Raw genomic sequence first — 122,743 nt, forward strand, 5'->3', positions numbered from 1 at the left:
CTCAAAAATAAATAAACGTTAAAAAAATTTTTTTTTAAAAAGGGGCAGGAGGTGGCGGTGGTAGAGAAGGAAAACAGAGCCTGTTGTATGTGACTCGGGAATGAAGAGTCTGGTGTCCTCGGGCAGAGGCAGGCAGTGTCCCCATCTCTGACTGCCCCTCTTGCCCAGCACAGGCGACCCAGCTGGAGTTCTAGCTGCCTGAAGAGTCCCTCTCTGATTCTGCCCGACCTCGTAGTCACACAGGCCTTGTGAGTCGTCACCAGCTTGAAGCGTCACCTGGCTTCTGGGACCTTTGGACTTCTCTGTGTGGGAGGGTGTGAGGACTCAAAGAGCAGTCCCCCCTTATGGGCCAGCACAGGGCCTGACACATGGGGGACGCCAGGGAAAAGGAACCGGTGTTCTTGTTCAGAAAGCCTGTCCCCTGCCTTACATGCGACTCCCATGTGAACCACTGACTCTGTGTCGTTCAGCCATCCCATCTTTCATTCACCCAGGATCTCTCACGAGGCTGTTGGGTGTCGAATGGGGTCGGCGGATTCAGCAAATAAAAATGTAGGATGCCCAGTTAAATATGAATTTCAGAGAAACAATGAATTTTTTTTTTTAGCGTAATATGTCCCAGAAAGTGCATGCCCTATTGGGACATACGTACAGTAAAATATTATTTGTTGATATCTGAAATTCAATTTCAAGTGGGCGCCGTTGTATCTGGTAACCCCAGTTCTGAGGAGGGGCCATGGCCTCTGCCTAGTGCTGTTGGTGTCTCCCTCTCTCTGGGACATTCCCAGAGGGACTTGGTTGCATAAATGAGTGATGCGAAGTTCTGTCTTGCACGTGGGCTGGGTTAGCCTTTAAGAATACTAAAGGGGGCGCCTGGGTGGCCCAGGTGGTTGAGCATCCGACTTGGGCTCAGGTTATGACCTCACGGCTGGTGGGTTCGAGCCCCGCGTCAGGCTCTCTGCTGACAGCTCGGAGCCTGGAGCCTGCTTCGGATTGTGTCTCCCTCTCTCTCTGTCCCTCCCCCATTTGTGCTCTGTCTCTCTCTCTCTCAAAAATAAATAAACATTTAAAAAATATATATTTAAAAAATATATATATATATATTTTTTAAGAACACTAAAGAAATGACTTCACAGACCCAAGCTCACTTGTGTACCTATTATACTGACAGCAAGGAAACGGTCATTGACAACATTTAATTGTCTAACGTATGTGAATTGCCTCAAACACACTGTAGGTCCTGCCCCTAAAGAGTTTTGGTTTCATGATGGAAAGACAAATCCCAGAAAAAATGTCAGAATTAATGAGCTAATGAAGAGCTCTTTTAAAACGGTACATAGAGTCTGATAACAGCTTCGCACAGAAAGAGGAATGTAGGGAATACATCCAAATATACTTGGATAATGATGGGTTGTTATAACCCAAATGTCATCAGTCTTACCAGCTTCTGCAAATGAATGGCGTCATGTTAACAAACACAAGCAAAACCAAAGACCCACACAATCAAAAGGTTTTCGCTGATGCCTTCACAGAGCCTCCCGACCCCTTGGCAGTGACCTTTTGCCTCAGGTGTTTCTTAGCGTTTCCAGAGGGATCGTTTCCAGTTGCTTCCAAACCAGTCTGCACGCTTGGGTGGCTCACTGTGTCCCCTCCGTTTTCCAGCCCCTGCTCGCTAGTGTGTGCCGTCCCACAGATGCTTGGGGAGCGAGGGTCCTCACCAAGGCTGTGACACTCAGGGGCCGCGGAGGTGAGCAAGCAGCCCTGCTCTGAACCCTCCTACCTCCGGCCCCAGGCACCACACCTCCAAAAAGGCTCTCAGGAACACCGGATAGCCCCGGCTCTTGGTCTCGGCATGGTGGCCCACGACTTACTCAGGAAGTCTGTGCCAGCACGAAATCTCGCACCGAGAAGCTTCCGACACCGTCATCCCACCAGTGACGTTTTATTTTTGAAAGGAAAGATCATTACTTAAAAATATATACACCGTCCACATTCCGATTTTATCCTCTAGGAAGTTTAACTCCAAAGATGGCTGGGATGCAAGTGGACACAGAGGACCACGGTGACGGGCGGAAAGTCGACGGAAGGAACTGACCTCCTGGAGGTTTTATCCTAGAATCAGGTACGAGTTGAGAGCTTTGTTCTGCAGAAGCTTCATCTCCTCCAGCACCTTTTCTCCCGCCTTCTCCTCTGGCTGTGCTTGTTCTTTGGCCTCTCTGCATATCAAACACCCAACAAGGACACATCAGGGCATTTGGTAACAGCTCCAGTCACCACCTCCCATCCCCCCACGCCCTTCTGCTGGCTCGGGGATAGCGCGGTGAAGGCTGGACGACTTGTTTTACATGTTTTTATACACGATTGATAGCATATATGTATATATGTACACACACATCTCAATGTACATAAACGTGTATGTATAACTACATGTATATATAAAAAACTATATTTAGCGATAATTTAGTTACCAGTGAAAACACTTGGCCGATAAGTGATGCAAACCTGGCTTCCGATCTTAGCTACACGCGTTTCTTAGCATGGCCAAGTTCCCTAATTCAGGCTCCGTTTCCAGACATACAGACAGTGGGAATTCCCACCTCCCAATATTGTCGAGGTGAAATGAGAAATTACTCCTAGACATCTTAGTATGATGTCTTCTGAATGCTCAGGAAGTGTTAGACGCTTCCTCACGTTTGTGAATGAAGCAGACACATAATATCTCCGACTCTGATGACGGCTCCAGAAGCGGGGGAATCAAGAGGGAGGGTTCTGCATCTGGATCAAGTGATGGCTCGTGTGGAGCCCAGACTTTGGCTGGGCATGGCAAGGGGGTTGCTGGGTAGAAGTTTCCAAATGTCTGGCAAGGAAAGACCCAAGTGCATTTGGTTGAAAGGACAGATGTCTGAGGATGGTGAGCTCAGCTAGATGATGTGCCTAGTTAGGAAAATACGATATAAACTCAAGTGTTTCTGGAACATTTTCTAAACAGGGTGAAATGTAAAGTTCTGACAAATGCCTGGCAGTTTTGAGAAAGCAGAAATATCTGAAAATGAAGAATTAAAATGTTCCCTGATGCACGTCATAAAAATATTAATCGGTATCATTTAATGGAATCAATCTTAGGGGCGGTGCCTGGGTGGCTCAGTTGGTTGAGTGTCCAACTCTTGATTCGGCTCAGGTCATGATCCCAGGGTCGTGGGGTCAAGCCCCACATTGGGTTCCGTGCTGAGCGTGGAGCCTGCTTGAGATTCTCTCTCTCTGTCTCTCTCTCTCTCTCTCTCTCTTGCTCCCTCTGTCCCTCTCCCCTGCTCATGCTCTCTCTCTAATAAAAAAATTAAAACATTTAAATATATAGGTCTGTCTCCCTATCTTTATTAGTAAAGATACTAATGGTCGAGTGATACTATGAAAATCTCAGAAGTGTCAAATGATGTATCAGCAACTGAAGTCACCCTCACAGTTTCGTGGACATTTTGCATGATTCCCCTTAGGGGGGTCCTGAGCAGGCTGAGATCACCACGAGGGCAGCAAAGAACCTCTCAGGGTAATTACAGCTGTTGAGGGAGAACACATGATTCTTTGCATCCCTGAAAACAGAATTTTCCAGAGACCAAACAGATAGCAGTCCTTATGGGAAATTATACACCATGGATGTGTTCTTTTCATTCTGTCTACCTCCTGGTTGTGTGTGTGTGTGTGTGTGTGTGTGTGTGTGTGTGTGACAGTGAGGACGCTGGCAGCTTCTGCCTGAGGTTGAAGAGGTGAGGAGAAGGAACAAGTAGGGACAGAGAAGACAAAAGAGCACAGGATAATGCTTGATACGAGCTGAAGAGAACCTGTGAATCAATGAACTTTCTAAAACCGTCTATGGGCTATCAACCTGTTGGAATAGTCTTCAGCCAATAAAATGATGATCACGTTGATAATTTTGCCATGGGAAAACATGTACATACAATAATGTAAACAGAAAAATAGGTGAATTGAAAATGCCATGACATGTCTATTGAAAGTGGGTCGAATGTTCTTGTATTTTTTAAGGTCTTTTTTGAAGTTTATTCATTTATTTTTGAGAGAGAGAGAAAACATCTCTCACCCCTACATCTGTGTTTTTTTAAAAAAATTAGAAGCTAATGTGATGTGCAGAAATGTTTAGAGGTCACTCTTAGTTTATTTTTGTGGTAAAGCAGCTGAAATATGTAAAAAAATACCACTTTGGGTGAATATATAAAGTAATAACTTCTGTTTCATTTAATAATAATTTGATAATCAGGTGGCATTCAACATTTGCTCTGTAGTATAAAAGGTGAAAAACCACATTTAAGAGCACATGAGCAGAGAGGTATTACATATTACTCCATTCGTGTGGCAAGTCATTATTTGTCCAGGGGCAAGTTTTAAAATAGAAAAAAAGGGGCGCCTGGGTGGCTCAGTGGGCTGAATGTCCGACTTCCGCTCAGATCATGATCTCGAGGTCTCTAAGTTCAAGCCCCACAGCGGGTGCTGTGCTGACAGCTCAGAGCCTGGAGCCTGCTTTGGATTCTGTGTCTCCCTCTCCCCCACTCTCACTCTGTCTTTCTCTCTCTCAAAAATAAATAAATACTAAAAAAAAAAGAAGAGTCTCTTAAAAAAATAATAAAATAGAGAAAAAAAGGGTTTTATTTAAAACCCTCAGTCAATTGTTTGAAACCTGAAACAAATGTAGTGCAAAGAGCATCTGTTTGTTGAGGTACACGAGGTTTGACATGTTCCGTTGTGTAAGATGATATTTCATTGGCAATTGACCAAAGCAGGCTCACTGAAATTCTATTTAACATTTTTCTACCTTAAATTTCCTTTTCCTAGAAACTGCTAAAAAATTTTCCGAGGAGTGTTGGTTTCTGTAGGCCTCTGAAACCATCACAAACAGGCCAAAGGAACCCCATACTAAGACATGTGGGGGGCGGGGTGGGTGTTAGTTCCTTTAAAAAAAGGCAAGGCCTCCCAAAACATTCCAAAGTTCCAAGACACACTGAGAAACTTATAACGTATCTAAGAAAGGGTAATTATCCTTAATGTACAAGAGACACAGAAATAAACGACAAACAGATAAATGCTTCTGGCAAAAAAGGCAAAGCAAGCCCCTCGTTAAAGAAGAAAAATAGGGTGATAATATCAGCCTGGGAAACTATGTAACATCACTTGTACACACAGAAGTTAAAATGAAGACAATGAGAAGGTCTTTTTTTAAATCTATCCTATTGCTAAAGAAGAAAAGAAAAATGATAGTTTTCCATGTTATTCAGGGCATTTGAATGTGGGCAGTCCTGACCTCTGCTGATGGAACTCTGAATGACAATTAGACTATATACAGTGATTCTCAATATGCAGTATGGAGTAAGCATGGAAATTTACTACGGCACAGTTGCTAACAGCAGAACACTGACAACTCAGAAGACAGTTAAATAACTTATGGTGGAATACAATGTCTACCTATATTTATAAATATATGTTTATGGTAGATTGATAAATAAAAGTGCAGAAGATGAAACATTATGAATAATATGTTAAATGTTATTAAAACATAAGTATATAATCAATATAATTATGTTAATATATATTAACATATATAATGAATAATATAGATATTAAATAAGTAAATATTTGGAAGACCGTACATCAGAATGTACAAGTTACTGTCTCTGGTGGTATTATTGTTTTTATTTTTTGTATTTTCTGATTTTTTAATAACAAAAAGGCATTTTTAAATTATTTATTTTTATCTTTATTATTCTTTTTTTAAATCTGTCTTTATTTTTGAGAGAGAGACAGAGCACGAGAAGCAGAGGAGCAGAGAGAGAGGGAGACGCAGATTCTGAAGCACGTTCCAGGCTCTGAGCTGTCAGCACAGAGCCCAACGCAGGGCTTGAACTCACGGAAGCGAGTTCATGACCTGAGCCGAAGTCAGACACTTAACTGAGCCACCCAGGCGCCCCTATTTTTATTTTTTAATGTTTATTTATTTATTGAGAGAGAGGGAGAGAGAAACCACATTTGAGAGAGCAGGGGAGAGGCAGAGAGAGAGAAAGAATCCCAGGCAGGCTCTGCGCTGTCAGCACAGAGCCTGACATGGGACTCGAACCCACAGACTGTGAGATTGTGACTGGAGCCAAAATCAAGAGTCAGATGTCTGACTGAGCCATCCATACACCCCAAAAAGGCATTTTTTAAAAGAAAAAAAGACATTTTAAACAATATTTTTATGTTTATTTATTTATTTATTTATTTATTTATTTTTTAATTTATTTTTTTTTTTCAACGTTTTTTATTTTATTTTTGGGACAGAGAGAGAGACAGAGCATGAACGGGGGAGGGGCAGAGAGAGAGGGAGACACAGAATCGGAAACAGGCTCCAGGCTCCGAGCCATCAGCCCAGAGCCTGACGCGGGGCTCGAACTCACGGACCGCGAGATCGTGACCTGGCTGAAGTCGGCCGCTCAACCGACTGCGCCACCCAGGCGCCCCTATGTTTATTTATTTTTGACAGAGAAAGAGAGCGAGAGAGAGCGGGGGAGGGGCAGAGAGAAAGGGAGACACAGAGTCTGAAGCAGGCTTCAGGCTCTGAGCCGTCAGCACAAAGCCTAACTCCGGGCTTGAACTTGCGCATGGTGAGAGCATGACCTGAGCTGAAGTCGGACGCCCAACCGACTGAGCCACCCAGGCGCCCCAAAAGAAAAACATTTTAAAAGCATACTTGGAATTTCAAACTTATAAACCATATGAACTATATCAGGTTATTTCCATTACAAAACTGTTCACCGAAACTAATGTTTTGAGGGATGACGATGTTTGCTTAGCTCTTTGGCCCCTGATGGAGAGGCGAAGGGAAACATTAACGTTTGCTGAGCGTATTAGCTCCCATCAAGCAACTGGCGAGACGTCCTCTCGTTGGTGTCTCACTTAATCCTCACGCCGTCTGTGAGGGACACTATGTTCCGCACGGTATAAACTAGGAACCCGAAGCTCAGTTACTGAGGTTAAGTGACATGGCTGGAGATCTCACGTGTAACACATGGTGGGGCTGAGACGTGGCTACAGGTGCCCCCCCCCCCCCAAACACACCTCTGAAATGAGATGATAAGCAAATGGAAAAATTGGATTCAGTTCTTAAATGTTCACTTACCAACCACATTTGAGGGCACGTAATTGTGCATAAACTAAGATATGTGCAAATCTCTCTTTTTTAAGCCTGAGGTATTTCGATTCGGACAACGTGACAATCATGCACTTCATATAGGACACATTCGATCGGAAGGCTGCCCCTTCCTAAGCATAAATCATCTACTTACTTCTCCTTTTTGGTGTCCTTGTGGTCCAAGATAGGGAATTCTGCTTCAATTATTTCTGGAGTCAGTATAACTTCTACATTCTGTTCGCAGAGCTCACTGAAAAGGGAGAAGATGCTTAGCTGGCATGGATTTTCCTTCCCAAAATAAAATAGAGAAATATTCTGATCGTTTAAGAGTTACGTAATTCTTGTGGCTTTCAAGGTTAGTTCTACCCACTTTTGTTGAGTGTATGTTAAGAGAAGCATAAGGCTGGGGCGCCTGGCTGGCTCAATCAGTTGAGCGTCCGACTCTTGCTTTCAGCTCTGGCCATGATCTTAACGGTCATGAAACTGAGCCGTGGAGCTTGCCTGAGATTCTCTCTCCCTCTCTCTCTGCCCCTCCCCTGCTTGCCTGTGTACTCTCTCTCTCTTTCTCAAAATAAATAAAGTTAAAAAAAAAAGAGTAGCATATAGCTGATAAATTGCTTTCCACCCAAAAACAATGGTAGGAATCATTATTTATAAGCAGAGAATAAAAGGGAATTTTTATTTTTTTTATTTATTTTTTTAATTTTTTTAACGTTTATTTATTTTTGAGACAGAGAGAGACAGAGCATGAACAGGGGAGGGGCAGAGAGAGAGGGAGACACAGAATCTGAAACGGGCTCCAGGCTCCGAGCTGTCAGCACAGAGCCCGATGTGGGGCTCGAACCCACGGACCGCGAGATCGTGACCTGAGCCGAAGTCGGACGCTTAACCGACCGAGCCACCCAGGCGCCCCAAAAGGGAATTTTTAAAGTGAGGTTACAGAATTCATATTCTTTTCAAGTGCACGTTTGAAAATGTGTACCAGTCTTGACCATATCTTACACCAAAATGAAAGCCTGAATGATTTCAATCTTCTGATATTAGTCACAGTATGTTCTCTGGCCACCATGGAATTCAAGTAGAAACCAGTGAGAAGATAACTAAAAAATCCACAATTGCTTTAAAAATGAAATAATATAGGGATGCCTGGGTGGCTCAGTTGGTTGGGTATCCAATTTTGGCTCAGGTCATGGTGTCCCAGTTCGTAAGTTCAAGCCCCATGTCAAGCTCTGTGATGACAGCTCAGAGCCTGGAGCCTGCTTCGGATTCTGTGTCTCCCTGTCTCTCTGCACCTCCTGAGCTCGTGCTCTGCTTCTCTCTCTCTCTCTCTCAAAAATAAATAAACATTAAAAATTTTTTAAATGAAATAATATATGGGAAGGCAAGCTGGTGCAGCCATTCTGGAAAACAGTATGGAGGTTCTTCAAAAAGCTAAACAGAGAACTACCCTACGACCCAGCAATTGCACTATTAGGCATTTATCCACGGGATACAGCTGTGCTGTTTCAAAGGGACACATGCACCCCCATGTTTATAGCAGCACTATCAACAGTAGCCAAAGTATGGAAAGAGCCCAACTGTCCATCGATGGATGAATGGATAGAGAAGATGTGGTATATATATACAATGGAGTATTACTCAGCAATCAAAAAGAATGAAATCTTGCCATTTGCAACTACATGGATGGAATTGGAGGGTATTATGCTAAGTGAAATTAGTTAGAGAAAGACAAATATCATCTGACTTCACTCATATGAGGACTTTAAAACACAGAACAGATGAACACAAGGGAAGGGAAACAAAAATAACATAAAAACAGGGAGGGGGACAAAACAGAAAGGTTACAGGAAGGGTTGTGGGGGGGGGATGGGCTAAATGGGTAAGGGGCACTAAGGAATCTACTCCTGAAATCATTGTTGCACTATATGCTAACTAATTTGGATGTAAATTTAGAAAAATAAAAAATAAAACAAGTTAAAAAAAAACAACAACAGAAACGTCATTCAGCAGTAGTAGACAGAAGTGTCATAGCAAGTTTCTGTTGTGGAAAGTACCCTCGAAAGCCACAAAAGCTGTTCCAGTCCCATATGATTGAAAACTCACGATTCCTAAGCAGCCACAGGCGGGTGCTCTGCAAACATCATCTTCTTGTGAGCAGTTTCCTGTCTCTAAGATGGGGATGACGGCGAGACCTCATCGTGGGGGGTAGATGAGACTGCGTGCAAGGTGCTGTGCCCGATACACAGGTAGTGCTTTAAATGTTTGTTATAATTACCACCCCCGTCATCGGCATCGGCATTATCGCCTATAATTTTGACAACTTGCGTGAAATAGATACTCTTATTCTCATTTCACAGATGCGGACACTGGGTCACGACAGTCCCCGCATCAGTGCTGAGTGGAGGGACAGCTAAGTTTTGGCCTGCTGGGCATCTCCCCGTGGCCTCTGAACCTCGGGCAGATGCGTGCCATCCCGCCCTGGCTGCAGCGTCCTCACCGATGCCCGCAGGCAGTGGTTTGAATGGACAAGACTTCAACCTTCCCATTCAGACCTGGGTTCAGTTTCAAATGCTCAGGTACTGCCAAATGTCACTGCGTGTGGGCAGGTCTGAGAACTAGATGCGCGCCTCAGATATTTAGGATTTCACTAATGGATTATTTACATGTAAGAATGTTGACATGGGCACAATGACAGAAGATTCAAGGATGTATTTCTACCGGCTGTTGGACGCTCACCAGTAAAATCAAACTTAAGCGCCTTGGTTTGGGGCCTATAGTTGTATTTTTTTAATTAAATTTTTTTTTTTTTTTTACTTTAGAGTGAGAGTGTGAGGTGGGGGAGGAGGGGTAGAGAGAAAGACAGAGAGAGAATCTTAAACAGGCTTCACGCTCAGCGTGGAGGCTGATGCAGGGCTCAGCTCGATCCCACAACCCTGGGATCATGACCTGGGCGGAACTCAGGAGTTGGATGCTTAACCAACTGAGCCACCCAGGCACCCCCTTTTCTTTATTTTAGAGGACCCTATTGTTTTTTATGCCTCTCCAAATCCTATCCTTTTTCAAGTACTAACCCAAGTTCACATGACCACTGAAGGCTTCCAAGCCCACTTAGCACCACCTCTACTCTCTGGCTCCTTTGAGCTCCAGGGGCACCTAAAGATCAGCAAATGTGAGGCCGCAGAGACTGTCCATTCCCGACCGTGAATTCAGCATGTTATCCCCTAGGGAGGCCTGAACTCCTCTGGGTTGCAAGCTCGGACACCGTGTGCTCTTCTGAAATCTCTCACGGCACCTGGCATATTTTTGTGACACAGACCACATGAGAAGCCAAAGGCAAAAAAAGTACCGTTCTGCTGTTTCCAATCTGTCTTCTTCTGGTAGGGCCTCAAGAACGCCGGGGGCATTTATAGGAAGCATAACGGAATTGAAGGGATCACATCTGTGGAGGAATCACACAGGCAGCCAGGATAAATGCTCGCATTCACAGTCTTGGAATGCCGACATAACTTTCTAAAACACTTTTACTTTGCCACAGGGGAGGACTTTACCCTTCTGTCCTTCGCTCCTGAACACCCCCCATGTTTCCCTACAGACAAAGGCAGCAGGTGCAACAGGTAAGTAAAATCCATGAGAATGCGGCCCAACAAGCCATTTCCCAGAGTTTAGAAACAGAACTTTCAAGCTGGTAGTGTCTAAAATAATGTCATTTCCTGGGGGGCCTGGGGTGAAATTTAGATAGCTCACTTTTCAATTCCTAATATTTCCCCCCATCTTTACAGTCTCCCTTTATTGTTCTATTCAATTTCAGACCTTCCTCCAACCCCCTTATATATTGCTTGGTATTATATACTTAGAGCTTTATATAAAAATTCCCGGGTATCGAGCACATTAAAATATTTAAAAAAGGGAGAAAAAATATTGTTATTTTAGAGGTTGGCAACAGAATTCTGTTTCAAGATGGTAGAGGCATTTGCTTTTTTTCTTTCCTTTGGTCTCAATTACTTAAAAACCTTTAAAAATTGAACGCACAACAAAGAGGAAGAGAAAAAACATACGTGGGGTAAACGTTTTCAACAGTTTTCTGGAGTAAGTTTCTGGAGGCTGGGAAGAGTGTTGTCTCATGAAAAAGTACACAGTGACAGAGCGTAGAAAACGCAGGAAGGAAACCGGCCTCCTACAAACCCTAGAGAGGTTGTGGGCTGATGGTGAGACAGGAGGCAGGCACGGAAAAACAGGGGATTAACTGAAGCCTCCTTGGCATGTGCACCTATGTCTTTGAAATAAGCTTTTTTCTCTTTGTTTTTTTTTTTTTTTCCTGTGCAAAAATGCACCTGCTTGCCAAGTGTAGAGAATGAATCAAACTAGGGCATATAGCTTTGCAGCTGTATAAAAGAGTGAGGAAGAGATCTATAAACTAATATGCAGCAATTTTCAGGAGATATTTTTTATAAGCAAAAAAAGCAACGTGCAGTAGAGCATATCTAGTGTGGCACTTTTTGTATAAGGCAGAAGGGGAAATGAGAAAAAATATATATATTCTGCTTAGCATTAGAAAAACTGTGAATATGAGTCAGAAGACAGAGCTGGTTACTGACAAGGATGGGAGGGAGGTGGCCAGCATGGATACTTCTCTAAGTGTGCCTTTTTGTATAGTTTTGAATTTGGAAAGCATGTCATTATTCTACATATTAAAAAAAAATAATGAGATTAAATCTATCACAGAGGGAAGCGGGAAAACCCCAAAGTGAAAGCAAACTGAAGCAAATAATATTTCACATGAATTCCACAATCACAGTAGAGGGAAAGAGAGAAAGAAAGAGGAAGAGGGAAGGAAAAAAGAAAGAAAAAGAAGAAGGAAAGGAAGGAAGGAAGGAAGGAAGGAAGGGGAAAAGGGAAAAGAAAGAACTAATCTAAGAAACTTAGAAATGTAGTAGTTGACTGTCCGGTCACAGTTTTGGTGGGATGTGGGTATAGGGGAAACTGAAGATAAACCTGAACTCTATTTATGATGCTTGTTTATTGAAATGGTTATCGGTGAAGCAATTCTGAAACTATTTTGGACGTACTAGGGAACAGAGTAATGAGTAAGTATGTTGGGAGCCAAGGTTCTCACAGCAGAAGGGACATATAAATACAGAATGCGGGATAGCAGGCAATAACTTTATGGGTAGGACTGGAGTTACAAGCATTGCTGCGAATCCATAATTTCTAAAATGTGTGTACGTGTGTGTGTGCATGTGTGTATTTCCCCACCTACACTCCCTGGCGAGTCTGCTGAGAAGGCCAAGGAACAAACCCTCCAAGTAGCAATGTGAACCCCCAGCCCTCAGGTGTTGGGTTTTAACACCATTTCTTACTAAAGGGAACCTGGGTGCTACCACCAGGGATTCGTCCTATCTACTGACTTCATGACAAAGGTCCTAACTGACAAGCCCACTGACTGCCAGTGTCGCAGGGGATTCCAGACGGGAAGAGGTGCTGAGAAGTGGAGAGCCCAGATGCCTCTCTCCAGAGTGCGAGCCGGTCTGGGAACACAGCCAGGCAAGCATTTCTCATAAGACCAAACGTACCTGATTTTTAAATTCTGAGACTGTGTTTCTTTAACTTTTTTGTGTGTATTAATATGTTCTTCTGGAATTGAAATGGTGGAGACAGTAGATGGTGGTTGGGCTCTTTGTTTTGCTTTGCTTGGTTTTGTTTTTTTTTTTTAATTTTTTTTTTTAACGTTTATTTATTTTTGAGACAGAGAGAGACAGAGCATGAACGGGGGAGGGGCAGAGAGAGAGGGAGACACAGAATCGGAAGCAGGCTCCAGGCTCTGAGCCATCAGCCCAGAGCCCGACGTGGGGCTCGAACTCACGGACCGCGAGGTTGTGACCCGGGCTGAAGTCGGACACTTAACCGACTGAGCCACCCAGGCTCCCGCTTTGCTTGGTTTTAATGCCTTTCTTGGCAAAGCAAAACTCGGACGGCTCTAAAAACGGTTCTCAGAATTCTTCTGGACGTTTTACTCGTCTATAAAGTCCGAAAGTTGGGGGCTCCTGGGTGGCTCACTTGGTTAAGCAACCAACTTCGGCTCAGGTCATGATCTCACGGTTCATGAGTCTGAGCCCTATGCGGGACTCTGTGTGGACAGCTCAGAGCCTGGAGCCTGCTTCAGATTCTGTGTGTGTGTCTCTCTCTCTCTGCGCCTCCCCGCTCATGCTTTGTCTGTCTTTCTCAAAAATAAATAAACATTAAAAAGAATTTTTAAAAAATCCAAAAGTTGGGGTGCTACTGAATTAGGTAATTTCTTCTGTTGCTGCTGACTCTCGAGATGTGTATGGAAGTCCTAGAGACTCAACAAATTCGCACTGAATTTATTAAAGAGCAGAGAAGCCAAGCAAGCTTGTTTTGATTAGTATGAATACAAAAATGACTTGAAATAAATAAACAGTAAATAACCATATCGCATGGTCTGACAACAAACAGATAATTCTCAACGGGCAAAAGAAACATCTCATAAGTAATAGGTCATTTATCGAAGCAAAATGACTACAGAGTTGAAGTATCATTAATGGATTTGTAGAAACTTAAAAAAGAATACCATTATTATTTTGTAACTGCCTTTAAAAATAAAAACACGGGGGGCGCCTGGGTGGCTCAGTCGGTTGAGCGTCCGACTTCAGCTCAGGTCACGATCTCGCGGTCCGTGAGTTCTGAGCCCCGCGTCGGGCTCTGGGCTGATGGCTCAGAGCCTGGAGCCTGCTTCCGATTCTGTGTCTCCCTCTCTCTCTCTGCCCCTCCCCCATTCATACTCTGTCTCTCTCTGTCTCAAAAATAAATAAACGTTAAAAAAAATTTTTTTTTTTAAATAAATAAAAACATGGTCTAGAATCTGACATCATGGAAATCCATGATAAGGAAACGTAGAATCCCCTCTTGATTTTATAATCTGTTACGCAATTACGGTTTATTTTGAAACAAACTGGCCCCACAGAGCACCCAGGCACAGAAGTTGAAACCAACAACTCATAGTTGGAGAGTTTTCTTTAATTCATGTAGAGTTCATGTTTAATTCATGGTTAATTCAAGCCCAAGGTAACTGCACTCTGACTGCTTTTTGAAAGAACAACGTCTGGAAATTTTTCCAAGGACATGGGTTTGGAAGAAAAAAAAATAGGATTTTTTTCCCCCCTTAATTCTTGAGACTTCTGCGTGCCGAAAGCTGGTGGACACTTCTTACGATCTATCCATGGGTCATTTTGCTTATTCGGTCTCCTGATGGTACTCCACAGCCAGCTATGCCTGGTTGACTGGTTACCTGGGTGAAGCGTCCCTACCCTACACCAAATGTGTGTCAAGGTGGTGGCAGACCATCGCCATCTGGTGGCAGGAGAGCCAATGCAAGATTTAGTGGCTGGGGGGAGGGCAGAGGGGAGGGTAGAAGGGCCAGGAAGAGTTATTATCAAGGATTGTGCTAGACGCTTCACATCATCGTTTTACTTTGATCCACACAACAGTCCGGGTAGGACACCACTGCTGTCCCCGTTCACAGGTGAGGAAATTATTGCTCAAAGGGCTTCAGTAATAAGTAACTCGCCCAAGGACACAGAGTAGGTGACCCGCTAATGAGTTACAAAGGCAGGTCTCCAAGGGCTCCTCCAAGGCGTTCATTCTCTCTACAGTGCCATCGCTTCTCCTGATTCTGGAAATTTCAGATTTTAAAAACACGCTGAGGTGAAGAACAAAGATGTGGAGTTTATTTTGAGGTGGCTCCAGGATGGATGAAGTACGGAGGAACCCACAGAAAAGGAACTAATATCTTTGAGCCCCAACCAGGTCGCAAATCCTAGGCTGGGTGCTTTTTTTTTTTTGCTTGTTTCCTGTTCATCTCCAGGCAGAGGAGAGTAGCTGAGAAGTGCTAATGAAATAATACAAAAGAAAGAGCATGTGGAAATGCCTGGGGAAGTGTGGCTGAATGTTGCTTAATTCTGAACCAGCCTTTCCTCTGGCAATGAAGGAAGAAGTAAAATTCAGTGGTCTAGAGTCACAAACTGGCTTTCACCGATCCCCTCAAATACCTGGGGAAGGCCGGGAGTCTATCAGGGTCACTGCACATCCAGTGACTCCCTGGTGGGAGTCAAGGGGCATAGTGCTCACCTGTGGATCCTGGATAGTGGCAAAGCTCAGGTTTCCCCCGGGGGGTGGGCTCATTTTGGATCAAAGGACTTGAACGAAAGGTGACTGCCTGCCGATGGCCATCATTGTGAATACTAGTCACATTCACTCACCAATAACCGATTTAACTATGCTTGTAAGAACAGTGGACTAAAGAAGCAAATTCAGGGGCTCAGGAATGGGGTACTGACCAGCCAGAGTCCCAGAGAAAAGGCACCGGACTCCTCGTTTGAGATCTTAGGGCTCTGAAGAGGTGTTAAATAAGCAAACTAGCAAAAAAAACGTGGCTACTCTAGATTTCTTCTTTCTTTGGCCCAACAATATTCTCATCTACCCATTCTGTTTCTGCAGCTGTGGCACCTCACAGGGAACGCCAGGCTGCGGCAGAGAGAGGAGTACACGCTCTAGAATCGGATAGGGAGGGTGTTGAAGGCTCATCTTGGCAATTCAAAAATGTTAAAACCTGGCCATGAATATTTCAGCTGAATTATATGGATTGGTTGTCCACGTTTATTGAAATATGGCCAATCAAAGCATAAGAGACTCTTAAAAACTGAGAACAAACTGAGGGTTGATGGGGGGTGGGAGGGAGGGAAGGGTGGGTGATGGGTATTGAGGAGGGCATCTTTTGGGATGAGCACTGGGTGTTGTATGGAAACCAATTTGACAATAAATTTCATATATTGAAAAAAAAAAGAAATATGGCCAATCAACCACTTGGGACATTCATTTTTTTAACAAGTAGACCTCAATGATGATAATTCAAAATACGTGAATCAGTTATACACATCATCATATTTCTCTAACTAGCAAACTTCCCTCACACACTTCAAGTAGGATTTGATACATTATTGGCATTTAACTTTGAGGATCTTAACCTCTGTGATCCGTGGGGCAAACATGCCCCTGGGAGACACACAGATGAGTTGTGGCTTACCTCTGTGTAGTCGCCATCTTCGAGGTTTCCGGCAGGAATGAGAGGGCCAGGGGCTGGAACTTACGCCAGTTCATTATTCCAGGAATAATGTCCTGTAGGGAGAGCAGGCACAGGATCTGACATGTAAGGGAACTGTGTGGTGAGGTTCAAGTCTAGGAAGGACTTCCGTTTCACTTAACTGGCTTTTTTTGCAGCCTTAGAAGTTAAGTTCCAAAATGTATTTATTTATGCATTTATTTTAAATGTTTATTTTTGAGAGAGACAGCGTGTGAGCAGGGGAGGGGCGGAGAGAGAGGGGGACAGAGGATCCGAAGTGGGCTCTGTGCTGACAGCAGGGAACCTGACATGGGGCTTGGTGCTTGAAATCACAAACCAAGAGATCGTGACCTCAGCTGAAGTCAGATGCTCAACCGATTGAGCCACCCAGGCGCCCCAAGCCCCAAAATGTATAATTTCATGAAGTTTGACTGAAGTGTTCCGAGGTAAAAGACAATTTCTCTAGCAAAGGGCACTACACAATGCTGTATGGAACTTAAGTAGGGGTGAAGGAGACCTTTTCTCCCCCCTGATTCATCAGGCACACAAGAAAATTCTCCTGGTGATGGAGGACAGATCGGACCTTTCAATCTGTTTGGTGAATGTGATGCTAAAGCAATATTCAAAGCGATGGGGGTTCATCAAATGGCATTCCGGGCAGGGCAAAGTGCCTGCAAATGCACAGAGATGCAAAGGAGAGCACTGTCAGGGGACCAACAGCTTGGCTGAGTGCAGGTCTAGATGGGGCCTGGTGGGAAGTGAGTCTGGACAGGCAGGCTGGGCAGGAAGGGCCTAGCCAATGATCGGGGCTCATTGGGGCCGAGCCAATGAGCTCCAGCCGCGCCCTCGGGCAGCAGGGACCACTGAAGGTTATTAAACTGGAAAACAAGACCCGATTTGTGTCAAGGGAAGGTTTCCAGGGAGGGCTGACCGCACAGTCAGTCCGTGGGGTGAAGTAGAAGGAGACTTGCCTGTTGTGTGGGGCACACTGGGGGATCCGGTGATGGGCAGATATGGGGCAGGAAGGAGAGGGAGTGATCAAGGACCACATGGGTCACTGCACAAGAGCATGGAGAACAGAAAGGCAAGTGGGCAGCCCAGGAAGGGGAGGCGGTATGAGGTCTGACTGGCAGAAGCAGGGCAGAGACAATGATCTGAGTTAGGGACTTCTTGACTTTGAAGGGCCTGAGGGCCCCCTTTAAGAGATGTCTCTGGACATTCAGGTCAGGTTGGTCATCTCAGGGGAGAAGGAGTTCTCTGGAGCCTCTCCTGTACTGTGCACTGGTCACATTGCCACCTTGTCCATTCTGATGTTTCTGTACTTGATGAAAGAGGAGGTCAGGTCGTGAGGTTACACCAGGCTCATGACCATCTTCTACATGGTTGAAATAGGAAGAAAATGAATAGTAGTCACAGCTTTCACGGGTAAAAGAGAGTGATAACGTTGAAACAATCGGCCACATGCTGCCTGAGATGTGGGCATGGAGGGGACAAGAGCAGTGCCGGGGCTGTGGCTGCAAACCTTCTTCTTGACTCCAGCTGCGACCCTCTATCCTTGTCCCCTGCCCTTCCCTGCAGCCCAGGGCCAGCCGCGACAGTGAGCCCACCGTTGGCATTACCGTGTGATGAAGAAACTGCTTTTGGGTGAGAGGAATGCTGGACCCCCTGTGGGACTCCTTGATGAACTTGTACTTGGGGTGAGGGCACAGATGGTAATCTATCAAGGTTTCTGCGTAGGTCAGAGGGTGCATCACAGGAAATAATCCTGGGTTGGGATTCTGCAGGAGAGAGACAGAGAGAAAGAGAGAAAAAAATCTCTTTTGTTTACCAGTTTCTAAGACAGGCACAGGCCAGGCGACAGCGAGTGTTGTCCATGGCTCCTGCTAGCACTAACACTCTGGGTCCTCGTCAGCTCGTCTGGGAAAGAGAAGCCGCGGAAGAGACACGTCTTCAAATTGGTAGCAGCCACAGTCATTCATAAATGCCACTTTTCTGGTTCAAGAGCCTCAGTACATGCCATGTAGATTTACTAAGTTCTCGTGGAAACAAGTACAACTGAAATCATAGCTTAAGACAGCTTAAAGTTCTGTATTTATTTCTAAATTTGATGAATTAGGGGACTCTATTAGATAAGCAAACTGGCTTTAAAAAGCAAATAAGCTTCTGGGTTTGAAAACAAAAATAGCTTCTTGAAGACTACTTTAAAGACAAGACAGAAGAGGATGACATTTGATAGATCAGGAAATGTCAACATTTAACATTGTTTTGGTAATGTTTTAATTCAGGAAGGCTCCATTTGGAAGCAGTATCTGGTTTTAAGGGAGATCCTGTTTTTTCCTAATTTTCCAACAGAACTAATGGAGGCCCAGAGCAATTATATCACAATAGGAAAATAGAGAGCCTTTTAATGTCCCTTCTGGGGCTTGTCCAACAAACCCTGCTCTTGTCCTACACAACAATGGAGCTTTTGTCCCTCACGGTTGTTTAATTTCAGATGTTTAAGAACCACTAACTTGACACTTGGTTCTTTTTGTATGCTCATCTGGTTTTTATTTTTTCTTTATTACGTCTATTTTTTATAATTTTTTAATGTTTATTTATTTTTGAGACAGAGGAGCGGAGGAGGGGTGGAGAGAGAGAGGGAGACACATAATCTGAGGCAGGCTCCAGGCTCTGAGCTGTCAGCACAGAGCCTGACATGGGGCTCGAACTCACAAGCTGTGAGATCATGACCTGAGCCGAAGTCGGACGCCCAACCGACTGAGCCACTCAGGAGCCCCTCATGTTTATTTATTTTTGAGAGGGAGAATGTCTGCACAAGCAGGGGAGGGGCAGAGAGAGAGGGAGACACAGAATCCGAGGCAGGTTCCAGGCTCTGAGCTGTCCGCACAGAGCCCGACGCGGGGCTTGAACCCATAAACTGTGAGATCATGACCTGAGCCGGAGTCGGACAGTTGACCGACTGAGCCACCCAGCTGGCCTCTGTTCGTGTGATTTTTAAGGGCATTTTTTTTTTTTTTTTTTTTACAAAACAACAAAATTCCACATGGCTTACAGAAACCCAGTCTCACTGCCAAGCAACAAATGTCTCCCACAAAGAAGAAAATGTAGCTAGCCAGGTGGGGAGGAGGGGGGGAGCCCCAGAGCACCCAGATGTCAGGGGTAGGAGAGCTGGCATCCTCGGTGGTGTACTAATCAAATGTGGCCCAGCCATGAGCACTGCCAAGAGTATATGCTGTTGGTGCAGAGGATGACCTGCAACTAGAGCCAGGGAGAGAGATGCGGAGAGGACCCCTGCCTGAACTGGAGGGTACAAAGGAAGGTGCGGGGCAGGGAGAGGGAAGGTGCCCCCTGGTGGAATCCGCAACACCCACAGCCTTGTAGAAACAAGCAAACCCCTCAGTGAGCAGTTGCGGTTGAAAGAAGAGTTAGGGTACACATCTACATGTATTTTTTTGACAGCAGCAGGTTCTTTTCAGGTCCTTCAAAGCACTGCATGGGGTGGGGGCAGAGACAGAAGAGAATGGGCTCCCGTGGAGCCCAAGGGAAGACCCCTTACCCAGTTAGGGGCCGGAGGGCTGGAAGGGAACAAGTGAAAGTGGGGGCCCTGGCGGGACAAAGCAGGGGAGGTCTGAGAACAAAGAGAAAGGTGGGTGAGGAGGAAAGATAGTAAGGAGGGGGGTGGTGGAGGAAGTGGGGGGCATTTCGTGTTCCATTCAGTGCATTTCAGAAGGAGAACCCAAGGACGGAAGACAGAACGAGCCCCCCAGTCCTCATTGGGCGAACCAGGTCGTCTGTATATTACACCACAGAGATGCCCAAGGAGCAAGGAGGACTTTGGCCACCCCCAGCCAGGAAGCGGGGAAGACCAGCAGGACTGGAGAAGGGACAAAGGAACACAGCCCCACCTCAGGGGTAAAGAGAGCGATTGGAGGGTAACAGTCTGATAACTGCTGACTCCCACCACCAGGAGTCACCCCTGAGGTGACCGAAGGCCAATCGGGAAAGTGCCTGGGAAGGGACTCTAGGGGGAATTGGGGCAGGAGTGACGGAAACCTCAGTGGGGCTGGGTCACTGTGAGACTAGGAGACAGCGTGATGGCGGACAGGCCGGCTGCACCCTAGTCAGGTGGTGAGGAAGGCAACAGTGCCCAACACCAGGGAGGTGAAATTAGCTGCGTGGCCTTCAGGAGCCTCTCCTACCCTGCTTGATTGAGGGCCAGTGAAGTTGTGTGGCCGACTCTCGGGATGTGCCTTGGGGCCAAGGGTGATTAATGAAGGAAATGCTTTTGGAAACGGCAATATCACTATCTTTAATAGTTGTCATACTTCAGATTCCCCTGGGTGGCCATTGCCACCAGAGTAAGCGGCCTGAGTGGTCATCCCATAATTATTTTAATTCTCATTTTCCTCAGACTAATGCACGCATGTGGCAGCAACTCGTCCAGGCTGGAAGGGTTTGTGATGAAAAGCGATGGGGCTCCTGAAGACCATTCCTGTCCCCAGGCCCATATCCCAGAGGCTGTTTCTTTCCATTATGTCTGAGTTTTGTGCCTCCAATGGCCATTACTCTAAACATTATGCTTATTCTTCCAGCTCTCTATTACCAACCTCAGCCAGTAGCCATTGACTCATTCCTATGCGAATGGGGATTTTGCTCATGTACACCAATGCTCCTTCCAATTTTGAAAATCACATTGTTATTTTTAGTGCTGCTGTGAGTTATCTTTGTGACTTGGAAGGATGCACTTATACCCCTATTTGTTGTTTCATTATCTTTGGCTGAGTATTTCAACTCCCCCCTCACATGCGATGAAAACATTACCATTCCTATGCTTTCTTGTAACCCTCCTGCCCTCTTCCACAGTCTTGCTTTTATGTCATGGAGATGGTTAACATCTGCCTTCTGGAACCACAGTCAAGACCTCCATACTTTGTTCATTAGTTGTCTTTGAAAGTTGGCAACTAATAAAGAGCATTTCTTTTGTCTTAACTGTGGAAATATGTTTCTCTGCCAGGCCAAGTGGAGGCTCAGATTATAGTTCTTTTTTTGTGTGTGTGAAGGTTCACTATCAGGTCACTGACAGAAAAAGAGTCCCAGTAGCAAGGCTAACTGGATTCCACTTTTTCTTTTATTTACCAGTAACTCTTAAAAATGACATCGAATTTTAGTTCGGTTTCCTATTTGGAACAAATATCGATTTTTAGTTGATTCTTTTCTCCCCTAAAGTTTATCTTATTATTATTTTTTTAATGTGTATTTACTTATTTTGAGAGGGAGGCAGAGAGCTAGCAGGGAAGGGGCAGAGAGAGAGGGAGATAGAGAATCCCAAGCAGGCCCCACGCTGTCAGTACAGAACCTGACATGGGATTCGAACTTACCAATGGTGAGATCATGACCTGAGCTGAAACATAGAGTCGGATGCTTAACTGACTGAGACACCCAGGCACCCCATCAATTCTTTTAAAAAAATTTTTTTTTTAACATTTTATTTATTTTTGATAGACAGAGAAAGACAGAGCACAAGTGGAGGAGGGGCAGAGAGAGAGGGAGACACAGAATCTGAAGCAGGCTCCAGGTTCTGAGCTGTCAGCACAGAGCCTGACACGGGGCTCAAACTCACAAACCGGGAGATCATGACCTGAGCCGAAGTCGGACGCTTAACCCACTGAGCCACCCAGGCGCCCCTCCCCTCTAGAATTTATAATGGCTTTTTCTTTTGCCTGGATGATGTACCTTTCTCAGGTCCTCGAATGTTTCCATCCTTTCGACTGCACTGTTAGTGTGTGGGGCCCACCCTTCCCTCTACACCTCTTTCCCAGAGCCCTTTACCTTTCCTCCTGCAGGCTGAATGCAGCAGGACTTCTCGATAATGCTTTCCAACTGGTATTTCTTCCCTTTGGTTTTTGTTTCTTTTCTTAGGGTTTCCAAATTTCTTCTTTTATAGCTATACTGATATAGAACTGACACACAATAAACTACACATATTAAAAGTATGTAATTTGATGTCTTGATGTATGTTACATCTGCAAAACCACCAGAAAAATTACAAACATCTCAGGAGCGCTTGGGTGACTCAGTCTGTTAAGCGACCAACTTCCGGCTCAGGTCATGATCTTGTGATTCACGAGTTTGAGCCCCACATCGGGCTCTGTGCTGACAGCTTAGAGCCTGGAGCCTGCTTCGGATTCTGTGTCTCCCTCTCTCTCTGCTCTTCTCCTGCTCATGCTCTGACTCTCTCTCTCAAAAACAAAAACATTAAAAAAATTAAATTAAAAAAAAATTTAAATTAAATTAAAAAAAAAGATCAAGATTTTTCTTGATCACCCTCCAAAGTTTTCTCTTGTCCCTTTGTAAGCTCTCTGTCCTTCTTCCCTGCTCCGCCATACCAATCCATCCAACTCATCACTACACAGTCAGTAATCTGCTTTCTGTCTCTATAGATTACTTTAGATGTTCTAGACTTTTACACAAATTGAATCATACAGCCTGTATTTGTTTTTTGGTCTGATTTCTTTTACTCGGCATAATTATTCTGAGAATCATCCATGTTGTTACATGTATCAAGAGCTCACTTTTTCTAGGTTACTCAAAAAAAAAAAAAAAAGAAAGAAAGAAAAAGAAAAAAGAGAAAGAAATACCATATGACCCAGCAATTCTACTTCTGGGTATTTATCCAAAGAAAATGAATACATTAATTTTAAAAGATATATGCACCCCTGTGTTCACTGCAGCATTTTTCACAACAGCCACCATATAGGAGCAGCCCATGTCCATCAATAGGTGAATGGATAAAGAAGATACGGTACAGGGGCGCCTGGGTGGCTCAGTCGTTTAAGCGTCCGACTTCAGCTCAGGTCACGATCTCACACTCCGTGAGTTCGAGCACCGCGTCGGGCTCTGGGCCGATGGCTCGGAGCCTGGAGCCTGCTTCCGATTCTATGTCTCCCTCTCTCTCTGCCCCTCCCCCGTTCATGCTCTGTCTCTCTCTGTCTCAAAAATAAATAAAACGTTAAAAAAAAAAAAAAGAAGATACGGTACATATATACAAAGGAATATTAATCATAGAAAGAATGAAATATGGCCATTTGCAACAATATGGATGGACCTAGAAGGTATTATGAAAAATGAAGTAAGTCAGACAGAGAAAGACAAATATGGAATGATTTCACTTACATGTGGAATCTGAAAACAAAACAAACAAGAAACCAGACTCTAAATACAGGAAGCAAACTGGTAGTTGCCAGAGGGAGGTGGGTGGGGAGATGGGTGAAACAGATAAAGGGGATTCAGAGGCATAAATTTCCTGTTATAAAATAAATAGGGGCGCCTGGGTGGCTCAGTCAGTTAAGCTTTCGACTTAGGCTCAGGTCATGATCTCATGAGTTCGAGCCCCGTGTCAGGCTCTGTGACGACAGCTTGGAGCCTGGAGCCTGCTTCAGATTCTGTGTCTCCCTCTCTCTCTCTCTGCCCCTCCCCTGCTCATGGTCTGTCTGTCTCTCAAAAATAAATAAACATTAAAAATTTTTTTAAATAAATAAGTTATGGGGGTGCAAAGTACAGCATAGGGAATATAGTCGATAATACTGTGATAACACTATACAGTGACAGATAGTGACTATACTTCTTGCGGTGGGCACTAAGTCATAAATTAATGTTGAATCACTATGTTACACACCTGAAACTAATATAAAATTGCATCTCAACTGTACTTCAGTTTTTAAAAAAGGAGTTCGGCTTTCAGCTCAGAGGAGGCAAAGGTACAACTGTCTTCCATTGTCCCAAATCCAGGTTCATCTAACACCAGCCGCCTCCACCATGTGGCCCAAGTTCGACCCCAACAAGATCAAAGTCATATACCTGAGGCGCACTGGTGGGGAAGTTGGTGTCACACATGAACTGGGCCTGAGGATTGGCCCCCTGTGTCCTTCTCCTAAGGCAAATGGTAACTAGAACAGTCTATGGATTATGGTGAAACTGACCATTCAGAACAGACAGCCCCAGATTGAAGTGGCACCTTCCTGCCTCTGCCCTGATTATCAAAGCCCTCAAGGAACCACCAAGAGACAGAAAGAAGCAGAAAAACAGTAAGCACGGTGGAAATATCACTTTTGATGAGAGCGTCAACATTGCTCAACAGATGCGGCACCGATCTTTAGCCAGAGAACTCTCTGGAACCATTAAAGAGATCCCGGGGACTGCCCAGTCCGTGGGCTGCAATGCTGATGGCAGCCACCCTCATGACATCATAGATGACATCAATAGTGATGCGGTGAATGCCCAGCTAGTGAACAATAACAACAACGGAAAATATCGCAATAAAGGATCATTTGGCAAACCACCACCATCGCCACCAGTAACAACAAAAAAGGGTTCATTGCTTTCTATTACTGAGGAGTCGTCTACTGGATAGTAATACTACAGTCTGTTTATCCATTAACCTATTGGTGGTCGCTCTTTTCCAGGTTGGGGAACATATAAAGCTGCTATGAGTATTCTTACTCAAGCCTCATGCTTCCATCTGTCTTGGGTAAATACCTAGGACCAGAATAGCTGGATCATATGATAGGTATATGTTTACTACTAACTTTTTACCTCTGTAAGAGACTGTCACACTGTTCAAAGTAGTCGTACCATTTTACATTCTCACCAGCAGTCTTTTTAATTTTAGATATTCTAACGAGGTATCTCATTGTGGTTTTAATCTGTATTTTGCTAATAACGCATTATTTTGAGCACCTTCTCATGTACATATTTGTCACCTGTGTATTTCTGGTGGAGATCTTTTGTCCATTTTAAAATTGGGTTGTTGAGGGGCGCCTGGGTGGCTCAGTCGGTTAAGCGTCCGACTTCGGCTCAGGTCATGATCTCAAGGTCCGTGAGTTCGAGCCCCGCGTCAGGCTCTGTGCTGACAGCTCAGAGCCTGGAGCCTGTTTCAGATTCTGTGTCTCCCTCTCTCTCTCTCTGACCCTCCCCTGTTCATGCTCTGTCTCAAAAGTAAATAAACGTTAAAAAAAAAAATTAAAATTGGGTTGTTGAGGCATGTGGGTGGCTCAGTCAGTTAAGCATCTGACTTTTGATTTCAGTTCAGGTCATGATCTCATGGTCGTGAAATCAAGCCCTGAATCGGGCTCTGTGCTGGGCAGGGAGCCTGCTTAAGATTCTCTCTCTCTCCCTCTGTCCCTACCCTGCTCTATGGCATGCATGTGCTCTCTCACTCTCTCTCTGTCTCTCAAAAAATAAAAAATAAAATTGAGTTGTTTTCTTAGTATTGAGTTTTGAAAGTTCTTTCTATATTCTGGATATAAGTCTTTTACCAGATATTGTGATTTCAAAGTGTTTTCTCCAAATCTGTGATTTATCTTTTCATTTTCTTAACAGTGTCTTTAGAAATGCAGGAATTCTTACTTTGGACAAAGTCTTATTAATCCATTTTCCCCCCATTCATGGATTGTGGTTTTGGTGTTCTAAGAAATCTTTGTCTAACCCAAGTACACACAAATGTTCTTCTATGTGTTTTCTAGAACTTTTCTAGTTTTTGGTTTTATATTTAGGTCTATGTTCCACTAATTTTTGTAAACAGTGTGAGGTACAGATTAAAGTTCTTTTATTTTTATTTTTGGTAAATAGATACCCAAATATCCTAGCAGTATTTCTTGAAAAGACTATCTTTTCTCCAATGAATTGTCTTTGAGCTTTGTCAAAAATTAACTGGCCATGTATGTATGAACACATTTATTTCTTGATTCTCAATTCTGTTCCATTGATCTGTTTGTCTGTTTTTATGCAGATACCATACGGTTGTGGTCAGTGTAGCTTTACAATACCCACTGAAGTCAGGTAATGTAGATCCTTCAACTTTGTTTTTCAAAGTTGTTTTGGATATATTTGCATTCCAAATAAATTTTAGAGTAAGCTTGTCAATTTCTTTAAAAGTGGGGTGGGGGTGGGCTGCAAGCTTTCGAGTGGATTGTGTTAAATACTTTTACGTTACTTTGTACATGTGATGTCTTAGCAATATTAAATCTCCCAATCCATCAATATGGTGTTATTTCACCATTTATTTAGATCTTTCTTGATTTCTCTCAGCAATTTTTCTTAATTTCGGTGTATTAGTCTTACACGCTCTTGTCAGGTTTATCCCTAAGTGTTTCATATTTTTTGGAGCTATTGTTCAGTGAAATGAATTTTAAAAATTTCAGTTTTGGACTGTTTGTTGCCAGTATATAGAAATATAGCTGATTTTTGTGTCTTGATCTTATATCCTGCAATCTTGGTAAATTTACTTATTGGTTTTATCAGATTTTTGGATAGATTCAATTGTATGTTTTGCATAGACAATAATTTTGTTTCTGAATACAGATAGTTTTGCTTTTTCCTTTCAAATATAGAGGACTTTTATTTCTTTTTTCTTGACTTGTTACACTGGCTATAGTTACAATCTTAATAGAATTAGTAAGAGCAGACATCCTTGCCTTATTCCTGATCTTAGGGGGAAAGGATTCAATCATTTACCATTCAGTATTGTGCTACCTCCAGGTTGGGTTTTTTTTTTTTTTCATGTTTATTTATTTATTTTGAGAGATAGAAAGAGCATGAGTGGGGGAGGAGAAGAGAGAGAGGAAGAGACGATCACAAGCAGGCTCTGTACTGTCAGCACAAAGCCTGATGCATGGCTCGAATTCGCAAGCCATGAGATCATGACCAGAGCAGAAATCAAGAGTTGGATGCTTAGCTGCCTGAACCACCCAGGTGCCCCTCCAGGTGTTTAACAGATACTCTTTATCAGGTTGAGAAAGTTCCCATCTGTCTGTCACTTACTGAGACTAAGTATCAGGAATGACAGACTGCTCCTCTGTACCTATAGAGATGCTCATGTTTTTCTTTTTCAGTCTGTTAAAATGGTGAAGTACCCTGAGTTTTGAACATTAAACTAATTTTGTGTTTCTTGCATAAGCCCCTATTTGCTCATGATACATTATTCTTTTTGTATGATGAATACGATTTGTTAAAATTTTATTTGCTTGTATTTTATTTGCATGTATTTATTTATTTGCATCTATGCTCATGAAGGATATTTGTTGATCCTTTTCCTGTAATGTCTCTGTCTAGCTTTGGCATTAGAGTAATACTGACTTCTAGAATGAGTTGAGAAGTAATCTCCTCTTCCCTTTTCTGGAAGAGTTTTTGTGGATTTGGTATCATTTCTTCCTTAAAAGGATTGCTGAATTCCGCAGTGAAGGCATCTGTACCTACAGTTTTCTTTGTGGGAACGCTTTTAATCACCAATTCAATTTTTAAAATAGATATAGAGCTAGCAGAGTTATCTATCTCTTCTTGAATAAGATTTACTATTTTGTACCTTTTAAGGAATTTGTCCATTTAACTTGTTGAACTTACTGGCATGAAGTTTTTAATAACATTAACTTATTATCTTTTTAATATCTATAGAATCTGTAGTGATGTCACTTCTCTCAGTCCTGATATTGATAATTTATGCCTTTTAACCATTTTTTCCCTAATCAGTTAGATTACAGTTTTATCCAGTTTACGGATCTTCTCAAAGAACTAGTTTTTCTCTATTGTTTTTTCTTTTTTCTGTTTCACTGGTTTTCAATCTAATCTTTGTTATTTCTCTTCTCTGATTAGTTTGGATTTCATCTGCTCTTCTTTTTTGAATGTCTAAAAGAGTAGCTGAGGACATAATTTAAGTCCCACTCTTACTTTCTAATGTAGGTGTACAGCATTATAAAATTCCCACAAATTTTTTTTGTTTTCATTTTCACTAAGTTAAAAATACTTTCCAATTTCTCTTTTGATTTCTTCCTTGGACTATAGGCCATTTAAAATTTTTTTAATGTTTGTTTATTTTTGGGAGAGAGAGAGAGAGAGAGAGAGAGAGAGTGAGCAGGAGAGGGGCAAAGAGAGAGGGAGACACAGAATCCAAAGCAGGCTCCAGGCTCTGAACTGTCAGCATGGAGCCCAATGCGGGACTTGAACTGTGCATGAACTGTGCAATCATGACCTGAACAGAAGTCGGATGCTTAACTGAGCCACTCAGGTGCCCCAATATAGCCTATTTTATAGTATTTAATTCAGCTTCCGAATTTTGAGGGGAGGTTTGTAGATATATTTAGGCTCTTCTTTTCTTTTTTTCTTTTTTTTTTTTTTTCAACGTTTTTTATTTTATTTTTTTTTTGGGACAGAGAGAGACAGAGCATGAACGGGGGAGGGGCAGAGAGAGAGGGAGACACAGAATCGGAAACAGGCTTCAGGCTCCGAGCCATCAGCCCAGAACCTGACGCGGGGCTCGAACTCACAGACCGCGAGATCGTGACCTGGCTGAAGTCGGACGCTTAACCGACTGCGCCACCCAGGCGCCCCTAGGCTCTTCTTTTCTGATTCAAGTTCTTCAAAACCAGAAAAAATACTTCATATGATCGGAGTATTTTCAATTTTATTGAGACTTATTTTATGGTCCCAAATATGGTCTATCTTGGCAAACTTTCTGTATACACTTGAAGAGAATCTTCATTCTATTGCTTTTGGGTAGAGTATTCTAGCAATGCCAATTAGGTGAAGTTGATTGATAGTGGTATTTAAATGTTTTATATCCTTACTGATTTTCTGTTTACTTCTTCTATCAACTATTGACAGGGGGGTGGTATTGAAATCACCAACTATAATTGTGGATTTGTCTCTTTTTTCCTTTGCATTTCAATGGGTTTTTGTTTCATGTATTTTGAAGCTCTGGTTATTAGGTGAATAAATATTTAGAATTGTTGTGTCCCTCTGATGAACTGCCCCTAACCTTAGGTTCCTAACCTAAGGCATGCTCTTAGTATTTGTGGAATTAATGAGTTAATAAGTAACTACTGATATTTTCCAAGGAAGTATGAGTGTGACTATGGAAAATTCCGGTAACTCCTTTAGACCAATTTCCTGTCTTTTAGAACGGGGAGGGGGTGGTAATGGGTGAATCTGGGGGACAAAAGATTGAAGAGTGTTTTTCAAATCTTGCTGTGGGGAGCCCCACAGTTTTGCAGGGACATCTTCCTCAGGAGAGCCTTCTACCCCACTGCCATCCCAGCAAGTAAGTAGGATTCTAGGTCATTTTACCTATTGCCTTCTGATGTAAAATTTCAGCTGATGTGAGGACTGTAGTTCTAAATGAAGTTTGAAAATCTGTGAGTTAAACATCCTGTGAGTTTATCCCAGCTCTAAGATTCTAAGTCTCCAAGGAACACTCCTCTCAACCAATGTGACTATGAAAAAATGCCCATAATGGCTAATGTAGGAAAGCAACACAGTTCGGAGGAAGAGCCCTGAGGCAAACAACCAGGAAATAGGCAGGTTTCTGTCCTACGTCTCCCACTAGCTGACTGAGAGACGTTTGGTGTTGAATATCAGCATCTCTGCCCACCTTAGAGATGGAGATTCCCATTTGGAGATTCTCCAAAGAGACTTTCTCAACTAGTATCTAAGGTTGTTCTTGGTTGTATGTATGTGTGTGTCTGTCTTTAAAACATAAACCATAACTTGGGCGACTACTGTGGCATCTCACTGATGATCCCATCATTACATAGAACCTCATCAGATTTTCTGTCAGCGTTTCATTCACTTAGGACTTGGGTAGAAAGAAATATAAGGGTAGGAGAAGAGACCCCACGAGGGCAGATCAGCAGAAGTGGAGGCCTGGTGAGGGAGGAAAGTGCACCAAGTTTGGCAGGGAACTACGCAGGGACGCAGAGACGGGGGTGTGGTCTTGTTGTTGGTCTCATATAGGCTTGGACTTAATTTGGAAGAAAATGGGGAGTCAGTGAAGAATGTGGAGCAGGACAGTAGCATGGTTAGGGTGTGCTTCAGGGAAGTTAATCAAGTGTGGCTACAGAAACAAAGTGGAACAGAAATCTGGGAGACAGAGGTAGAAGTATGGAAGGGATGCCCAAGGAAGAAATAAGGCATCCAGAGAGCTCTGAGTGATGAGGTTTGGGTTGATTTAACTTTCTCTTTCTGCTGTTTCTTTCTTTCTTTCTTTCTTTCTTTCTTTCTTTCTTTCTTTCTTTCTTTCTTCTTCTTCTTCTTCTTCTTCTTCTTCTTCTTCTTCTTCTTCCTCTTTTTTTTGAGAGAGAGGGAGAGAGTGGGGAGACTGCAAGCAGGGGAGGGGCAGGGAGAGAGAGAATCTTAAGTGGGCTCCATGCCTAGCATAGAGCGCTGACTCGGGGCTCGATCTAACAACTGTGAGATAACAACCTGAGCTGAAAACAAGAGTCAGATGCTTAACTGAGTGAGCCACCTACGTACCCTCTTCTTTTTTTTTAACCATCCACACATATATATATATATATATATATATATATAATATATAATATATAATTATATGAAATTAGAAAAGACCATAAAGGTATTTTCATAAACATAAATAAATTCTGGAATTGCTAGAAGACAGGAACATTGACATTCTTCAAACAATAAATGCTGGCAATCGATTTCAAAGGTGAGATATCGCTTAACACTTGAAACGCCAAAGACAGAAAAATATTCCCAAGTAATGCTTCTGTTTTCTTATAGAGTAATTTTTGAAACAGAGGAACATACAACCTGAGACTTCTGCCAGTTGTCACTTACAAAAATATAAAGCGGGTCATAATCTGGAGACCTGGCTAAGGCCTCAGGTGGTTTCATGCCCAAGACCGAGGTCTTGCCAGGGAGCTGAGTTGTGGCGTCCTGCTTGGGCAGAGTTATGATGGTGGTGGCTTCATCCTGTGAAGGGACCAAGCAGCGTGTTAGTCTTGACACCAGGACAAGAGCGGAAACATAAGAGCACTTCTTTTTATTTTTCATGTTTATTTATTTATTTTTGAGACAGAGAGTGAGAGCGCGCAAGGGTGCTAGTGGAGGAGGAGCAGAGAGAGAGAGAGACAGAGAGGATCCCAAGCCTGACTCAGGGCTCGATCTCATGAACCGTGAGATCGTGACCTGAGCCCAAATCAAAAGCTGATGCTCAACCAACGGAGACACCCAGGCCCCCCGAGAGAAATTCTTAAAGGTGGGGGTTGTGTTACCTCAGCCCCTTGCTTCAGGGTTCGAGCAAGCTTTTGAGGTCTGTAGCTCGTTGACGATCTCTGGACACAGAATGGCTGATACCCTTTAATTTTGTACAGCTGAGGAACCTGAGGTCAAAGAAGACAACTGACTAAATGCTCTTAAAACGCCCGTTACCAATGAATGGGATCTCATTCTCAATAACAGCACTTCTGAGCTGCCCAACGGTAAAAGGAACATGAGTACCGGCTTGCAGCCATCACCTTGTGCAGCCAAGCACTGGTTTGGCCCAGCACTGGGGGACATTAGCGTAAGTCCCAAGCCCTGTTCCAGGTCCCTGCTCTGGGTCCCAGGACACATGTGCGTTTGCCATTACTCTTCTGTACCACAGGGCTTATCCGTAGAAATACACCGAACACTGGTTAACAAACCAGTGATTTAAAATACTTAGATTTTCGAAACCAGAAGTGGCTGTATACCTCAAGAAAGGCTGACTAACTTCTGTTCACTTCACCTTGTGCTTTTTCTTAAAGTTTATCATATATGTAGTTCGGATAGCTTCACGCACGCGATATATACCATATATCCCCAGGGTAAAGAGAAACCACGTATGTTACACCTCGCACATACCATCAAATGATAGCAGAAAAACACACACGGTATGCTCTAGTGTATCAACTATAAAAGAACAAAACCAGTAATGCAATTCAAATTCAAGAATATTTTGTACACTTCATAAGAAACCCATTAGCTAATCCCGTATGACAGGTCTGACCTGCAGATTGAAGAAAGAGTAACTCTGCTTGATTTGAATTTCCGAAGATTTAATTGGGACTGGTCCAAGGCCATCAGGAGCCTAAAACGTGGAAATTCAAAAGACAAGGGCACATAATCAACGCTGGGCGAAAGCGGCTACGCTTCTATTCCTCTACCTCCCGTCACCTTTCCCGTGACCACAGTTGCTACCTGATGTGTGAGGCATGGAGGCAGTGCTGACCGACCTCCCCTCGTCTCATAGTGTCTGTGATCCTTCTTCCTTTCCTATTGTTGTGGGTGCTGCAATATGCCACCCAGAATCCCCTTCAGGCTTAACGGACTCAGTCCTCCTACTTCAAGGAGTCCTCTCGACAGAAACAACTCTCAGGGGTCAGCCCTCTTCAGGGGTTGCTTTGGTTGAAGGGAACTGCCTCCTTCAAGGTCCTGTGCCCCACCCAGGGAGGCCTGCCTGCAACCTCAAGTTGAAACAAAGGTATAAATGCCGGGTGGCCTCACGCTGCCCCAGCTTCAGAACCCCTCGCGAGTTCAGCTGAGGCCTCTGCCCAGGAGGGCGGTTCTCCTCTCTCTGTCCTATGCCAGCTCCCGCTGCTTCCCTTCCCCAGGGGCTGATCCCCAAAGCATTACCTTCCTGCATGCTGTCTGCCTCCATCACCCAGAGAACCTGGAACGCTGCCTGACATACTATGGACATTCGATAAATACTGTACTTCACCCAATCTGAGACACCATCATGAAATGAATCCGATGCAATGCTAACATGCCATCCATTATGAGACATTTCCCAATTTCAAAGATGGTAATAAAAAAGAATTGATGAGATAAAGTATCTATGGAATGAATTATACAATTCTTTATAAACTGGGGTGCTGAGCACTCTTTCATCAACCCTGAGCGGCAGAGAAGTCTTTGTAGGACTAAGATGCCAGATGGAATGTGTGAGATGGGAACTACTGAAAAATAATGAGATGCGCCCCACAGCACAGTGATCTCTTCATCCCTCTCACCCTTTGCACCCCATTTATTATTAAGTGTGCTTATTAATGCTTGAAAATCACTGATTTATTATTCCCTAGGAATTCTGTAGTCTGATCTTTTAGGTCATTTAATTATCTAATGCAGAAAACACATGGAATTTCTAAACTCTGTCCTGCAATTCTTGAGTAGATGAACCGGCAATGTGTAAAATACATCGTAGGATGTGAATGGCAAGCTTATTCTTTAAAAGTAAAAAATTAGGGGTGCCTGGGTGGCTCAGTCGGCTGAGCGTCTGACTTCGGCTCAGGTCATGATCTCGTGGTTCGTGAGTTCGAGCCCCGCATCGGGCTCTGTGCTGACAGCTCAGAGCCTGGAGCCAGCTTCGGATTCTCTCTCTCCTTCTCTCTCTGCCCCTCCCCTGCTCACGGTCTGTGTCTCCCTCTCTCTCAAAAATAAATAAACATAAAAAACATTTAAATTTAAAAATAAATAAATAAATAATTTGCCTGTGCACTTTCAACATCAATTTATTAAAAAAAAATTTTTTTTAATGTTTATTTTTGAGAGAGACAGAGTGTGAGCAGGGAGGGGCTGCGAGACAGGGAGACACAGAATCCGAAGCAGACTCCAGGCTCTGAGCTGTCAGCACAGAGCCCGACGTGGGGCTCAAACCCACGAATCGTGAGATCATGACCTGGGCCGAAGTTGTCCGCTTAACCAACTGAGCCACCCAGGTGTCCCTCAGCATCAAATTAAAGATGCCTTTTATTGCTAAGGACATGAACTTAGGCTACATTTTATTACCGGCCATATGACCTTGTGTCTCAGTTTCTTCCTCCTCTGTAAAACAGTAAGCCTATCACATAGATTCGTTGAAGATTAAATGAACTGTTACAAGTGAGGCATTTCAGGCACTGCCTGATTCATGGTAAGTGCAATGTAAGAGTCAGCTATTGTTTTTATTTTAATGCATCATCATGCCCATAAGGCAAGAAAATGAACTGTCGCACCTCTTTCCAGAGAGAGTGAGAGAGAAGGAGAGAGAGAGAGAGAGACAGAGAGAATTGAGAGTCTCATGGCTTAGAGTGTTAGATCCCGGGGCCACCCATCCCTGGCTGCCCCATTGCCCATGCAGTGGGGCCCACCTCCCCAGGCCTGGCCTTCTCGGATTCTCCACCTGCCCTTCTGCTCTCAGGCCCGGTTCCCCGGGCTGTCCGGAGGGGTTCTTGCTGGCTTCCAGGCTGGAAAGCACCCAGTGCAGATTACCAGGGAGCTCTGCACATGTGTGTTAGGGGCCGGGCAGGCGGCAGTAGATGATCCCTGGTTTCCCACTGGTCACAAGTCCCTGAGCACAGGTATCCCCTGGGAGCTTCTCAGGGGGAGGTGAAGGGACAGAGACTGAGGTACGGCTTGCCTTGGTATCTGCCCAACAAGCATCTGCTCGCGCCCCGTCCCCACCCCACAGCCCGACAGCACCTACCAACTCGTTGGAGCTCTGAGGAGGACTGTAGGATGGGAAGGCGAAGGGCAGCACTTTCTTGGGTGAGACAAAGAACGAGCTGGAATAATCATCTCGACTGATCTGGGACAGGAGGTGTCTGGACGAATTCTTATCTGTGGGTGAAAAACAAAAGAGCACTTTGGGGGAGTTCTTGGGGTATTTTTACGTGAAACTACCATCTTCAGTTTCTTATTTGCCACCCACCAATTAGTGGATACGTGCTGCATGCCATTGTGGAAAAGAATAGAGGTCTGGGGCGCCTGGGTGGCTCAGTCAGTTAAGCATCCAACTTCTGCTCAGGTCATAATCTCACGGTTAATGAGTTCGAGCCCCACATCGGGCTCTGTGCTGACAGCTCAGAGCCTGGAGCCTGCTTCTGATTCTGTTTCCCTCTCTTTCCTCTCTGCCCCTCCCTTACTCTCACTCTGTCTCTCTTTCTCTCTTAAAAATAAATAAACATTAAAACATAAAAATTAAAAAAAATTAAAAAAAAAGAAAAGAATAGAAGTCTATGCATACGGTCCCATTTGTAGTTTTCTTTAGTTCTTTATCTCACCCCTTTTCCAATTTTTAGAAATTTCATTTTTTTACCTCCAAAAAAAACTATAATTCCTAACGAAAGGATTGCTAATGAATATTCTTTGTCCTTGTCAGCAAAGAAAAAGATCATATTAAAAAAAGACATATGAAGGGGCGTTTGGGTGGCTCAGTTGCTTGAGCGTCCGACTTTGGCTCAGGTCATGATCTCACAGTTTGCGAGTTCGAGCCCTGAAATCTGGCTCTCTACTGTCACCGTAGAGCCCCCTTCAGATCCTCTGTCGCCCTCTCTCTCTGCTTCTCCCCCACTCATGTTCTCTCTCTCTCTTTCTCAAAAATATATAAACATTAAAAAAAAAACTAAAAAAAAAACCCATGAAGACATTTTACATGGGTCCATATATAATTAACAGGTAAACTTTACAATACTTTAAAAAAGGGGGTGTCTGGATGGCTCAGTTAGTTGAGTGTCTGACTTCGGTTCAGCTCATGATCTAATGGTTCACGAGTTTGGGCCCCGAGTCCAGCTCTGTGCTGACAGCTCAGAGTCTGGAACCTATTTCGGATTCTGCGTCTCCCTCTCTCTCTGCCCCTCCCCCACTGGAGTTCTTGTCTCTCTCTCTCTCAAGAATAAACATTTAAAAAAATTAAAAAACAAAACAAAACAATACTTGAAGAGTTCCTTTATTAGAAACATCAATATCGGACATCAAAATAATATAGGAGGGGAAAAAAGCATAATTAAAAAAATGTTTTATTTATTTTTGAGAGAGAGAGAGAGAGAGAGCACGTGCACACATGAGTGCGGAAGGGGCAAAGAAAGAGGGGGACAAAGGATCCCAAGCAGGCTCTGCACTGACAGCAGTGACCCTGATGCGAGACTCAAACTCACAAACTGTGAGATCATGACCTGAGCCAAAGTCTGATGCCCAACTGACTGAACCACTCAGGTGCCCCAAAAACATAATTTCTTTTTAAAGTTTATTTATGTATTTACTTGAGAGAGACAGACAACGCGAGTGGGGGAGAGACAGAGAGGGAGAGAGAGAATTTCAAGCAAGCTCTGTGATGCCAGAGCAGAGTCCGATGTGGGGCTCGAACTCATGAAACCCTGAGATCATGACCTGAGCCCAAACCAAGAGCTGGATGCTTAACTGACTCAGCCACCCGGGGGCCCCAGAAAAAAGCATAATTAAAGTGCAATAAAATGTTATGAAAAACAAAATACCCATCTGGATCTTGAAGGGGAGGAAGAACCGGGGCTTCTCCCTCCCTTGGGGCTATGTGGGTCTCTCCCTGGCTCTGATTTGGGGGCCCTGCCTGCGACAAGTGATGGGATACTGCTGGGGACATGCCCAATGACTGTTGGGTGTGTCCATGGTGAAGGTCTGGACAGGCTGCTTGTCCTCTGTAGGACTCCAAGCGTCACACCTGCTGCCCCCCAGACCACACCCTCCTGTGGTGAAGCCCAGCCCACTATTTTGTGATAAATGGCAAGTATTTTCTTCCTCTGATAATGGACTCAATAAACAGCACTGGATGAAGAAAAAAAAAAAAGGATTAAAATGCGATAAAATATTTTGAAAAAAACACCTATCCAGATCTTGAAGGAGAGGAAGAACAAAGAGCCAGGCTCGGAGGCCTCAGGCTAGGGAGGGCAGGAAGGGTCTGGAAGGATAGGGGCCTGCCCGTGGGTCTGCAAACAAGCCGCAATGAAGAAGACGGTGACACAGCTTTTGGACTCCCAGAAGCCACTGAGAGCGTGGCTCCAACAGCCCAGTCAACTCGGGTATCCAAGGACTGGAATGCCTTTAAGTAGCAAAGATGATATGAGATAAAAAGCTTTTTGTGCAAATGGTAGGTTGAGACAGCACCAGATGCAGCCACTCAGTCAGCAAGTAGGAATATGGACTACCCCGCTCTCTCTGATGACCCGACAGAACAGAGGGCACACAAAACAAGAGATCAAGCCATGCCCAGCCTTTGCGGACGTTACAACTTGACCCGGTTGGTCGGCCTTGCTAACTCTCAGTTGGGCATTTCAACCAAACCTGGTGGGGAAGTCTGATTCATGTCTGGGTAGGCTGAAAGGTGGTCCCCTTAAAAGATGTGCACGTTCAGTTCCCCGGGGAGCTGTGACTCCATCACCTTACACGATAAAAGGGACTTTGCAGGTGTGATTGAGTTAAGGATCTTGAGATGTGGAGAGTGTCCTGAGTGATCCAGGTGGGCCCAATGTTGTCACAGGATCCATGTAAGAGGGAGGCAGAAGGGTCACAGTCAGAGGAGATGTCACGACTGAAGCAAGAGGTCAGAGTGGTATGAGGAAAGGGCCTCTGGAAGCTGGAAAGACTAGAACAGACTCTCGGCTAGAACCTCCAGAAGGAGCCAGCACCACTGACACCTTGATTTTAGACTGCTGACCTCCAGCAATGTGCGATAATACATTTATGTTTGTTTTCAGCCATTAAGTTTGTGTCGCTTTGTTACGGTGGCCATAAAAAACAAAACAAAACAAAACAAAACCCTAATGGATGTGATTTATGAAACTGTTTTACCTCTATGCAGCTAACCTCATTACACAGAAGAATCATGTTCAGAGAACTTATGGCCGAAGCATTGTTGCACCTGACAGCTGTGCTTTACCTGATGTTATTGTCTGTCTTCCTTGGCTGAGCTTTCTGATTATGGTCTCTCTGTCCATGTTATGAATAGCACTCAGCATAACGAGTAACCTCCGATGAACCATGATCTGGAGTGAGAAGGGACAGCTTCAGATTATTAAATTGGTACATGCTCATTTTGACGTACGAGTTAATTCATTTTCCCCAACCACGCTAAGGGCTGAGGCCTCGGCTCTAAGTCAGACTTCACAGGGAAAATGGCACGCAGCCCCAGGGACTTCAAGGTCTCGGCCATGTTGACTTGCCTGAATACAAACAAAGACCAAGTTGTCATCTGGCCTTGTCCCACCCAATTTATGAGCCCTGTTTTTCTATTTCCAGAGTGGAAAGAATGACTAGTCCCACATTCCTTCTTTTTAGTGTATCTGAATAATAATGCTCCCGCCGTGTTATTTTCAGAGTGGAGGGACCAAATAAATAGACGATTGTGTGGGAACAGGGCTGTGGATTTTGGGCAATGCTAACTGTCTATCACTGTGCTTTGCACCCAGAGCACCTGCTACTGGAGGTGAGTGCTACCTGTGCACAAAGCTGTGGCTGAAAGGACCATTCCTTCCATGATTAATACCCCTTTCCATCCTGTAAAGGACTCTATTTAAACAAATAAATAGTACGACATGCCAGTGCTGTGGCCAGTTCTGTTCAAGGTATTGCAGATACCATGAGATCAAACAATTGTCCTGCCTGCACAGAACTGATGTTCTAGGGGTGTGTGTGTGTGTGTGTGTGGGGGGTGATAACAATAAACATTTAAATGAATCTACAGGCTAAATACCATGAAGATGATAAAAGAGTAAATGCACAAGGGCATGACCGAGGGACTGGAAAGAGGGTTCGTCTGGCCACTGGTGCAAGAATAATTAAGCAAGACCTCCCTGAGGAGGTGAGGCTTGATCTCAGACTTGATGAGGAGGAGAGAATGACCTGGGAAGAGAATTCAGAGCAGAGGAACCAGCGAGTATGAAGATCCTGTTTTAGGAACAAAGGAGACCTATTTAAGGGACAGAGAGAAGTCCAGTGTGGCCTTGGCCTTGACAACAGTTGTGCATTTCATTTCGATTGCAATGGGAAGGCTCTGGAGGGTTTTACCAGGGGAGAGGCGTCGTCACCTTTAAGTTTTGGGAATGCTAGTCCGGCTGCCATGGGGGCACTGGACGCAGGGAGAGCTGTTGCCCTGGTCCAGGCAGGGGATGATGGGGCTGTGGCCGATCCAGGGAGATGGCACGAAGTCATCAAACTGGGTGCATATTTGTACATTGAGCTGACAGTCTTGCTGAGGAGTGAGGGAAAGACTGAGCCATCAGTTAGAGCAAAGCACATGACTGCTGACAATACTTTTTCACACTGGAGGGCTCACCCCAGAAAGGCCTGTGGTCCCGCTGCTGGGGAAGCCAGCCTGGCCAGTCTCACTGTTGTTTGCCCATTGTCAACACCTGTGCCCTCGTCCCTTGACAGTTTTGTGCTGCCTCTTTTCACCACTTTCTTCCCCACACTGGAGCATCTTGGGGCCACCTCTATTCACACATGCAGAGCCCTACAGGGCCCTGGAGGTTGACGCACAGGTCACCCATCAGCGGGCTCTGCCTCTCTCCCCCTAGATTGTCATCAGTCCACACTGAAAACACTGCTCGAGGGGCACCTGGGTGGCTCAGTCGGTTGAGGATTCGACTTCGGTTCAGGTCATGATCTCGCAATCTGTGGGTTCGAGCCCCGCATCAGGCTCTGTGCTGACAGCTCGGAGCCTGGAGCCTGCTTCGGATTCTGTGTCTCCCTCTCTCTCTGACCCTCCCCCACTCACACTCTGTCTGTCTCTCTCTCTCTCAAAAATAAATAAACATTAAAAAAAAATGTCCAGAAGAGGTGAATCCATAGAGACAGAAACAGACCAGTGGTTGCCAGGGACTGGGGGATGGAGAGGGGCTCCTAATAGGAACCAGGTTTCTCTTTGAGGTGATAAAAAATGTTCTAAAATTAATTGTCGATTGCCAAATCGTACACCTGAAACTAATAAAACATTGTATTTCAGCTATACTTCAATAAACTTTTCAAAAAATGTTCTTGAGTTTGGATGGTGATGGCTGTACCACTCTGTAAATATATTAAAACCCACCAAACTGTCTACTTTACCAAGAGTGAGTTTTATGGTATGTGAATTATCCCTCAATAAAGCTGTTATAAAAAAAATTCACTGCTTGATTTCCTTGTGCTGAGGGCTACACGAATTGAAATTTCCGTCTGGTGCTGGGACTCACCTTGCGGGCTGCTTGTTGAAACCGCCTTTGCGCCCTGAACCTGTTGACCCAAGTATTATTAATAAGTGGGTCAAAATTAGGATGCAATTCCTTGATTTTCTGTGAACACAGAACACAGGCACATCTTAGACTTAAAATTTAACTCCAGGCATGAGCATTTAATAAAAACGTTTATTTAACTCCAGGCATGAGCATTTAATAAAGACTTCGATCCCAAATCAAGTTATTATTTATTTGTTCTGCTACTGAATGAGCATTTATTCAGCACTTTAAGTGTATGTAGCAATAAAGAGACTTCTTGCAGGGGGTGGGGGCAGCAAACGTGGGATTTGCGATTTGGGTTTTAAGAAATTTACGGTCTAGGGGCGCCTGGGTGGCTCAGTCGGTTAAGCATCCGACTTCGGCTCGGGTCATGATCTCACAGTTGGTGAGTCTGAGCCCTACATTGGGCTCTGTGCTGACGGTTCAGAGCCTGGAGCCTGCTTCGGATTCTGTGTGTCTCTCTCTGTCCGTCTTCTGCTCACGATGTCTCTCAAAATAAATAATTTTTTTTTTTTTAAGGAAATTTTAGAGTCTAGAGAAGCTCAGGCAAATACATGCAACCCTGAAGAGGAAGAGACTTGCAGAGCAATCAGTCCCATGTGGTGGGTGCTGGCACTGCCACATTGAGAGGCACAGACTCTATGACCCCCCCCAACCCCCCCCCCCAGTGCAGAAGGAGGAGTGCTCTGCTCAGCCCCGTCCTCAAGCACCACACAGTGCTTGCATGTCGTGGCACAGAGTGTGTAGACTGGGAGGAATGGGTGTCTGGGGGTGCACTGAGGCCAGCCAGAACCTCAGGCACTGTGGGTTCTTGAGCAGGGAAACGCTATGAAGAAAAAGGCATCAAACGTGAATCAGTCTCAGGGCATCTGGCTGCCTCAGTTGGCAGTGTGTGTGAGACTCCTGATCTCGGGGCTGTGGGCTCGAGCCCCAGGCTGGGTATAAAGATTACTTAGATAAACTTAAAAACAGTGAATCAGCCTCACACTGGCATATGCAGTGGGCTGCAGGGGGCAGGGAGGACGGGCAGATATATGAACGAACAATCTGTTGGAATAGTTGAGGGTAAGACACGAAGGCTTGAGCTCACGTGTGCTTTCGTGGAAGAGCTATGGGCAAGACTTTGTGGCCAGATTAAATGTAGGGAGAAGAAAAGAGGTAAGAAAATCCAGAGGTGGCAAACCCAGGAATAAAAATCGAGAATGATGGGGGCGGGGAACATTAAGAATTGTTTTCATTTTCAAAATTAAAAATCGGGGTTTTAAAAAAATAAATAAAATAAAATAAATAAAAATTGGGGGTTTTAACCAGACACTATCACATGACAGAGGACTCTCAGGGGGAGGGGCCACTGTCCCCTTTTTATGTTTGAGGACACTGAGGCACAGAGGCTAAGAGGGCTTTTCCCTGGTCCCAACTCTGTGGTAGAGCTGGGACCACAACTCTGGCTTCTGGCTTCCTGTCATGCAGGAGGCAAGGAACGAGGCCCTGGGACCCACCTCGAGGACCTGCAGAGGGGCTTAGAGAGCAAAGGGAAACAACAACAACAACAAAAAGATCCAAAAAGGAGAAAGTAGAGAGGCAGAGAAGAGCCAAAGAATTTAAAGCCGTTCATTTCAAGGGTAACATTAATGAATGACTTTTGATGCTTCGCTTGCAAAAATGTAGTGAAAAAAAACACTCTGAAAATGTACGTTAAAATGTAAATGTAAATTAAAAGTTAGCAAGCCTCCCTTAGTGGAAGTGTTTCTATAAAATTATTCAGTGTTTTAAAAATAAGCATTATAGGCCCCTGGGTGCCTCAGTCGGTTGAGCATCTGACTTCGGCTCAGGTCATGATCTCATGGTTCGTGGGTTCGAGCCCCACGTTGGGCTCTGTGCCGACAGCTCAGAGCCTGAAGCCTACTTCGGATTCTGTGTCTCCCTCGCTCTCTGTCCCTAACCCACTCGCATTCTTTCTCTGTCTCTCTCAAAAATAAATAAACATTTAAAAATAAATAAATAAAAATAAGCATCATAAAGGGCTACCAAAAATTAGGTCCCAAATAAAGGAAAGTTACCTACTTCTTCCAGATTATGAACAACCCGTTTGTGGCTGACTTCTGTCTTGAGGCGCTGAAATTCCTCATCCAAAATGGGATCTCCTCTATCTAGCTGGGTTTTTTAATCAACAAAAATATTAAAATTGAATACAAATGCGCACAATGTTGCATCTCTTTCAAACTGACAGCAACTCATCAAGTGATCGGCCACACCCACCATGAGGTCTGGCTGGGAGCCTGACAGAAGTTGCAAGTGACCATTATAATTACACTCACTGTTTCAACACAGGGGTTGGTTACAGACGCACGGACCCAGCACTTTGTTTTCATAACCAGGGGACAGTGGCTCTGGCAATCATTTCCAAGACATTTAAAATTCACAGAAAGGATTTTAGAAAACTGTGTAACTACAGGAGTGCAGAGATTTCATTTAAAAGAAATTTAATGTCTCAGTAAAGTTTCAAGCTCTTCAGAGTGGATTATCTCAGCATCAGGTTCAACAAAGACCCCATAATTCCTCCCCCTCTCCTGGGTGGTGCAGGTGGATGGGGATCTGCCCCTTCCCTGGAGGAAGTGTCTCCCCAGGCTGCTCCCCTCCCTCACCTCCTTCTTCCCCTGAACCAGGAGCCCCGGGACACTGGGACACTCCCAGGAAGGCTGGCTGGCTGGGCTTGGATTGATATCCCCACATACACCTGCTTTTGGGGAAAAGGGGACTGTGCACACTGCAAAAACTTACTGGTTTTTACCTGGGTTTTTATTATTTAAGTGACTTCTAAATCTAGCTTGGTTTGTGCATACGCTGTTTGCAATCATTTAAAAAAATTTCCTTTTAAATATTTATTTTTGAGAGAGTGAGACAGCGTGTGAGTGGGGCAGGGGCAGAGAGAGAGGGAGACACAGAATCCGAGGCAGGCTCCAGGCTCTGAGCTGTCAGCACAGAGCCTGACTCGGGGCTCAAACTCACAGTCCAAGAGATGATGACCTGAGCCGAAGTCAGATGCTTAACTGACTGAACCACCCAGATGCCCCTGTTTGCAATCATTTCCAAAGACCTAACTGAAAGAAAGGTACTCTGATCACCACACTAACAAGAGAAACAAGAGAACTGTATTATTGTCACCAGGGGGTAAGCTGTGTAGCTCTGATGTGAACGTATCTGGGAGCTGACTGTGGACCTTAGCTTCAAAATACAGATTTTGTGGGGGAGACACCAGACCCCCACCATGACTAAAAATAAAATAAAATAAGCACCTTAAAGAAGGGAATGGCGAACAGGTTGGTAGCCAGAAGAGAGAGGAGGGTGATGTATTATACGTTTATCAAGACTCTACTTATTTCCAATGCGCATTTTGGAATTCACTATCATTGATCATCTCCCGAGGAAAAGCCCATCATCCTGCTATAATGCCTACTCCCTCCGCTCCCTCCACACCCCCCTCCAGCTCTCTTTCATTCGCCTTTCTGCCACCTGCCTTGGGCCTCCAGGTGTTCCTTGCTGCTGGGTCACCTGCCAGGATTCGGCTGCCAGATGAAATCTCCCGGACACAACAGAATAGGGTCTCTGCAACAGTCCCCCTGCACTGGGGCTCAGGGTCCTGTTGGGTGTTGTTAAGGGTGTGACGGCTCCTTTCCTGCTCTACTCGGACACCTTTGAGGACGCTCACTACTCTCTGCAGGCCTCTCTCCAGCCCCTGCTCACGGCTGTCTCTGCTTCCTGGACCAGAGAAGCCTTTTCTTCTGGGATTGCTCTTTGCTCTCCGTGTACAAACACGCCCGAGTCTGCCAACTCAGAAACCAACCTCCTAGACACCTCATCCCCCTCTAATGGTCCAGGCCCTGACTCCTCGCCCCTGCTCATCTCAACTTTTCAAGAAACCATCTACTCGCTTCCATACATTCTTCGGGCAATCGCAATTTGGCTTTTTACCTCCGCCTGTCTCCCAGGATTGCCGACGCTAAGGCAAACAAAGGCCTCCGAATGCCCAAACGCCATGGGTTCTTCTCAGGCCCTGCCATCCTGGATCTCTCCCCCATCGGTTTTCTCAGCGTTGTCCATTTCTCCTGACCTCCCTGACCACTTCCCTTCTGTCTTCTCCATCGTCCGCTGCTCTTCCCTCAAATCAGGAGCTTCTCTAGATGTCCGGTCTTGAGTTACCAGCTTCTCACACCATTCACTTTCCCCAGGTCACCGGGCTCCTCTGTGGTCTAGTGGCTACCTCTCTGCTGAGGCAGACTTGTTCCTTCAGCCGCCACCTGGATGCCCTCCAGTCCCCCCAACATGCCCCAAACTGAACTTTTCATCTTCTCCCTTCTTTGGTATTTGGGATCTCATTTAAAATCGCCAGCAAGCATCGAGCTGGATACCTAGGAATCATCCTATCTTCTCCCTTTCTTTACCCTTTAATTACTGCAGTTGGTACATTTTTAAATCATCCCTTCATGTTTCTCTGCCCCTTCTGGACTGTGCCCTTCTTGAGGGCAGGAAAAGTGGCTTATTCTCCAGCAGAATCTTACAGACAGTGAGTATTCACTAAGCACACTTGCCACGCGAATGCACAGTTGGGTTGGCCCGTCCACCAAATGCTGGCAATTCTAGCCCTAACGGTCACATTGACCTGGTGGTGCCATATCTGTATCACCTTCATCTCTAAAACAGTTAGAGGGGTGCCTGGGTGGCTCAGTTGGTTGAGCGTCCGACTTTGACTCAGGTCACGGTCTCGTGGTTTCTGAGTTCGGGCCCCGCGTCGGGTTCTGTGCTGACAGCTCAGAGCCTGGAGCCTGCTTCCGATTCTGTGTCGCCTCCTCTCTCTCTGCCCCTCCCATGCTCATGCTCTGTCTCTGTCTCTCAATAATAAATAAATGTTAAAAAAATACAAAAAATAAAAGTTAGAAAATATCATCAAAAAAATAAATAAGGGGCACCTGGGTGGCTGAGTTGGTTAAACGCTGGACTTCGGCTTAGGTTATGATCTCACCGTTCATGGCTTTGAGGCCCACATCAGGTTCTGTGCTGACAGCTCAGAGCCTAGAGCCTGCTTCAGATTCTATGTCTCCCTCTCTCTCTGCCCCTCCCCTGCTCATGCTCTGTCTCTCTCTCTCTCTCTCTCTCAAAAATAAATAAACATTAAAAAAATTCTTTAACGAAAACATCACCCACTGTAGGGTGGACAGAAAACTTGGTATTTTGTTTTGAAAATCACATATGGAGAAACTGATCTACTCATCAACCTAAATTTAAATGCCAATCTAATATGTGCCTTCCCCCAATGCTAAGATTTACTAATGCAATGATTTTACATTCTTTTGTCTATCTCATGAAAAATAAAGAAAAGTAAGATAAATTTATTCAGATATTTGACTTAGACTCTAATCAAGAAGAAAACGGAGGAAGAAAAATGTATTCTATACGAGAAAAATATTCCTATCTGACAACATACCTATTTTTCCGCAGTCCCTCCTACCCAATGCTGCCACTGTGTGCGGCTCTGACTGTGGGAAGCACACAGTCCCAGGCTGAAATATATGTGTTATGGCTGAATTATGTCCCCAAAAGTCATATGTTGCGATCTTAACCCCTAGTCACATCAGAATATGAATGTATTGGGAGATACAGTCTTTGAAGATGTAATCAAGTTAAAATGAGGTCATGGCGTGGGCCCTACTCCAGTGTGACTGGTGTCCTTTATAAGAGGGAATCTGGACACAGAAACTATGAAGTCACAGGGAAAAGACGATCATCTACAAGCCAACGAGAGGGATCATTCCCTCATGTCCCTTACAAGGAGCCAACCTTGCCAACACCTTGATCTTGGGCTTTCAGAATGGCGAGAAAATACATTTCCGTTGATCACACCACCCACTCTGTGGTACTTGGCTATGGCAGCCCCGGCAGGCCAACAGGACATGTGGTGATTCTGCAAGTCCTACCACCAAAGTCCGAGCCCCTGAGACAGGAGGTGCAAGCGAAGCCCTATCTCCTCTGGCCCATGTGTGTCCTGTGCTTCGGCCATTACAGGCCTGTCCCCGGTGTCCCCTGCACCTGTCCTCAGGGAACAACATCTCTCATGCCATGACAAGCCCAGGGGTGTGATCCAGCCCTGCCATTCCCGTCTCCACCCCCCACTCCCTGAATCCACAGGTGCCGCCTTGGCGACCTAGCCGTGGCTCCCTCCCCTCAACCGGTTTCCTGCTCTCTGCTTAGCCCCCTTGAACATCTCTGACTTGGACCTTTTGTCTGGCTCTGGCATGGCTCCTGGCCACTGTCTTTGTGTCCTTACTTTCATGCCCTGCAGAATACAGGACAGATGCACCTAATGTCCAGAATTCCAACCTGAATTTGAGGCATTTCCCTCCCTCTGAATTGGATGCCCCTGTCCTCTCTATTGCTTTTCAAAATCATACCGTGTCTTCCAGGAAGCTTTTCAATTAAATGAGTTCTCTCATCTCTCTGGCTTCGAAATCCCCACAATACTTAGTAGAGGTCTCTTGTGACACTTACGGCCGGCCTTGATTTATGGTTAACAATGAACTTGTCATCAGCTTCCTCCCCCCAACTTTAAGTTTTCTTTCTCCTGATGTGGCATCTTGCATATAGCCGGAATTCGACCTATTGAGTACAATCAGCGACATCAAACTAACAGTGATTCTGACCTTGTATTTGGCGTATTCTCTTTGCCGCTCTTCAATAAGGTCTTTTTTAAATTTTAAAGACACATGATCTTTACCAAGGTGCACCTGCCTGGGGAGAAAAAAAACAACAACAAAAAAACCAGCTTCCAGAACCGATCAGAATACCATGGTCGGCTTGGGGATGGAATGTCTTAGCTATACTCTACAACGGAAGAGGAGTGCTGAGACATTGGAGCAGGGCCATGGGGGGGGCAGACACTGTGGAGACTACAGCAACACAGCTGAGATGAAGAATGTGTTCTACAAAATGAAGCTTCTCTTCTAGCAACACATGCTGGATCTTTATAAATAAATGAAACAAAAATCCGGACGCTCAACATCTCTAGTCATTAGGGAAATGGAAATCAGGACCAGAGTGACTCGTGTACTGGTACGCCACACCCACGAAGATGTCAGTGACGATGATGACGGCAGCAACAAAGCAGGCACTGCCAAGGATGTGGGCAAACTGGAACCTTTGTTACACCGCTGACAGGAACGTTCAGTGGGGCAGCCACTGTGGAAAACGGTGTGGCGGTGGCACAAAAAGTTGAACATCGAGTTCCCACACGACCAAGCAATTCCACTCCTAGGCATATACCCAAGAGGACTGAAAAGATGCGCTCACACAAAAACTTGTGTGTGAATGTTCACAGCAGCGTTATTCACGACGGCCAAAAAATGAAGACCACCCAATGCCCATCAACTGAGAAACAGATAAACAAAACACCGCATGGCCATACAATGGAATAGTATGCAGCCATAAAAAGCAACAAAGCCCCGATAGATGCTATGATGTAGATGAACCCTTAAACTGTGTTAAATGAAAGAAGCCAGTTACAAAAGGCCATATGGGTGTGTATGATTCCATTTATTTTTTTTTAATGTTTCTTTATTTTTGACAGGGAGAGAGTGTGAGCTGGGGAGGGGCAGAGAAAGAGAGAGAAAGACAGGGAGACACAGAATCCGGGCTCTGACCTGTCAGCACAGAGCCCATCACAGGGCTCGAACTCATGAACCGTGAGATCACGACCTGAGCCAAAGGTGGGTGTTTAAACAAGTGAGCCGCCCAGGCTCCCCTGTATGATTCCATTTATTTTTTATTTATTTATTTAAAAAAAAATTTTTTTTCAACGTTTTTTATTTATTTTTGGGACAGAGAGAGACAGAGCATGAACGGGGGAAGGGCAGAGAGAGAGGGAGACACAGAATCGGAAACAGGCTCCAGGCTCCGAGCCGTCAGCCCAGAGCCCGACACGGGGCTCGAACTCACGGACCGCGAGATCGTGACCTGGCTGAAGTCGGACGCTTAACCGACTGCGCCACCCAGGCGCCCCTGTATGATTCCATTTAAATGAAATATCCAGGGGCGCCTGGGTGGCTCAGTCGGTTAAGCGTCCGACTTCGGCTCAGGTCACGATCTCGCGGTCCGTGAGTTCGAGCCCCGCGTCGGGCTCTGTGCTGACGGCTCGGAGCCTGGAGCCTGTTTCAGATTCTGTGTCTCCCTCTCCCTGACCCTCCCCCGTTCATGCTTTGTCTCTCTCTGTCTCAAAAATAAATAAATGTTAAGAAAAAATTTTTTTTAAATAAAAAATAAATGAAATGTCCGGAATAGGTGAATCTACAGAGATACAATAGTGGTCACCAAGTGCTGGGGGAGGGGAGAGGGGACTGGGGAGCGACTGCCTAATGGGTATGGGGTTTCTTTCTGGAGTGATGCAAATATTCTGGAGTCGAGTAATGGTGATGGCTGCACAGCCCCGTGAATACACGAAAAACTTCTGCATTGTACACTTGAAAATGGCTAAGATGGTGAACTTTGCGTTTGGTGAATTTTACCACGGTTTAGAAAACTCTGGTATGGAGTGTATTGACTGTGGAGGCTGGCACATGTTCAAAAATAAATAGCAGCTACGATGAGAAGGAGAGTGAAGAGACCTAGAAGCTAAATACATATCGTATGACCTTTGGATGCTGGATTCTTCCTCTCCAAAAACAAACAAAAAAGCCAGATAGAAAGGACTTTATTGAGACAACCGGGTAAATCTGCATATAGGCTGGAGATGATAATATTACGGTATCAATGTCAGCGTTCTTGGAAGTGATTATGGTAATGTTGGAGAATGTCCTTGTTCTTAGGAACTACACGCTCAAGTCCCTAAGAGTGAAGCCTCATGACATCTGCAACTTACTTTCCCATGGTTCAAAGAAAGACGCATGTGAAGCGTGTGTATGTGGAGAGGGAGGAGTAGATACGGCATAATGTCAGCAACCGGTGACATGTCAAGTGTCAAGTGTGAAGAACCCATGTCAAGTGTCTATGGGTGTTACTGGCAGGTTTAAAAAGCTTTCAACAAAAACAGCTGGGGGAAAACATGAAGTGAAGAACACAGCATACAAAACTGAATTTAGGATGTGACTTGAGGTATGCTGCGAAGAAGCACGGGAGGAAGGAAATACACCAGGGCTAATGGTGGTCATTAGCACATTATAGAGATTTTTTTTTCCCTTCTCTACACTTAAAAAATATGTATTTTTCAGGTTTTCGACAATGACAACATGATCATTTCTTATAATAGGGAAAGAGCACTTTAAAAAATGATCTGAAGGGACTTGGCGTTCTTCCCATTTAACGGAGGGCAGCCCGTGGATACAGACTGCCGCGGAAGCAGAGGTGCTTCCGTGAGAAACTAAGGGTGGTCCTCTGTGCAAGCAGGGGGGCCGCAGGGGGCATCTGTGAGGGCCCTGGGGCTCAGCGCACCTTCCTTCTGTCCAGGAAGTGTGGAGGTGGGGCGTGGACGAGGCGGCCTCTCAAAGACTCTTAAATGGCCTCTCAAAGACTTTTTAGCTCAATTCAAGAGTTCCTAAAGTTGACGTTAGTGGAGTCTGTGCACACGGATGCATCTGGTATGAACTGGTAACAAATTGTGGAAAGGGCTCTATTTTGACTGCCGGAGCACAAGACAGAAGTCTCATGGCTGAGTTTTAGAACCCCCCCCGCCAGGGCCTCTCCTAACCCCTAGCCAGCACTGCTGGGCTCCCTGCAAGGCCCCTGGGGCACACTGCCCAGGGCACAGGGGGCTAATGCTGGGGCAAGAGTTGGGGCACCTGCGGAGAGAGAGATGGTACGCTGGCAGCAGTGGCCGGGGGGAGCAGGGTCCTGGTTCTGCCACTGTCTGCTCACACTGAGGAAAGAACCTGTTTGCTCGCAATAATTTAGTCCTAATGGAAACTTCGGAGGTCCAGTGGAGGAGAGGGAATAATCAAACTTCTAAAAGGGCACAAAAAGCTGTTACATTTCATCATGTCTCATGTATAAAAAGCCATTACTAAAAAAAAAAAAAAAAGCCATTACTAAAAACACTGTATTTTCATTTGATATAAATAATTGCTCAGTATTTACCACTTAAGGTGATTTTCCATCTCTTCATAAGTGTCCTGTCTGACTTTCTGTTCAAACAGTGCTTCCTTCATCTGTCTTGTTTTTGAAATCTCATTGCCTTGGTCCAAAACTGAGGGCAGAAGCAAACGATGATTATACCAGAGTCAAATTAGAATCATTTGCTAAGACAAAAACACATTTCTAATGGCAAAACACAACAGCAATCTCAGCTTCGTTGCTGCTGTTACTAACAGTAAATGTGGCAAGCGGTGGGGCGCCTGGGGGGCTCAGTCAGTTGAGCGTCCAACTTCGGCTCAGGTCAGGATCTCGCGGTTCATGAGTTCGAGCCCCGTGTCGGGCTCTGTGCTGACAGCTCGGAGCCTGGAGCCTGCCTCGGATTCTGTGTCTCCCTCTCTCTCTGCCCCTCCCCCACTCTCACTTTGTCTCACTCTGTCTCTTAAAAATAAATAAATGTAAAAATAAAATTAAAAAAAATTTTTTTTTTTAAATGCGACAAGCAATAATTCTTTCCTGTTCCGCCAGGGGCTGATTTATAATGAATCGACCAGTTACCTTCTCTTAATTCTTTAATCTTCAATTTCCCTGGTTCTTGGTTTAAAACAGTTGCCACAGCAAACGGATTTGATAAATCCACTGGGAATCTCAAGTCGTGATATTCAATTTCCTGAGACCAAATCAGGAGGGAAAAGTCACTTATTTTGCTTCTCTATCATTCCTTCCAGCGTGTTGAGTGTAATGCGCACGTTACCTTAATCTTTGGGGGCTTTATTTTTGGTGGCAGGCGGTGAAAATTTATGTGTGTCATCGCCTTTTCTGGAGGAACATCCACTCTCTTAGAAGGAGCATTTAATCTTTCAAATTCTTCTAATCTATAGTTTAAAACAGGTATTAAATTAGTATATGATCCAACAACGCAAAGTTCCTATTTTTTAAAGGATTTTTTTAGGTAATCACTACACCCAATGTGGGGGCTCGGATTTACAACCCCGAGATCAGGAGTCACATGCTCTACTGACTGAGTCAGCCCGGTGCCCCACAAGCTTTCTATTTTTAGTGTTCCTTCTGGAAATACCATGGCTTTTGGTCAATTAATGACTATATCTGCACTGAAAATAAATTTGTGTGCTAAAACAGTGGTCTACTAGGACGCCTGGCTGGCTCAGTCGGTAGGGCACGGAACTCTTGATCTCAGGGTCGGGAGTTCAAGCCCCACGTTGGACATGAAACCTACTGAAAGAAAGGAAGAAAGAAAGAAAGAAAGAAAGAAAGAAAGAAAGAAAGAAAGAAAGCAAGCAAGCTTTATATTAAAAAAAAAGTAAAACAGTGGTCTACTAAAATAAATGCAATGTCAGTATACCAGTGTATAATCATATGTGTCAAAATAGTCTACCAATGGGTGCTTTTCTTTACCTTCTCGAAGAATATAACAAGAGGACAATGTGACACACTGAAAAATGCTCTCACAGTCTAGTGTGATTCATTTCTAGGCTGTTGGTTTTCAATAGCTAAATCTACTACATTAAAAAAAAATCTTATACTGATTTATCTTCCTAGTAAAAGAATGATTATGGCCACTGTTTACAGTGGTTTTTTTTTTTTAGAGAGATAGAGTGCATGCGTGCACACACACACACACACACACGTGTATGTGAGGGGGAGGGGCAAAGGGTGGGAGAGAGAAGAGAATCTCAAGCAAGCTCCATGCTCCGCTTGGAGCCCAACGTGGGGCTTGATCCCAGGACCCTGGGATCATGACCTGCGCCAAAATCGAGAGTCAGATTCTCAATCAACTGAGTCACCCAGGCACTGCCAGGAAGATCTTTTAAAAAGCAACTCGGACTAATATTTGAGATCTTTTCTGCAACTGAAAACTGTCTTGGACACATGTAGGTATAGGCAGTGCTATTACCGTGCCTACAGAAGCTACCGGACTTATTTATTACGAGATGTAGTAGAACTACGTCACGTTCAATACTGTGAGGCATTTCTTCAAGCTACAATATGTGAGCACTTGTTTTGCAAAATGACTTATGTCCATGATATTACAGAAAAAGGAATACCCTAACATTTACTCATTCTTAATTTTTTTTAATGTTTATTTTTTTGAAAGAGAGAGAAGGAGTACGAGCGGGGTGGGGTGGGGGGGAGCAGAGAGCAAGGGAGACACAGACTCCGAAGCAGGCTCCAGGCTCCCAGCTGTCAGCACAGAGCCCGACGTGGGGCTCGAACCCACGAACTGTGAGATTATGACCTGAGCCGAAGTCGGACGCTCAACGGACGGAGCCACCCAGGCGCCCCTAACATTTACTCACTCTGACAATCACAATACACGTGCTGAACCCCTACCCCCACTGCACAACATGGGACACACCAGCAATCTCAAACTTAACATTGCCTTCATAAGAGTATCTTGAAAGGTCGATAGCCTGAGAGAACATGCCCTTTGGCAAGACACACACTGACTGACGGGCTGCGACGTGCAGGGCAGAGGCAGCGGGTCAGGGGGTGAGTTGTGGCCCAGTGTCCACATCTCATCAGAGCGTTGACACCACCTCTGCTATAAAGATTGGGAAACATTTTTGTTTCCACATCTTTGAAGGCGTGGAAAAACAGTCTCCTCACGCAATCTAACGGCTGACGATGGAAACGAAGGGGTTGAACAAAATGGTAAATTTTAACAAGGAGTTACTCGGGGAACTTGAGGAATTCCATCATACACCATATTCTGCCATGACAAAAACCAAACAAGACCCGGCAACCTATGAATCTTTCAGAGAGCACTGAGGCCAGGACAATTTTCTTCCTTCATGGTGGAATTTATATGTTCTAGTACTATCTACAGTCTGGGGAGATACGTAGGTCTTGAGGCACAGTCCTTGAAAACATCAAGTGTGTACTAAATGAGATATTAAATTCCAGCTGGGTGACCAAAACATAGTAGTTTAAAAACAGGGTATGTCTGCATTTGCATGGTGCTTCTACCGTACAATGCCCTCGTATATTTAAGAACATATCTTGCGGGGGCTCAGTTGGTTAAGCATCCAACTCCGGCTCAGGTCAGGATCTCGCGGTCCATGAGCTCGAGCCCCGCGTCAGGCTCTGTGCTGACAGCGCTGAGCCTGGAGCCTGTTTCGGATTCTGTGTCTCCCTCTCTCTCTGACCCTCCCCCCGTTCATGCTCTGTCTCTCTCTGTCTCAAAAATAAATAAACGTTATAAAAAAAATTCAATGAAAAAAAAAAAGAACATGTCTTGGGAAGCAACAGTCCACTCAAGCGAGGTCTTTAAGAAAGCCATTTGTACATCACAGCATACGACATGAGACGACAAATAGCATTTTGTGTGGCCAGTTACCTAATACCAGAAAAATTACTACGGTCTTTCCCTCATATCCAATGCTACTCGTTCATTGCCAGGATGATTTTATTTCTACCGTGGTTACTTGCGGGATTCGGGTTCAGCAGGCCACGCTAACATCCTACAGTTGATTTAGTCTGCTTTGAATTTTTAGGAAGAAAGTCATGACATAAATATATAATCATGGAGTTCATTCATATTTTGATGTGGGCATGTTACTCTACTTTTAATATGCTTAATGATGTCAACGTGGGATGTGTATCTTTATGTGAAAAGGAAACTCCAGATATTTCTTTATCCTTTTCAAGACATCTGTAAGGATTTTCCTTATGCTGTGACAAGTTTTCCTTTAGCTTTTATACAAATCACGCATATTAGGAAAAATGTGTAACTTTAACCAGATATATTGGGATATAAAAATACAAGCTCACAGTCAAATAGAAATAGAAGTTCAGAAAAAATTTGTTACAAAGTAAAACTTAATCTCATTTCACACTTTTACTCTGTGAATGCTGATGAGTTTAAAAAAAAAAAAAAACAACCTCCCATGTGGCACATTTTCATTTTTGCCTTATGTTGAAGTCACTTGTTACACCTGACTTCTTTTAGCTCCTCTGCTGTGAGTGTCTTCAGAGTGTAGACTGTGTCCCATAGGGCTTTGCAATGGACACTGCACACAGCAGGCACTCAACTAATTATAGCGTCATATTGAGGCACCTGGGTGGCTCAATCGGTGTCCGACTTGGGCTCAGGTCGTGATTTCACAGTTCATGAGTTCGAGCCCCACGTCGGGCTCTGTGCTGACAGCTTAGAGCTGGAGCCTGCTTTGGATTCTGTGTCTCCCTTTCTCTCTGTCCCTCCTCCTCCTTGTGACCCTCCCCCACTTGTGTTCTTTTTCTCTCTCAAAAATAAATAAACATTAAGAAAAATGATGTCATGTTGAAAATTTGAAAATAGTTATGCTGTTCCTGTCTTATGATTTACATTTAAAATAGAGTGTAGGGGGGCGCCTGGGTGGCTCAGCCGGTTAAAGCGTCCGACTTCAGCTCAGGTCACGATCTCGCGGTCCATGAGTTTGAGCCCCGCGTCGGGCTCTGGGCTGACGGCTCAGAGCCTGGAGCCTGCTTCCGATTCTGTGTCTCCCTTTCTCTCTGCCCCTGCCCCGTTCATGCTCTGTCTCTCTCTGTCTCAAAAATAAATTTTAAAAAAACGTTAAAAAAATTTAAAATAGAGTGCAGGGGCACCTGGGTGGCTCAGTTAAACATCTGACTTTGGCTCAGGTCACGAGCTCGCAGTGTGGGAGTTCAAGCCCTGCATCGGGCTCTGCACTGATAGCTCAGAGCCTACTTGGGATTCTCTCTCAATCCCTCCCTCTCTGTCCCTCCCCCACTCTCTCTCTCTCTCTCTCTCAATAAATAAATAAACTTAAAAAAATAAAAAATAAAATAGAGTGTAATACATACATACGATCATGTATGTAATGTGTAATGTACATACGTGAAATACATGCATAAGGTCAAAACTCAACCAGCCCAGCAGTAGTAATCAGTAAAAGCAAGTATCCCTCAAACCACCTTTTCTTGGTCATCTCTTCCCCTCTCAGTAGGAACAACTACCGCTACAAGCCTAGAGCTATTCTGTGCATTATTATTTACTTTGAAGAGTATTTTATGAAAGCTCATCATCTTACGTACGGTTGTGATGGCATTCTGCTACAAGAAAGAAAGAATGGGAAGAAATGGCGACTTAGGAATTACTTTAAACAAATTTTAGGAAGAAACAAAAGACATTCGAAAGCAGCCATACGGTAAAGCCACGTTGGGACAGCATGTTCCGGTGAAGACACATTCGTATGGTTGAGAGTTGAACTGTGAGATCCATAGCTGCATTTTTATTTGTGCAATCCCGTAGTGAAATGGTGTGAACTTCACGGTCACGTTCATCTTCCCGTTAGCCGGGATTAGTCCTGAGGGGAAAAAAAAGAGATGATCCTTCCTTGTCTTGCAAAGTCCAGTCAAAGAGGCTGATACACACACAAACATGTTCTTCCCATGGTAAGTACAAGTATTTCCATGCTCTTTTCATTAAATCCATGTGAATCGACTTCTACATGTTTACACTGATCTTATTTACCAACTGCTATGTTAATCCTTCATAATAATTGACTGTCACTTATATAAATAGATATATGTCCATCAGCATTAGTGAGTCAGACGTGAACTCCCAGAACTATCATCTTTAAGCCAATTAATGCTGTAAGCAACAAAGAATAGCTAGGAACACGCATAAAAGTTTCTGTCCAGGTAATTCAGTTTCCTGCATTTTGGTGTAATTGGATTCTCTCCTTCCAAATCTTTGGGACGGACTACTGCTCTCTCTGAAGTCAAATATCCCAGCTTACCTTATTATTTTTCTGTTCTATCTCTGGTGCCAAAAGGGCTTAGTAAGTCCTCAATAACAGGGAAAGGGAAAGAAAAGGGAGAAAGAAAAGGAGGGAGAAAGGGAGGAAGGATCAATGTAGTAGATACAAGAAGGGTTAATGTTCTCTCTGATTTCCACTGAAGGCTCTTTGGTTTGCCTTCTAGATGATTCCTTATGCCCTCATGTGTCTGGTCTTTGCACTATCCCTGCAGAGGCCTTATACTTTCCCTCCGAATTGCTTGGCATACCCTCCTTCTCATCTATGCCGTCCTCTCAATCTTGTCCCACTGTCTTCCTTGTTCTCTATGCACAACCACATGGACCTTTTATGTGCCTATCCAAGCATTCACTAACCATTTACTGTGTTCCAGGCAACGTTTTAGGCACCTGAGAAACAGCAATAAACAAAACAAAGTCCCAGATCTCACAGACTTTACATTCTAGCTGGGGACTGAAAGCAAACAAACAAATAGATGAATATAAAATATAAAGTCATGTTATGAATACCAGCAAGAAAAGTAAAGCAGGGTATGGGGGAAGCAAGTGAAATGAAATGCTCCATTTGAGACAGAATGAACAGGAGGCTTCTCTAGTGAGGAGATGTTGCAGCTGAGACCTGAAGGAAGGTCATACACATTGGGCTCCTGCTGCCTCAGGGCCTTGGCACGTGCTATTCCCTTTCTCTAGATCTTCTTTTAGTTTTTGTTTCTGTTTTTTTTTTTTTTTTTTTTTTTTTAGAGAGAGCAAGTAGGAGAAGGGGGAAGAGGGAGAGAGAACCTTAAGCAGACTCCACGCTCAGCACAGAGCCCGACATGGGGCTCGATCCCACAACCCTGGGATCATGACCTGAGCCAAAATCGAGAGTTGGATGCTCAACCGACTGAGCCACCCAGGTGCCCCCTCTTTAAGTTTTTTAATCCTACTCTCTGAAATGACCTCTTTTTGCCATCTGCCTTCTCCTAGACTCAAACGTAGTTTTACAAAAGTAGGAACCTGCTCATTACTGTGTTCCCAGCTCAATAAATACTAGTTGAGTGAGTGAATGAACCAAGTTTCATTCACTCACTCAACCTCTGTATCACGTGAAACTCCTCCTGACTCCTCATCCCTAGGAGCCTTCACTCCCTTAAACTTGTATCAGCCCAAGGGCCACCTGAACTGTTGCCTGCTCAAGTTTACAGCTCTCCCCCTGGACTGCACACCCCTAAGGCTGGCAGCAGGCCCCAAAGCTCATTTACCATCCCAGACCCTTAGCTCAGTGCTTCAGAAATAAGTATGGGTCAACTTCCTGAGAGCAGAAGTCTACACCTTTAAATGACATCCACTAGTGACCCAAGAACTCCCTGCAGGGCAGAGTGAATCAGCAGAAGGCTCGGTTCTACAGGCCAACCTAGGATCAGCTGAATACAAACCTATGTGCTACAGGTCCATACCTTGACCACCCACCCGGTCAGAAAATAAAACATCCTCTGACCCGCAGTTCACTGGGGGGCTTTAGACTGCTTCTGCTCCGGCTCATTAACTTAAAATAATAAGAACAAGCTCTGGAGCAAGGATTAATGTTTGCCTTGACCCGGCTGATTTATTTTTAAGTGCTCCCGGCCCACACCTAATACATAAAACACACTGGAGGCGTAACCTGGGCAACCAGTGGACAATGCTTTTTCCATCAACGGGGACACCAGTTAGCACAGCTCCGTTAACGGAACTTGGTTGCGGCTGATTGTCAAATGTTAACAGCTCTTAAAGGTGTGCCTAGCAGTCCTGGCTTACTGCTTGGCAAAAACTAATGGTGGGAGGAAGGAGAGCAAGTTTCATGGTTTAACAGTAAGAAACACCCCCCCCCCATTACTACTTTATTTTAAAAAGCCCAGACCAAGATTTTATGGGTTCCATCCACTCTGGGGGCAATTTCAGATCACTGCCCTTAGATCAGCAGGGATAATGTTAAATTGCAGGGCAGTGAGGGTGTAGGGTGGAGAGAGAGAGGAGAGAAAAACTGAGAAATGAACTAGAGGCTAAGAAAATCCTAGTCTATCAGTAAAATGGCTGTAACGAAGAAAACATAGCAACACTGAAAAATACTATAATGATTCATGAAGTGACCAGAAAATACCACTGGATCTTTGCCTTGATTTTTGTTTTTTTATATATTTTTGAGAGAGATAGAGAGTGCGAGCAGGGGACGGGCAGAGAGAGAGGGGGACAGAGGATCCAAAGCAGGCTCCATGCTGACAGCAGCAAGCTTGAAGCGGGACGCAAACTCGCAAACTCTGACCTGAGCCGAAGTCAGATGCTCAACCAACTGAGCCACCCAGGCGCCCTGACCTTGATTATAATTATGTAAAGTATGCATAAACATGGCCAGCCACCCACAGGAGATTTGTTAGGGTGGTTAGGCCCAGGATGGGGATCATTTTTTATTTTTATTTATTTATTATTTTTTGGGAGGGGATCATTTTTTAAACATTTCTTCTTTCACGTCCATATAGTGTCATTACAATATTGTTATCCTTTTTAAGTCACTTTTTATTTCAAATTCTCAGAAGGCACAGATCATCCTCCCTAAATTATCACAAAGCCCTCATGCTTGAAGTGTTAGTAAGTATTGGTTTTAATCTTCCAGGATTTAGGGTTTTACAAGCTGTGCGATGTGGGGTAAATTTCTTCATCTGCCTAAGCTTCGGGCAGGGATTTAATAGCGCATAGTTTAAAAACTGTCCACAAACAAACCGTTGACAAATTCGGTGTCTTGGATTCACTGGATCACAGAAGGGAGGGCTTCGAGACTCACCACCATGAACCACATGCTGCCCACAGGGACACTCACAGATCACTGCCACTGCCCAGGGTGTGTGGACAACAGAGACCCTGGCTCACTGGGCCCCATACGAGCTCTGCGACTTGGCTTGTTATGTTACCCGAGGCTCAATTTTCTCAGCTGTAGGATGGGACAAGGTTTAAAGGAGACAACAGTGTACAAAGTCTGGGATAATGCTTACTTAGAAGGGAGTGTGTGTCCTATAAATGTGTCCTTCCCAACATTTGTGCCAAATATAATGAGTAATGACTTATTCTGTATTATATTATCGTTAAAATGTCGGGAGGAGGGGGCCCCCGGCTGGCTCAGTCGGTAGAGTGTGCGACTCTTGATGTTGGGGTTGTGAGTTCCAGCCCCACGATGGGCATGGAGACTATTTTTGTTGTTGTTAAAGTCAAAAAAAAAAACAAAAAAAAAAACCCAAGATGTCAAGAAGAGGAAGTATTTTTTGGAAAAACTTACCCAGTTGATTGTGGAACAACATGAGGGGGAAGAGCACTCACCTCCTGTGAAGTTGAACACCTACATACAACTTTTTTTTTTAAGTTTATTTATTTATTTTGAGAGAGACAGAGACAGCACGAGTGGGGGAGGGGCAGAGAGAGGGAGACAGAGGATCCCAAGCAGACTCCGTACCTTCAGTGTAGAGCCCAATGAGGGGCTCAAATCCACAAAACCGTGAGATCATGACTCCAGCCGAAGCCAAGGGTCAGACGCTTAACCGACTGAGCCGCCCAGGCGCCCCTCCTACATATAATTTTTAACACCCCCAAAACATAATGACTCATAGCCTACTGTTGACCAGAAGCCTTACCAATAACATAAACAATTAACACATATTTGTAAGTTCTATGTGTTTCATTTTATCTATTTTTTAATTAATTTTTAAATTTTTAAATTTACATCCAAGTTAGTGAGCATATGGTGCAACAACGGTTTCAGGAGTAGATTCCTTAATGCCCTTTCCCCATTTAGCCCATCCCCTCCTCCCAAGTTCTATGTATTTTATACTGTATTCTTACCATAAAGCAAGTTAGAGAAAAGAAAATGTTATGGAGAAAATCATAAGGAAGAGAAAATATATTTACAGTTGTGCTGTACTTACTGAAAAAAAAATCTGCGTTGAAGTGGACCCAGACAGTTAAAATTGGTGTTGCTTAAGGGACAACTGTACCTGTACCTAAAAAAGGAAGAGGCAACAGCCTCACGGTGCCAAGCCACTGGGATGGGTTTCCGAAAGCACCGGGTCTTTCTTTTTGCTTTCTTTTTCTTTTTGCTGCCAAACTCAGGCTATTCTACAGGTCATGAGACAAGGACGGGGCTGCCCCTGGGAAGGTCTACTTAAAAAATTTTTTTTTGCATTTATTTTATTTTTGAGAGGCAGAGAGAGTCAGAGCACAAGTGGGGTAGGGGCAGAGAGTGAGGGAGACACAGACTCCGAAGCAGGCTCCAGGCTCCGAGCTCTCAGCACAGAGCCAGACACGGGGCTTGAACCCACACACCGTGAGATCATGACCTGAGCCGAAGTCGGATGTTCAACCGACTGAGCCACCCAGGTGCCCCTGGGAAGGTCTACTTTAAATTTTAGGCCTGTGGACTTTCTGTAAAGGGGTGAAATATGAGCCCTGAGGCTTTCAGTTATCAGTTCATTTCTAAGCTTCCTGGGAAGAGCCAACGCTTGCTCAGCCGCAGCAGGTGTGGGACAGATGCTAACAGCCAATTACCCCCGATCTTCCTTTAATCTTTCATTCTCTTCTCCCTCCAGCAAGCCTTTGTGACGGAAACTAGAAATAATCAGTAAAGTGAGAGTTTGGGGGGAATCTTCCTTTTCCTCCCTGTCTACCAAGTACCCAAAATGCAGGCCATGGGAGCAGGATCAGAACAGCTTGGGGACCCTACCTGTGCTGATGGGAAGCTGAGGGGCAGTCTGAGCAGGAGGATGCTGGGAGAGGCAAGCCAGGCCACCAATTCATTTTCTGTCAAGCCTGTAACCTGCTGGCAGGGAGCAGTGAGTGTAGCACACGTATGTTACATGGCCACGGTCCTGGGCGCTGTCCAGCACGCAAAGACAGCTCCGGGGAGGCCAGAGAGACTGTATGGGAATGCTTATAGCTGAACTCAAGAGCTGCACGAAGCACCACGCACAGCACCTGCACTCCCCATGGCTCACGGGGACACAGGGAGCCACTCCTGAGCACGCCCCCAGTTCACCGACGCCTCAGCAAAGCCCAACTGTGCCACCACCCACCCTTCGCCATTTTCACAGCCAGTACCCATCCAGGCCAACCTGGCTTCCTTCCTTCCTTCCTTCCTTTTTTTTTTTTTTTTAAATATGGAATGCTTCACGAATTTGCGAGCCATCCTTGTGCAGGGGCCATGCTGATCTTCCCTGTGTCGTTCCCAGAGGCGAGCCCTGGGCTTCCTTCCTGGGACAACCTGCTCCCTACTTGTGCTACTCCAACCCACTCTCCCCTCAGGAGCGTCATGAGGCCCCACCTCCTGCTGAGAGCCCTCCACTGGACTCCCTCCCAGCTCAGAACCAAACCCTAACTCCTACCACCCTCAGCTCCCCGGGGCCTCTCCAACCTGGTCTCCCCTTGGGCACATCCTCCAGACATGCTGGGCTTCCAACCTTCCAGCGATGGTGGCTCCTGTGCTTAAAGCCCCCTTCCCCAGTTCCTGACCACCGACGAAAGCAGTCACCTGGTCACATCCCCTTATTCTGTTTTTCTTCACAACCACTTCCACTCCCTGGACAATGTCCTCCTTATGTGCCTGTGTCTCTCCCCTGAACTGGGACATCAGAGAGGGAAGCAGGACTGTCTTGTTCCCTGGGGCAGCCCAGGGCCTATCAGTACCTGATGCACAAGTACTGAGTGCTTAGTTCTGGAACAAATGCAAATGGGGGGCCACAGGGCAGGAAGCAAACCCAGCAGCAGGAGGAACCGAGCCCAGCAGCATTTCTGGTACAAGACGGTGAAGCGAAGCTATTCTAACTAGAACACCCTGCTGGAAAACTCACCAAAACTCCAAGAAGCAAATGCATCAAATGGAAGAGAAGGAAAGTCTTCCATTAAACAATCCCAAAGCCTGAAAAAGCAGCACACTTACCAAACACAGTAAAACCTCCAATTTCAAGTAACTTGCTCTGCAAGTGTTCCGAAAGAGGAGCAAACATTTCTAATAAATTTCAACTTGACACACGAGCCACGTCTTGCAATGCGAGTAGTGTGTGATGCCGAATGTCACGTGATCACAAATGAGCCCATGGTTCTAGAAATTCGCTTTGACACATGAGTGCTTTGGAAGACAAGCATGTTTCCGGAATGAATTATGCTAGCAAACCAAGGTTTTACTAGTGTAAAGTAAGGCATGGGAGTGTGCCGGGAGCTGGGAGGGCAACAAATTTCCCCGAGGATAAGGGGAATGGCCCTGGAAAAAAAAACCACTCACTAGTCTTTGATCAAAGAGATAAAACGTGGTATGTGGCTGGGCCCTGGAGAAGCAGGGATCAGGACAGAAGAGACATGACCTCAGCATCCTAGAATAGCGGGGGAGGCAGCTGAAGAAGTAACTACATTGCCCTGACATTTCTATGGCGTTAGACCTGGGACCGGGAGGCTGGAGGTGACATGACGGGGACAGAGCAGAGCAAGTGACCACAGAATGACAGCACACAGCACAGAGGACGCACCCTGCCCTCGTGAGCCTGAGGCAGTGATGGGAGATGTCCTCCCAGGATGCCTGAGCCCACGGACTGTGGGCCAGACCCTGGTTCCAATCCCAGCTCTGCCCTTGGGCAACTTACCTAAACGCTCCATGCCTCAGATTCCTCATCTGCAAAGCGGACATAATAATAGCATCCAGTCATAAGTGTTATTGGGAGTATTAAATGAGTGAGTGAGTATTGAGGTGCTGGGGTGGCTCAGTCGGTTAAGCCTCCGACTCTTGATTTCAGCTCAGGTCATGATCTACCTCAAGGTCATGAGATCAAGCCCCACATCCAGCTCCATGCTGACAGCACAGAGCCTGCTTGGGATTCTCTCTCTCTCCCTCTCTCTGTCCCTTCCTCCACTCGTGCATGCACTTGCGTGCATTCTCTCTCTCTCAAAATAAATATTTGTTAAAAATGAGCAGCACTGATGTCTGGCACGTGGTAAGCACCATATAAGCATCAGCTGCAATTATAATTATTATCACCGCCATCATTTCTTACCCCACGTTATCCTTCTGCTGGCAGCAGGCCCTACTCAACGCTGAGTAAAATGCTGAGTGGAACCAACATTTTGTGTTATGCACAAAAACCGAAAATTCAAAAATTAATCCACTTTGGAGGAGGAAGGGAACATAAGCAAAAGCCGGTGAAGAACACACATGCAAGGAAGGGAGAAACACAGGGAGAGCCGTGGCCGGGAGGAAGGAAGAATCCGTATAGAATTAAATTATTTTCAAGAAGATAACAGATACCAGGGGCAAAGGGGAGCCAACCCATACACATGATTTATATGCCTGAGGGAAAGAACAAAGCAAATAGAAGATTAGCGTATCCAGTTTTAATAGTTGAAAAATTTCCTAAAACAGGGGCGTCGGGGCGGCTCAGTCACTTAAGAATCCGACTTTGGCTCAGGTCATGATCTCCCGGTTCGTGGGTTCGAGCCCCGCGTCGGGTTCTGTGCTGACCGCTTGAAGCCTGGAGCCTGCTTCGGATTGTGTGTCTCCCTCTCTCTCTGTCTCTCCCCTGCTCGTGCTGTCTCTCTCTCTCAAAAATGAATAAAAATTTAAAAAAAAAAGAAAAGAAAAAAAAAAGAAAAATGTCCTAAAATAATGAAAGTTCTTTCTCTCCAGACCAAAAGGACATGCGACGTTCAAGGAAAACAAATGATACGGAGCAACACCAATACATATCTTGGCAAATTACTTAACCTCAAGGTTGAAACAAAAACAAAAAGAAAAAGAATTCTAAGCGCATCCAGAATTCACCTTGGGTGGGTAAAGATTCCGACCAGCCTCCGAATTCCTAGCAAGTTCAAAGCAAAGGGCAATCGAGCAACGTCTACAAAGTTCTGAGGTGACCAAAGCTGCACACCCAAGACTTTTAGACCCAGTCAAGTTGTCCTTCAAGATGACAGGCTGCAGGGACGTTGTCAAACACGCAGGCACTCTCGGTATGTTGCCTCCAGGAAACTTTGGTTAACAAGCGGCCAGATTACACAGGCCAGACAAGCCAGGAGAAAGGACGGACGTGAAGAACTTAGAGTGGAGAAAACATGGAACAAGAATGGAGGGGACACCCTGGTTCCATTTAAATAGAAACTAAGCAACTGTGGCATTTATGGTCACAAGGCAGAATGCAAAGGCTGTAAACCCAGATAAGGTAAGATAGTATCACAGAACAGGAAGCCATAAGGAGCTGGGGGGGGGGGGAGGGGGGAGAGAGACAGTGCATGGATGCTACTTCCCCTTTCTGCACCACCAAGACTCTAGCTGAACTTGAAGCATGCAGCTGAAGGAAGCAGTGGCTCTGACCTCTTAATCTCTCTCTTTTTTTTAAATTATTTTAATGTTCCTTTATTATTTTGAGAGAGAGACAGAGTGTGAGACATGGAGGGGCAGAGAGAGGGAGACACAGAATCCCAAGATGGCTCCAGGCTCTGAGCTGTCAGCACAGAGCCCGACGCGGGGCTCAAACCCACGAACTGTGAGATCATGACCTGAGCCGAAGTTGCATGCTTAACCGACTGAGCCACCCAGGTGACCTTTCATAATCTCATTTCTTAATTTTTAGCAGTAAATTTTAGGAATATCACGTTTTTAAAGTTTTTATTTATTTAATTTGAAAGAGAGAGGGAGAGAGCACATGAGTGGGGGAGGGAAAGAGAGAAGGAGCAGAGAATCCCAAGCAGGCTCCACACTGTCAGTGCAGAGTCTGATGCAGGGCTCGATCCCACGAGCCATGAGATTATGACCTGAGTCAAAATCAAGAGTCGGATGCTTAACTGACTGAACCACCCAGTCAGGGTATAAGGTACCCTTAGGAGTATCACTTATATCAAGGAAGTTCATTAATTCCTTTGGCTTCACCTGTTGTTGTTGTTGTTTTTAATCAATATCAAGTAATGAAACATATTTTCATAACAAACATATTTCATTTTCATTTCTTAAAGAAATTCTTACGTTTGCTCAGCCCACTATCTCCCACACTTATTTACACCCAGAGCTTTTCTTGTTTCCCTCTGTCGTTGCTGTTGCCTGGTTTTGGGCAAGTCGCCTTTCCCATACCAGCCCCTTGGGACCCCCAGAAGGGCCTGTTCTGTAAGCAAAGCTGGCGTTCCCTTCCAGTCTCCCGGAAGACAGGCTTTTCCAGCAGGATAAAGGGTTGGGTCATGCTATCCTTGGCCTCTCCCTGGACCTCCCTGGGGCTGGCACTTCTGCATGGGCAGTAGGGGTACAGAGTTTGGTCAAAGTACAGGAGTTGGTCTCTGGGCAAAGTCCACTGAATGGTGTTGGTCAACTGAGCTCAAACCAGCCCACACTGACATGCCACCAAATGATCATCTTGAGCAAGAGATAGCTAAGGACCCTGAAGCCAAGGAGAATACACAAGGCCTGGTTGAGAGCTATTATTGATCTCCCTAACTTTTCTCTCCCAAAAGAGAACGTTCCTAAACTCTTAGTCTTGTGATACAATTCTATTTGGCTTTCTCTCCTATTTCAAGGATCCTATATCGTTACTCTTCCAGCTTAAGGGAGTGGTTGAGAGCTCGGGGTCTGGAGTCAGACAGACCTTGCTGCCTTGGGCGAGACATCTGGCCTCCCCGAGTCTGGGTGTGGTTGGCTGTAAAAAGGGGTGATGCTAAGAGTTCTCATCGGGTTGTAGAATGCAATGTAGTAGAGCATCCAGTGTGCTTAGGACAGCGCCTGTCACGTGCTTAACAATTAGCAAATGGAAGCGATTATTAACGTTACGCCAGCTACTCTATGTACAACCACTGTCACCCATCAAGGAGATACCAACTGCCAGGTAAAATGTAGCATTGCTGGGGCGCCTGGGTGGCGCAGTCGGTTAAGCGTCCGACTTCGGCTCAGGTCACGATCTCATGGTCCGTGAGTTCGAGCCCCGCGTCAGGCTCTGGGCTGATGGCTCAGAGCCTGGAGCCTGTTTCCGATTCTGTGTCTCCCTCTCTCTCTGCCCCTCCCCGTTCATGCTCTGTCTCTCTCTGTCCCAAAAATAAAATAAAACGTTGAAAAAAAAAATGTAGCATTGCTACAACGTGACAGAACGGCCTCAGGGCTGTGCATAAAGAATTGCTACCTGCCTGTCCAGCTTTTCCTGCTTCCATTAGTTACTGCTATAAATTAGTTACATATATCCTTAAATAAGGGGCTTTGGGAACTCATTTGCATTTGATATATTACCTGTCCCCAGTTGTTCTCACTTCCTCACCCTTAAGTCTGGTGCTCTAGAAAGTCATAGAAACGTTTGATCTCTTGACTTTACTTCCCATAAGTGTTCTATTCTGACCTGGCATATGGGCCCTGGCTTTTCTCCAGTTTGCTGACCTGAAAGGTAATCAGAAGCATTTGGCTGGTGTATCTCGCTCATTTCTATCACTTGCCAAAGATATATCTGTGTGTCTCCATTTCGCTATGCAGCCGTATAATAAGCATTATTTTCTGGGATGAGGCTATTCACGATGGACCTAACTACCAATAAGAAACATTTTATGGGAGCCTCCTTTGTGTGCTGAAGATCTAAAGGTCTTACCATCCTCCTGACAATCCTGATCTGTCCCCTACTCAGTCTGTGCTGGGATTGGGGATCTTCTGTCTCACCCACCAACAGGTGTATAGTGAGGTGGGGAGAAGCAGGGGCAACCTTCCCTATTCATACTCTTGTCTGGAAGGAAGGGGTTCACCTGCCGGTGAGGCTTGTTATATGATAAAATACCTCAGCCAGTGGGGAAGGAGCCTTTGGAGAAAAAAGACGCAAAAAAATGAGTTAACCCTCACTTCCTGTTGAAACTTAAATGGGTAAATGCTGGGGTATGGCCAGCACCATGGCAGGTGCTGCAGGAGTATGAATGAATCCAACGGAGATCACATGATTGGACTAGGGGTCAAGTCCCTCTGGCCCACCCAGAGTAAGAGGTGCATGGAGGTGCCTTGGACTTTGATACGTAGGGTGCACACTCTTTATGGCATCCTAGTGCTCATCCAGGGGTAAGGGAAATTATTATTTGCCAAGATGTGCTCCGGGCTGGGTTGCTTATAATCAAAAAGTAGTCTGGGTCCAAAGCGAGGGCAGAGGCTCTGGGATTACTCCCAAATCAGTATCACATTGTCATAAATTTGCATTTCATAAGAAAATGCAAAATATAAAATTATTTCCAAATGACTGCTCTATGCCTCATCACTGGGGAAAAAAGAGAAGAAAAGTATTAAAACTTTCTATAAGAACCCTGGGCAATAGTCCTCAGGAACTCTTGCTTAACTAGCCATTGTATGCTACAATTTACTATTTATATGAATTGCATGCATTCATCTGAGGGTATGGGACACCAAGTGAATGCCCAGGATCTCCAAGTGTTCAAAAGTGAACGAATTCAACAATTTTTTTTGTGTGTGGCATTTGGCTGTTCTCCAACACTAATAAAATGTATTGCTGCCTCTTCCAAAATTATCAACGGAGTGAGCGTTCTTGATGCTTTAATTGTATACGATTTCTTGTCAGCACTGTAAAGAAGGTCACAAAATCCTTCACTCCTTTCCCCCAGTCTCAGGAAGATCTTGGCACAGTCAACAGATCCAGCTTCTGATAGCTATAGCACACACATGCATCTTAAGGACGCCCAGTGGGCAAATGGCCAGTTGAGTTAAAGTCAGGGGCACTATGTCAGATTCGTATCTTGTAAATGGAATTAGCTTTATTCAAATTTTTTTCATTTGGCAAGCCTGAGCACGAAATGCCTGGAAGGCATGGATAAATGATGCTTCTAGTTCCTAGAGGAGAACTTGCTTTATAACCCCATGGACCATGGATGTCTCCACCGCCTCTAAAGATGTGTCTAAAACAGTGTCTATAACTATACACCCTAACTGTGTAAAATCAGCCCATGGTTCTTAGCCTATCTGGGTCCTATTTATAAAATGGGGGCAATGAGGACTTAACTGGCCGAAATGTGATCCCTGACTGTCCAACTGTATAAGACCTAGGAGTCAGGTCAGATGCCTGGCAAGTCAGAAAAGCCCAGCACCTGCCTGGGCTACATGCACCTGACCTGCAGTCACCGTCCTCGCAGACACAGAGCTTTTTTATTCCAGGTGAGTAAAAGTCATCAGCAAATTCCATAGCCTCGAAGATGTATAACAGACACATCAATACATTAACAAAGTGGGAAACCAAAGCAAGAAAATGCCAGAGAGACCAGTGGGCCAAGGAATGCACCAGGTCTCATAAAATGGCTACCGAGGAGGCTGAGCGGTCCAGCCTAGGAGACCTGCTTGTGTACAAGCACATCAGTCACATCAGCAACACCATCCATATGACACAGAACATTTGAAATCGTATAGGTGGATCCCCAAAGCTCAGGAGCCCTGGCTCGCTCACTCACCCACTCACTCACTCACTCACAGCTTTGCTTGCCTCACACTCTCCAGATTTTCCTCCTGGTCTCTGTCCTGCACCCACTCCCCCCCCCCCCCCCCCGCCAGTGTCCTCTGAGTGCCTGTGTGCTCAGGTCTCAGTTCTCCATCCACTTCTCTTCTCTGGCCTCCCCTGCTCCCTGGGTGATGTCATCTCCAGACCCCCAGCAGTATGTTCCATCAGTACCTAGGTGACATCAAAACATATGTCCCTACCTCCCACCTCTCTCTCGACTTCAAACTGGTATATCCAACTTAATTTCACTTAAGGGAAGAATTTAAAAGATAAGCAACAAACAAAGCACCAGAGCAACGAAAGCTTATCAGGTGGATCAAAGAACTCATGGCCCCATTTGTCTGAATTATGTGGCTGTGCAATTTATAATCTGAATGCTCAAGGACACACCTGCATGATTTTTAAGTACAGTTGTCATTCATCGATGCTCAGCACTTACCTGCATAATTTTTAAGTACAGTTGTCATTCATCGATGCTCAGCACTTAATTGCTTATGTATGTAGTCCACTGGTTTTACGAATAGGCCGTGTTTCAAAACCCTTCTCATCGATTAATATTCTGTGTCTTGGGACAACAGTTCTTGGCAGAAGTATGACTTGGGCACAAGAACCTCTAGCTTTCTTCCAGATTCTCCCTTTCTTTTCCTTGCCATTGGTAACCGGCTTAGTTTAGGCTCTCAAGGCCTACGCGATTTCATTCCCGATACAATGATTTCCTGGTTTCCTGCCTGCTCCCACCTCAGTCACACCTGCACACTGCAGCTACACTGGCTTCCCTAAAAAACCGCTCCTATCACAACTGCTCAGAAATCTCGGTGGTTCCCTCTCTTCCCTTAACAGCTTTATAGACCATCAGGTGGGACAGGATCTTACTGGTGAACCTTGTCCAGTGATTACCAAGAACCACTGAGGAATGCCTATATCAGAATCACCTGGAGGTGCCTGTTACCAGTACAGAAAACAAGACCCTTCCCAGAGCTACTAAATGCAAATCACCAGGGATGGCTCCCTTGGCTTCATAGCTGTCCTAAGTGTTCAACATCTTGGGGCACTGCCCTACTCCAAGCCCCATCTGCCGTCTGAGCCTTTGGTGAAGGTGAACTGGCTGCTTGATAAGAAACCGATTTCATATTTTAGCGTCTCTGGTGATGTACCAGGAGCCACCCGGGGCCAAGGCCGTTCCTTTCTACACCACGGTGATTCCTGTTACTGACACAGCTAGCCTGCCTCCAATACCTTTCTCTTCTTGAGGCTCCCCCATCCCTGTTCCTGCCGTGACCTGATGCCCTCTCACTGGGATTTATCTGGATCTGTTTTAGCACGTGGCTTTCAGGGACAGTCCCAGAGGTCCAGTATGGTCTGATGGCCCAGGCCGGAAGAGGAACCCCTCCTCTTTCTTGCCATAATCTCTAAGCAGAGCCTGGACTAAGATCGCAGGAGCTAGCTCATTTTACCAACTTACCTCGCGGGTCAAATTTTTATAACCTTTTGGAGTTAAGGCAAAAATTCAGTTTGTATTTCATGAGGCAGGTGCACAGGCTTTGGAACCAGAATGACTGCTTTTAAGTCCCACCTCGGCCACTTACTACTGAGTGTCCCTGGATAAGTTATTTAAACACTTGGCACCTCATTTCTATGTCTATCAAATGGAAATAATAATTGTACCAATCTTACCCGGTTGTAGTGCAGATTAAATATATAGGTACATAGGGGCGCCTGGGTGGCTCAGTCGGTAAGCGTCTGACTTCAGCTCAGGTCATGATCTCACGGTTCGTGAGTTAGAGCCTCGCATTGGGCTCTGTGCTGACAGCTCGGAGCCTGGAGCCTGCTTCAGATTCTGTTGTCTCCCTCTCTCTCTGCCCCTCCCCCACTCACACTGTGTCTCTCTCTCTCAAAAATAAATAAACATTAAAAAAATTTTTTTTTAATGTATAGGTACATACACATATATAAAATGTATCTATATCTATCACTTAGAATAGTGCCTGGCATATAATAGTTACTAAGTGTTACTATTATTACTCTACCAAAAAGCTTAGAGTGAGAACATCAACTATAATTAAAAGCAGAAATATAATATTATTTAGTACAATTTTGGTAACCACTCATTCTCTCTTCTTTTTAAAGCCTAAAAATAATAAACCTTCTCTCTGGAAAGAGAATCAAGTCCTGTTTTATGCAGTATAAATGGTAAAGCTACACTGAATTTCCAAAATCTCAGAATGGCTCCTGGTTCCCTAGGAAATAATCTATATACATTTCATAATTTAGAAGTAATTCAAAATTTCTGCTTTGAACACTCATCTATGCACTTGCAATCAGGAAATTAATGGATTCCTACCCAGACATTCAAAAACAAAACTATTTTAGTGTTCGCAGCAGACTGCTGTGGACAGATATTTAAAGCCCAAACCCAAACATCAAGAGACAGAAACCGGGAAGCAGAAATCACTTCAGATGGAGACAGCATTTCCAAAAGTCCTGAGCAGTGTCAGGATCTATGTCCTTTAGGGCAGGCACAGACGGACTGGCCACACCACGTGCAGCAAATTCACAAGAGCTTTCAATAACATTCCAAACGCTTGGTAAGAAATAATGTTCCCATGTTATTTGAAATTGAATGAAAAGATGAATGCAAATCCAAGGATATACCAAGAGCCAAAATTAGAGTAGGAATGGATTAGTTTCCAACTTCAAGTGTTGGTCGTGAAAGAGATTTACCTGGATGCTATTATAAATTATCTGCATGACCCAAATGATCCCAAAGTGGCCTCATTCTCTAGTATCCAATCCCAATTTACAATATGTCAGGTACGTCAAATTTGCTATTGTTACACATGTGAAAAAACCATATTCAAATGAAGTTTATTCTCTTTCATAACTTGAGGCCTACTCTCCAAATCCTCTCTGATCTGAGAACTCTGAGGAAATTGGAAACTTGAAACCTTGATTCTCCTTACCTGATAACGGGTCAACAGTAAAGGCTTCATGAGACTGAATCAAAGTGATACGAAACTCGAAATCTATAGGGCAGCTGCACTGTAAAGGGATAACATATTTTTTGCTGCAAAAAAAAACAAAACAAAAAGGAAAAAATTTTTTTTCTTTATAACTAGTTCTTTTGATATCAAGGAATAGACTCAAGTTACATAATAAAGAACCACAACAGGGGCACCTGGGTGGCTCAGTCGGTTAAGCATCTGACTTCCGCTCAGGTCATGATCTCGTGGTTCATGAGTTCAACCCCCTTGTGGGGCTCCGTGCTGACACCTCAGAACCTGGAGCCTGCTTCGGATTCTGTGTCTCCCTCTCTCTCTGCCCCTTCCCCCACTCATGCTCTCTCTCTCTCTCTCAAAAATAAACATTAAAAAAATTTAAAAGAACCGCAAGAGTGACCATAGTCAATGCGGCTGTAGTAATTCCTGGGTGCCAGCTACTGTATACATTTCCCAGATATTAACTCTTCTAATCCCATGAGGCGGTACTGTGATCGATCATCCCCACTTACAGACAAGGCAACCAAGGCACGAGAGAACACAAGTGTCCTGTCTGAGGTGACACGGCTAGTTAATGGCAGAACTGGGATTCAAGGCAGGCCAACTGTGCCCAGTTTCCACACCCCAAATACCTTGGTCCTCACTGCCTCTTGAGTACCAGTGGGTTTATCCTGTGGACACTCAGTCACAGGGAAAGGGCTTCTCTGCCACACAACGGGCCCCAGGGAACCTAGGGAACACTGAATGGGCAGGCTTTACACAAAGAAGCCTGGGAAGCTCCTGGCTCTAACAGAGCTTATAACTAGACCGTGTTGAAGAAACCACACTTCCGGCTGTGTGTGATGGAAATATGCCAGAGACTGTTTGGTAAGAAGGGCAAACAAGCAGTAGAGGACCTGGAGAGGGTCTGTGAATTCGGAAATGCTCCCTCAGCCAAGACCAGCCCAACTTCTAACTGGGCCTGCGGTGGTCCCTTAGGGCACTACAGGAGTCATTACAGCTGTGACATCTCTCAGAGAGGCCTGAGCTTCTCCTCATGTCCTCTCCTTCTATGAGGTGGGTCAGAGTTTGTGGGATGAGCGAGGCATGGAGAAGCCGAGTTCTCTACTTGTCCCCTGGCATCCTACAGACACAGAGCTGGGGAGGGTTATCTGGGCCCCTTTCAGCAGCTGGACATTGAGCTCCTCCACTAAGAGACTCAGCCTTGCCCTCTCTCCCTGGCCTTTCTGCCTCCTCCCTTCTCTACCTCGTAACTCCCATGCCCTCACAGCCCATCTTGCCCTCCTGCCCAGTGGTCGGTCCTTACTCCTTAAGCTTTCGACGATGAGCCTTCCTGCCCACTACACTTCTCCCTCACATCTCCCAGTCCTGGGGGAATATGACTGTAAACAGAGCGGCCAGAGCAGCTAGCGTGCTGCCTTCTGGGTGATGCCCATCCCGACCTAGTCTGTGTGGGGACCTTTCCCATCAGGACCCTCTTCTTTACCTGCCCAGCGCCTGTCTACCTGGGAGCCTCTAAGTCCTATGAGGGCAGAACTGAGTCTACTTACTTCTCTAGCATAACCTCAACAAAATTCCAGAGTCCTGCACAGGCCAAACATTCAACAAACATTTGTTGGAGCAAAGTAGAATCACTCTTTTTTAGTAGTAATTCTGAGGATATAGTATAGCTCAAATGTGGTCTTAAAAATTATGCCACGGGGCAGCTGGGTGGTTCAGTCGGTTAAGCGTCCGACTTTGGCTCAGGTCATGATCTCGCGGTCCGTGAGTTCGAGCCCCGCGTCGGGCTCTGTGCTGACAGCTCAGAGCCTGGAGCCTGCTTCGGATTCTGTGTCTCCCTCTCCCTCTGCCCCTCCCCCACTCACACTCTGTCTCTCTGTCTCTCTGTCTCAATAATAAATAAACATTAAAAAAAAATTATGCCACGAGGGGCACCTGGGTAGCTCAGTCAACACTTGATTTTGGCTCAGGTCATGATCTCACGGTTCGGAGATTCGAGCCCCATGTCAGGCTCTACATTGACAGAGCGGAGCCTGCTTGGGATTCTGTCTCCCTCTCTTTCTGCCCCTCCCCTGCTTGCTATCTCTCAAAATAAATAAAAATAAACTTAAAAAAATTATGCCACGAGCATTTTTACTTGGGTTTAATTAAGTTCATTACCTTTTTTAAATTTCTGGAGTATCTCAAATGTAAAGAAAAATACAGAGGATAATATAATCGAGGTCCCTCAGGGTGCCTGAGTGACTCAGTCGATGAACCAAGGTCATGATCTTGCAGTGTGTGGGTTCGAGCCCCGCGTCAGGCTCTGTGCTGACAGCTCACAGCCTGGAGCCTGCTTCGGATTCTCTGTCTCCCTCTCTGTCTGCCCCTCCTCTGTTCTCTCTCCGTCTCTCTCTCTCAAAAATAAATAAACATTAAAAAAAAGTAGAGGTCCCTTTATCCACCATCGAGCTCTCAAATCTTCCGCTTTGGATAAATCAGTGTTTTATTTTGAAAGAAATAAAACACTGCAGAACACTTGAAGCTCCCTGTACACCTCTCCACCCCCCTCTACTTCTTTTCTCTCCAGGAGTGATCCCTACCTCGTCTCCGCTGTCTACCTTCCTCATGCATTTTCATAACACTGCCACATGTGTATGTGCTCACGAAATATATAATATGGTATTACTTGTTTTCAACAATGTCATTCCAAAACTTGCTAATGTTGCTCAACACTCTGCAGATTTATCCCTGATACACAATTTCGAATCATGATACACGAAGTACTGTTCGTTCATTTCACTGGGGATGAATATTCTAGTACATGACTATGTCACCCCTGTCCACCTACTCTCTTGCTGGGGGCATTTAGGTTGTTTGCACTTTTTTCACTATTGCAACGTGGCGGTGACAATCCTTGTGTGTGACTCACGCATCTATACCAGAAGTACTCCAGGTATAACTGACAAGTAGAATTGCTTGTTACGAGCAAAGTAAAATTAGCAACTTTACTAGACATAGCCCAAATGCTCTCCAAAGCCCTTTTACTCATGTCTACCTCCATGAGCAGCCTCTGAGAGCCTCTCTTGCTTACCAACACAGGATTTTCAGACATTTTAACTCCTTCTGGCCCAATGGGGGTAAAGTGCTATCTCATTTTATTTTCATGTTCATTTCTTCGACGTTGACCTTCTATTCAGAGGGAGACGTTTGGGTTTCCTCGTCTATGGACTATCGGTACATATCCTTTGCCTATTTTCCTATGAAGTTGTTCTGCTCTCTTGTCAATCTGTAAATTCTAGAAATTAATTCTGTCAATTATATCTAGTGATATAAATTCAAGTCAAGGATCATTATACACAGTAATCTCTTCAGCCAGCAGTGAGATGAATGCTTCATAGTTTTGTTTTGTTTTTTTTTACCAAACTCATAAACTCTGTCCTTGGTCAGACTCTCTAGAAGCAGCCAGTCCATCTTAACTCTCTGAGGTGCTTCCTAATTCTGAAACACAGGGCACATAAAGGTCATTACATTTTCAAGACACTGGGGTCCCACTGAACATCAGCTGCTCCACAGCACTGGGGAGATAAAACTAACTGTACAAGTTACATATGCCCCTCAAGAAGTGAGCAGCCTTGGGGCGCCTGGGTGGCTCGGTTGGTTGAGCATCCGATTCTTGATTTCGGCTCAGGTCATGATCTCACTGTTCGTGGGATCGAGCCCCGCATGGGGCTCTGTGCTGATAGTGCGGAGCCTGCTTGGAATTCTCTCTCTCCCTCCCTCTGCCTCTCCTCTGCTCATGTTCTCTCTCAAAATAAATAAATAAACATTAAAAAAAAAAAAAAAGAATGAGTAGCCATGGGTGATGGTCAATGTGAAGTCTAAACTACTCAGACGTGGTCTCTGAAGACCAGGCTGGGGACTCCCACAGCCACATGAGTTGGATGGTGCTTGAGGCGTTAACCCCAGCCATCGGCTCAGAGCCACCCAGTGAGGTAAAGCCGGCTGCTCAAGAATCTTCTGCTAAAAGCTGCATGTTTGCATTTTCTGAACTAAAAACAAAAAACAAAAAACAAAAAAAACCAAAAACCCTGCCGGAGCTTTTATATATGCCCAATTTAAAACTAATTTTAGACCTCCGATAATTCCCATAGAAAAGGTGTAAGGGTATTTGTTTAGTGATGATTACGTGAAACCAAGTTCCTGATGCATTAACCAGTCTGGAAAAACAAACAATTCCTTAAGGGCAAAGAATTCCAAGTACCCTGATTCTGAAGGAGATATTGCAGTGCAAGTAATACAGAATACAGATTTGTGTTCCTTACTGAAGCTCATATTATGGCTGTCAAATTCGCACGGATGACCACCAAAATCATAAATCAAGAACAGTCTGGATGACTTTGGGTCACAAAGAATTTTGACAAATATAAAGTTTAGTTTATTCGGAAATGTTTCCTGTTTGAAAAAAACAGAGTCCCATTAGATTCTAAGGGGACTTAGAAATTCTACACTAAATTCCTATGCTAAATACCATTAAAACCATAAAACAGACTCTTGACTATAGAAAACAAATTGAGGGTTGTTGGAGGGGAGGCGGGCAGGGGATGGGCTAAATGGATGGGTATGGGTGATGGGTATTAAGGAGGGCACTTGTGATGAGCACTGGGTTTTGTTTGTAAGTGATGAATCACTAAATTCTACTCCTGAAACGAATATTACACTGTATGTTAACTAACTGGAATTTAAATAAAAACATGAAATAAACAAAAACAAAAAACTGATCTACACTGAAGAAACATGAATAAATACACGTTATCTTATGCCTATGGTTTCACAGGCACAAACAGGACCCTGAGTTCTTCTGTAACTTATAGAAAGCGGCCAGTTAAAAATCTCAAAGCAGATAGAAGTTAGTTAACTTTTGAAGTTAACCACAACTTTTATACCTGTTACTTCATTATTTAAACATTTTATTGGTTATGCTAAGGCTCTGTATAAATATCTATTAAGTACGTTAAAAGGATATACAAAAACATACTAAGTACTTCAAAAGAATTGTTCCCTATTTTGCGGCACCTGGGTGGCTCAGTCTGTTAAGCACCTGACTCTTGATTCGAGCTCGGGTCATGATCTCATGGTTTGTGGGTTCAAGCCCTGTATCAGGTTCACACTGATAGTGTGGAGCCTGCTTGGGATTCTCTCTCTCTCTCTCTCTCTCTCTCTCTCTCTCTCTCCCTCTCTCTCTGCCCCTCCCCCATTCACACTCTGTCTCTTTTTCAAAAATAAATAAAAATTAAAAAAAAACTTTTAGAAGCCATTTCCTTTCATTATCCCATCAGCAAGAGAAGCCTAGAAAATCCCTGGCGCCTGGGTGGCGCAGTCGGTTAAGCGTCCGACTTCAGCCAGGTCACGATCTCGCGGTCCGTGAGTTCGAGCCCCGCGTCAGGCTCTGGGCTGATGGCTCAGAGCCTGGAGCCTGCTTCCGATTCTGTGTCTCCCTCTCTCTCTGCCCCCGCCCCGTTCATGCTCTGTCTCTCTCTGTCCCAAAAATAAATAAAAAACGTTGAAAAAAAAAATTAAAAAAAAAAAAAAAAAAAAAAAAAAAAAAAAAAAAAAAAAAAAAGAAAATCCCAAGACCTTCCCTCAAATGTTACTGGCCTCCTCTCAAGCACTGCTATGCACACAGAGACAAAGGAAGAAATTTGGGGTCTGGCTAGTTATTTTTCTTTAAGCTTTAGATGTAAATTTTTGTATTCAGAGTGTGACCCCCAAAACAGAAAGAAAGCAGACATAATGATTAGTTGCCTGATAAACCAGACCCCACCCCCCACAAACAGGCAACAATTTGAAAAGACATAGAGTTGAGGGTAAATTACGTTTCAAATTTCAAAGTATGTCTTTTCATCTAAGATAATTTATGTTCGTATGAACTTTCATTTGCTGCTTATCTTATTTTCAAAGACACAATTAATCTCACCAGGATTGGAACCTCAAACCAGAAGCAGAGTGGACCCGTGGTCCTTAATGATATAGTCAAATAAAGAAAAACACAAATTTACATGTTCAAGTAGCAGGCATTTTTTTTTTATTTTTATTTAAAAAAAAAATTTTTTTTAACGTTTATTTATTTTTGAGACAGAGAGAGACAGAGTATGAACGGGGGGAAGGGCAGAGAGAGAGGGACACAGAATCGGAAGCAGGCTCCAGGCTCTGAGCCATCAGCCCAGAGCCTGACGCGGGGCTTGAACTCACAGACCGCGAGATCGTGACCTGAGCTGAAGTCGGACGCTTAACCGACCGAGCCACCCAGGCGCCCCTCAAGTAGCAGGCATTTAATTATTTTTTACACCTAGAGAATTAAACACCACCCTCCTTTTTAGCCTAAGCTTAGACCAAAATTGGAGGCAAAGAACAAGAAAAAGTCAAAGAATCAGGGAGATTCGATGTCTTTGTCTTGCTGGCCTGGCCTTTGAGCTCCTTTCTTGCCTTTGGTTCAACTCTTTTCTCAACCTAATTACTTAGTCCTCCCTGTTGGTAAAATCCCCCGTTCCCTGCTCTCATTCATGCCTCTGTAGTTTAGAAAAAGGTGCAACACTAGGGAAAAATCAGAATTAAATGAGGTCACTTCTGCCTTCTTGGTAAAAGAAGTTAAGGCATTTCTCTAGGGGCTGGAATGGAACGGAATTCGGAAAAAGTTCGAGGTGACCATGACATGTTATCTGCCATCCGCAGAGATAATATGTGCCCTATTCATATTTTTTTTTAAAAAACACTTAAAAAACGGTAAGGCATACATAACATAAAATGTACCATTTTAACTATTTTTAAGTATACAGTTCGGTGGCATTAGGCACATTCACACTGTTGTGTGACTATCACCACCATCCTTCTCCAGAACTCTTTTCATCCTGCAAAACTGATACGCTGTTCCCATTAAACACTAACTGCCCCTTCCTCCACACCCCCAGTCCCTGGCAGCCTCCACTCCTTCTACCTTCTGTCTCTGAATATGCCTGCTCTAAGCACCTCCTGTCAGCGGTCTCATACAATAATATATAATACCTTTTAAAAATTAAACATTAACTTCATTTTAAAATGAGAGTATTCAGATAAATAATAAATATTAGAGAAAACTGCACCTTACAACTCCCCAGAGGGATAATATGGGGCAAGGAAGGAAATTCAGGGGGTGCTCCTTTGAGTCGGAGCAGGGCCTGTGGCCAGAGACCAGAGAACAGGGACATCTGGCATCGAGCAAGAGAGTCACATTCAAGGGAAAGGAAGCAACTAAATCGAGACATGAAGGGAGATGAAAAGCCTCCTGCAGACTGCTTTTTCCTTTTGTTGAGAAAAATATAGCGTTTATTCGGAAAAGATAAGAGGATACACTAAAAACTACTGCTAGGCCTCTTCTTCTTTTAGAACAGAGGGCAGAAGGAACCTCACGCCAACTGTGTTCCAAACATACTTCCTCAGAGCTAAGTGCCCTATAATGTCTGGCCTGACACAGCCAGCAGGGCGCCCAGCTGCCAGCTTCTAGTCTTATGGCTTACCCACCAGCAATTACTAGAACTAAAAGCTCACTTGGAAGAGGAGGAAGAAATGAATTTTTAAAGCCAAGTAACTTAAATTCAAGTAATTCTGGTCTTGAAATGGTATTAGGATTTTTCATAAGAAATTTGGGGCATATTCAAGAGAAAGCAACTACTTAAGAAAAAAAGAGTCACAATTCAGTGGGCTGGTAGCTAGTGACTCTGTTCTAAGTGTTTTGACAGGCATTAAATCATCACATTCTAGAAACCACATTAAAAGTGTGTGTATGCGGGGCGCCTGGGTGGCTCAGTCAGTTGAGCGGCCGACTTCAGCTCAGGTCACGATCTCGCGGTCCGTGAGTTCGAGCCCCGCGTCGGGCTCTGTGCTGACAGCTCAGAGCCCGGAGCCTGTTTCGGATTCTGTGTCTCCCTCTCTCTGACCCTCCCCCGTTCATGCTCTGTCTCTCTCTGTCTCAAAAATAAATAAACGTTAAAAAAAAATTAAAAAAGAGTGTGTATGCACATGCGTGTGTAGGTTCTACCTTTGAGGTAGAACATGGAGTGCAACAACAGTGGTGACCAGATGTGGCTGCTTGGATAGTGTTTGGTGTGAGATGTAATAGCTGTATAAACCAAGCGAGGAAGAGGAGTGCCCAGAATCATGGAAACATGCCACCTTTAATTACCGCCCCCGATGCACACGTTCATTTTTCAATTTAGCGGTATCTCTCCAGGACCGAAAACTATCCACAGGAACGTGCTTTGGGTGGACTTATGAAAACTCCCTGTGTTGTATTCTTGAATATCAGAATTAGGAACTGACCCATGAATATTTTTTGCAGCATTTAAAATGTAGAACATCTGGGGTGCCTGGGTGGCTCAGTTGGCTGGGCGTCCAACTCTTGATATACGCTCAGGTCCTGAGCTGGCGGTCGTGGGATCGGACCCAGGCCGGGCTCCTCGCTGAGCATGGAGGTTGCTTAGGATTCTCCCTCTCTTCCTCTCCCCTCTCTCAACTCCTGTGCGCGGGTGCATGCATGTGCCCTCACTCTCAAAATAAATAAGTAAACATTAAAATAAATAAAATGTAGGGGTGCCTGGGTGGCTCAGTCAGTTGAGCGTCTGCCTTCAGCTCAGGTCATGATCTCACGGTTCATGAGTTTAAGCCCCTCATCGGGCTCGCTGCTGTCAGCACAAAGCCTGCTTCTTCAGATCCTCTATCCCCCTCTCTCTCTCAAAAATAAAAAATAAACATTAAAAAGATTAAAATGTTCTACATTTTACTTATTTATTTTTTTTTTAAGTAGGCTTCATACCCAGTGCTAGGCTTGAACTCCCGACCCTGAAATCAAGACCTGAGCTGACATCAAGAATTGGACACTTGGGGCGCCTGGGTGGCTCAGTCGGTTAAGCGGCCGACTTCGGCTCAGGTCATGATCTCGCGGTCCGTGAGTTTGAGCCCTGCGTCAGGCTCTGTGCTGACAGCTCAGAGCCTGGAGCCTGTTTCAGATTCTGTGTCTCCCTCTCTCTGACCCTCCCCCATTCATGCTCTGTCTCTCTCTGTATCAAAAATAAATAAACATTAAAAAAAAAAATTAAAAAAAAAAAAAGAATCGGACACTTAACTGACTGAGCCACCCAGGCGGCCCTAAAAAGTAAAACATTTACAAGTTCTTACTGCTTGGTCCGTGATACTAGCTTGGTAGTTTCACGTAAGTCACAACATTTATATACTGTTGAGTTTAAGGAATCATTTGAAAGACTAGAGGACCCTAAACCACGGAAACATGCCACCTTTAATTACTGCCCCCGATGCACACGTTCATTTGCTCTAGATGCCGGCTATACATTCGTGCCGCTCCTTTCCTGAGCCCCACGCAAACCAAGTGAGCAGTTTTCCAAATAAATCTGTACAGAAACTAAGGGAGGAAAGCAGAGTATGAAAGCCAGGCTTCAATAGGGTCAATAGTGTTTTCCCCATTTTCAGTTTTCTAGACTTGCCATCACTTTCTCCAAGAGTCAAAAGTCTAGATTTCAACATTTTGTGAGACAAACTTGAAAAAAAAAAATAATTTAGGCCTTCCGTTGAAAGTTCCCTTTGTTGGGGCGCCTGGGTGGCTCAGTCGGTTAAGCATCCGACTTCGGCTCAGGTCATGATCTCGCGGTCTGTGGGTTCGAGCCCCGCGTCGGGCTCTGTGCTGACAGCTCAGAGCCTGGAGCCTGTTTCAGATTCTGTGTCTCCCTCTCTCTCTGGCCCTCCCCCGTTCATCCTCTGTCTCTCTCTGTCACAAAAATAAATAAATGTTAAAAAAAAAATTTAAAAAAAAGATATTTAAAAAAAAAAATAAAGAAAAGAAAGTTCCCTTTGTTGATGGTACCCACGTCTGCCGACTGAAAGGGGAAAGCAGGGGCGCCTGGGTGGCTCAGTAGGTTAAGCGGCCGACTTCGGCTCAGGTCATGATCTCGCGGTCTGTGGGTTCGAGCCCCGCGTCGGGCTCTGTGCTGACAGCTCAAAGCCTGGAGCCTGTTTCAGATTCTGTGTCTCCGTCTCTCTCTGGCCCTCCCCCGTTCATCCTCTGTCTCTCTCTGTCACAAAAATAAATAAATGTTAAAAAAAAAATTTAAAAAAAAGATATTTAAAAAAAAAAAAAGAAAGAAAAGAAAGTTCCCTTTGTTGATGGTACCCACGTCTGCCGACTGAAAGGGGAAAGCAGGGGCGCCTGGGTGGCTCAGTAGGTTAAGCGGCCGACTTCGGCTCAGGTCATGATCTCGCGGTCTGTGGGTTCGAGCCCCCCGTTGGGCTCTGTGCTGACTGCTCAGAGCCTGGAGCCTGTTTCAGATTCTGTGTCTCCCTCTCTCTCTGGCCCTCCCCCGTTCATCCTCTGTCTCTCTCTGTCTCAAAAATAAATAAACGTTAAAAAAAAAATTAAAAAAAAAAGAAAGGGGAAAGCATTTATACCCTTTCATTATTAATATAGATCCCTATGGTTTAGGGGTGGGATGATTTTCTTTCCTGCTAAAATTCATAGAGACTGGGTCAAGATATTAGCTCAACAAAGGGATATTACATCAAAGCAATTTTAACTATAAAATGTGGTAGAATTTTTCATATAGTAAACATTTAGGCTGTTAAGTGACAGCAATTTTTTAAGTCAGCTTTGAAGCAATTTTGAAATGCAAGTTCACGACGGCTCAATAATCCCAAGTAGGGGCCAAAATGAATTAAAGCCCAAGTGTGTTGATGAGCTCAAGTTGCCTTTGTTAGAAAGTTTCCACAAAATGCTGCTGCTCCTTCAAGTCAACTCTGACTTTGGGATATGAGAAATGAGTCTCTAGAATGAATAAGGAACGTGTTTCCCTGGATGAGCTAAGAAATGGGAATTATTCTCTTTGGGTAGCGAGGGCTCCCACAAACCCCTCTAAAGATCAATTTTGTAGTCATTCTGGTACCTTCTTTCTAACTCAGGTATAGCTGGTCGGTGCGCCCTTCACACAGAGACTCTTTCCTGGCACAGTTCAAAAAAGGACCTGGTTGCTGTCTATGCTGGGCATCTGCGCTGTCGATCTTTCCCTCCAGTGCTAGTTTAAGGATGCACCTCCTCCCATGGCCCACATGCTTTCAACTGTAGGACAGTGAGAGAACTGAGTTTTATTCAGACATCCTACTCTGACTTTGGCCATTCCCACACTTTCTAAAATGAGGCATGAGGTTCAGTTCCTAAGGAAAAGAATCCTTTGGTAAATTCTTAAACTTGTGTAAAAGTTCCAGAGGCTAAAATATCCTGGCTTTGGAATGGTGCAGCCAGGGACAGGTTCTACTGGTGTTGTTAATGTGACCCTGTGGTCTACACAGCATCTGTATCCCTGAGATAAACTCAAGAGTTCCACTTGCTTTAGATCAACATGGCTGCTTTGTCTATGGCACAGCCCAGAGTGAAAAATGGCAAGTGACAGGGAATCCAGGGGAGGACCCAGGTGACTTTCACATAAGCTTGTCTAAAGCACACTAACCAAACAGTCAACAGAGTCAGCTTGGGGCAAGGAAGATCAGTTGATGCTCCATGGAGAGAACAACCGGTCAACTGACTGGGTTTGTTTCAGATTTCAACCAGTTATTTGGTAGCAGGTTGGCACCGCTAGAGAAACCACAGAGTATGATGAATTAATATGAATTGTTTAGAACCACACAAATGGAAAGATACCGAATTTCAGTACCTAAAAGCAGCAAGTTCTTCTTCACTTGCGCATATAGGAAGGGGAAAATCGTATTTTATCGACAGCACTCTCTAAGATATCACGTGATCACGGAATTTAATCAGCCAGGGTGGTGAGACTAATTATAAAGCAGAATTTCAAACTACAAAAGGGAAAGAGAGTTGAAAGTCCTCTGCACCCCAGTGTTTGATTTAGAGATGTTGGACAGAAACCAGAATGCAACTTTTGGTTATTTACAGAAGCTGTCAAAAATACATTTTACCAGATCTCGAGCCACCATGGTTGTTTATGGGTAGCTGGCAAATGTCCACGTGGGATTTTATCTCAGCAAGGAAAATTTACAACCGTCAAATGCAGCCAGTGGAAATAGGGTTGATGAATATATGTGAGTCTACTTCATGACCTTGTGGAAAATGTGTGAGGACTATCCCGTCCTCAGAGAGGCACTATCCAGGCCAGACTTGCTTCTCTCCAGAAGCAACCTCAAAGTAAGAAAGCAAACTTGGTGGTATTAAATGCAGGCCCTGTGATTTCTAGCCATTTTGTCTAAATTGATTCTATAGGCAAAGGGAAAATATACCCTCTGAATCTACCTTCTGTTTGGATTTATATTTTCCCATCACCTTTGTCTTTGTAATTTTTCTTTAGCTGTAGAAATGGCTGCTTTACTCTAACATTTACAAATCTAAGTGCCCATTGGAACTCTCATACATTGGCAGTAGAAATTAAAAATGGTGCAGCCACTTTGGAAATTAGTTCCACAGTTCCTTGAAACACTACACATAGAGTCCCATATTCCCTAGCAATTGCACTCCTAGGTATACACCCAACACAACTGAGCACATGTAGCCACATAAAAACATGCACACAAATGTTGCATTATCCAAGGTGGCCCAAAAGTGGAAACAATCAACATCCATCAACCGATGAAGGGATAAATAAAATGTGGTACCGGCACACAATGGAATATTACTTGGCAATAAAAAGGAATGAAGTGTTGATACATGTTGTAAGTTAGATGAACCTGGGACACATGATGCTAAGTAAAAGAAGTCAGTCACAAAAGACCACGTAATGTATGCTGCCATCATACGAACGTCCAGAATAGGCAAATTTATAGAGACAGAAAGTCGGAGTCTGCTTGAGACTAGGAAGTTTGAGGGGAAAAATGAAGAGTGGATAATGGGTTTCCTTTTGGGGTAATGAAAATGTTCTAAAATTGATTGTGGTTATGGCTGCATATACTAAAATCCATTGAACCATACGTGTTATTTTATTTATTATTTATTTTTTTTGAACGTTTATTTATTTATTTTGAGAGAGAGAGAGATAGAGAGTGAGCAGGAGAGGGACAGAGAGAGAGGGAGACTGAGAATCTCAAGCAGGCTCCTCACTGTCAGTATGGAGCCTGACACGGGGCTTGAACTCACGAACTGGGAGATCATGACCTGAGCTGAAACCAAGAGCCAGACGCTTAACCAATTGAGCCATCAGACGACCTGAACTGCACATTTTAAATTAGTAAGTTTTATGACATGTGAATTATATCTCAACAAAACTTGTTTTTTTGTTTGTTTTTTTAAGTATAAATGCCAAGACAAAAGAGCTCCTGATCCTGGACTTACAGCCACACCCTCCTCCCTGCCCTGCCCCTCTGTGCACTTGCCACTGGGCCACTCTCCCCAGCTGGGGCCCAGTACCTGCCTGGCTGTTCCAGAGCTTCACACACGCCCCTTAGCTGCTAGCCCAGCTGCTCAGTGTCAGAAGGCCACCTTCAACTTGGCCGCCGCCTTCCTGCTCTAAGCTTCTCATCCTGATTTCTCTATATGCTGTCTACCTTTGCTCAAGTGTGAGCCAACCCATCTGGGTCTCACGTGTGTGTTACTTAGGTAAAAATCTCTTGGGTGATGATGATGATGATGCTGGCGATAGCTAATATGAATCAGGAGCTACATCTAAGCACCGTTCTTAGTACTCGTAAGTATTAAAAACTTACAAATGTTAACTATTAATAAGTCCTACTTTAACCTGCTTAATCCTCCAGAACAACTTTAAGAGGCAGAGACTCTTACGCACTGTATTTTACAGATGAGGATTCTAAGAGGCAGAGAGAGGCTGTCATTTTTCCGGGTCACACAGCCAGCATGCAGCAGAGGGAGCCTGGAGTAGACACACAGACAGAACGGCTCCAGAGCCATCAGTGGGTCCATGCTGTGGAACCCGACCCTTGGCTGCCTTGTCTCCTTTTCAGTGTTTTTGCCGCAAGTCCTCAGAGGCCAGTCAAGTAACAAAAAGGAGGGAGGAGGGCTGTATGTGAGGTGATAAGGAGTGGTGGGGACTGCGGTGAGCTGGCAAAGGCACTGCCCTCTAAATAGGCGGCTTCAGGCCCCCTCCCCCCCCCCGGGTGGCTCAGTCGGTTAAGCGTCCGACTCCTGGTTTTGGCTCAGGTCATGATCTCATGGTTTGTGAGATCAAGCTGCAAGTTGGGATCTGTGCTGATAGTGAGGAGCCCGCCTGGGATTCTCTCTCTCTCCCTCTCTGCCTTTCTCTCTCTCTCAAAATAAATACATAAACTTAAAAAAAAAAATAAAGAGGCAGCTTCTGTTTTATCTCCATTGAACTAACCGTGATCATGCAGGACCGTGGGCCCAGTATTGCTGGATCTTTTCTTTTTTTTTTTTTTAATGCATTTTAAATGTTTATTTACTTTTGAGAGAGACAGACAGCATGAGCAGGGGAGGAGCAGAGAGGCGGTGGGGGGACAGAGGTCTGAAGCGAGCTCCACGTTGACAACAGTGACCCCGTGAGGGGCTTGAACCCATGAACCGTGAGATCATGACCTGATCTGAACTTGGATGCTTAACCGACTGAGCCACCCGGCACCTTTTTTTTCTTTAAAAAAAAAAAAAAAAGTAAAAATCTAAATTTTTATGTGAAATCTTTTGATTTTTAAATGTTGACAGCGAATTCGAGGTTTAAAAAAAAACAAAACAAAACTGTGCGGGCCACCACCATCTGAAGGAAACCAAACAGGTCAGCAGTTTAATTAAATCAGAAGCTACAAATTGGGGGTCAGCAGGTCCAATTCAGAGTGGATGAATGGACGCATGAATGGATGGTTGGATGGATGAATGAATGAATGAAGCAATGACAAGTTGGGGACTAAAAACAGTCTTCAACAGACAAGCTTTGGTGGACTTCGTTCTCTTCCAACAATCTAAAACCTCCTTAGAAAACCATGCGGGGATTTAGGTTTTCCATGAGGAGGCACAAACGGAGAGGCCGAGGATGCGGAGCTAAGGTGGGAGCAGAGAGAGCCAGAAACAAGACTGCAAGCAGTCAGGCACCCCCATCTCTAAAAGACACCAAGACAGGTGGACGCAGGGCAGAAGGAGGTGCTGACTGGAGTTGCCCCGGGGCAGGGCGGGGCGGGAAGGAGAGCCGGGTGAGGCGGGCACAGAAGCAGCTGGGACAAGTGTAGAGTTCAGCATGCGACGACGTGCATCCCTGTCTAGTCCCCGCCCCGATCTCTCAAGCAGCCCCTGCAGAAACCGAAGGAGCAGTGTTGAGGGTGTTCCGTTTGCATAGAGGTGGCGGGGAGGGGGGGGGGGGGGCTCACACTGAGGCAGAGAAAGAGCCAGAAGCCCACTGCCAGATGTCCCAGTGGGCCGCACAGGTGAGGAAATACTGTGATAAGAACAAAAATGAGGCCTCAGGGAGACTGGTGGTCACGAATGAGGCGATCGCTTCTCATGGGTCTGAGCAGCAGCTGGGAACAAGTCTCCCCTTGTAGGGAGGAATATTTCATCACCGGTAATATTTAGAATTGTTGGTGTATGGCGCTATTCAAAAGGAGTCTGACTTCTAGAAGGTTTTGTCCTCTTCAAATATTTTTCCACGGGGGCGCCTGGGTGGCTCAGTCGGTTAAGCGTCAAACTTCGGCTCAGGTCATGATCTCACGGTTCGTGAGTTCGAGCCCCGCGTCGGGCTCTGTGCTGACAGCCTGGAGGCTGCTTCGGATTCTGTGTCTCCCTCTCTCTCTGCCCCTCCCCTGCTCATGCTCTGTCTCAAAAATAAACACTAAAAAAAACAAAAAAAAAACAAAAAAAAAAACAAAAACAAACAAAAAAACCCCACAACACCTCAGTTCAGAGATATTCTCCTCTAGAAAATCCTGTCTGAGCACTTCCCACCCCCTGTCCCAAATGCCCTCACTTCCCACTGCACTGGGTTAGGTGTCCTTGCTCTGAATACACCCACATTAGACATTAGGATTGTCTGCTTGGTCATGATCTCAGCTCTTAAGCATCTCTGTGTACTCAGTACCTAACATGGTGCATTGCACCCACTGGCATTCAGTAAACATCTAATGAATGAATGAATCCCAAATAAAGAACCCACCCAAAGGGTACCTTCAACCCTCAAGGTAGCCTAGAATGAACAGAGAACATTTAAGGTGAAAGCCATTTCAAATCCTTCCCTCCTGCCCTATAACCAGATGTTTTTAGATTGAACGAAGCAGAAGACAGTTTGGACAGTTAACAGTTGTTAAGTAAAGGGCATAAAGCCTTGGGAGGATACTGCCTGCTGCCAGTATGTGTGAAGGAAAAAAGGAGCATGCTTATCCTTTGACAGAGTTTTAAAAAATTCACACCATTATACACAGTAACTCAGTTTAATAAACTGTTTAGCTGAAATTTTCATTCTGATTATAAATGAAGGGCATTATGTACAAAATAGTTTGGGAAAAGCTTCTCAGTAAGTTGGTAGATTTATGTATAAGAATCAGACTAATGTCTGCACTATAAGCTACATTGTTTTCACCAATTTATTAAACCATTGTTCTCAATTCCTTTTTTTTAACTTTTTTTTTTAATGTTTATTTATTTTTGAGAGAGAGAGAGAGAAAGAGACAGAGTGTGAGCAGAAGAGGGCAGAGAGAGAGGGAGACAAAGAATCCAAAGCAGGCTGCAGGCTCTGAACTGTCAGCACACAGCCTGACACGGGGCTGGCACCCATGAACCATGAGATCATGATCTGAGCCAAAGTTGGACGCTTAACCGACTGAGCCACCCAGGTGCCCCTGCCATTGTTCTCAATTCCTAAGCTTGGCTTATGACCCAAACAAAAAGTAATTTGAAATTTGTGGAGGGAAAAAAGGAAAGAAAGAAGGAGGGAGGGAAGGAAGGAAGGAAGGAAGGAAGGAAGGAAGGAAGGAAGGAAAGAAGGATTCAAGAACTAGGAAGTTAGATAGTTCCTACTTTTCTACCACTTTGATTTTCATAAAAGTCACTACAGTCACCCATTTAAAGGAAATAGCTATATTTGGCCTCAAAATGCATAGAGTGAGTGGGTCCTGCCAGGAGGGACTCAACTTTGCAGAGCACTTAGCACTGACAAGGACTGGGTGAAGACAGGAAGGGTTGAAGAGGGGGAGAGAGGAAATACTGGGATAGAGCTCTGGCAAAATGTGTTCCGGAAAATAAACAGAGGGCTGAAGAGCAAGGGGGCAAGAATACATGTCAGTGAAAATGTCAAAATCTGATAATACCCATCGTTCAGCAGTGGTATAGGCAGAGAGGAATTCTCCTGCGCTGCAGGTAGGCGTGTGAATGGGCATAGCCATTCTGGAAAACAAGCTGGTGTTACAAAGTTAACAGTGAACTTGTGGTAGACCATCCACTTGTAGATGCATACCCTGGAGAAACTCTAGAACATGTGCTCCACACCACGTGCAGGGATGTACATCAGCAGTGCTGGTCAAAGCAAGGCACCTGGGTGGCTGAGCATCCGCTTTCAGGCTCGGGTCACGATCTCACTGTTCATGAGTTCATAGTTCAAGCCCCGCATCGGACTCACTGCTGTCAGCACAGAGCATGCTTCTTCAGATCCTCTGTCACCCCCACTCTCTGCCTCTCCCTCGCTCATGCTCTCTCTCAAAAATAAATAAAACGTTAAAAAAAAAACTAAAATAAAAAAAAAATCGTGGTCAATCCATTCAGTGGACACCAACTCTAGCTATGTGAGTTAACATGGCAAAACCACAAAACCCTAATGTGGAATAGAAAAAGCAAGTTGCAGGAGAACTTACATACAGTAAGATTCCACTTATATAAAGATCCCACACTGGCAAAACGAAACAATGTGTTACTTAGGGGTGCATGCGTATGTGGCAAAACTACTAAAATACATCAAAGAAATGATTATCACAAAAGTCCAAGTAGTAGCTGCAAAGTTACTGGTAATGTGTTATGTCTTGAAGGCAGTGTTCATTATATTATTATTGTTTAAACCTTACAGAGCCTGACGCGGGGCTCGAACTCAAAGACCGCGAGATCATGACCAGAGCCGAAGTCGGCCGCTTAACCGACTGAGCCACCCAGGCTATACACATGACTATATATTCTTCTGTGTGTATTATTTATTTGTAATTCTTAAAGAATTTGAGAAAAAAAGTATAGACGGATGGAGAGTCAGAGGTCATGGGAAGGTGTGTGGGCTGGGGGGCGGGTACAAGGAGAAGGTTACACGTCGGCTGAACTAAGGCCACTATTTCAGAATTGATTTGGGGGTTTCGCTCAAGGATGCCAAATGGTACTACAAAGGAAGGGCCATGAAGCTATACATATTAGTCTATAAGCGCTCCCTCATCCCAAAGGGTTCAGCTGGCTCTCTATCTAACCCTGCTATCTGGTCATTAGCAATTTGTACACACCCTGCTCAGTGCTGCTGCAGGCACTTGAACTTGCTTTCACCCCCAAAGCATGCTGAAACCCAGTCTTTGTTCACCATCCGGACCTATAGCAAGAGACATCTAGTATCTGCCAGCTATTGGGTGGATTAACACTCTCCAGTGCTAAATCACCTATAAGATATAGTCCAGGCTCTCTGCTGCCACCATGCCTTTGTACGTGCTATTTCCCCGCCTCAAATGTCATCCTCATATTCTACCACCCTATGGAGTCCTCTTAGGACAACCAGATGTCACCCCCAGAGAAGTGAGGAGTAATCACTCCCATTTCTCCAGTCAGCTTCATCTTCTGGGCCTATATAGGACCCCAAACGTGTCTCTAATACATATAGCACTTAGCGATCGATGTAATTAACCAATGCCATGATTCTATCCCCATTAGACTCTGAGACATTCAGAATCAGAACCTTTGTCGATTTACCTTTTTGCCATGGGTGATATTCAAAGTGTCAATCAATCGGGACTTCTGGGCAGCACTCAAGTAGAGTGGCTATAAGGCTGAGGCCATGTCCTGCAGATGTCTCCCCCCGACCCCCAAATTGCCAGGTATCAACAACTTAGTGGCTGAATCATTAAAAGGTGGCACGGAGGGCAGGAAAGGGGCCAGGCAGCTGGGATGGAGGGACGGGAGCTCAGGACAGTATATATTTCCCAACCAGTATAGAAGTATTAACAACTGGCATGGCCATTATATGGCTTTATCTAACAGCTCAGTATCCATCTTTTTATATCTTTAGGGACAGGTAGAGATATTTAGGTATGAGTAGTAAATATTTAATAAATATTTACTGGAAAAAAACAACAACAGGTACATGACACGGGAGACTATTTTCCCAATAAGACAGGGTCGAGGAATCTGAGACGTGGCTTGGACAGTAACTTTCTGTTCTTTTTGCTTTCCCATCCAAAGCAGAGTTTGGTTAATGGATGGGCACAAAATCCAAGTTGGTCCAATAAGACTCAATCCTGGAACTTTTGCTTGAACATCCCCAACCCCTCCAGTCCCTCCAACCCCTGTTGCCAACAGTGTTTAAAGCTTCTGGCAGCTTTCTTACCCCTGTGAAGGGGAAGCCTCTTGTGAAAGAAGCCTGCAGAGAGAAGCAGAACCAAGAAATGGAGAGAGGCAGGTTCCTGAAAGCTGATTTAAACCCCTAGAACCAGCCATGCCTGAAGATCCACCTTGCAGCTTTCAGTTAAATGGCCCAATAAATTCCCTTCCTTGCTCACGATATTGTGACATGGGCTTTTGTTTTTGTTTTATCTTTCTGACTATTAAGTCCAGGCTAACTCAGCTAGAAAAATACAAATCTAGGAAAAATACAAATCTCAGTTTCTGTTATGCGTATCTCTTAACTTTTCATGACCTATGACATTTTGGTAGGTCATCTTGGTAACTCACCTTTCACCAAGGAGAACATTTGATAGATTTATAAATGAGGGAAAGTCCAGTGTGTTCATGACAGGATAGGCATGGATAGGAATGAGCAAAGTGTCATCTCCCTAAAATTAATGGGAAAAAAAGTCAAGTTTATCATACTGGAGGCTATAATTTTCAAAGGTGAACTTGTAGGCACTTTATTGCTTATGTTGTTTTCTATCGTTAAAAATATTTCCTTAAGAAAGCTGAGTGCTGGGGCGCCTGGGTGGCTCAGTCGGTTGAGCGTCTGACTTCAGCTCAGGTCACGATCTCACGGTCCGTGAGTTCGAGCCCCGCGTCGGGCTCTGGGCTGATGGCTCAGAGCCTGGAGCCTGCTTTCGATTCTGTGTCTCCCTCCCTCTCTGCCCCTCCCCTGTTCATGCTCTGTCTCTCTCTGTCTCAAAAATAAATAAAACGTAAAAAAGAAAAAAAAAATTAAAAAAAAAAAAAAAGAAAGCTGAGTGCTTAAACAGAACATTAGACATACTGAGCTTTCTTAGCTATAACCAAAATGTAGGCGATTCTAAGCACATTTCAGTGAAGCGATATTCACTATTACCCAGGGGAGATGATGCCTTTGTGTAGACACAAAGACAGTAATCTATCAGCTTCTATTTCAGAAAATTAGAAGAAAACACAATCGGCAGTAGCCTGAGAGGAACAGAAACCATGATGGCAGCAGCTGATCCAGATGGCATCGAACAGTAAACAATGAACTGGTATAGGGCACATCTACTTCCAGCCCTGCCTAACGTATGACCTTGAACAAGACCGTTAACCTCTCCAGGCCTCGATTCTTCCTTTGCAAAATGGGAATAATTTCGCCTTCACTTTAAAGGTATTTTTTTAAATTTTTTTTTAATGTTTATTTATTTTTGAGACAGACAGAGACAGAGCATGAACAGGGGAGGGGCAGAGAGAGAGGGAGACACAGAATCTGAAGCAGGCTCCAGGCTCTGAGCCATCAGCCCAGAGTCCGACGCGGGGCTCGAACTCACGGACTGCGAGATCGTGGCCTGAGCTGAAGTCGGACGCTTAACCGACTGAGCCACCCAGGCGCCCCTAAAGGTATTTTTAAGAATGAAAGCCGGTGCTGGCCTGGAAGAGTTAAGAGCACTGAATAAATGCAAGTATCATTATTAGCGCTACCATTAAGTAGCAGCAGACGTGCTGTGGCGCTCTGTACGCCTGCCCTCGAGATTTGTATTCTTGGTACAGATACTCCTTCTGAAAGCAATACTCTAATTTTTAGTTGAGCTTTTTTATTTTCTGTTTAAAAACTGAAACTCACTGGGGCGCCCGGGTGGCTCAGTAGGTTAAAGCGTCTGACTTCGGCTCAGGTCATGATCTCCCAGTAAGTGAGTTCGGGCCCCACGCTGGGCTCTGTGCTGACAGCTCGGGACCTGGAGCCTGCTTCGGATTCTGTGTCTCCCTTTCTCTCCGTGCCCCTCCCTCACTCGTGCTCTGTCTCTCTCTCTGCCTCTCAAACATGAATAAATGTCTCAAAAATTTTTTAAAAATGAAAAAAAAAACTGAAACTCATTGATCACTAAAACATACTCTTCCAGTTTTAGTTATGAAAAACTAAATTTAGTTCACCCGAAGCCTTCTTAACTTGCAAGAGCCGGACGTGGGAGAGAAAAGGAAAGTGTCGGGGTGGGGGTGGGGGGGACAGTCTGAAGAGAGGGATTGACAGCACGTGGAGCTGGGCTCCGGCTGGAGGCCACGGGACGAATTCACTGGCTTAGAAGAGGCTCACAGGGACTCACATGGCGCAGCCATCTGGGGTCAGGCCACACAGGCGCCCACCTCCCTGCAGACCCCCAGGGCTGCCTCTGAGGGCCTTCCCACAGGACACCATCCGGTCCCTGGGGTTTATAATCACAAATTAGGGGTGTTGCTAATTTTGTAACCTAGCACTTAAAGGAGTATGTCGAAGCTACTTGAAAAAAGTCCTTATCAACTCCTAGCGCTACACGATAAATGAGGTTTCTAGGCCAGGGCAGGCAGGAAACCTACAGCAAATGATGTCTCACGGCTCTGCCCTGGTTCTTTGTGGCTCTCACACCTGGGGCCCATGTCACTGGACAAGGACCCTCGTGCCACTCACGCCAACTGCCCAAGGAACACATGCACTGGGTGAGAACTTCACTTACCGTATCATTTCTTCATTCTTCCCTCAGGATGGAAGTCTTGACATCCTTCTGCCCCTTACCCCAAAAACACCAATTTTAAGAAAACTTACCTTACAGTGAACCCGAATGCAGTCGTAATAGTATCTCCACTCATCCGGAGAAAATGTAATGGTGATTGTGAGGGACAAGCCGGGGACAAGGTGGTGTTCCTAGAAGACAAGTAGGCTGTCATGGGGACAGGCCCCAGAGCACACAGACAGCAGGGCTGTACCCCGTCCCAAGCCGACCTACCACCCAGAAAGCCACAACCTAACAAAGAACACAGTGGAGAATAGGTAACCGGACCACACTTACCTTTTTCACATACTTGATCTGAAAGTATTTGGTTTGAGGGGGTAAAATATGCACACGTGTGTCTTCGTTGGAAATATTGACCAGATGCTGCGAGAAACAGAGAAGCATTCAGAGAAAACACGGTCTTATGTATCTGCGTACTTACCTCCGCATTTATTTAGAACTTACCTTGTTCCTGAAGGGATTTGAGGAGATAGAATTTATTGTTTAACTTTCAAAAAGATTTGAAATGCATCACACCCCATTTAAAGAATAATAAAATAAACATAACCCCATTTAAAGGACAATAAAGCACACCCACGTGCCTTCTGCCCAGATTAGGGGCTTTACGAGAGCCTATAGCCCCCAGGAAGCTATCTGCTTAGGCACATGTCCCTCCTCCCCAGTCCTGACCAGTTACCTTGTGTGCCTTTTTGTTGAACTCTGTTAACCTCAAAAACAAAACTCCCAGGGGATGCCTGGTGGCTCAGTCAGTTGAGCATCTGATTTTGGCTCAGGTCATGATCTCACCATTTGTGAGTTCAAGCCCTACATCAGGCTCGCTGCTGTCAGCCTGTCAGCAGAGCCCGCTTTGGATCCTCTGTCCCCTCCTCTCTACTCCTCCCCTGCTTGCAATCTCCCATAAATAAACAAAAATTAAAAAAACAAAACCAAACCTGCCAGTCATCTTGCCAGCAAAAATGGGTTTATTCAGAAGCAGCAGAGAACTGCAAACCAGGACGTGCAGGCTACCGAAAAACCCATACACAAGTGCCCAGACTAAAGGAGAGGACTGCTCTCTTATAGAGGAAAGGGGGAAAGGGGGAGAGCAGTTATAAACAAAAAGTCCATTGGGGTAAACTCCACTGGAGTTTGAAGTATAGGAGTTTTTCACTGGTTGAGCTGTGCCGGTCTCTCATTGGCTGGGCTGTTGCTAGGGCAGGAGGAAAACCTTCCTTTTTCCTGCTGAGATAGCAGCACAGTACCTAAGGTACATCTCTTCCTATTGGGTGTGCAATTGCAGAGTGGTGGGGGCTGAGAGCTCCCCCTGCTGGCCACCCGACTCCTCTCAGAACCAGGTTGCCTTTCATTACGGAATTTTCACAACAACTCCATTTAGGCCTGTGACTCAACTAAGAAGAAGCCAGCCACCCGGTCATCTCCCACAGTTTCTGGAATTACATGCCACTGGTGCTGGGGGCCCAGCAACACTTAGGTGGTCAAAAAAATCAGGAAAAAGGCCTGTGGCTAGGACAGCCTCCAATCCATCCCTGGGGCAAATGGGAAAGATGTCCAGGTCGGGAATTCTCTGCCCATGAGGTAGGACAATATGATGGACAAATTAACTCGGTCTCCAAGTACAGGTGTCTTTCCTCCTTCTGCTTGAGATGGGACCAAGAACTTTGGAATCTGGGGGTTTGGGCTTCACCTGGGCAAGGAACAGTTAAGAGGAGTTTGGTTTCCAAAGTCTAGGCCAGAGGCTGGGCCTGTCACGGGGCCCATTGTCCAACACTGAAGCCCTAAATTAAAATTCAGATATTACTTCCTGATGACGTTACAGTAGTGTTTGCATTTGTTAAAAGTTATTCTTTGTCACCTCTGAACATGCCTAAAGTGACCCTGTGTTTTGGCATATCTTTTCTTTTTTTTAATATGCTAAAAGCCTTAAAAAAACAAAAAACAAAAAACAAAAAAAGTTCTCCAGGCCACTCCTGACCTCCAAGGAGCCTGCAGAGGGGCAGTTTGGGTGAAGGTGTGGGCTCCTGGGGCCCTGCTCTTGAGAGGGGGTCTTTCAACAGAGATTGGGGGGACAGGTATGCTGGGACCCAGGATGCCTGGGGCCTGTGTTCATCACACCCAGAACCCTGGGGTGGTGGGACCTGCCTGGAGGTGGAGAGGTAGCCATGCAGCCCCAGGACCTGGAAGCCTTGACAAAGAACTCAGCCCCCTGGGGCGCCTGGGTGGCTCAGTGGGTTGAGCATCTGACTTAGGCTCACGTCATGATCTTGCAGTTCATGAGTTTGAGCCCCACGTCGGGCTCACTGCTGTCAGAGCAAAGCCCACTTGGGATCCGCTATCCCCCTCTCTCTGCCCCTCCCCTGCTTACATTCACTCAAAAATAAACAAACATTTAAAAAAAAAAAATGAACTCTATGCCCATGCTTGTCATCAAAGGAAGCCCTCGCGTTGCAGTCCAAGAATTGGGAGTAGAGGTGGTTTATATTGTCTGTCACTTAAAAAAAAAAAATCCAGTATGAGGATAGGGCAACAAACAAGGGTGGTAGGGACTGCTTTTACTGTGTATTCCAGGTGTGTATTTCTTAGAAGAAATCAGTAATCTGCACTCTAGGAGTACTTAGTGCACACTACAAGATCCTAACCCAGAGTCCATACTCCAGAGGTGGCTACTAAAAGCACTTCAATCCTGTTCACCTAAACTGACACTAGAGGGTCTTCAATATAAGCATAAGGGATGTTCAGGGTATACGTACTAACTAGGAACATCATACAGGCATTCCTGCTCTTAAACAAAAGGCACAGGAGAACCTGGTGAGCCCAGAGCCCAGTGTCCTTTACAGTGACCTCCAAAGACCCAGGACTCCTTTAGGTCTTGCGTTTTGCACAGCACAAAACATATTGTTAGCCCGTTGGAAGGGTGGCCAATCTTACCCACAGATGCTCCTGCATCTGCTGCCAGCAAAGCTTCCTTGCAAGGAGCTAATGGCTGGGCCTTCCTGGAGACTGCGAGTATGGAAATTCCTTGTTGCCTGCTTGCTAGTAAGTGTCTTATGCGTTGCACAATTTCTTCTTGGGCCTGTTTGCATTGCGGCAGATAAACCTGGTAGTGAGGCTGCTGGGAGGGGACTGGTGGCTCCCATCTCCCATCGGGGTCAGATTATCAATATGCACCTGGCAATGAGACATAACTTCATGGACTTAGGTCAGTTTGCAATCAGCCGCATCACGGGCTATAGAGAGGTCTGTCCTCAAAGCTCCTGACGTGGCTCAGCTGTTCCAGTCTTCCTGAATGGGAGGAGACAGAAGCTGGCTCTCCCGAGACTGGAGATGTGGCCAGCACCTGTGGGTGAGGGCCCAGCCACAACTTGATTTTAAAAAATACAGAAGCGGCGGGCGCCTGGGTGGCTCGGTCGGTTGAGCGTCTGACTCTTGATTTCGGCTCAGGTCATGATCTCGCAGTTCGTGGGATCAAGCCCCCTATCAGGCTCTGCACTGACAGAGTGGAGCCTGCTTGGGATTCTCTCTCCCTCTCTGTCTCTACCCCTGCCCTACTCGCGCTCTGGGTCTCTCTCTCAAAATAAATAAATAAACATTTTTAAAAAAGTAGAAACCTGATGCTTCCTCCAACCTGAGTGTGGCAGAGCAAATTCAAACACGCCCACTACTCATTTGTAGGTGAAGCCTATGCTTTGGAACTCAGGAGATAATATCTGCATTGTCAAATGAATAAAAAAATAGCAATAAGAAAATACTGAATTAATTTCTTAAATAATTAAACAACATAGATCCCATTTATGATCATAAAAGATGTATTCTTTGGCTATACATTGCAGGGGGGTGGGGAGGATCTTAAAGGCTGCAATAGGGAATTGAAAACTAAAACTATTATTTCAGAAAGCCTGAAGCAACTGTTAATTTATGTAAGATAAGTCTGTATAGGCTAACAACTTTGTTTTGGGCTGGCCACAGCAACACTGCTTGTCTCATGAGAAAATGCAGTAATGATTTATTTAATAAATATAGTTTCCCAAACAAAATCTTTCTTCCAAGGGGGTAAAAAGAATTTAAGAGGTCTTTGTTTTGAGAAACACTATTTCCAATTTTGAAGAAAGTTGAAGCATTGATCTCAATATGAATCCAAGCGAAATGCTTTCAATCCTTTAACCAGATCTGGATCAATCTCAAATGTTAATGAACAATTTATTGTGGTTTTAAACCCACATTCAATCATTCCATTCTTGGAAAATTTGCATAGTTTCCTGTAGCAACACCAAGATAAAAACAGAGCTGGATTTTCCCCGTGTTTGGCAAGAATCTCAAGGTAATTGCCTTAGGCTTCCGCTTAACTCTGCTGGTGGAAACAGGAGGCTTGGCTCTCCCAAGATCTCCCAGAAGGCTATTAAGATGAAATCATTTTTCACATGTATCTATTCCTGTTTGTACAAAAGAGATGATCTCTATTCTTCAACAGAATGAAGCTTTCACCTCCCTCCCCAAACCCTACAGTCTAAGTAAACCAGATTGCACGCTAGTATCCAAATTTGCAGCATGGACCCTGAACCTCTCAACGTCTTCCTTTATGCCCTGAATATCCTTTTCCCACTTCTCTTTCCTTCTGGGCTATATCAAGTGGCTTCTCCTCCTCATGCTTATCTTTTTGTTTTTAAGATTTTCTTTTTTACGTAATCTCTACACCCAGTGTGGGGCTCAAACTTATAACTCCAAGATCAAGAGTCACATGTTCTGGGGTGCCTGGGTAGCTCAGTCAGTTAAGCTTCCGACTCTTGACTTCAGCTCAGGTCATGATCTCACGGTCCGTGAGTTCAAGCCCCACGTTGGGCTCTCCACTGACAGTGTGGAGCCTACTTGAGATTTTCAATCTCTTTCTCTCTCTGCCCCTCCATCCCTCTCAAAAATAAATAAATAAACAAACAAACAAAAAAAGAGTCACCTGCTTTACCAACTGAGCCAGCCAGATGCCCCACAAGATTTTTTTTTTAAATCATGACCATCCTGGCCTAAATATCTTCAACATCATTAGTCATTAGGGAGATGCAAATAAAATGTGCAAATACACAAAAATACAAATAAAGTAGTGAGTTGAACGGTGGCCTCAGGAAGGCATGTTCATATCCTAACACCTGGAGCCTGTGAATGTGACCTTATTTGACAAAAGGATCGTTGTGGGTGTTATTAAGGACCTTGAGATTCAATCATCCTGAATTACCCAGGTAGGCCTCAGTCCAATAACCTGTCTGTGTACGAGAAGAGAAGACAGAGAGTCAGAGAGGGCCATGGGAAGGCAGAGGCAGAGAGTGGAGTCATGTAGCCACAAGCCAAGCAACACCTGCCAGAAGCTGCCAGAGGCGAAACTACATTCTCCCCAAGAACCTCTGGAGGGAGCACAGCTCTGCCGACACCTTGATTTCGGACTCTGACCTCCAGAATAAATCTCTGGCTTACTAAGATCCTCAATTTGTGGTTATTTGTTAGAGCAGCCACAGAAAACTAACATACCATATAACCCAACAGTTCTACTCCTTGGTATACATCCAGGAGGACTGAAAATAAGTCCACGCAAAAACACGTACACAAGTGTCCCTAAGAGTGCTATTCATAGGAGGCTCAAAGTTGAAACCCAAACGTCCATCGGATGAATGGCTAAACAAAACATGGGATAGGCATACAATGGAACAGTATTCAGTCATGGAAAGGAAGGAAGTACTGATAGATGCCACAAGTCGGATGAGCCTGGGAAACATTAGGCCAAATGACAGAAGCCAGTCACACAAGACTACATGTTATATGATTCCACTTATATGAAATGTCCAGAGTAGTTAAATCTATACCAATGGAAAGCAGATTAGTGGGCGCCTGGGGTAAAGGTAGACTGGGTGAAGGAATAAGGAGAGTGAGGGTGCTGGGGGGGGTGGGGAGTGAATTGTTTATTCATTAATTATTATAAACAGCGAGGAACTATGAAAGATAATTATTTTAATTCTACCCTACCACCGTTGAGGCAGCAAACCTAATATCAGGAAAAATAAGCTTCAAAATCAACTATTAACCTTTGATGCTGTGTTCTAAAAAATGTGTCCTCATTAGTTGGGGGGGGTGGATTTCCTATTCACCATTTTAAATTCTAACCCTTTTACCAAGGGGAAACACTTGGCACCTAACAGATTTCTCTCCGGATTCATTCTCTCTACCCACTTTGAGGCACGAGGACTCACGGAAATGGCGTTGTTTGTTGGGGACTGCCTGATAGAAACCTGACTTCACTTCCTGACGGCTTGGCCATGTGTCAGCTTCTTCTCCTTGCCCTGAGCAATCCAACACAATACTTGGACTTCTTTCTTAAAATGACCTACTCTAAGACATGGCTTCTAAGAATGCATCACGTCTAAAAGTAGAGACTCTTGAGGCATCTGTTGACAGAGCCAGAGGGGGGAACATCGTGTACAAAGCCAGAGTCTCAGAGGGCCCGTGTGAAGAGAGCCCACCTCTGCCCCACTCCCAACACATGCACAGATGCCATTGTGGCTCAGATCCAGAACCCAGTGGGAGTAGTTCTGAGATGTCCTGCTCAGTGTGACTTTAGGGGGTCGATGTGAGGTCATTGAGGTTGTAGAGGTGACTTAAATGTTCAGGTCCCTAGAAGCATAGAAGTTAGGGATGCTGTGGCCACCCAGAGCCCACCCCAGTTTGAACATGCCGTCGATGAAGGGCACCCACGAAACTCTGTGGTGGACTGAAGTCCGTCCTTTCAACTGTCCCTTCTGGAGCCTGTCCAGTGGAGCTGACCCTTGCCACCAGACCCAGCTAGAATCTCTCTGGTCAGAATGGATGAATTAGGCATGGGCATCAGACCTGAACAGGTGGAACAGAACCCTCACCAGAGCCTCTTAGGAAAGGGATACCCCTTTCCCTGGTGGTGTAGGCTTGGAGCAAGCAGGCACTGGTTTAGAGGAAGGCGGCCAAAAAGTCAAAGTCGGTCTCTATCACTTCCTAGCTGTGTGTTCTTGAGCCAACTATTTAACCTCCTGGAGTCCTGGTTTCCTTGTCTATAGACTGAGAGTAATAGTACAACCTCCACAGAGCGAGTGTAAGGACGAAATTGAATCATGGGTGGCACAGGGCACCCAGCTCCTAGCCCCTAAGAGCCAGTTAGCAATGACACCCATTCAAAAAGAATGCCGTGAGGAGCCTTTGGTAGGAGAAAGTAGCTTGTCCAAGGACACTGGTACAACTTTAAAATTTCTCATCCTAGAACCATCTTTCTGGCCCAATGGACATTCGTGCTTCTGCAGATTACGCTGCTGTTTAAATGAATAATATAGATGCAGAACATTCACGTCATTTCATTACTATGATTAGTTATCCCACTTAAAAAATACCTACCAGAATCTGTTGGTGTTGTTCTTCTACTTGATAGCCTCCAAAATGCACTACGCCAGGTTTTGCCTGTATGACCTTATTATTCAGAAGTTTTGCATAAACCTCTATAAAAGCAATGTAAACAAGTACATCAGGAGATGAGACATAAAAGAAAATCTTAAATAAAAGAAGATCCTGTTAAGGTGGGCTCTCTTTAGGATATTTTAAGCCTATGAAAGTTTCAGACAGAGGATACAGATGTGAACCAGATTAATGATCTATTCCAAATGAACTGTACTGCTTCTCCCCATTTTTACACATTGTTTGGGAGATATTATCATCACAATACAAATTCACATGTACTGTTGACCACTTAGTGAAATAATCTGCTCTTCACGTTTTGTGCAAGTCTTCAAAATAAAATGCGAGCTTGTAAAAAGCACGCGCCTTATCTTTGCTGCTCCGTATAACACCAAGATTACCTAGCATGCGATGAATATCCAAACACCAAGTGTTAGTTTTCTAATGTGTGTTTAACTGTTATTATTTCATTTCCTCTGGATAGAATTACAATGTGATCTATCACATTGTAAAGCTCTGAATAGTTATCGCTCTGGACAGAAAAGTCTCCAACTGCTATTACTATAATGTGAATGTCTTGTCTTTTTTCTTTTCTTTTCTTTTCTTTTCTTTTCTTTTCTTTTCTTTTCTTTTCTTTTCTTTTCTTTTCTTTTCTTTTCTTTTCTTTTTTTCAGTTTTGAGAACAAGGTTGAAACAGCTGATCTCTTTTACAAAAGGGTACAGGCTCAGTCCCTTAAGTGTCTGACTATTGATTTGGGCTCAGGTCATGATCTCACAGTTTGTGAGTTCCAGCCCCACGTCGGGTTCTGTGCTGACAGTGTGGAGCCTGCTTGGGATTCCCTCTCTCTGCTCCTCCCCCGCTTGCTCTCTAGCTCTTTCTCAAAATAAATAAAAATTAAAAAAAAAAAATTGTCACTGTTTCAAAGAAGACATCCAGATGGCCGACAGACACATGAAAACATACTCAACGTCACTCATCATCAGGGAAATACAAATCAAAACCACACAGATACCACCTCACGCCGGTCAGAGTGGCTGAAATTAACAACTCAGGAAACAACAGATGCTGGCGAGGATGTGGAGAAATGGGAACCCTCTTGCACTGTTGGTGGGAATGCAACCTGGTGCAGCCACTCTGGAAAACCGTGTGGAGGTTCCTCAAAAAAATTAAAAGTAGAACTACCCTATGACCCAGCAATAGCACTGCTAGGAATTTATCCAAAGGATACAGGAGTGCTGATGCATGGGGGCACATGTACCCCAATGTTTATAGCAGCACTTTCAAAAATAGCCAAATTATGGAAAGAGCCTAAATGTCCATCAACTGATGAGTGGATAAAGAAGATGTTGTTTACGTACGCAATGGAATACTACTAGGCAATGAGAAAGAATGAAATCTGGCCATTTGTAGCAACGTGGATGGAACTGGAGGGTATTATGCTAAGTGAAATAAGTCAGGCAGAGAAAGACAGATACCATATGTTTTCATTCCTATGTGGAACCTGAGAAACTTAACAGAAGACCACGGGGGAAGGGGAGGGGGGAAAAAAAGAATTACAGAGAGGGAGGGAGGCAAACCATAAGAGACTCTTAAATACAGAGAACAAACTGAGGGTTGATGGGGATGAGGGGGGGGGAGGGGAAGTGGGTGATGGGCATTGAGGAGGGCACGTGTTGGGACGAGCACTGGGTGTTGTACATAAGCGATGAATCACAGGAATCTACTCCCGAAAACAAGCGCACACTGTATGCTCTGTATGTTAGCCAACTTGACAATAAAATATATTAAAAAAAAAAAAAAGCATCCAGGTCTAAACAACTTTTCCCAGCTCTTCATTCAGGCAGGAACTGAGATGTGTAGGAGGCACTGGGAACCCACTACCCCATTGTCTCTGCGCCTTTAGCACTGATGTCAGGCATTTGTTCGTAATCCTCACTCCGACCCTGCGCAGCAGGTATTATTTCCATTGTGCAGATGAAGGTGCTGAGACTCAACAAGATTAAGCAACTTGCCCACGGCTGGTAGTGGAAAATCAAGCCCAGGTCTGATTCCAGCTGGTAGACTGCCTCCTTCAATACGAATGCACCATCCAATTTCTCACCAACGGTCACTTTTCACCTTTGGCTATATCCACACCCTGTGAGCCACAGATCCCCTACCCCGCTCCTTAGCCCAGTGTGATTCTTGTAAACATCTAGAGTGAGTGTGAAATGGTTGATGTTCTTGCTCCTCACCAGGTGAGCTGAACACTGTCATCAGCTTTGGGCCAAAGTGAAGGGCTGGAATGGGGTAAGGATGGTCTTTCTGGGGATAGATGATCTCTGTCGGTTATCTGATCATTTTTTTAAGTACTGAAATGAACATTATTTGGTAATTTTTAAAAGATTTTACTTTTAAGTAATCTCTATACCCAAGGTGGGGCTCGAATTCAAGACCCTAAGATCAAGATTCGCACGCTCCTCTGAGTGAGCCAGCCAGGTGCCCCATTTGAAAAAAATTTTTTCAAGTTTATTTATTTATTTTTGAGAGAGAGAGAGAGAGAGAGAGAGAGAGCACACTGCCATGAGCACGAGGGATGGGCAGGGAGAGAAGAGGAGAGAGAATCCCAGGCAGGCTCCACACTCACCTTGGAGCCCAACATGGGGCTTGATCTCCCAACCGACCATGAGATCATGGCCTGAGTTGAAATCAAGAGTCAGAAGTCTCACCGACTGAGCCACCCAGGCACCCCTATTTGGTAAATTTTTTAGATGCTGGATATTTTGCTTTTGTTTTTAGAGCCACAAACAGGTGTAAAATAGGCATTGCTCTGCTAATACCCAGAAATAGTTGAGTATATTAATCTGCATTCAATAAGTTCTACGGTAATGAAAGAGCCACACCAAATTACTGTATTTCCAGCATTTGTGATGGGCCTTGCAAGATGAATTGGAAGCCAGCTAGTGTGATGGTAGAGAGCTGGACATTGGGCTACAACGACTGAACACCACCTCCCCACTCAGCTGTGCCGCCTTGGGGAATTCGTTTGACCTCTCTGATTGTCAGCTTTCCCAACAGTAAAATGAAAACAGAACGCTGATGTTGTGCAGAATGAGTGAGAATAACGTAGGCCGAATGATTAGCCTTCTACATAATCACTAGAGGATCTACCAGGCTTTCCATGTACATGGAATGGGAGAGATGCGCACGGAAAAAAGCAAGGGAGTATTAAGTGCATGTGGTCTTGAAGGAGCAGGAGTAATGGTGTGGCTGCAGCTGGGGGTGAGAGGTACAGAGCATGGTAGGCCTGGGGGGCGGGGCCGAGTAGGCAAGTTCACAGCCACAGCAGAGGAGGCCAAATGCCAAGGGAAAGAATCGCAGCTCTATTCCGTATGCAAGGGAACCGCTGAGAGCATCTGAGCAGAACAGGGGCAGGGACAGCCGTGATTCCACAAAGGAAACTGACGGGGTGTGAAGGTCGGAAGGAGGAGAGCACTACAATATCCTAGTGACCTGCTGAGGCAGTGGGGACAGATAGGTAAGATATTTGAGGAAGTGGGAGCAGCAGAACTTGGTGACTCATGTACACCACAAGGACCTATCACGTGAGTGGATGGGCCTAAATAGAACCATTGTTCTTAATAATAAAACCTATTGTAAGCCTATAAGACAATATAGAGAGATCAGCACCAAAAATTTCTTTGTGCTTTCTGGACTTTGGATCCTCTGCGATCCAACTTACTTGATTAGATTCCAACTTACTTGATTCTAGAAGGTGATTAGGTACTGGAGTTCTTTTCTTAGGCTCCTCCACGAGGCTCCTCAAAAGGAGGGGAGATACGTTAGTAAATGGTTCTTTGGCACTGTTTAGCTCTCTGCTGGGGGTTTTCACCACTGCCATTTTATCATGAAAAATTGAGTCTCCTTTTTAGAGCCAAAGGTCACTTCCTGGGAAGAAAACAGTAGCAGTATGAGAAAGCACGCACATTTTTTTTTTTTTCTCAATCTTTAACAAACGTACCTCTGTGACTGTGCGGTTAACTGTGGCCCAGGCCCTCCCTGCCTCCCTGCCTTTGCCGGCCACTCCATTCCCACACAGGGCTGTCCCGTTAATCTGGCGTCACATATCACACCCCAATCTCCTGCCGTCGCTCAAAACCCTTCGGTGGCCCTTAATTTTCAAGAGCTTTTCCCAAACTGTAGTCCTGAGATGCTTTGGACTCCTGAAGGGAAAAATAAAGGCACTCACAATCAAAAAAATCAGAAAATGTTGAAGTAAATAGTTAAACAGGCCTCTTCTGAGATTTCTCCAAATCAGTTTCTTAGTTGCATGTGACCATGAAACCCTTTAACATTTGGAGACACTATTTATAAGACACTGGCATTTTTGAGCCACCTTCCTGGGCCCCTCTCTGGGGTGAAAAGGAGACGGGGCAGCCAATAGGCCCCCTCCACCACCAGGGGGTGCATTCCTAGGGGCTCTGTCCCAGGACCTAGGGTCCCGGTTCATGTTGACCCTTTGTCAGACTTGCTTTTCCTTAACATTCATTTTAAGTTCCACCCTCTTCATAAAGGCCACACTGACCCCAACACCCTTCAACATACTTTACAACTACTGCCTCTACTACTCATGAAGTATGAATGATTTATTGCCATGTACAAGCCTAGGCATCTTGGTATCTTCTACAGCTAAGTCTCTAAACTGGGGGTCCTTGGACAAGTAAGCTTGGGGGGGGGGTGCTGCTCTGTGATGCCTCTGAGACTGAATGTAAAATCCGGTCTGGATCTTTATGTGCTTGCTTTTTTTTTTTTTTTTTTTTTTCTGGAGAAGACTCATAGCTTTAGATTCTCCAGAGTCCACAACAGCAAGCAAAATACAGTGACTATACTGAAGCAGGTGTTTACCAATCATTTTCTGAAAATTTCTCCTTTCCCCTTACCCCCAGCCCCAGCATCTCTGAAGATTCCCTACTAGAGACACAGCCTCTACCTCACCTGCTTCGTTCCCTTTCATCCCTTCAACACCTGCCTCAAAGTTCACTTTCCAGCCCCCTCTCCTTGGGGCCCCTCAAATTCCTCGCCTGTACTTCAGGCAGGAACAATGCCTAAACCATTTGCAGGAGAGCTCTCCTATTCCAGTTCACTCACTCCAGGGTGAACTTGTCTCTTTTCACACACCCCCATCCTTGGTCTCCTGGCCCCATCCTCTACCCGCAGGCCCTCTCATCCTAGCCAGACGCCTGCTCTCCCTCAGCGCCCCTTCACTCCATCTCCGGCTAGGGGTAGGGGTCGACCCCAGCCCCATGCACTACCCACATCCTCACTTAACCCTTTAGGTCCGACCTCTCCTCTGACCACCTGCCCGCGGTTCAGGCAGCCTCAGCAGCTCAGCGGCAGCCAAGGGGGCACTCCTAGCCCCAGGTCCCAGGCCGCTCACACAGGAGGTGGTTCCGGGGCGGGATTCGGCCGGCGCCAGCCACCGTCGCCATGACAACTAGGACGCGCTCCCAGGGTCGGCGGCCGGACGCAACCAAACTCCCCAGGGACGTGGGGGCGGGGCGGATACGGGCTGCAGGCGCTGGAGCTCCGGAGGCCGCTGGTGACTTCTGGGGACTCGAAGCAGTCTGTGCGGCCTGGGCAAGAACAGAGAGAACGACTTAGGAGGTGCGAGGGCAATGGATTTCCGAAGGGAAATGAGAAAGTCATAAAAGTATAAAAAAGTATAAACTGGAATCCTGCGAGAGCAGATGGCGGAGAGCGGCTGGCCCCCCAAGGGGCGGGGCCTCCTGAGCTCAGTGGGTGGAGCTTCCCGCCAGACATTCATTCACCCAATCACTTAATTCTTCAATATATTTTGTTTTCCGTTTTCTGTTACAGTAAATTTCAAACATATACGAAGGTAGGCAAATAGTATGATGAAGCTTCAACACCCATCTGTAACAATGATCAAATCACGGCCAATCTTTGTTTCGTCTATACCTTCCCCCTATTCCCTGTATTCTTTTGAAAATCTCAGGCATCATTTCATCCATAAATATTTCAGAATATACCTCCAAAAGATAAACATTCTTTAAAAAAAAAAAAAAAAGAGTACAACCACAATGCCAGTACCTTAATAAGTTACAGTGATTTAACATCTTCACTTACCCAGTACTCAATAGTTCCACAAATGACTTACCTGTCATGTTTAGAGTTGCCAGTCTGAATCAGAATTCGAATAAAACCCACACGTTACAACAGACTGATATGTCTTTAGGTGTCTTTTAACCAACATGTTCTCCCTCCATTTCTTTTTGTTGTTGTTGGAACTTATTCACTGAAGAAACTGTTTGTGTTCTGATGCTGGTACTTAGGAGTTATACACCATGAAGCTGGACCTGCCCCCCCTAGACCTCCTGCCCTGTCTACTCACCCTGCCCACCCATGGACATTATTCCATACACAGACAGCTTGGGCTTCTCTCTTCCCAGGAGTTGTCCTGGTCTCGTTTTTTCATTCTATGACTCGACACTTGCATGATATTATTTATGGCTTCATGTCGATAAGAAATTATAGCAGGAATCCAATAAGAATACCTGCCTTTCCCACACCCACATCACTTGTTGTGCTCTATGTGGTCCCCACCTCCCCCACACACACTCACACTGGGAATATTTACTTTTCCCATCATTCTATTTTCCAATCCCTCCCCCACTGCCATCATCACTGGTTAAAAATCTGCCCATCTTTCAAGACTGGTGTTAGAGATGGTATATTTTCTACCCTCCTTGAAGCCCTCTGAACCAGAAGGACTGTTTCCTTCCTCCGGGTTCCCACACCCTTTGTTCTATCATCTTTTTTGGCACTTATCTTTTTATATGTTGCACCTCTTATTACTTGTGTGTCTTAAACTGTGAAATTCTTATCAGGAGGGGACTGTGCCTTATCTTTGGATCTCCCACAGCCCTTGACACAGATCTTTGTTTATGGTGATTACCCAGTAACTGTTGGCCAAGTGGATGAAAAAAATCTATCTGCTTATACAGTAGGTTGTTTTAGTTCTTTCTGTTTTGTTGCCCCAACAAAGTTGTAGATTTTAGAACAAGTACTGTGTTTCCCACAGTCCCGGACCTTTGTACTCCAGCTTAAATCATCAAATGCTTGTTTCCATATACTTTTTAGTGGGTCTTAGGTAAGACCCATTAAAATCCTTAGTTTTTTTAATTTTTTATTTTATTTTATTTTTTAACGTTTATTTATTTTTGAGACAGAGAGACAGAGCATGAACGGGGGAGGGGCAGAGAGAGAGGGAGACATGGAATCCGAAACAGGCTCCAGGCTCTGAGAGGTCAGCACAGAGCCCGACGCGGGGCTCGAACTCACGGACCACGAGATCATGACCTGAGCCGAAGTCGGACGCTTAACTGACCAAGCCACCAAGGCGCCCCTAGTTTTTTTAATTTTTAATTTAAAAAATCCTTATTTTTTTTCCCTTAGGTAAATTTGGCAATGTCCCTATTTCATATGTAAAGATAGACACAAACATAGATATATAGATATCGATATCGATATAAGATGTAGGTTCTCTGCACAATTCACCAAAGTGCATATTATAGTGTAGTGGACATTTCTGGTTGTGTACTCCCACCTTCCAGCTTTGATCAGGCTTCTCCCCAGTCCCTGATCCCCAGATCCCCACTTCCAGCAGATGCTGGTTAGTCTATGCTGGTCATGGAAACTTCTGTCCTCTTGCCCACCACTGATTTACTGTTGAGTATGTAACCCAATTCTGGCCACAAAGACATTAGGAAAAGGCTTCCGGGAAACTTCTGGAAAATACATAAACAGATAATCTTTCATAAATACAGTATCTTTCTCTTTCTGGACATTGTAGTATCCAGAAGTGATTCCTTGGAAATGCAGCAGCCATCAGAGGCCAGGAGGGGCCTGAGCGTGAAGGTGAAGCTGGTGAGAAGGATTAGCAGGGCAAGGAGACAGGAAGAAGATTCTGGACCTGCATGACATCATCTCACCTCTGCTTGTCTGGTGCCCGCATCCCATTATCTCCTTTCAACTGAAATCGTTCTGACGTACAATGATTTCTAGGCACTCACCACTCAAAGCGTGCACTTTAGCACAGGAACCTGTTAGAAATGCAGAATTTCAGGTCACTCAGACCTACTGAATCAGAACCTAAATATAAATAAGATCCCCCAGAGATTCACAGACACATTTTAAAGTTTGAGAATCACTAAACCAATGACCTACAATTACAGCTGTTTTCCACGATCAATTATTTAACCAATTCATTTATGTATTTCACATTTATTTCACTGAGAGTTTGCGGTGAGCAGAATACAAAGGTATCCCAACCTCTGCCAAACTAAGTCAATGAAATGAGTGTAATAACAGACACAGAAGCTATAAACAATAAGCTTCAGAAGCACAGGGAACAGTTCATTTCCCTCCTTAAAACTCATCTGTGGCTTCATATTGTACGGAAAATAAAATGCAAAACCCTTAACATAACTTTCAAGGCTTGACAGAACCTTACTTCTGGCCTTCTCTCTCCTCCTTCTCTCACCACACCCCACGGTGCATCCCCTGGTGTGCTGGGTTAAAGCTGGCTGAAAATTCTGACACTCCTCTCATGGAGAGGTGGGGTCCCTGGGCCCTGCCCATGAATCTAGGTAGGTCTGCGACTGCTTTAACCTCCCAGTCCAAGCCTGCCTGAATTTGGGACCGCAACATTTGTAGGAAATAATAAAATGGTTGTTGTTTCAAGCATGCAAGCTTTGGGATAAATATAGCTGCAGCGATAAATAACCCGAAACTCGGCCAGTTCCTATTCAGCCTAAGGATCCCTTCCTTAGAGGGGCGTGTCCTGGCTTCCTTTTCTAAATCTAACCCTACCCCAACCCCCCCACCCTCTCTCCCAGCACTGGGTGCTCTCCCTTCAATGCACTTACTGCAGTGTGTGATTCTAGACCAATGGGCTTACCTCTCTGATGTCTGTCTTCCTGATGTCTACCTCTTCTGAAGTCAGCTGATGGCCTGACTTGTTCACTACTGTATACTCATCACCTTGCACTCTGCCTGGCACATGGGAGGACCTCCAAAATATTTGTAGGATCAGGTCATTAATGAGTCATGCCAACAGAGATCTAAATTTCTACATACGTATACATATATTATATGTATATGTACATGCATATGTATATATTTTTGGAAATTTTATATATTTGGAATATATATATATATTTATATATATTTGGAATATGAATGATATACTCATACAGTTCAAAATACCCACATAATGCCTGGACTTCCTCACAAGATGGTCACTGGATTCCAAAGACAAGTGTCCCAGGACAGAGCCAGGCATAAGCTAGCCATATGACCTAGCCTTGAAAGTTGCACAATTCTGCTTTCACCTCATTCTACCCATTGAGGCCATTCTCAAAGACCCACTCTTTTATAAGAGGGAACATAGACTTGTAGGGGCCAAGGTCAGGCCACTCCAAGATGGGCCACTTTGTAAGGAAGATTATTTTGAATTAAAAAGCAATCATGGAGCCCCTGGGTGGCTCGGTCAGTTAAGCATCCTACTTCGGCTCAGGTCATGATCTCACAGTTCACAAGTTTGAGCCCCGGGTCTGGCTCTGTGCTGACAGCTTGGAGCCTGGAGCCTGCTTTGGATTCTGTGTCTCCCTCTCTCTCTACCCCTCCCTCGCTCTCTCTGTCTCTCTCAAAAATAAATAAACATTAAAAAAAATTTTTTTAAGCAATCAGGGGGCACTTGGGTGGCTCAGAGGGTTAAGTGTCCTGCTCTGGATTTCAGCTCAGTTCATGATCTCACTATTCATGGGATCGAGCCCCGAGTTGGACTCTGCACTGGCAGCCCAGAACCTGCTTGGGATTCTCTCTCTCTCCCTCCTTCCCTCTCTCTGTTTCTCCCTCTGCCCTTCCCCTGCTGGTGCACCACGTGCACTCTCTCTCTCAAAACAAATAAATAAACACTTAAAAACATCAACAAATAAAAAGTAATCAATACCCAGAAGATTCAAGAAAAGTTCTTTATCTCCCCCTCAGCTCCCTGAAAAGAATGTAGCTAAAGGAATTGCTCTAGGAAGGGAGCTATCACTAAACACAACTACCTTATACTATGAACTGGGTACGACAGACAGGGAGGGACCCAGCAAGGCCTGTTTGATCAAAGTTGTCTATGCCCCCCTGTTTCTGAGGGGCCCAGCAAATGTTTGTTTACAGCAAACGTTTATTCTTTTTCATCTTCCTATGAATTTATTTTCTTCCCTTTGAAGTCCCAGGCCCCTATCCCCTCCTCCTTAGTTCAGAATGACGTACATAACTTACTTTGCCTGTCTTTGGAATTTCTTGTCTGTCTGGATTCCCTGAATGTATGTCATTACGTTTTATTTTCCCCTTTTCATCTGTCTCATGTCCATTTGATTCTTAGTCCAGCTAGTAGGACCTCAGCAGGCAGAGTAAATGCTTCCTGCCTAGCACACTCCACCTCTCAATAGAAAAGTGTCAACATCTTTGGGGTGATGGTGGGGTTGTCTGGAGCTCACAGCCAAGAAAGAATTCTTGAAGACATCTTTGGTGCAAAAAGATGATTTTATTAAAGCATGGGGACAGGACCCATGGGCAGAAAGAGCTGCACTGGGGTCATGACGAATGACTAGTTATATACTATGAAGTTGGGGAGGTAAAGTTGAATGGGAGCCCTCCAGAGAGACTTTGATATGCTAAAGGGAGAGGAGGAAGGGGCAAGAGAACCACGTGCAAACAGAGCCTGAACCACGCATTCGTCCACCCTGAAGGACACTCTGTCTCTGGATTCTCTGTCACATAAGCCAGCACCCAGCCTTATTGCTACGTCAGCCAGTTTGAGTTGGTTTGTCCATTGTCTGCAGCCAAATGCATCTTAACTTGTATATCCAGACAATTTAATTGTACTGATTTTTTTTCAACCTCATACTGCTGAAAGATGGGTATTATTTGGCCCATTACACAGATGAGGAAATTGAGGCCTGGAGGGTTAAAGTAACTGCCTGATAGCACATGGCTAATTGATGACTAAGTCAGGATTTGAATCCAGGTTTGTTTGTTGCCAGCATTCTTTTCTGAATGCCAGGCCAAATTGCCTAATCAGGCTGAAACGTGGGGAACCTCTGGGAGGTCGGGGCATAACTCATCATTTTTTGCTCCATCCGGAGAAGATAAGGCCTTGGGAACACTGGCAACATTGTCTTTCAGATTTGGTTTTATTTGCCCTTTTTTAATTTGATCTGTTTTAACAAGTATATTCCATAGAAATATTTAAAAGGATGCTGACAGGGGCGCCTGGGTGGCTCAGTCGGTTAAGCATCCGACTTCGGCTCAGGTTGTGATCTCACAGTTCGTGAGTTCGAGCCCCACATTGGGCTCTGTGCTAACAGCTCAGGGCCTGGAGCCTGCTTCAGATTCTGTTGTCTCCTTCTCTCTCTGCCCCTCCCCCACTTGTGCTCTGTCTCTCTCTATCAAAAATAAATAATAAAAATGTAAAAAAAAATTAATTAAAAAATAAATAAATAAAATAAAAGGATGCTGACAAATGGAGGCAGAAAATAAGAAAAGTAAAGGAAAAACTGCTTTCCTGAGAAAGCCAGCCCACATTTCCAGAGTGTAAACAGTGAGCCTGGACCATAAAAACCTCATTAAAATGTCAGTGTTATACCTTTGTACTTCAGCACTGAATGGGAAATCATGCTTGCCCCATTATTTATGGCTCATCAATAATACATTAGCTCGGCTCCAGAAAAGCTCACATTCAAGAGAGGACAGACCTCTTTGTTTGGTTTATTGAACAACTGAAGGGGCAGAGCAAGTTCATGTCATCGGTGTGTTCATTTGGTGAAGGCCCCCGACCTCCAGGGACAGCCAGCTCCTCACTCCTTCACAATGTCCTCCTCATCCCCTACCCCTAGTCCCTTCTGCTCACATATCACTTTCCCAGGGAGACTTCCTGAAGTATATGCCAGGGGAAATTGTTACAAGTGACAGAAATGGATTAGTGACAGAATGGATTCAAAAGTAAAACAAAGGTTAAAAACATATCTACCTGTCTATCTTCTGTCAAGAGAGGCTTTAGTCACAGTCGCCTCTAGGTGCCAGAGGATGGGGTTAGGATTTTGTCTTTCTTTGTCTCTGGGTTCTCCACTCAATGTTGACTTCATTTTCAGCCAAAATGGCTTCATGATATGGGAGGGCCGCCATCTTGCTACTGGCCTGAGTATAATGCTAATGCCTAGGTTTGGTGGCGCCACTCTTATTGGCCCAGCATCAGTCAAGAAGGTGACGGAGTATGAAGCAAGCTGAAACCCTGCAAACCACCCCCTCCACCACCACCACCAGGTGGGATATGTGTGACATGCCTCAGGCACTCCTAGCTATGGAAGAACGAAAGAAAAGAAAGAAAACAAATGGTTAACTGATAGAGATCACAGTCAGGAAGGACACTAGTCTCCAATTAGTTTACAAATGCCTTAGTAAATGACAAGAAAAAGGCAATCTTATCAATAGTCTAATCTCCAGAAACCTATAGGTTTCCTGGAGCCCCAACATCACCCCTCGATAGTGATGTGGGGAAAAAAGGCAAGAAGGAAATGGCAGGGAAAATTAAATTTCCTCATAACCTGCAGCCCGTTGACAAATACTGGAGGCAAATACAGAGTATAACATTTCTCCAGGAACCTTCTACCGTGCTAATGTTAATGCCTTCCTAGAGGGAAAACAACCTTAGCTTGACCATAGCAAGGCCTCAAGTAGCTTAGGAGTCCTCTTTAGCATCTCAAAGCCCTCTGGAGGCTTGCCAGTTGACTTTACCTCTCCAACTTCATAGTATATAACTATATAACCAGTGCAGGTCTTTCTGCCCATGGGTCCTATCCCTGTGCTTTAATAAAATCACCTTTTTGCACCAAAGAGGTCTCCAGAATTCTTTCTTGGTCGGCAGCTCCAAACCCCCATCACTCCAAAACCCCATCAATGAGCCCAACCCTGAAAGCCGTCATTGTGGTTAGTTGCTGGTGGTGCCTCTCCTTGCCGAGGTCTGGGTCATATGCTCACCTCTGGGCTGCTGTTGATGGAAGTCCCACCCAAGCCACAAGGTCTGAGAGTAGGGGAGGGGAAGGGAGATCCTTATACCAGAAGAAGAGGGATTAGAGGCTGGCCAGATACAGCAGGTGTCTGTTAGGTTGAACCTTATAAAATGATCGATATTCAAATATATTTTACGTGCAAGAATGGTGACTGATATGGCTCAGCCTCATACATTAACCCACGAGGCTTGGTTCGGTCCTTAGTACATGGTCCCACGGAATGGATCACAGTTCACAGTACCATCCACTGTACATTCTGGAGTTGCTCACTTCAGCTGACCGATTGGTTTGTGAACTGTGTGGTTATGCAGGCCTCTCAAGTCTTGACTACCAGCCTCCATCATCTTGCCAGCACCCCCCCCCACCCCCCCCCCCCCCCCGCCCCAGGAGGGGTTGCAACTGAGTACCACAGGCTTTGTGTACAGGGTTGAGGTTGCCACGGGCAATTTCCCCAGGCCTCTATCATTCTGGCACAGCCACCTGGAACAGAGTAGGAGCTCAATGAATATTCATCGAATGAATGTACTTAATTAGTTCTCCAACAAGTGTTTGTTGCTTTTGGAAAAATGCAAAAACAAAACAAAGCAAAACAAAACAAAACAAAACAAAACCAACCTAATTTCTTGTTGGAGAAGTAATTTTATTTAAAATAAAATCTCTAGCCAACCAGGTGAACCGTCTCCCCAAAATGAAGAAAAGAATGAATCAGTTTTATTGTTTAAAAAATTTTTTTAATGTTTGTTTATTTTTGAGAGACAGAGAGAGACAGAGTGTGAGCGAGGGAGGGGCAGAGAGAGAGAAAGACAGAGAACCTGAAGAGGCTCCAGGCCCTGAGCCGTCAGCACAGAGCCCTACGCGAGGCTCAAACTCACAAGCGGCAAGATCATGACCTGAGCCGAAGTCGGACGCTCAACCCACTGAGCCACCCAGGCGCCCCAATCAGTTTTATTGTTAAGCATTAGCCAGACTGTGATGCACGTCGCTGAGAATCCCCAAAACAGATGCCAAAGACAAATAAGAAATCTAACCTTTGTATGGAGCCCAGGCAGATACAATTCATTACACGCAAGTTAATTGTCTTTATCCAAAGGAAAAATAAAACTTCTCATATTTTTTTGACAAACAGGAAATTACAGCTTGGAGCCAAATGCCTGAGCCAACCTCCATGGTGACAGCCGGGGCACCATCATGCCTTGATGTCCACATTTCACGGAGATGTATCCACGGCCTTCAAGAAAGGCATTTCTGGGATGCAAAACTGGCAATAGGCTTATTTCACTTTTAAAAAGATTTACATAAATCTCGAAGAGATGGAGATTTCTAATTACAAGGTTTCTAAAGGAAATGCTAAGATATGGGAGAGGAGAAAAGATCTCTTCCGCTTGGGGCTCCAGGGAAGTTTCTAAATTTAATTTTTGGAGGATTGTATTGTAGGGGAGGGAAAAATCTTTTACCCCCTACCTTCCCAGGTTCAATGGCTGAAGCTTGCAAATCAATCTGATAAAAGACAGCGTAACAGCGGCAAAAGCAGATGAGCTGGAGTTTCACAAGGAAATGAGATTCAGGAAGGTGGCCAGATGATTGAAGTGTATATACCATTTTAGGCTAAACAAAGGAAAAGGGGGTTGGGGACTTCTGGGCTGGTGGGGGGGCGAGTTATGAGAAGGGGAGGGGAGCAAATGCATGGTAAATAAGGTTTGTCTTCTTATGTGGATAAGAGTCTTTTAGGTGATAAGAGTTGTCTTGGGGATAGCTCTTTTCCCGGTCTGGAGACTTTCTTACAAATGTAAATTTCCTTTACAAATGTAAATTTCCTTTATTAAAAAAGCATGTTTATACTTTATTATTAGGTAGTGGGAGGTGGGGTAAAGACTTTTCCTGTAGCTGCTAGTTGTCAATTGCTTTTGGCTCAAAATAACCCTTAGACTGAGATGCCTGGGTGGCTCAGTCATTGAAGCATGTGGTTCCTGAGGTCAAGCCCAGCGCTGGGCTGTGCACTGACAGTGTGGAGCTTGCTTGGGATTCTCTGCCTCTCTCTCTCTTTCTTTCTTTCTCAAAAATAAGTAAATAAACATTAAAAAAAAAATCCTCACACATATTTCTGTGCCCTTCAGTTTTTACCCTTACATTCTGCCTCACTGGGGTGATAAGAATATCTGTATGAAATCAATGGAGAACAAGTTAGTTACCCTAGAACCAAATGCAGGACCTTCCATCCCCAGGGTAACTTCTTTATTATTATTTTTTTATTTTTTTTAATGTTTATTTATTTTTGAGAGAGACAGAGCGCGAGCGGGGGAGGGGCAGAGAGAGAAGGAGACACAGAATCGGAAGCAGGCTCCAAGCTCTGAACTGTCAGTGCAGAACTTGACACAGGCCTCGAACTCAGGGACCGTGAGATTATGACCTGAGCCGAAGTCGGACACTTACCCGGCTGAGCCAATCAGGCGCCCCAGGGTAACCTCTAATTACTGTTATGAGAACATGAACCTCCAGTGTTTGGGGTGATCATGACTTACGTGTGTATGCCCCACTCTACCTGCAGGGGTATTAGGAGAAAAGGGTTAGAATCGAGATATAGAAAGTCATCAGAATCAAAGAGAGGACCCCTCTCATGGGGGCTGTAATGAAGTTTAAAGGGTTTATAGCGTGGTATTTCCCCACAGTCCCCATAATGGTATTTATGGTCTCACACACTCTTCCAGAATCTTCTCATTCCTCCATAAAGAGGTTGAGTCTGTGCTGTCTTCCCTTGAACCTGGGCACGCTTTTGTGGTTGTCTGGATGTCAAGAGTGAGCCCTCTTGCTCAACTAGACCGCAACGGTTATAACCAGAAATAGACAAGACCCCTTAACTCAGCTCTAACTAAAACCCATTGTGCTTATTCCTTATCACACTTTCTTGAGGCTTTGACAAAGACATTTTGCAATAACTGGAACATTCCAACCACCAGTCTAGAGCAACCGAATGCCTAGAAGACCACTCCACATATTCCCTTCCCTTCCTGTGATCCTGTGCTGAGCACATACTGACCCCCATCTCTCACACACATGTCTCCATCTCTCTCTCTGTAAAACTCTAGTATCCATCTTTCGGGCTAAGAGGTTGGTTGTTAAGGCTTAAGCTTGCCACCTCCCCCTGCTGCTGGCACCCAAAATAAACTTATTTTCCTTTCTCTTTCCAAGCCCTAGTCTCTGGAGTTATTGGCTTGTCTTGCCACGGGTTTATCTGAGTTTGTTCAGCAAAGGTGTTGGCCAACTCAGCCAGGAGCTGTGCTTTCCAGGCTCCTGGGGATCCCACTGGGACAACCAGCTGGTCCCAGCAGAAAGATGGGGCTCATTTGTTCCTTTCCTCAGTTAACAATTATGAAAATTGGTAACACGGACCATAGAAAGCCACAGCAGTAGCACTGTGTGATTTCCAGGGCTCGCTCATCAATTACAACACAGTTTCGGCCTGCTCTTTCTTGGGATGCACACCTTTGGGATCCTGAGCTGCTACCTGAAGCTGCCTGTCGCTGAGACCACTCTGTGTGAAGAAAAAAAATCCAGAGTTTCAGTACAGCAAGCCTACCTCCCAAATGTGTGATCTTGAGCTACAGTCTCATCATATCTCAGTTTCTTCATCTGTTAAATGGGTATAATGATATTTCCTAGTGGGGTTGATGCGGTTTGAAGTGTTGGGGTTTGGAGCCGATGGCCAAGAAGGAATTGAGACATTTTTGGTTCAAAAAGGTGGTTTTATTATTTTTTTTATGTTTGTTTATTTTTGAAAGAGAGAGAGAGAGAAAGCATGAGCGGGGAGGGGCAAAGGGAGAGGGAGACACAGAATTTGAAGCAGGCTCCAGGCTCCGAGCTGCGAGTCAGCACAGAACCCGACGTGGGGCTCAAACTCACAGACCATGAGATCGTGACCTCAGCCAAAGTCGGACACTCAACCGACTGAGCCACCCAGGCGCCCCCAAAAAGGTGGTTTCATTAAAGCAAAGCATGGGGACGGGACTCGTGGACAGAAAGAGCTGCACTTGGGTTGTGAGGAGTGACTGATTATATAAGATGTTCTATCCTGTGGAGGGGAGGGTGATGGTACGGCTCCAGGAAATTGAGTCTATAGGTTTCTGGAGATTGCTTTTTTGTTGTTGTAAATCATTAAGACAATTGCAAACTGGTGGAGAGTCACAACCTGCAAGCCCGTGATCTCTATCAGTTAACCACTTGTTTTTCACTTTCCTTTGTTCTTGGGCAGCCAGGAGCGCCTGAGGAATGTCGCACATACCCCCCTTGGAGGGAGTTTGTGGGGGTGGGGGTGTTAACTTGTGTTTTACTCTCAGCTTTCCTTTGTTCCCTCATCGGGATTTTTCTCCTTTTGCCTCATCCCTCCCAAACCCATTTTCTACGTTTTCCATCCAGCAGGTAAACTATGTGAATAGTTTCTTTCTCCCGTCTGTCCGCCTTGTCTCTGGCATTGGGTTGTGTTCAACCAATGGAAAACATCTCCAGAAGATCAGGGGAGGGGAGAGGAGGAGGGGTCAGGGCATTTATCTGACCTCCTGACCCCTTTGCCAGGGCCACGGTTTTGACAGTGGCTGCATTGCTCTATGCATTGCTCACCCTATGGGTGAGTCTAGAACAGCTCTTGCCAGCTTCGGGGACACTGTTTTCTCTCCTTGCCCCTTGTTATAGAAAATGTTATCTGACAGTTATTAAAATGGTAAGGAAGAATTCATTCAAGACTTACAATAGTGGTATTGCAAGAAGGGAGAGAGACGGAGCCCAACTTGGAATAAAGCAAGAACAAGTGGGGATTTATGGCCAAGGAGCACGGTGAGGGGGCAGTGGATGGAAGATCCCTAAGAGGAGATACCAAGGTGGGGGTGGGGATTGTTGCTAACAGAATTTAACAGGATTCTTGCTGAAGGCAGGTCGGGATTGAGACATCAGAGGTGGGAATGAGGGACTTGATTAGATATCAAGTTTGGTCAGCCATCAAGAGTTGGAAGGATTCTCACTAAGCTGAAGACGGCCAGACTTGCTAAGACTGGGCTGGGCAGGCCAGAGACAGAGGGCACCAAGGTCAAGTCCTAGTCAAGAAAAGGGCCCTGAGGAGCTGAGATCAAGTTTCCTCAAGGAGAGAGTCTTTGCCATTCTTTTGGCCCACTGTTGTTGGTCCCTGGAACCTTGTTGTCCCTCATCGGTGCCCTTAAACTTGCCCACACCTCTGCTCCTTTAATGGTCCTTTCGTTAAATTCAGCTGACTTTTCGTCAGTGAAACTATTTGAGCCAAGGGTTCTCCCTTTCCTGCCAGACCTCCTGCTGGGCCTGCCTGCCCCATGGGGTTTTGAGGGTCAAACAAGATGATACATGCAAAAGCACGGTAAGGAAGTCATCTTTTTAAAAATATTTTTTTAGGGGTGCCTGGGTGGCTCAGTCGGTTAAGCGTCCGACTTCGGCTCAGGTCATGATCTCGCGGTCTGTGAGTTCGGGCCCCGCGTCGGGCTCTGAGCTGATGGCTCGGAGCCTGGAGCCTGCTTCCGATTCTGTGTCTCCCTCTTTCTCTGCCCCTCCCCCGTTCATGCTCTGTCTTTCTCTGTCTCAAAAATAAATAAACAACGTTAAAAAAAATTTTTTTTAATAAAAAAAAATATATATATTTTCAATTTTGGGGCGCCTGGGTGGCTCAGTCAGTTAAGCCTCTGACTTCGGCTCAGGTCATGATCTTGCACTCTGTGAGTTTGAGCCCCGCATTGGGCTCTGTGCTGACAGCTCAGAGCCTGGAGCCTGCTTTGGATTCTGTGTCTCCTTCTCTCTCTGCCCCTCTGCCTCTCATGCTCCCTCTCTCCCTATCTCTCTAAAAAAATAAATAAACATTAAAAAAAAACTTTAAAATACTTTTTTTATTTTGGGGAGAGCGCAAGGGGGGAGGGGCAGAGAGAGGGGGCAGAGGGTCTGAAGCAGGCTCTGTGTTGACAGGTATGACAGCAACGAGTCCCATGTGGGGTTGGAACTCACAAACCATGTCCTACGCAATGCTCAACCGCTCAACCAACTGAGCCACCCGGGTGCCCCAGGAAGTCATCTTCACGATTGAGAGGAACTCTAGTCCAGTGCAAAGGGCAAAGAGCAAAGGGCAGAGGCTTTGCGCTCAGTCCTGGGTTTAAACCTTGCCCCCCTGTCCCTTGTTAGCTGTGTTGTTGGAGGTGAGTGCCTAAGCCTCGAGTGTCATCAACCAATCAAGGAAAGTAAATATCCCTCATACAGGCGGGAAGGACTGGCTACATGACCTATCCCAAGTTCCTAAAAGGTTCTCCAGCTCCTGGCAGGTACTAAATACGTTGTTCTTTTGCTACCTCTTCCCTCCACTCCTATCATGGAGTTGTTTTCTCAGACGTGTTTTGCAAAACCACTAACCGTGGCTTGTAAATGGGCTTCTCACCAAGCACTTGAGACCCTTTTCTCAATGCTCAGAGAGGCTGCCTCCCATTTAAGGAAGAATAGTTTGCCGCGGGCCAGAAATTTATTAAATTGCCCAGAACAAATGTTGCTCTGCTTTGTTACTGGCAATCTGTATATGGCACAGATTACATTTTTGTGTATTGTTTTCTTGAAAAATTTTTTCCATCAAAAAAGCAATACATACAGCGGTTTACAGAAGATGTTCAAGCAACATGGAAGTCTAATCAGTAAGAATGGCAAGTCCTTACAGCATCTTCTTTCGGATGCACATTTAGGGTGTTGGGGTTTCAGGGCCCCAGGAAGCAACATTCTTTCTAGCCTGAATCTTGAACCATTTAAGAATTAAGGTTAAGACAGATGAGGCCAGGGGCTCCTGAGTGGCTCAGGCTTAGGTTAAGCGTTGGACTCTTTGATTTCAGCTTGCAGGTTTCTGAGTTTGAGCCCCGCGTCGGGCTCTGTGCTGACAGTGTGGAGCCTGCTTGGGATTTTCCCTTTCTCTCTCTGCCCCTCTCCCCAGCTTGTGCTTTCTCTCTCTCAAAATAAATAAATAAACTTTTTAAAAAAAACGTAAGACAGATGAGGCCAAATATCACTTTCATGGGTAATAAAGTCAATCTTGGAGAATGTGGTTTATACTTACAGGCAAGAGGGTTTTCTAGCACCGAACTGCAGAATTACATAGACCACCGCCCTGTCACTGGTGATACTGGCTCACAAGGGCAGAGTTGACCTGCAGTGACAGCCTGGCTACAGTAATCCAGTGATAGGCTCTCTGCAGGTGGGGGACCTGTCAAAGGCAAGGGAGGGAGGGGGGAGGTGCAGAACCTCATGCCAGTCCTTATCCTAAATGTGTGAATCACATAGAGCTCCCCCACCGGTGTGTGTGTGTGTGTGTGTGTGTGTGTGTGTCTGTGTGTCTGTGTTAGGGGGAGGGCGTTACTGAGCAAGTAGAGAAAGGTCAGGAGGGTTATACTCATGGCTGCACTCCTGGAGGAAGGAAATATCAAGGTGGGGCTAAGTGTTCCTCTTCCACATACATTATGTCCTGTTCTCTGGTCCTGTGACAGTGCTTCCACAAACATCCCTGCATATATTTCATTGAGTCTTTGGGTGAGTATTTCTGGGGCCAAAGTTCTTAAAAATGAGCTCATGTTCATGTATACTTTAGGCGGATACATACAGGGCATTTAGTATGGAGCTGAGAGCTGAAAACATTTTTTCCCCTTTCATTTCTGCTGTGATTTACCAACTGCACTTTTATCAATAGCTTCTTTGGGTAGGGAAGGCTGCTAAGGGCTAGAATGTGTTGTTTTAAGAGTGAGCAGGTTAGCAATCCGACCAGAGGTCAGTCACAGAAAATCAGGGTTAGTTATGGACGTGTATGCAGACCCAGGCTTTTCCATCTGAACTGCTGAGTCGCATGTACCTGGCAACAGCACTATCTTCTGCATCCTCAATGCCCTTCTCTGTCAAATGGGCATAATATCTCTAAAGGGGTGGGGGGGAATTCAAGGAGCTGATGTGTACTTAAAGTGCTGGGAGAAAGGGTAAGATAGGAGAGCCAAGAGGAAGGGAGTGGGCACCAGAGCAGAGAAAGAAAAACTTGAATCTAGACGAGCCATTTGAGGGTGCCTTGTACTGAGAGGCTAAAAGCCAGCCTCCAGGCCCTCTGGGCACTCAGACTCAGGGTTGAGCAGGCTACTGAGAAGACCTGCCCGGTGCTTAAATAGCTTCTCAGGGACACCAGGAAGCCTCCAGGCGGTTCTCTTCAGCACAGCCACCAGAATTCCTGGGTGTGCCACAGGGTCCCCCTGGGTCTCACCTGGTCACCCAAACTTCCCCTGGGTGACGGCGCCCACGGGCGTGTAATGTCCTACAAGGAGCGTGCACAACGTTAATAATGAATGAAGAAACACAAAGTGAAAATCAGAAATAAAGTGCCAAGTAGCTGACCCACCCAAGTAGATGCAAAGGCATTCACGGAGCATCCGCTGTGCTATACCCACAGAGCACAGGCACAACCTTCTTAGTCCCCTAAGGTGGGTCTCGTTAGCCCTGAGACTCAACGAGGTGGCAGCAAGGTTGCAGCAGGGCTGCCCCAGAACTTCGAGAACTTCGAGAATGC

At 45.0% G+C, this 122,743-nt stretch overlaps 1 protein-coding gene and 2 pseudogenes across 5 annotated transcripts; 1 reads left to right on the forward strand and 2 right to left on the reverse strand.

The window, feature by feature from the left end:
• Positions 1–1,926: 1,926 nt before the first annotated feature.
• CFAP221 (cilia and flagella associated protein 221) lies at positions 1,927–106,504 on the reverse strand. 5 transcript variants are annotated; one of them, XM_042994264.1, is made up of 25 exons: positions 106,367–106,504; positions 105,157–105,246; positions 104,786–104,971; positions 100,987–101,087; positions 93,868–93,954; positions 93,624–93,722; positions 91,361–91,461; positions 71,449–71,552; positions 55,395–55,554; positions 50,982–51,102; positions 50,786–50,897; positions 50,234–50,342; positions 46,813–46,900; positions 42,182–42,271; positions 40,076–40,174; positions 37,786–37,891; positions 34,582–34,715; positions 32,125–32,205; positions 31,370–31,477; positions 30,933–31,067; positions 17,924–18,082; positions 16,269–16,360; positions 10,518–10,610; positions 7,326–7,421; positions 1,927–2,216 (listed from the first exon to the last, which is right to left on the reverse strand). In XM_042994264.1, exons 3-25 carry the CDS (start codon positions 104,922–104,924, stop codon positions 2,108–2,110), a joined length of 2,523 nt encoding a protein of 840 aa, XP_042850198.1. In that variant the 5' UTR covers positions 104,925–104,971; positions 105,157–105,246; positions 106,367–106,504; the 3' UTR covers positions 1,927–2,107. The 5 variants fall into 5 exon arrangements, with proteins under 5 accessions (XP_042850198.1, XP_007091215.1, XP_007091216.1 ...); XM_007091153.3 differs by lacking the exon at positions 105,157–105,246; XM_007091154.3 differs by lacking the exon at positions 105,157–105,246 and having other exon boundaries at positions 106,353–106,504.
• On the forward strand, positions 24,045–24,602 carry LOC107180476 (annotated as a pseudogene).
• On the reverse strand, positions 61,157–61,250 carry LOC122241687 (annotated as a pseudogene).
• Positions 106,505–122,743: the final 16,239 nt, after the last annotated feature.

This window comes from Panthera tigris, chromosome C1 (genome assembly GCF_018350195.1).
Source record: "Panthera tigris isolate Pti1 chromosome C1, P.tigris_Pti1_mat1.1, whole genome shotgun sequence".
Lineage (NCBI taxonomy): Eukaryota > Metazoa > Chordata > Mammalia > Carnivora > Felidae > Panthera > Panthera tigris.

What these genes read in the sequence shown, in the direction of transcription:
- CFAP221 (XM_007091153.3), bottom strand. Translation starts at nt 104,924, where the DNA reads ATGGCAGTGGTGAAAACCCCCAGCAGAGAGCTAAACAGTGCCAAAGAA. An exon ending in AATGTTCTCCTTGGTGAAAG is followed by an intron (nt 71,553 to 91,360) that starts GTGAGTTACCAA and finishes TTTTTTTTGCAG; the next exon opens with CAAAAAATATGTTATCCCTT. An exon ending in ATGACCCGCTTTATATTTTT is followed by an intron (nt 18,083 to 30,932) that starts GTAAGTGACAAC and finishes TCTCTCCTGCAG; the next exon opens with AATCCCAACCCAGGATTATT.